The sequence below is a fragment of the Cyclopterus lumpus genome, chromosome 17 (genome assembly GCF_009769545.1).
Source record: "Cyclopterus lumpus isolate fCycLum1 chromosome 17, fCycLum1.pri, whole genome shotgun sequence".
Lineage (NCBI taxonomy): Eukaryota > Metazoa > Chordata > Actinopteri > Perciformes > Cyclopteridae > Cyclopterus > Cyclopterus lumpus.
In genome coordinates, this window is record NC_046982.1 from 8,630,045 (window position 1) to 8,733,121 (window position 103,077).

The 103,077-nt window shown below is 43.0% G+C and overlaps 1 protein-coding gene across 1 annotated transcript; it reads left to right on the plus strand.

Annotated features, from left to right (window-relative positions):
• The first annotated feature begins 4,808 nt into the window (after positions 1–4,808).
• Positions 4,809–90,157, plus strand: LOC117746652 (glypican-5-like). The gene is made up of 9 exons (XM_034555920.1): positions 4,809–4,986; positions 13,475–13,636; positions 25,550–26,253; positions 39,548–39,717; positions 40,876–40,932; positions 41,561–41,683; positions 61,688–61,808; positions 76,453–76,594; positions 89,905–90,157. The coding sequence occupies exons 1-9, from the start codon at positions 4,809–4,811 to the stop codon at positions 90,090–90,092; spliced, it is 1,845 nt and encodes a 614-aa protein (XP_034411811.1). The 3' UTR covers positions 90,093–90,157.
• Positions 90,158–103,077: the final 12,920 nt, after the last annotated feature.

The following is a 103,077-nucleotide window of genomic DNA, read 5'->3' on the forward strand; positions in this document are numbered from 1 at the left end:
GTCATATTGATCCCCTGCTGTAAAAGACTAATGAATAGTCTATGAAAACCATTAAACCGATCAATTAAATGCCGCTGAGGAAATAGACTCGTCATAAATAGAGCGAGCACTCTGCTTGACAGGTTTTTTCTTTCTGTGTGATTTCTTGCTGCCAGGGATTGGCACCTGAACACGGCGCTGCTGTGAATGCTTTCTGCTTCTAAGGAGGATGTGGGGTGACATTCAGATTCTTGAAAGGGTCTGTAAGGTTTAGTGGCATTTCTATTTTCGATCCTCACTTGGAGTGCCATGCAGGTGAGGATGAGGAAGGCACTGGCAGGACCGATAGTGGCACTGAAGATGGCAGACTCTCATTAAAGATGCAGCACAGCTTACTTCCACTCCTCACATCTCCAGCAGGGAGAAATGGAGCATGAGGTTCTTGCTCTGACCAGCGCTGTGCAGACAGTTGACCACTCCACGTTTTATGTATGCATGCATAATGGAACATATATTTCTTTACTACTCAATCCATAAGCCACCTTATTTCAGGGTTTCTGAATGAAAGGTGCTCCATCACTTGGAGAGATATTTAACCAAAATGGTACACACAGATTCCTTAGAATTCAGCCCCTCAGCATGTGGCAATGTTCTACTGAATCAAGCTTCACCAAACTCAATTATCATCACTTCCTGAGATGTCAAGCTGAGGCATGTCTCTCTCTCTAATGACCACCCTCCACACTTCCCGCTAGTCCTCCATGACAGAGAGGTGAAAATGGGAGACTCAAGGGTGATCTCTCAAACACGCGGTTGAGGGCTCCAATTTTTTAGGTTTAACCCCCTGTAAGCCCCTAAATACTCCGTTTAGAGGGCCAGAACTGATGGGCCAAAGCCTCCACAGATTGTCTACCAACTACTGGACTTAGACCCAGCATGAGGACACAGAATGAAGGATCCCCTGCCATGACTACAGCAGCAACTTCATCATTCCGTAGTATTAGATTGATTGGCATCGGAAGTGCCACCATTATGTTCATAATCCTATGATCATATGGTTACATGAAGGTTGCTTGGGGTGACTGATGACCTACTACCAATCACTAACAGATTATTTTAGTTACAAATGAGGTCTGGCTTTGAAATCAGGTTTGACTGGAGAGAAAAAATCAAAATCCTGTCACCTCAGACAGGTAAAACATGACGGAAAACATGTCGTCCTTGTCACCTCTTATTGACCTAACTTTGAACTATGTTAATGGTACAGCTAGAGAAAACTGCGTATAAGTGCATTAAGGGTGTCTGAGTGAGGGTTCTGAAATTAAGGGTTGTTGCTGCCATCTAGTGACCAAATTCAGCAACACTTAAATTGCATGTATTTCAGACACACAACATTTAAATAACATATTTTCCCTTAACGTGGTATTTACGCTGCTTACCAGAAGCAGGAGCACCAGGTGTCTGCTGAAGCCTGTAAATCCGTCTGAAGAAAGAAAGACCTCACTGTTACTAATACAATGTTTTTACTTCCCCTGAAATAATCCAAATGGAGCCTAACACGGGTCCTAGTTGCAAAATAAAACACAATAAAATACACACACACACACACGCACACACACACGCACGCACGCACAAACACACACACATTTTTGTGAGCGTGTGGACCTCCACAATATGTTTTACCTGATCTGATTGACCTCCCAACACATGTTCTGTATCCTATTGAGCATCTCAGCTCAATAACAAAAGCTGACATTCTGAAATGCTGAAATACTGCAATAAAAAAAAAGAAGCTTTTTTAGTGTGTGTTGTGTGCGTGTTGTGATGGTATATTTGGGGTTTGGTGGATTCGTGGTCACGTCTTCTTCTTCATGTATTCTGCGTGCTGCTGCTGCAGCTGCAACCGATGCTGGGACGTCTGTCACTCAAAGGGAAAAACGGGGTTTCTTCCCTTGTATCCAAGGGGAGAAACAGCGCCACCAAAATCTCACTTGTGGCCAAGAATATATGACTTATGGAAGTTAAGGAAGTCTTACTATTGGCGTGGGTTCGATCCCCCTTGACCCTGAATCGGATAAGCGGTTTGGATGATTGAATGGAATAGTGCCGTTAGCTAGTATGGCTTCATTATAACTTCAACGTCATTAGCTCCTCTTGGTCTGTGTCATGTGCAAACTAACCTTGTTGTCCAACATCAACCTAAAATATACAACTACAGCCCCACTGCTGTGCCAGCATGTGTGTCTTGATCTTCATACCTTAAACAAAACTCCTTTTTTTTGCTCCCAAAGTTCAAACACCAGTTGCATTTGTTCCCATTCTTGTCCTGACAGTATTCAGAATCTTCTTGCCCAAGTTTTTTATGACTATTTTTGTTGGAATAGTTGTTATAAAGTTGATAATCACCTATAACAGTGATTTGATGGTTGGAGTTTTGTTTCTCCTGTTATCCAGGCATTGCATACATGTTCATGTCTCTCGTCCTGCTGGAACGATGCACAGTTTAATCCGACAGCAACTTTAGCTGCACGCCCGGTTGGGATTTTCAACTGTGTTTTCTCAAACCAAGTTAGCCAGCCGCAGCCCCTTCTGGATGACCGTGCATGCGGTTAATGTTAATGTGCCGTAGCTTTTCTATCCTTTAAGTAAGTGGAGGCCGAGCCCCGAGGTATTTATACATCATCGGGGAAAGATACAGCAGGAGGTGGAGCTTAATGCATCGGAACCCTTTGATGAGCTACCCCGTGTGAGTCTTTTGCTTGCTCCAATAGTTTATACCTGGCAAAAGGGCCTTTGACTCAGCTGTTCTCCGTGATGCTATACAACAAGCAGGATGAGCCAGTGATGCTGGTGCCTCCAAACCAGCCAGGGGGGATATGATACCAACACAGCTTTTACAGAATGCGTTGGCCCCTTCTACAGAGGCTACATTTAGGTCACTATAGGCTTCCCCACCCAGATTATCTAATGCTATGTTTTACCTCTGCAGTAAAACAAAAATCACTTTTGTTAATCAGAATCACATCTGTGATCACTATACTTAACTCAAGAGCATCCTCTACTGGAAAGCCTTACAATAGTAGACAGAAACTCTTCGTCAATGGGTGCAGGCAGTTTTGCCTTCAAACTACTGGAAGAAGCGCAGAGTGCTTATAGGTCAATCTTTTCCCCTTTTAAAGCTTTATGTGTTTATTGTGCCATTATGGGAGGGGTCTTTCTTTGTTTAAGTAGTTCCCAGTAGGTCAGTAGGAATGGAATACTCTTGATACAACTTAATTACAGCTTACAACTTCACTAATATTATTAAATACACCTGGGCTTTTTCCAGCCTGCTCTGAAAAGGTCTATTATAAAGCAGCTTGCAACAAGTTTATGCTTGAAACTGACTGCTCATACAGTACCGTGTCTGTCCAGTAGAGGGTAGTATTTAACATGCCATGTTTAAAATAACTGCAGTATCAAGTTACAAATGGAGATGTGGAGACACACTTTCAAAATGATTGCAAAACACTTTGCATATGTGTTACACATATAATGTGGCCCTGTCATGCTAAATAAAATGGTCAAATAAAAACAGATATTTGTTGGAAAAAACTGTGTTGTAGGCCAATCACATTTATATAACAAACATAGTTGGTCAATGGTGATATGTCTGCTATAGTCTCATAATATGGGGGTATGAATTATCACAAGGGTCATGCCCTCTCTCTGGGTTTGTTGTCTACATCTTAAATCTTACAGTACATGAATCTAAATCATTGAATACCAAATCTGAAAAATGTCTCATAGTTTTTTTCCTTATATATATATATATATATAGGATCCACAATAAACGTTAAAATCGGTTTATAAAACGTGACTCTCCACTTTACAAAGTGTGTAATAATATGACAAGCGATTCAACCTGATTTGCCAGTAGATGGCAGCAATGTGCATCATAAAGCACATGAGTGTTGCAGACCTACAATAAAACATACTCCACATGAAATATCCTGTCCTGTTTTACCCTATCCCAACGAGCAGACATATTTAATTATCTGCCTTGAAAACTATTTTGGCCTTTAATCCATGTATCCTAAATTATGATAAAGAAGATGGATAACCATGTACCAACCGGGTGCCTTCTCAACATTTTGAATATGCAGTGACTGTCAATATCTCCTTTATTCTAAAAGGTGAACGATTTCTGGCTGTGTTACAGAAAACAAACCAAGAAACATAAACATAGAAGCAAATTATGACATTTTGTAATGATTTAATATTGGTTTTAAATTCACTTGTAACGCAGTTGCAACAAAAGGGACAACAAGTCACAACACCACTTTCCGTTAAGGTGCTGTGAGTAAAACATGTGGAAGGGACAGTTTTGTTTTTGTTTGTTGTAATAACACCAAAGAGGGAAATGTTTAGTTGTCGGTTGTTTCACACGCTGTTTCCGGCTCCTGACACTGCAAGTCCCTATCGGGGTATATAGCGTGCTTTAGTTGGGGCACTGAAGTAAACAGAGAGGGAGGGGAGTGCGCGCGAGGCGTTGGAAACACATGCAGACAGCGGGCCACTGCATAAGTGTGGAGCACGGGACGGACTGGCTTCATCCCACACCACTCCTCCTCTGACCGAGGGAAGACCCCCAAACCTCTGCTGTGATGCGCGCACGCTCATCTCAACCAATAATGTGACAATCAGACGGGACACGATTGTCAGATGTTTAAGCCCATCGTCGTTTCATTGTACTTGAGTGGCCGCCTGGTTTTTTCCACACTGTCACACAGTTTGCAGCCAGGCTACAGCAAGGCTATCCACGAGGGCACCTGGCGTGAGATGCGGCAATGTCCCGAGAATTATGCCCACGCGTAAACTCCTGCGGCTCTGCTTGGATTTTGTCCGCGCTCGTATTTGCGGTGAACGCGATCGACGTGGACGCGTACAGCTGTCATGAAGTGAGGACCGCTTTCCAGCTGCGGCAGGTCGGGCCGCTGCACCGCGTCCCGGAGACACCTGGCAGAGGTGAGCCAGTGGGTTTGGCACCTCACAGTGAAGAGCACTCCGGCTAAAGCGCACTGCTAACGTCACAGTTTGTTAACGGATCCGCCGACACACACATATATATATATATATATATTTCATATATCACATATTTAGATGTTTATTATACTCTTGTGGCGATTTCAGCAATCAGATGTGCAAATGTGTTGAAAAGTCCGGACTATATCTACCTCCATTTAAAAAAACAAAAAACTGTTCTGCGCTTCTGTCAAAAGCACACGTGGGTCCGTCACCGTGAGTGGTCTCCTATAAGCCCACTCAGAGTGAGGCTGAGAGGCAGAGCAGATATTTTGATATTCATATAGGTTCTCGTCATATTAGTCCTGTTAGTTGTTGAGACCTTTTTTTAAATTAGCCTTTAAGTATAGATGTTGGGTGTGGGGGATGCTATTTGGTAAGGATGGCTTTCTGAAATCATATTAAAGTAAGTTAAGTCTGTATGCTACTTGTGTATTCTGGGCATGTTGGTCCATTGTTGCACATTCGAAATTCCCAAAACACATGTGTCTGTATATTATAATGGTCCAGGTCTGGGTAATATGAAGGCAACATCTAATCTTATCTGGTTTAAAGGGGTCAGCGGCTCGTGATTGTCTCCACAATGTGCAGCTCCACGTGCAACCCAGCTGCTTATCATGCAAGCAGGCTGTTTGAAGAGATTAAACAATTATTTTGCAGAGAAGCTGACCGGTGCATTCACAAATTTGCTGAGACAGCGTTTCTGAGCCGGAACAAGGCGAGTGGGACACAGAGGTCTCATATGGTTTAATCTCTGGGGATTAAGAGGCTACAATAATGTGTCCACGATGGGCGAGTGATTGACTTGCAGAAGTCAGCCACCGGCAACTCTTTTGACCTCTTTAGATTTGTGTCATGGCATATAGGCCCCGGAGTGTACATGCTCTTGAGCTCAGGAGCCACAGTTTACAAAAACATACTGTCCAGACTCCCACAACAGGCCTATAGCGTCTCTTGGCTCCTCTGCTGACATGGTTACTAGTTGTATTTTTCATCATAGCGATGATTGGAAGCAACCTTAAATGTGGTTTGTGCTTTCCTTCTGCACGCTGAGGAAAAGTTATTTTACGAGAACAAACATTGGTTCTAAATTGTTTTTTGGAGGCAAAATGCATTTTGAGCGGGTTTAGGCTTTGGTTCAACTATGCTAGGTGTGCCTGAAAGTTGTTCTGCAAGCGTAGTAAAAGACTGTAATGTTTCCTCCATGCGGGGGACATTTTAATCATCATACCAAAACAAGAAATTAAGCTAATCAGTGTGCATTATCATTATGCGTTTAGCCTTTGCACATTACTTTTAGTCTTTTACATATTTTTATAACTGCTATAAATGTATTTTCCTTTACAGTCTAAGATTTATTTTTCCTGTCAAATAATCCTAATGCCAGTAGCTGAATGTACAGCTATCTCCAGTATGTGACAGGCCAGAATCCTTGCAGCGATGGTGTCACATGCAGGTTGGTGGCAGCTTAGGTGTCACCCAGTCTGAGTCTGCAAGCTGTCCATGGAGAAGAGCAATAGATAGCTGACTGGGAAACATACCCAGAGCTGCATCCAAACCATTCGATATGTTTGTTTAGCAGGGTGTCACTACTAGCAACAGAGGATGTCTATTGCATTGCACGCAGTAGTTTTGGGGGAGCTCTTAAAGACAGCGGAAGGACCGTGGTCTTCTGAGGACGTCAGCAGCAGTCTGGAGCTTTGACAGTCTGCTTTGGCCCAAGCTATACAAATGAGAATCTCAGCCTGCATCTGCAGCTGTTGATGAGCTTTTATACGTGACAGTGAGCAAAAAGCAGCATTCGCACAGCATGGGTGTGAAGTGTATGCAATAGCCTCGCACCCTCTATCTATATATTTTTTTAATGTTTTTTTATGAGATGTGGGTGATACGATCCAGATACAAAATGTGACTCTTTGGTTCAAACTTATTAATTCATATCAATATTTGTGTTTGTTCAAAAGGCGTGGTGAACTGCATTGCTTGTGCGTTCACGCTCCACCGCGTCTCCGCTGACCCTGACCCTTCACAGCTAATCACACATGGCTGCAGCTTCAGAGCATTTTTGGGCTTCTATCTTATTTTTCTTTTTATTTGCACTTGTCCTCGAGAGGTTGTTTTGGGTCAGGCGCAATCTTGTCTTCAAAGCGCCGACCAATGGAAGGGGGTGTTGGAGTGGGAGATGTGGTGTATATATTTGTGTGTGTGTGTGTGTGTACACAAATGCTACTCTGCATCAGTTCTCAGATCAAATGCCAATAAAAGCAACTCTTGAAATTTGAAGTGGCAAAACTTCAGCCCTTTTCACAGGCTGATGTTTGTTTTAGGATACAGTGCTGCGTTTCATTCATGTGAGGTGAACGGATTTCTCACTGAGGGCCAGGAGTGTGGCAGCAGGGAGTTTTTAGAGCCGGCCAATTGGATACGATCTTATTCTACGGTACAGCTATTTTATTTCACATTTCTCCATTATTTGTTTTTCTACCCTACGAAAACATGAAGTGCAATACGTAGTGATAGAGCCTCATGATTATCAAGAGCTTTTTTACTCAAGCAAGTAGGAAAGTGCAGAAATGTAGCAATAGCTCAATGTAAAAGTAATTCTCACTTCAAATAAAAGTCCTGTTTGAAGTGAGTCCTACTCTTCAGAGTATGTTAGAACATGTCATCACCCCCCAACTTTGTGTTTCCTTGTGTCGAATAACTTCAGACCAAATCATTTGGTTACCAGGCATTAAATGTTCGTTCCCTGGGTCGCGCGTTCTAAAGAGCGACTTTATCTCCGTGCCAGATTCAGCATTAAGGGAACTTAGATAATCAGACATGCAGTTGCTTATCCTGTGATTATTTGAAAGAGTTATGACCGCTTAGGTACTGTGATATACAGCCAAATGCTCCATATTGAGATTACCACAAGGGTGCTGATTTAGCACTTTGGAGATAGATCATTTGGAAAGCAGGCTGTTCACAGATGCACTAATCCTACAGCTGGCTTCTTAGATAATGTCCTCAGATATGATCAACCTTTTATCCAGCTCAGTTAAAACTATCTGATTGAGCACAGCTAATCTGATCGTGTACGTACCACACACTTCGTTGAAGCTATTACTCTACTGCCATTCTCTGATGTACTCAGTCATTAACAGCTGTTTTAGAGTGAAAGAGAACGTGTCTTATACCTCAAATACAAGGCAAGCAGGGTCATGTGTAGCAAAGAGAATGGGAACGCACTGTGTCATCACATGTCGCCACATCCTGAACCAGTTACAGCATCCAAAGCTCTCAGAGCTCAACGTCTTCATTGATTGTCGGTGGTTATTTTTTCTTCCCTTTTGAACGTGGCCTTCCTCACTGAGAGACCAGGCCCACACCTTCTGAACGCCATAACCATTTATAAATAATTGAGCCTCTGTGTTCAGATTTTACACTTCAATGTAAAATTCACATAAGAGCATTTTTAAAGCCTTTACAAAACACATCCGGTAAAAAAATGTGTTATTAACATCTGTGACAATGTCACACATAAAACAGCTTATTGAACGGGCAAGCACCTCAGATGCTCTTTCTCCAGCCCGCCTCCCAACACTGCGTTGCCCCAGTCTGAAGCTGATTACTCTGTCTGAGTCGGTCTCAAGTCTCTACGCAACATCTCTTATTGGATTTCCGCTTAAGTCTCTTGTGCGTTTCAGTTGATTGTGTGCTACCTTACCCTCCGTGGCTTGCTACCGATTCCACGAGGTTAGTAGATTGCGAGGTTTATCATCTGCAGTACCTCTCCATTAATATTACCATTTAGAAAAGATGAAACTTCTTGCGCTCTAGGGATAGAAGTATTATGGGAGGGGAGCTGGTTTCTGAGAGGGAAGCGTTCAACAGATTATTTTTAAATGTTAAATATAAGTCTGTGGCCGAGCAGCTTCTTTAGGTCTGCATCTATCTGCCCTCCAGCCCTCCGCTTCTCTAGCTCTGCTTGGCCAACCTCTGCCCTCTGGGTGGCTTTGGACCCGGGGCCGATCACGGTAGGCAGTTTGGGGTCCGGGAAAGCTAAACATTCCAGTTGAGTTTCAAGGTTGTCCACAAATGCAGGTATGCGGCAAAGACCTTTTGAGATGTGTTTTCATTCAACACGGTCCATCCAAAACACTGCAAATCGGTATAAAGTAAATATCCTGTATATTCAGTGGATCTTCAAAGTGGAACTGGCTTCCTGAGGCAGGAGAAGGGCAACTGCAGTAATTACCTACTTTCCAACAAAGTTATTCTTGTTCTCGAGAAAATATCAAAACAGCAGCATCAGGAAACTGCAACACCTCACGGTCATCAACGCATTCCGAATCATAACAACATTTCCATACCATGTTGAGGAGATGTGAGCTGTTTATAAATCATTTTATGAGGGCAGGAGTGTTTTGAAAAGGGCGGTTTCAGCCTAACATCTTCTTAGCAGAATACTGTATTCAGCTGTGTTACTGTAGTCACACTTATTGAGAATGGCATGTGAGGTAGCAGGGTAATTATACAGTGGTAGGAGTTTCTCCTCTCAGAAGTTTTGACTTGTGCAATGAAGGGCACTGAGGTGTTGCTGAAGGGATTGTGACCCCTGAGACGTGACTTTAACATGGCAAATTACTCCAGAGGTATTTGTCACCTGAGGACGATTAGGGGAATTAGGATTCAGAGTTGACGTCCAATTTGGGGAGCAAAGTGTGTTAAGGTTTATCCAGGCGGAATGAGTGGCATACACATTGGGCAGTAATTACATCTTCTGCCCATTGGAGTCTATATTTAGTCACTTTAAGGCCAAGAGTTGTTACTTGAAGTTGGATTAAAAGCTACAGCTTGTAGACGAAATAACATTAACAATTCTTGAGAAACTTTGAAATTTGTAAAATAAAACCCTCATATTCTGCCATTTATCTGTTCTCGCACATTTTCAGCATATTAAAAACATTGTTTTTGTTCAGTGTACCTACAATGCAGGACTCGGGTAGTAGTGTGACATCTTCAGAGCTTAGTTAGCTCTCACAAAAAAAAAATGTTTTAGCTTAAAGGGACAGTTTGTCCCCAAAATAAAACAAAATACATATCTCCAAAACTATTTGATTTTTTATTTGGGGGTTAACTGTCCGTTTGAGTATTTGCAGTAATGACACACCTTAATGCTCACTGGCACAGCTAGCTGCCCTTACAGGTCAAACTGTTCATTTGATTATTTCTTGGCAAACACTACAGCATGGAGTCAAACTCCACACCAATGTGGTTGAAAAGGACCATTTATGTGACGCATGCAAGAGCGTCAACCGAGAAAATGAACACATTTCAAACTAAAGTCCCCATAGTTGTCTGTGTGTGTAGGGCATTAGTGAGAGAGGGACCAATACACCTGTGTGAAGGAGCTACAGGGTCCCTTAGCTCAGATTGGAGAGATGGTACGTACTATAACGTTATGGCAGAGTGGAAAAGAAATAAATTCAACTGACAATTTGGGCTATTTTCCCAGTAAGATCCAAACATGAAGCCAAACCCATGCAGGAATGTCATAAAAGCAACAATGCTAATCTCCGTCGACAAAGTCGGAGACCATTATACAATCAATCCAATCAAACAATTGAAGCAGATTTTGAAAAAATGGTTGAGTCATGGTCCCCGGGCAATTTGACAGAGTAGTTTTGCAAAGAATAATGGGGATAATTGTCCAGATGTTCAAAACTGTTGCCAAAAGTGCCGACTAAACCTTTGACTAAAAGAATCTACGCATATATTTGTTTGTTTTACGTTGTTATTAAACACCTTTTAAAACCCTCAATACCTCAAATGCTTTATTTTCATTGAACAATGAAACATGAAGGTTTAACGAGAAGTCAATACCTTTTTTCAAGTTGTATAATCTGCATTGTGTATACTGAACATGGAGTATGGTTTACAATAATACATGTGTTACTCAAAAACAAGGCAGTCCGATATTAATAGATATGTCCTACATTGTAGACTTCAATGCCTCCTGGAGTCCTTGAAAGAGTGCGACCTTGAGTCCTCAATACATATTTGAGCTCACCCTTCAGGTAGAAGCCACTAAAATGCTGTTTGTTAATATACTGTATGTCAAATATTTTAGCATTGTGTTTCGCCGTTGGACACACACATAGTTACACAGCTTCTAATGATTCCAGAAAGTGGCGTGGTGTATTCGCGACACAGTCAGCCTGTCCTCCCCGACTGCTGTGGTGGCTTTAACAGCCAAAGTCTTTCTGAGTATCACTTACTCCATGCAGCTACTCGCAAGGGACGGAGAGGCCAGGCTGGATTCCACTGTGAGTCCCTGGATATTAGTTTCATATCACAGATAACACACAAACACAAAGGAGAGAAAGAGCCATCCAGGGAGGAGAATGGGGTCAGGGACAGACGGGGAGAGAGGACGCACACCAAATATGGTGAAATAACAACGTTAAAACTGAATGGAGACGATATATCATGCTTTCAACCGGCGACGGGATATTTGACAAGTGGCACACGTTTCCCATGTAGCCTACAGCTTTCCAAGAGCCACGATCATGAAGGAAAGTGCTTTACCAAGGGCTCTAATGGATTACACTTAAATTAAATTTAAGTGAAATAAATGAATTTATAGCTAAGTGTTCCATATTAAGACCTGATCACGATCCTGAGAGAACAGGTTGAGCTTGTTCTAGGTAATGTGATGCATAAATCAGCTTGTGTGTGCACTTTTATTTATTAAGTGATTGATTAACTTCATTTTTTTTTCATTTTAGTCGTTGGTGGAAATCCAAACATTATGAATTGTTGGAAACTACAGCTTCTAGAGGAGGCATGTGTGGTTTGTTGTTGCACTTGCCGAGTGAAAAAGGTGGACATGTGTCCTGGAGTTGCTTCTCTTCTCTTCTCTCTGCATTTGCAGATGTCATGAATAGATTAATTGAAGATTTCATGGTAATGTGTTTAGACCTGTGAGTACCCATTGTTTGTTCAACAGATTGGGTTTCTCATTTATGTCAAACCCATCAATCAAATTTGGAAAAAAAGAGCTCTATTAAGCCTGGGAGGAGAGGTCCGTTGAGAAGCAGCAGATGTAAGTAAGCCCAAAACAAACACGTTGCATTTTATTATTATTTTTTATTTCATATGCAAACTTTACATGTTGATGGTCTAGGTAAGCAACATGTTGTGTTCCTCCAGACACAAAGCAAACAAACAGGATAGGAACAGTGTCGACAGGGAGACGGTGTCAACATAAAAAAAAACGTTGACTGCTACAGAGATGGAGATAATGAGCTGTAAGCGGCAGGACAGCCAGTTATGACTTCACTCGTCTGGCTCTGGGTTGGGAACAAATGGAGCCTCACTGGGTAATTAAGAGACACCCAGGCCTCACTAGGATATGCCAGGCAAATGGGAGCGAGGGAGCAGAAAGGGAAAGAGGGATTGAGAATGCAACCCTATTGTGTTTCATGGAGGGATTTGGACAGTGAGGCACTGGTCTTGCGGTCTGTCCTAAGGCCATGCTTCAGGGTCTGGTTACAACACCTGCCCCCAGCCACCCCCGTCCAGCCCTCCCCACTGTAAAATGAGTTATCATATCAGACTTCTGCATTATGGAAATGTCCCTGTGCAAGTAAATGTGTGGGAAAGAACCCTCTTAACAGGCCATGCTAATTGTGACCAGTCTCGGTGATGTCATGACAGGGTTTATATGTGGAGCGAGGGTGAGAAGCAGGTGACACTGGCAGGACAGGGTGGACTCGGTTTCCTCTGATGTAATTGTGCCTCATTGAGCGGTTCATTGGATCACAGTATTTGCAGTTAGGTCATTGCCTTCATGTGGTTGTTCTGAGCTGAAGTCTTATGATGACTGTCTAGTTCTAGAGGTGATTTCATACCGATTGCTGTGTGTGTGTGTGTGTGTGTGCGTGTGTGTGCACGTGCGTTTGTGTAAGGGACAGTAAATGTATCATGTTTGCATTGCAAAATTCAAGTGCGTGCTTGTATTTTTAAGTTTTTATGGGACATGCATGTACACATGTATGTTTTGATGAAGTGTGCAATTGGACGAGCCAAAGATATTTATATATTTAGCAGAGACAGTATTTTTAGCAGGAAACGTGGATGAATACTTGGTTTACTTTCTCACCCTCCCACGGTGGCTCCTCTGTCTCCCAATGGAGTTATGGCCTGTCTATCTATGTGCATACTCAGGACACTATACATATACTCACACATATTTGCAGAGCACAGTGTAGAATCATATATCTACCTCACCGGATAAAAGACGTTATCTTATCTCATCCAAACTGAGAAACCTTAATTCTCCCGGGCTTCCATTTCTTTGATATGCGTAATGTGGTTACCACTGACTGAAAAAAAACTAAAAAGATAAAAAAATCCTATGTCCATTTCTGCTTGACTTTCCTAGATGTCGATCTGTTGGTTTGCAAGCACCAGGGTCCGTCATGCTGCACCCGGAAGATGGAGGAGAGCTACCAGTTGGCTGTAAAAAGAGAAACCCTCCACAACATTCAGTCCTACAGCTATGAGCTGGAGCACCTCATCTCCGGCCACTTGGATGCCTTCCAGGGTAAGTGCTGGGCCTCAAGGGGCCGAGCTCGGGTTGGATGGGATTGGCCGGAGACTCTGGGTTGTTGTTTTTGATGAATGGGAAAGAGATGTTTTGCGATTGAGTGGTTGGTGAATTGTGAGTTAGATACCTGGTACATACTGTATCTCCCCCCATGCATTGGACTGATGCCCCCGAATGTTATAGCTCCTGCATAGTATTTAAAAACCCGACCCATCTTCATGCTGACCTGAACCTGAACTCGTGCCCCATTCTTGCCCCAAATGCAGCAAGAAAAAAACAAATACATTTGTGTTTGTTTTCTTGCTTCCAAAGAATATTTATTTGCCCGGTGTTTGGTGAAAAAAAAGTTTTACTCAGTTCCCCAGGGTCACGGAAGCTGGCGTTCAAGCAAATGTGCAGTCAGGAAATGGGCAGGCCCCCCCACCCCCCACCTTTCTCCCCTTCTTCTGTGGTTTTGGCTGCAAAAGAAGCGTAAAGAGGGATCACTGAGGGTAAATGGGGAAAAAAGAGAGTACAGAGGCCTTTTTCCCAGACTTTAATGTTTGGTGGAAGATGGTCTGCTTTGTCATTATCGGCTCCTGCTCTCAGGACAACAAAAACAATTACTGGAACCCTTGGACAAATTACAGTAGTTTTGTGGAGTGAAACAATCCGTGCACAGTGATTTGTTTTGTTTGTTTGTTTGGTGTTTAGTTTTGGGTGTATTTTTATTTTTTGGCGCAATGCCTCTTTGGTAGCCCGGTCGGTTGAGATGTCTGAGTTCCGGATAAACAAAGCCATGCTGTAGATATAAAGCCTGTTTCAACTGGGTCTTGCCTGCCAAAGGGTTTTGTACTACGCCCAACTGAATCAAGCCGTGCACTAGTTCTCCTTCCTCTTCCACGAGTGATTGCAGTGTCGTTTAAATTATAGAATTTCTGAAATAGACCAAGTTGTCCTTCCCAAAAACCTCCAAACACCATCCCACAGGGTCGGAGACATGCAATTAGTTTTATAAGACAATGGACTGCTCGGACAAGTCCTGTTTTATGACGGATGGGGATGTTGCCATCCAACTAACATGACAAGAACAAATGGTGTAATAGAGAATGAAACGGGTTCGGGAACGGTCACGATGAATGTATTATTATTAGACATTGTTGCCATGGAAATGAGTAGGTTACTGTGATGTTTAACCTATAAATGTCTTCTATAGTATATATTACTGTCACATATTGTTTAACGTTCTAAAACACCTCCACGATATAAAATTCCAGTCGCTTTAAACATAACAAGCAGTTACATGAATATAACTAACCGTGTTTGAATAGGGTTCCTGGTATTTGTCCTTTTCATCATCATCATTAAGATCTTTCCCTTCTTACCTCATGTCTGAGCCTGTCTAAAAAATGGAGATCAGGTGTTCCACATATCCAGAAAAAGCCAAGATGGAAAATAACAATGTAATAACAATAGGAACTGGAGTATGGTGGTGCCGAAAAGGATGATGTCACTAACCCTCAATTTACAAGGCCTTCTAAGGACAGTCTCTGTGCTGTCTGAGTGCCTCAAGTGGAATGTGAAGTAGCAAGTGGCTCATATACTGCATGAAGTAATGAGAATATGATTTTGGCTGATGACCTTGGTGCTGTTATTCACACGCTGGATGGTGGAAAATTGTTTGTGGGTATCTTTCTTCTCCTACGCTCTTTTTGTTTGTACTGTCTCTATCCAGTTGCACCACATACAGTTCACCGCTGAGCCAGTTGCCTGGAAAAATCTGCTCTTCTGCTGTTTATCAATTATTTGATAATGCTCTCATGATGTGGCCACTCTTTCCTCTGCAGCTTTCTGTCTGCCTTTCATTCAACTCATTTCATAAATCTTGTGGCGACAAAGTCCAATATGGGTGTGATTTCTTTGTCAACTGCAGCTTCTCAACTCCAAATTACTCCTGCTGATTGCCAAAGTTTAGCAAAAAGGACAAGCCCATTAGACAGGAGATGGTGTGTGTTTAAGGAGTGTGTGTGTGTGTGTGTGTGTGTGTGTGTAGGTGTGTGTGTGAGTATGTGAGTGTTTTTCTTGGCCTGCCTTTGTTTTGACAGGCCTAAAGGCCCTACTGTGCGTTGTCATGTGTGGGAGTTGGCATGTCACGACTATGACCCCATAAACACAGACCACATTTCTGAAATAACGTTTCTTCTGCAAATGTTCCTGATACTGTATTAATACAGAGGAACAGGTTCAATTGTGGGCTGCAATAAAAAACAATTACAGCTCCAATAATCTTTTGCAATTCACCACATATTGCTTTCCGCTTTCAACCTGCTACTGCCACGCCCTAAATCATGTAAGCATGTTACATCTTTTTGCATAACAACCTCCTTCCCTGTAGTTTATCGTCTTCTCCATCGTCCCGCCTGAAACTTTCCCAAAACACACACACACACACACACACACTCACACAGCCAACCCCCTGCAGATCTCCTCTCTCAACCCCAACACAAGAACAGGCTGATTCTCCTAATCCATGCCGTGGTGGATAGGTAATGAGGGCCTGATGGTGGGTAGGTGTCAACCACAGAGCCCAAGCTGGGGCAGCTTAGAGCTGCTGGCTTTGGCCTGTCAGTCGGTATTAGCCAATCTGGAGTAATCTTAGTGCCGGACACAGATGGATTGTTCACTTGAATCTTTGTATGTCTGTTTGCCTCTGCTACGAGTTGATCAGTAGATCTGAGGGGCAAGAAGAGCCTTACTTGTAGTTACTTCCAACAGGCCCTCATATAAATGACAGGTGGGAATGATGAGCAAGAGAGTAAATATCTGGGTATACCATACTCAAGCTGCTGGGGAGCAGATGTCAAGAAAACGCTGACACATTTGATCACTAGTGTCACCGATATGTGTATGTGTGTGTGTGTGTGTGTGTGCGCGCGCGTGTGTTTGTGTGCATACATGTCTACCAAAGACATGTGCATGTACAATATTTACCACCCTTGCAAGTCACCATGACCACCTCAGGGCTCAAGTTATCCTCACAGGAGTTGACAAATGCTTTTCAGAGAGATGTATTCTGCTGGCCTAGATAGCTCTCCATCATCAATGGAAGTGCATCACATTTAGAGTTTTAGGTGCCCTCCAATGAAGGGCCAAGGGGTTCATTTGAGAATGAGCGACAGCGAGGGAGAGAGAAAGAGGCCATGGCAAGAAGTACGGTGCCTTTCCTCATTGAGACGACATGCTGATCACCAGGAGAGAACATATGCACGAGTGTACGAGACAAAGTGACATTCACAGGCATTCACAGGTGGCTTGCTGTAGATATAAAGCCTACTGTAACTGTCTCTTTGCTCTGATTACCTGCTTGCACCCGTACGACTCCAATGCCCCCCCCCCCCCCCCCCCCCTCCTTTTTTTTGGCATAGAAAGAAAGACAAAACTGTTTAGAAAAATTCCTCTGCTGTCTTCACTTTTACTGTCAGGAGAACCTTTCTGGGTGGCTTACACAACTCATTACAAAATAGTGATGATTTATGTGTGCTTTTGTGGACATGTGTTTCTGCATGCCTACAAAACAGACGTGATAGGAATGATTAACCACTTGGCTGTGGTGGCTATCGTCATATTCATATATATATATTGAAATCTCTCACTTCTCTGCCAGTTCTCTCATTTATTTTGCTTGTGATCATTTGAACCGGTCCTCTCTCACATCATTATTATTTCTTTTCTCTCACTTCATGTCTGCATGTATTTTCCTGTGCAGATGTTTTGACCGACAGGGTTATTGCTCTAGAGGCTGATGCTTGGACACAGAATGACATTGCGCTGCACCATGAGCTCATGCTCAAATTAGGGAGGATATCCGGAATCCATCCCTACACGTCTCATTTAATCCTAGAGGGTGGAGGTAAAACATGTTTATGGACCTAATAGTGAGAGTGAATATATTGCGTATTCGAGTGTGTACGCGCCGGCGTCCTGAGCATGTTTGTGTTTTATCTACGCCTCTCGAGTCTCCTTAGTAGACATGACACATAAAGGCAGAATGTGTGTGCCTCGAAATGTGTACGACTCGCTGGGGAAAGGGGGGAAAGAACAAAGGGAAGGGGGCAAAAGAGAGGGGGAACGCTCAAAGCTTCTCACAGTCATAAAGTCACACTCAAAGCTTCCCTAATTACCTCTGCTTTTCATCTGCCCCCCTCACATCAGCGCGAATATATGTGAGAATCCAGAGAAGTCGGGCCTGGAGAGGGAGGGAGGGCTTGTGGTTTCAGAAAAGTTTTCACTGAAAGTGTGCACAGGTGTGTTTGAATCAGGTGTGTATGTGTGTGTGTGTGTGTGTGTGTGTGTGTGTGTGTGTGTGTGTGTGATCTGGTCTGCCTTTAAAGAATGTGCAATAAACAGCTTTTTGCCCTGTGTTCACACTGTATACTGATGCTCTCCCTCTTTCTTCCTCGCCGTCGCTCTCTGTCTGTGGTCCATGCTTGTACAGCATTGGTTGCTTAACAAGAGCATGCTGGGTCTTGGTGGGCACAATGCCAACAGCTTGCGTGCTGGCATGTGCTCTGCAGGGAGCCCTCACGTCTCACAGCTGCCAAGAGTGCGCTCCACAGAATGAAACCATAAACACAAAATACATCTCCATCTTCTTCTCCTTTTCATTTTTCTTCGTCGTGGTTATTTGGCTCCCCTTAAAGCCTCAGTCTTCCTCACCAACCATCCATGCTCCCCAATATTACGTCCAAGGCCTAAACAAATACGAGGCCTGTGTAGATTAGCTTGCCGCCAGTCGCCACGGCCATAATTTGACACACAGCGTGAATTGAAACTGAGAGAAATACCTCTTTATTTCTCGCCAACACCATCTCTTCACCCTCATGGGCCTTTCTGACGCGACTTTGCAAACGCAATTTGTGATGCTGCCTTTCAGCTCGCCTCAATAAGCCCTCTTGGTGTAGAGACTAAGCTCCATCAGTCTCACTAGTATCTTATGAGCACAATAAGCTTGATGGAAGTTTCTTGGTAATCAGACAAAGTCGCATCTCCCGGGGCTTGTTCTCTGTCCAAGAGAATTTGGCTTTTCTGGAACACAATCTGTCTGGCTGGCTGATGGGATTTGTAATCTACCGCCGCTGATTGGTCCAGCATGGCCTGTTCCTGTGTCCTGTCTGACTTTGCTGCACCCGTCCTTCCCAGAATGATCCCACAAGCCATAAAGTGCATGTGTGTAAGTTTGAGATACAGATATTTGTGTGCACACATCTGTGGATAGCGGCTGGCAGTCAAAATCGTCATCATATTATATCTCATAACCAACCCAATTGACAGATTATTCCCCTTTTTGGTGTACTTGTCACACATCTACCTCTTTGTTCCGTTCAATGAATGAGATGTGAGGGCAAATCGTAGGTGATTTAATAAGGAAATAAGGTCATGCCAAGAGTAATAGTGGAAGTGTTGTTCATGAGGGAAAGAGGGCTTGAACATCCGCAACTGGCCAGACTTGCATGTCTGTAAGAGAGAGCCTGTGGGAGATCAGGGTGTTTAGTTAATCTGTGCTTATGATGCATAAGTGGATGAACATTGCGATCTACATGTCTCTTGGACTCACTCTGTTACTTCAGCCCAAAGTTGAGTTGGCTTTCCATCTCCCGTCTCTAACCTCGAACTCACTTCATCACACCCTCGTTCAAATCAACCCACTTTCCTCATTACGCCCTGTGCTCGACACTCCTCTGCTTCCTCTCCTTCTTCCTCCTCGCCTCTATGGCTCCTAGCACACCATTAAGCAGTCCCCGAGGTAGGCTGTAGTCACTGATCTATAAAGTCATTCATCCATGGTATTCCAGAGAAGGAGGAATAAATGAGAGGAAAGACCAAAAGAAAAGTTCTCACCCTGCCCAGCTGTATCCTGTTTGTATGATCCATGATGGATTATGATATCTGCTTTATTGTCTGCCAAAAGGAACAGGCATGGGTCTGCTCTTAAATCCACCACCATGCAGTGTATCACTGGCAAACTGTGTACACTGGAACTACTGATGGACTTTGTCCTTTACAAATATGTTTATACATTTATCTTGATTATTTAGTATTTTCTTTTGATTAATTTCAGCCCGCAAATTGGATCGAAGCGTTTTGGGGTTGCTTTGAATGGCATAAAGATAATAGCGTAGGTCTTATCAAAGAGTAGTTTTGGCTCATAATTGAAACGATGCATAAGTGACCCTTATGTATGATTCATATTAAAGCTGAAAAATGAAAACAGGGGCCGGTAAAGTGGAAGATTTCATGAGACTCCGTTTCATCTTGGAATCCCATTCACACTTAGAGTCAGTTTCAAGGGTCTGTTTCAGGTTAATCTAATCTTAGTCTCAATGTTTCCTTTCCTTTTTTCATCATAACCTGGTCTCAGTCTCTTTCTCCGGTCGCTCTCGTCATCATTAGGTTCCGTTATTACCTTAACAGGGCTTTTTTAATTGATCACAAAACCACAGGCTGTCATCAATGTAGCCTGGTTTTAGAGAAAATTCCTGATTCACTTGTTAATGTTGCAGTCTGCATGACCAATAAGCTGCTGGCAGCTGGTATTCAGTCTTTTTTTGGGTGGGCATTTTTTTATTTTCTCCAACCTGCAGATTAAAACAATTACAACTAAATCCCTATAGATTTAAACATATCGGTCATTCTGTTACCGGAAAGGGACAGAACGTACATGTGCAGTGAGGCTGCTCGTGCTGTGTTCAAGAACGAGTCAGAACGTTCGTACTTACGTTTTTTTTGTGGCTTTCAATGAGTGCAAACACTTTTTGTGTACGACACTCTGCTGCTCCTTAGCACTACACTATATCAAAAGAGATGCTCTGATTTATACATCAATAAACAAAAGATAAATGGGGGGTCACTATAGACCTGTGGCCCCCTTGATGCCTAGGACCAGAGGTGCTGTCCGTCAGCCTGTCAACAGTCTGCCCTCCACATCTCCCCTTTATGGCATTAGCCATTTGAACAACCCTCCCTCCCTCCCCTGCGCTTCCCTCAGCCCCCGTCCTTCTCTCGTCTGCTCATTCCCCTGCCTTCGATCATGTTTCCCTACTTTGGCCAGAGCAGAGAGCAGTGATCCCCCTCCTGCCCAATCTCCACCGCCCCCATGCCACATTATAGCCCAGTGCACCCCGATCTGCCCCTGGCATCTGTGGAATTGTTTATGTTTCAAAGTTTTGATATAGCTGGGCAGTCCTCTTTAATTACCCTTCCATACCCCCCGCTCCCCCACTCTTGCCCCTCACCCCAAGCTCATTATCCCACCTGTTAGCCCACTGATAGTACAAGACAAGCACATTAGGATTTGGGGGCCAGGGTTTGCTGACATTTGTGTGGGGTTAGGCTCGTGGAGTCACAGTGTTTTTGGTAGGAGTGCAGCCACCCTCTTCTTGCTAGTCAAGTTTGCGTGAACAGCACACGTCTGCGCTTGTTGCTGACAGATGAGTCATGCTCCCACTTTAGACTTCAGACATGTGATTTTACCCCACGAGTATGATGAATCAACTGGCGATGCACAATACCGGATACTGATATCGGGTATCAGTGACTATATAGGCTGAACTGCTAGCGGATGCCATTATTTTAATAAATAACAATTCACTACATTTACGTATATCTATGTATTCATTTGGTACATTTTGTTTAACAATGTGAAGAAAGCAATGTCAAGCTATATGTTGCCTTACACATACAATCCCAGTCTCTTCCTCACAGGGAGGCATGCAGCTTATTAATTAAACACTGGCATCAGATCGGTACTCGCTATCGGCCGATATCCAAAGCCCAGGTTTCGTCTCATTATCGGGACTGAAAAAGTCGGATCGGTGCATCCCTAGACTCAATTGATTGATTCATTGACTTATTAATAGTTTATTACCATTAAACTGTTCCCTGAAAGGTTAGAGGCTGAGAGATTGTATGACATTGCAGCTCTACCCCTGTAACCGAAGATGACCAGTGCTGAGTGTGAGATTGCCCTATGTACAGTATTTCTACTAATTAAAACAAGGATATGTAATGTACACATGTGTCGCTATGTCATATATATCTGTGTGGTGACCGGTCTGAAACCCAAGCCTGTGGCAGGATTAAAATGCTTTGCCTGAGAAGATAGTTGATGGGACTGATTGCCAAGATAGGAAGGGCCCACGGATTCATGGTATGAGAACAGTGTCTGCTACCTCATTATCACAATATTACCGCATCTTCGAGCATGCATATGCACACCCACCTCTACAGGCCGACATGCACGTACTTAAAAATACAGACATACTGTACATGTACTCATATACTTGCACTTATTAAAAGATGCAGCCTCACTAATGCCACATTTAAACCCTGTAACACCCGGTCTATGCAACTGGTGTGAGAGTGGCCGAGGAACTGCTGGGTAGCAATGGCGAACAAACACTATAGCAGTGACTTAAATCACAGAGCTGCCACTACGCTTATTTTGACTCAGTTATTGTGGAAGCCATGGTGACAAATTGTGCCAGTAAAACACTGAGTTGCCAGGCAGAATGTTAAGTGGAAATAACTTCTTATGATTAAACCCAGTGATCTCAGAGACTGGCTTTGGCATCGCATTGGTGGAAAGATATGGTATAATATCCCATCCCAAAGTCATGTTGCATACTCAGTTTAGGCCACTGCAGGACAAAGGCCTCATCTGCTTTGACACTGTTGCTCTTTTATCCCCTTAATACCTTGTTTATTCCGAGCAGAGAGCATGACAGATCAACTAAGTTTATTTAGTCCTGTATAGTTAGCTTGACAAATACGTGTTTTAAATGTCATTATTTGTAGGACTTCCTTGGAAATGAAAGTTAATTCCTTTATGTATAGCCTCAATGCATCCAGACCTCATTTCCCAAGAGGCGTACTGATGGGCGTATGAGACATGGTTATGATAGCCACCCACGACACTGTGGTCAGCCAGAACAATCAAACTCAATTGACTATCATGCAATGATAGTTAGGACTTTAAAAACTGCTGGTTTCTTTTTTTGTTTTTTGGTGTCACCCTGTTTTTCTGTACTGGAAAGTGCAGATAAACCCACATGGTTGTTCTGGATGTATAACAGAATGAGAAATTGGATACATTTGAGTGTGGGAGGGATCTTGATAGAAAACAGAGAATAACTGATGTTGAAAATGGATGAATCATGGGATCCAGTGTGTTGTTGATCAGAAGCAGTGTGGAGAGGACGAAAGGTGGACTCTTGTCCTACTTCAATATATTCAGAGGAAGACATATTTGAACTAACAGCCATGGAGAGACAAGGAAGTTCTCTGGACCCAGAGGCCAAATGAATCCAGATGTCAGAGCATGTTCAAAAGGTGGAGTCCACTTGTACAGTAGTTATTTTTCCTTGTTCAAAGGTTCTTCAGTCGCTTCTTTTTATTCCAATTTTCCTGGCAGTCTCCCACTCTCTTCCCTTTTTTCCCCTTTCGTGTTCTCTCTCTCTGTCACTCTCTTGGCAAATCAAAATAAAATATTTTAACAAGTACGGAATGTCTTAAAGATTTAATGATCCTGTCAGAAACCCTTTGAAATACGTGCATCCAGTCATGGTACTCTTGAGAAGTATAAGACAGAACTTTTGGGGTTTTGTAGCCCCCCCCACCCCACATCTCACAGAGAGTAAGATTAAACCATGGTATTTCTGAGCATGATAATTTTATAATAACATTATGTAACACGGTGTAACCTAAGCCTGTGGGTACATCTTGTGGTGTAAATGTCTGACTGGCAGGCGAGCAGGCCTCAGACCTCACACTGGTCCCAGCTCTGCGGCCCCACAGGCTGAGGAGACACTGAGATGGAACTGAAAATCTCTTATGCAAATCAAATGCTATTTCTTTTTTCTCCTTCCTTTTCTGTTTCTGTTTGTCATTTTGATGCTCTTCACCGTCCGTCTTTAGCTCTTTCTGACTGCTTTCAGCCTCCAGTCAGACTACAACTTGTCACACTTCACTTTACAGTAATAATCCCTAAAAGACCATTGCTCGACTCGTCTGTCGGCTTTATTTCTGTCACACGCAGTCAAGCTCCTCAAAGCCCATCAAATAGAGCACAACTTTGAATGCTATGTGTGCGTGAGCAAGTCCGATCATGATAATGGTGCTTTCTGGTGCTTTGGAAATGAGTTGTGCCTTTTGCTGGCCAGTGGGGAGTCCCCGTGTGTCACAGACAGCGGTCATATTAGTGCAGCTGTTGAGGAGGACATGACTGTTGTTATCCTTCTGTCTGTGAGCTGGGAGGGGCTGTACACACACAGGCACACACACAAACACACACACACACACACACATTTGGTAACAATCACTGTGCGGAAATAGATTCACTACGCCAAAGGTAGTCATATGAATGAATATGTTAGTGTTAACATAAAGAAAACACATCTTTAAGAAACACATGCTTACCAAAAGGTGGTTATCAGTCAGTATATGCAACATTGCAATACACTGTGAGCTTGACCTTAGTTTTTTAATTTCATGGATGTGTGTGTGTGTGTGTGTGTGTGTGCGTGTGTATATGTTGTGGGGGTGGGGTGGTGTTGGCACCCTCACTCTCCTGTCTCAATTTCTGTACAGTTGCTACTGCTCCTTCATGTCCCGTCATGCTTTTAAGGTGACATCACACCCCAGAGGAGAGTGTTGTGTCCAGGAAAGAGGACACGCACGCACACACACACACACACACACACCTACATACATACACAACTAAGTAAAACCGAACGTGGAGATTGAGAGCATGAACTCAAGTTTAAAATGTTAACTGAGTCCAGCCTGCCGGCCGATTGAAAAGAATGCAGGTTTGAGACCCTTCTGCATTGGCTTCATTATTCAGACCGGGTGGTTAGCCCCTGATAATAAGCAACATGGCCCATTTTTCTGTTTATATGTGGATAATTTTTTATTAAAGTAATATTTGCATCATTTTCTAATAGACTCTTATTCAACTTTAAACCATGTCAGTGAGCAGTGGAATGGGAATGGAGAAAAGGGAGAATGGAGAAGGGAGAAGGGAAGAGAGTCAAAGAGTTTTTCCAAATTGCAAGTCTTTTTTTCTTACCTTGCTTTTCCCTCTGTCGTTCTGTCTCTACTCTGTTACAGTACCTTTGCTTAGCAAGAAGTGGCACTTCATTGGCACTGATCTCTGCCTCTGCACTGACATCACTGATTGCCTTCCAGCTTAATTTGCTCACCAGGAAATGACATAAGAACGGGATGACTCAACTGGTGTGTGTGTGTGTGTTGTGTGTGGTATGTCAAACACTGCTGCAAAACTCTGGAATTTACTGTATTTGCCAGAGAAAATGCAGTTGCTGGCTACTCATATCAGGGCTTAAAACAGATACATCTGCACACCAAATAGATCCCATTAGAATGTTTTTTAATGCTGAGTAATTGCTGTGTAGCACCAGGCTCTTCCTCTGTCGCCATCTTAAACACCCATAATGCATTTACAAGTATATATGCTGATATATATATAAAATATAATGCCCTGTCCTTTAGACATCTATCTCTTTTTAATTCCATCCATCGTCTCTTTCCCTTCGTTTATAATCTGTTTCTCTCTCTCTCTGGAGACCGGCAGACAGTCTTCTTAAGACATACTTATTGGGGTGATGACTTCAAACACAATCATATCCAACAGCATTATAGGGAAACTTGACACTGGTTTCCCAACCCAACTTACTGATGCACTCAAGCCAAGCTTAATTGGTTCAGATCTAGAGTTTTGATAAGTGTTTGCATTTTGGATGCCTTACCCATTTCATGTCATTAAGGATTTTCAGTATTTATTTCACATAAAATGTAATTTGCCCTGGTCTTTCTATCACTTATCGCTGTGTTTCTCTTTTGCTCTCCTTGCAGACATGTTCCAGTACCTTCTATCCTTCTCTCAGGGCCACCTGAGTTCTCTGTTGGAGGGAACCTACTCATCCCTGTCCCGTCAAGCCCTACCCCACGTTAACCAACTCTTCTCCTCCCTCTCCCTCTACCTCCGTGGGGCTAACGTCTCCGTTGAGGCGTCCATTCACCAATTTTTTAACAACCTCTTCCCACTCGTCTACACGCGGCTCATCAATCCTGGCCTTGAAGGCAACATGATGATGGGCAGCGAAATGGATGACTGTCTCCGTATGATCAGGCAGGATGTCAACCCCTTTGGGCCTCATCCAGCAGTCATGGCCCAGGAGCTGGAGGGGGCACTGGGAGCCGGGAGACAACTGGGCCTGGCCCTGGAGGAGGGTCTGGAAGTGATGAACGCCACCGAACATGTCAGCATGAGCAAAGAGTGTGTGAAGGGCCTGGTGAAGATGGTGTACTGCTCCCACTGCCGAGGCTTGACGCTCATCAAGCCCTGCGTGGGCTACTGTCTGAATGTAATGCGAGGCTGCTTGGCCAGCGTGTCAGAGCTGGACCAGCCCTGGAGGAGGTATAGCAGCCTGTTGGAGCAGCTAACCCACGCCATGGCTGGGCACCACAGTCTGGAACTAGCCCTGCTAGGGGTGAGGGGGCACGTTAATGAAGCCCTGCTCTACGCACAGCTCCATGGTCCGCTTGTTACAGCCACAGTAAGTACACACGAGAGCTGCAGCTTTAATGGCACGTGCAAAAGGCCTCCCAACCTTTTGGTTTAACCTCTTTGTTTTATACATATACCGTGGCAATATTCAATGTATTGATTGGAAAGGTTTCGCAGGTTGCGTGTGGGTTACGAGCTATTTCTTTCCACCAACAACAAAGAACCCTGCACACAGCATTAATGTTTGCACAGTGTTTGAACTATTCAGAGAAAAATAATATTTATTACAAAAACAAAACAGCCGCCTTCAAAGACATGCAGGCTGAGCTGAGGCTGGAGGTCTCATTTTCCAAAGTCACCATTAATGTTTAGCTTATGACTGTGGGGGGATATTATAAAATCTTCATTGACTATGACGGAAATAATAAAATTAGTGGATGAAATGGGGACTGAGTGCACTTGCATGCTGTGAGTACTACCATATGCCTCATGTTATTAATATGATTTTAAGTTGGATGTTCACTACACAAAGACAGTTTCATTTCTTAAAACTGAACAGTACAGTTGAATCTAATGTTAATTTTTTGCTATGGTTTAGCAATCTATATTCTTCCGAATGTTCACAGCAATCGTCAGGGTAAACAAAAATAGAGATGGCTGTAAAACTCAAGGTAAAATCTTTGTGATAGTTTCCTCATCCTTATCCCTTTATACAAGTAATATACAGTACACGATAGTTCTGTTTGCATTGCAGTCATTTGCTTTATTTGAGAAAACTAAATCTAATCTAAAATCAGCTATTTCTAGGAATACAGTACATAGTGTTCTCTGTCTTCACATTTTTAGCAATACCCTATTTTCTCTATAAAAGGTGGGGTCGTGCATGTGGGTGTAAGGTAACATGAGTCATACACCAAGGACCAGAGGGTGATTAGCAGAGATTTATGTGCATCATCAAGAGGACTATAACAAATGTATCACTTGCATTCACTCCCCATTGCATCTCCCTCTCTGCCCTAAATGTCAGGCATGATAGTCAATGCAGTGCATGCATGTCCAGTGTTTTTAAATGAATGTATTAGAGCACTTGCACATGTCTCTCCCCTGGTGCACGAGCTGCAGAGTTCCGGGCATCATAGTTCTACTACCTTAGTGGGCCCCTTTAAGTCAAGTCAAGTCCCTAGTTCAGACTAAGGACTTGACTTTTTCCAGAGTTGTGGGAAGGATCTGTTTTCTTTTTTTTATTCGTTCTCCCAGTTTAATATCCTCATCCCCACCTCTCCCCGTCTCATTATTTGGCTATGACGTGTTACAGATTTATTTACAGACGTATCTTGTCAACACCTCGAGTTATTCTGTTCAACCTTCTGTGATGAACTGTGTTGAATATGGGATTACAAAAAGAAAAAAAACAATACTTTAAATGTGGATTGGGTAAGGCCTATTTAGGCTGCAGTTGTTGCCTACTCTTTAATGGGATCACTTGTTGACAAGAACCGGAAGTACACTGCAAGTCAACCCTATAGAGGCCACAATGTGCAAGTAGTTAAATGATTAAACTTTGACTTTACTTTTTTTCTTCATTTAGTATACAGTGCAGTCTTCCAATGAACTAGTCAATTAGTCTCAAAGACTAGCAATTACCTCTCTGCTCACCCCTCCCCTTTTCCAAGCGCGTCGAAGAACTACGGTGGCCTCGTCCGATCTGGGCTACTCTAGAAGCATGGCGGGCTTCATGAAGAAGACCCGCTCCCTATGCTCACACAGTTATAGTTTAAAGTCAGGAAAACACATGTTTTAATATTATGTTCCTTTTCTGCTAATAGCTCCCCCTAAATCCTACACACTGTCCTTTTAAGTTACCAGAAGATGTATTTCTGTTTTTTTTGGCGACGGCTATACCTCCTCCCACCTAAACTCCTCCACGATGCTATCAGGTCCAGACCAAATTGATCATCCATCCATCCAACCCTGTGGTATTACTAGCTGGAATGCAATTGCAGACTTTCCAGTTGTAATCCCTTAAATTACTTATTACTGGAAAAAATGGTACAGTACTATACTGTAATTACACTACATTAGTGTCAGACATCTCAATATGTCACAGCATGAACTGAAACAAATGATTGCCTGGAAAGTGGAACAACATAAGCATGCAATTTGGAAAATGGTTGGCAGTAACATCAAAACACAAGTAATTTGTAGTTAATGGTCTACTCTACAACATGCAAACTGGTGTGGTCCCATTAAGCACACACATCCAAATGCATCTAGACACTTACTGTACACACACATGCATGTTCAGACAGAGGAGGGTTGATTGTCAGGCTTAAAGACTGACCCAATACAACTTGTGTTTGGTGTTTGTGTGTGTGTGTGTGTGTGTGTGTGTGTGTGTGTGTGTATGTATGTAACGCATGTGTGTGTATGCCTGCTTGGTATTCATGGGGTGGCAGGCAAGCCTGGAGCAGGGAGCCCCGCGCGGGGACAAATGGGACAGAATTGAAAGGATTCCAGCTAGGCCATACAAACTAGATCCAGCCAGCTGAAAAAAAAAAAAGAAAAAAAAAGCCAGAGAGAATTGTTGCAGGAAAAAGGAGGTGGCCCCCAGTCGGACACTGGTGGCTCCCATTTGCTGTGCTCTGAAAACTTCACGCAGGCTAGAGGGCAAACATGAGCACCCACATTTACGCATTCACTCAGGCGCTCAGACACACACTCAGCCACACACAGAATAACACACAAGTTCTATTGCCATGTATTACCTCGGACCTATGGCCTTTGTAAATCGCAGTCTGTTTTTATAAAGCCACAGTGGCCTGTCAAGGAAAACTGTTAAGTCTCCAATGCACAACTACTGTGTCAGCTTGGCCACCTTCACCCTCACCCCTCCGTATACCCCCCTCCCGGATGAATTCTCAAATTTAAGCACCTTTTTTTGTTATTTTCATACATATTAACCTCACCGTCTTACTGCAAAGCAAAACAAAGTGCACAAATAAAGTGCCAATACCTCGCTTGACCTACTGTTATGACTTACACTCTATATGTGCGAGGTCGAGAACAAAGAAGTAACTCTGTTTTTTTGCCGAGTCTGAATATTATATAGAGTTGTTATTAAAGGAATTATTGTGACTGTTTGGTTTTACACTGGGATATTATCCCAAACCATTTTGTGGTTGCTCTCTCTCTCACTTCGAGAGCTGCAGACTACAGAGTCTGCACTATATGTCGCAATACGTCATACGGTAGGACCCGGGTCATAACACATATACTGTACAGACGCACACGCATCAGCACACCGTGTGCAGGTATCAGGTTTTTAGAAGTCCTGTAAGGAGCCGAGATGTGCGGCCCACCCTGTGACAATACCAGCGGTGCGTGTTGGAGTGAAAGGCAGCTATTGATAGTTATGTGGGGCTGCAAAAGGATAGATTCTGTTTTAACACATTCCTGCTCTTATTGAGATGGAGCGTGAACGAGAGTCGAAGGGAAGTGGTTATGGATATTGGGTGAGCCTTGGGTTGGATTATGTTGAGTAGACACAATTAAGCGAAAATTGGAAAATATCCAGTAAAAGTGGGTGCTCTTATTGGGCCCCTGTGCAAATGGCAGCCTCCGATGTTAAGTGAGGTTTTCTCCCTCTGAATGATGCCCTGTTCAATTCATATTTTTAAAGTTTCTCCCTCAACCGTGCTTGAGGCCACCGGCTGCTGTTTATTGTCATGGCAATAAACATGATATGGCTCATATGACCTAGAGGGGAACTTTATATCTACTTGCCAAAGATGAGTCGACTTTACATCATAACACACAGAAGCATGCGTTCACTCACACCTTCACGCACTCACTCATTCATTCACTCACTCAGTTGCTCACTGAGAGCTCTATAGTCTTCTTATGAGAAAATAGTAACCGTGGTCCAGATTAGAGCAGTTTAAAAGCAGGTCTACCTTATCCGCTTGTTGGTTTTACCCCAGCTTCTCATTACAGTCTTATGGAGGAATGATAATAGCAGCCTGGGCCTGTAGATAATGGAAACAAGGGCCAGTGGCATGACTGGAAGGTTTCCATTCACCATGACGGCACCTCAACTGACTGCAGCGCTTTTCCTTTGACTCTATCCCAAAATAAAATAGAATAGGAATATCATTGTTGTGAAGACAAAACTTTTTTGTTATATTATTTTACTTTCCCTATCCCAACTCTGCAACCTTGTGTTTTATATGGTGCAATATGATAACATACAGTAAACCATGTGTACCACCAGACATTTCTGCCAGACCGTTAAAACTGTTTGAGGCCATTGTGGGCAATTTAGAAAATAAACAGTTCAACCAGAAACTGTAAAAGAATGAATATACAGGGCAAGGAAATTGAAGATGTTGAATAAAAATATTCATATATTAAAATATTAAAATAAATGACCACTAGAGCATTACATCTAGTCGACAGAGCATTGTAAAGAGCTGAGTGAAAGACATTACATGCCCTAACAACTTTATTTGATAAGGGACAGTGCACATTAATAAAAACATTTCTGTAAATGCGCCAGAGTTATTAACCAAAAAGCTATTTTTCATCTGTAGTCCCGAGAGGCAGATGCCACAAAACAAACCTAAAAACAGAGATAAGATTACATATACAAGGTTTATACAATATTGACGCTTTACAATGGGTGCACAAACAATGAATAGAGTGAGAATATTAATATATACGTAGTATCATCATTCAGGAGACTCTTAGACATTGTCAAGTACTAACAAGACATGCAACACATTACTGACAACGTTCAGGCAACACCATAGCAGAATGTGAATGTCCTCCTAGTTATCATTGTGACAGTTCAAGGACATTGCATTTCTGCAGTTTTAACAGAGATCACTTTCATATTGTGTCATTGCGTTGATACTGCATGTAATGTGTAATTGATTTTACGTTTTAGATTTTGTACTTTCTGACATCAGCTGCTGAGCTCATCTCTGGAGGTCACCTTATATACAAGGATTAGCTACACAGCCTCAAGCCTTTACAAAGGGTTTCTGTGTCTTATATTTCAGACTGGGAGCACAATGCGCTCATGGCCAATCTATACGCTTAACCCATCTCTCTAAGTTGGGTGCGCCTTTGGCACTGTGTCTAACCCTCAAGCTGAATGACTGACTTACCGCAGTCCATTAGCTAATGATGGGGGGGGGGGGGGGGGTGCAGCCTCTCTTCTCCTCAGCCACCCGTGTGCGTCTTTTCCAGCTCCTCTTCCCTCTTTTAGTGTTCGCCTTGCTGCTGCTGATACGCTGCAGCCCTCAACACTACAAACAAAATCCTGCATTTCTCCTCCCCTGTATGACAAATGCAGTTGTAAAAGTGAGCAATCGCCACGGTGATTGATTGCTGGGCCAATACATTTGGATCTGGAACATAAAGCAGTGGTCCTTGGTATATTATGTTTCTCTGTAAGCCATGACTGTGGATTGCTGGAATCATATAATTATAGAAATTCTGTAATTACTTAGATATGTAGTGGGTCGTGGATGTAGCGGATTAAATGGCGTGGGGCCAGATCGGGCTTCTCACACCGGAAGTAGAGACAATCAAAGATAGAGGGTTGACAAGTGTACGAATGTGTTGATGTTGTCGTTTATGAGACTAATACGTATCAAAGTCTCTCTCACACTGGTCACAGTCTGTCACTGGATGGATCAAAAATCTGAATTTGATTTTTGAGCAATGAATTTAAATTGACATGGTGCAGAGTGTGTGCCTCCTGTCTGTTATGTCGTAAATCAAAACACCTCGTGAAGTAATATTGCTTCTGTCCACATTAAGGAGTCACGCAACTTCTTCAGAATAAACAAAACCTTTTTTTTGGGGATTGTTGATCAGGTCCTTTTTGACCATTTGGTTCTAGGTAACGGTTCATCTAGATTTAATGTGGTGTTCTTAGCAAAACATACCACCTTTCAATCCATCTCGTCAGCACCCCAGACCACATGGTCTTTCTCCTCTTGTGTAAACCCTTCTTTAATGTTTTAAATAGCCCCTGCCGTCCCTGTGCGTCTTCATATTCCCGACATCCTCACTTGATGCCCCGGTGCACACCGGCTTGGTGTTTTAGCACCTTCAGACGTGAGCTCGCTGGCACTCGAACATCACGCAGGTGCTGCTGAGAAGTTAACACAAATCTGTGTTAAGATTTTCGTGGTAATTGCGGGTTCACTGGAAGGCTTCAAATGGACACGTGGACTCTCAAAGTTTCTATCTGCCAGCTCCTTTTCTTTCTTCTTCTGCGCGTATGATCCACCATAACGTAGACACAGACGAGCTGAACTCACTTGAACTTCCTCTGTCTCCGTCTTTGTTTCCATCCAGCTCTGTGGTATAACACCACTTGAGACATGTTGCCACATTTTGTGTCTGTAATTCCCGTAAATTACAAAGCTGGACGAACGTTGTAAACACACTCCAAAGTAACACCCATATTTAAGGGCTTCTCATTTTTAGGTCATCTGTGAGAGATTTAATCACAGTAAACAAGCCCCAATGTGGAGAGGGAAATTCAATGTTCTGATTGGAATCTCAAGGACTTTCCCCCGTGATATATACGAGGGACTGAGTCTCTCTTTAATTAGCAGTGACATCATTTGGGTAAGAGGGTGAGAAACAGACAGGGAGGGGACTGATTGACAGAGACTGCAGAGTGAAGACTGCAGAGAAAGATGGAGACAAAGTGATTTAGAAAGAATAAATCTTCAATAGATAGCGAACAACAATTGGCGGGGAGTGAGAGAAAGGAAGGCAAGGGGAGAAGAGTGATGTTGTAAATCAGCTACGCTCTCTCGCTCGAGTCCAAGTGGAAGGCTGTCACTATTCGCTTACGAGTGGCTCAGGGGGCATTATGTATGCTGAATGCTTTTACAGTCTATTCAGACCATTTTGCTTTTGATTTAAAGCTACAACACATTATTATCTTTGTTTTAGAACAGATCCAAACGCATTAATTCTTTGTTTCTTTCTATTTAGTAATGAATTAGTTGATTAGGAATGTGTTTGTTTTCCCTGTTCATATGACCATGCATCTGTCTATGATGCAGTTGTTCCTTCATTTGACTCATAGTCACCAGCTTTTATCTTTCCTAACCAAAAGAACTGAAGTATATGTGAGAAGAAATAAGGATGGCATTAGTTTAATTGCCCCGCCACCCTGAATCAGTTAAGCGGTTATGGGTAATAGATGGACATTGTTCTTTATCTTGAATGGATCCATTAAATAAAAAGACCTGGGCACCCACATCTATTTTGTATCATTACACAAATGCGACTGCAACAGGTCTAATCACCCATACATCATGAATGAATGAAATTTATAGAGCTATTCATAAGGAACCCATCTGTTAATGTATGTATTAAAATGTATGCAAATAACCAGCTCTACACACAGCGATCTTCATCATTTACAGTGAAACCCTCCCATTGTGGATCATCAGCATTTGACGGAGTCTCTGCCTGCTCCACCCGGAGCCACTTTAGATCTTCTGGAGCCCAGGCATGTTATTATATATCCAAGTAGACTGTACAGTTCCCTTGCTGTCTATATTATAGTTGAAAAAGTGAAGTCTACTGTCCTCGTCCTGTGCCGACCGCTGTTTGAGGCCATAATGGTCAGATTAAACTCAACACCTTAAAGCCTACATCTGTCTCTTTGTGTGGTTAAACATAAGACACAGCCTAATAGTGTTGTTGAGGAAGGAGAGAGACTTCCTTATTCCCTAAACCCACCCAGGTTTTCCCAGATGGTCCAGGGTTTGAACTGGCAACTTTCCAGCCACAAGCTTGCCTCCTTAACCTCATGGCCTCCACCACAACACTGCTTGTCCTGCACAATTCAAGTTATGGACAGTAGATAACTACTAGGCAGAAAAAAGCGATGGAATGAAAGAGCAAAAAAAAAAAAGAGCAAACACATTTATCGTTTACTGTTATTTACTTCATTGCGGTTACTAACTAAAGGAGAGAAAAAGCAGAAAAAAAATAAGACATAAGTAGCGGTCCACATTCTGGTGGGCTCTCTATTCCACCGCACAGGAAGATCCTCGTTACTTTGGCAACGTGGTTGTTAATGGTGTTTTCTCCACAGAATACCCAAGGCATCAATTATATTTCAAAAGACTGGACTTTTTGCCGTCAAGTATTTCGATATTTATGCTTTTACAAGTAACAATTTCCATTCCTAATTGCAACACACAAGCGTACAGTTCATGAGGAGAATGGTTTCCATTTTCTATTTTCACCAAGTGCATTTTTCATCATGTTGAAATGAGATAAATCCTCAACAACCTTAGATGTACGGTTTCACGTGCAGTCTTTCAGGTATGTCTGCTTTTGTCCCATCGCAATTACCAAAAAAGCCTGAATGAACACGGATGAACACAGGATAATACGTGTAACAGTTTGTTATCGCAATATACTGTCGTCAAAGAATAACCATGTATATATATATAAATATATATATATATATATATATATATAGATAAAAAAACACGTTGCCCCTTTATTTACGCATTAAGGTGACTACTGACTGTCCGTGCATCATGTATCAAAACCCAAATAGAAGTAGGGTTTCTGTGTTTGTACTGTGCACTTACGGGAATGTATTTGTATTCCCTAATTTTTACTGGTTAGAGAATATTTCATGGTTATGAGATGTCTTGAGATGGTTATGAGATGTCTTGAGATAATGGATGTAAGCAGCAGTCCAAAGAGCTATTCCCATGGATATGAATGAAAACGGAGACAATTTGCAATTCTGAGTTTTCTTTGCCATTGTGAAGTGATTAAAATGTACACTTAAACTATAAATTAACACAAATGTGCACCACTGACAATGCAATCATCTTAAAGCGACTTTCTGGGATTAGTTTCCAAAAGTGCCACAAACCATTTATTTCACCCCTATATGATTCATAACTGTGGTGCAATAAAAACAATATTTAAAGATAGGTTGAAAAGTGGATATTGATTTTGCTAAGGTCACATTACACAATCTCAGTACGTGACTGTTCTGATGTGTGTACCTTTGTTGCAAATGTTAAGAATTTCAGAGCTCTGCTGGAAATAATATAACATCTTTGTTCATCTTGGCAGAGCGGACACATGTACTTCTGTTCCTGGAGTTAAACAGTGTGTAGCATTAGGCACGCAGATTGTATGTGTGTCTGCACGTAACTATGTACAAGTGGAAGAGAGGGGTCTTCACTGACCAAACACACCCTTTTCATCCCACAATGCAATGTGCCTGAGGTGAATGGGGGGCTGAGAAAGTTCCCTTAGCTTTACTGGGTAATCCCTTGATAAATAAACTGGGAAGACAAGACCACCGCTGCTATCTGTAAACCAATACTCCCCTAGAGGAGGGATGGCCCTGGGCTTGGCTCTCTTTGAGCCGATGATGTGTGCATAAGGCGCAGATACACACAGCACTTTTGAGCGAAACACATTGAAATAGATCCTGGTGCACACATTTATGGACAAATGATTGAGTTTGAGTGGAATAATGTCTAATCTGTGAGTATGCAAACCAGTAAAAGACACGTGGTTGTAAAAACAGTGCTCCCTCCTGTGTCCAGCAGTATAAATCAAATTTCATTGGTGAGCTCAAATACATATAATACAGCAGTTCCCTGAAGTCCTACCAGCCTGCCCACCCCCCCCCCCCCCCCCCCGCCCAATCAGGCTCTGTCCTCAGGCAATCATATGAGGAATGCTCCGCAAAATAGCTGAAATTGTGAAGGTATAACAAGGACAAACAGGTGCTCCCACACACACACTAACACACACACACACACACACACATGCAAAACCAAGTACTCACGATGTGCCCAAACGGGATTTTCATTCTCACGCCATCATCAGGTCAGGAGATAATTGATTCATGGCAGAGGTTCTAGACCATGTTATTATTCAACCTGTTGTCTGATTGGCTCTCAGGATAATGGTGACAAGATCCAACCTATAAGAGCATGTCTCCATTTCTCCAGAGGATCCATAACGAGGATATTGTTTATTTTCCCTCCGATGACTTTGTGTTCTGTTTACACTGTTGTATGCTCACTGTTTGATTTGTGTCAGCGTTTTTGTTTGGAAATGTTGCCCTCGGTTCACTCTTTTCCGGGCCTCTCCAAAAGTAGCTCTGTTGTTTGGTTTGAAAAATAATGTGCTAATCCAAACAGAACTGTGAGTGACCCCCGCTTGATGTTCATATTTACACGGATGTTTACATTTTTGTCTTGGAGAATAGCAAAAAAAGTCATACAAAGGCAGGTGAGAAATGGCAGTTTGAACTTTGAAAAGTTTATAATGACGGAATTAGACCCGCGTCTTAACCCTCCGCTTTTCACCACTGCAGAGAAACGATAACCTGAAGCTCTTTTTCATGTCCTGAATGAAATCAATCGACTTAAGCGTCATGAAATATGTGTATGAACTATAAACTATATATACATAAATATATATATATATATATATATATATATATATATATATATATATTATATATATATATATATATATATATATATATATATGTATATATATATATATATATATATATATATATATATTATATATAAACTAAGTATATTTGTATATGTATAATCAAGCATATATATATATATATATATATATATATATATATATATATATATATATATATATATATATATATATATAGCAATGTATATAGCAATAGTAGATTTTCAATGATATTGGATCATCATATTTTTGGCCCAAATGAATGAAAAGAAGATTATTATAATAATTTATCATACTTATAACAGTATTATAAACACACTATTTCCTTTACACTATGTCCTTTCCTTTTACAATAACAACAACAATTCATATTATGTCTAATTAGTAAAGGTAAATGGACTTGCACTTGCCTTTCTAGTCACACCCAATCAAATCAACAATTTTAAAGTGTCTTTCCCGCCGACCTTCTGAGCCAAAGTCAAGTGCAGTCCCGCCCCCTTGCACAGCCGGCCAGCTTCACCGCTTTCACACAAACAGGCACACAGCACTGTGGACCTCCCATACTCTGTAGTCTGGAAATGATGTCATGGGACTGTATGTTGTCTGAAATAAGTGTTTTTAATCTCTGGAATTTGTGTCAGGAATGTATTTTGCTTAATAATGAAAAGGCATATGGTTCAATTCAATCTGCCAATATTGGTTAAGTACCTCATGTTGCATGTTTCCACAGTAAAATGAGTCAGCCTTGACATTTATAGCTTCACATCTTCTTGGAATTATCAGACATTTTGTGTTGCTACAAACACTTGTGTACCTGCCAGTGTTATTATTGCTGGATTGAGCAATGTTGAAAGCTCTGTCCTCATCAACAACATATCCACTGAGCTGTAAATGTTAGAATATCCTTGTTTGGCATTTTAGCCTTGCTCATATACTCTAATTTGGCAAACCTCATTTCAATAAACAATCGTTCTCACAAATGTGTGAACACGTCACGTTGTGCAGACGTTATGCCAATTAATTCCACAGTAATTGTCAGCAGAAGCATTGCAGCACATGCAAAGAGCATACTGTGGCTTAGTATGTTGATAGAGCAAGATAATTGCTATGTTCTATCATCTCTTGCCGTCACAATGTACTGTGTGTGTGTGGCATTATTGTATTTGTGTGTGTGTGTGTGTGTGTGTGTGTGTGTGTGTGTGTGGCTTTGGCCATGTGTGGCTGAGAGCCGCTCTACCACATGTGAGCATGTTTTATTGGTCTGGAGGGAGTTAAGGTTAATGCAATGAAACAACCTTCTCTGTGCCCAACGTCTGAGGATTTAGGACTAAGAATGTGGCCAGAAAAAGTAGGAGAGAAAGGCCAGAGTGAAGAGTGAAGTGCAAACGGTGCAATGAAGATGAAAAATGTTCAGGTGGTTGGTTATGTTGCTGGTTATGAAAAACACCTCCTGAGCCATTGCCAATTCCACTGCCCGGGAATAGCTGTCTGTCATGTGAAATCCTCCATTTCGCCTTCATTTAAAAGGCACACCAGTTAACTGACCTGCCTCACCCTGGAGGGGAAAGAGTATTTTTATTTTTAGCAAGACACATTTTGTGACCGTTAACACATATTTCAGCTGCTTCCACACTTACTTGTGCAAACTCTTCACAGGATGTGGACAGACACACCCCTTCAAACAACCATTTAAACACAGATGCTTGCCAGTCCCTTCCCAAATTAAGTTTAAAGATCTGCTTGTGCTTTCCATTGTCGTCGTCCCCCCCCCCCCCCCCCCCCCTCCCCCCTCCCCCGGGCTTCCCTTAACACTGGCATTGCTGTGGCAGTATGTGTCACAGCGTGTGGAACCTTTGAATGATTGTTTTAAGGTTTTTGCTCGTTGTGGACGTCCAGAGCAGATCAGCAGGATGAGTATGCCGAGTCGATCAATGCATTCGTTAATAGGATGATGTCACAGAAAACATGACTGAGCTCTAATTAAAATTTCATCAAAAGTATTCAAGGAAGCAATATGGACGTCCATATGTTCTGGTGGATTCAGTATAGTATATGTTCTCGCTGCTTCTTACTGTAAGGCTTCCTTTTCTAAATCAGATGGATAAGTGGTGCTGCTAAATATTACTTAGTTGGACGTCCCGACACGGTACCGAGACTCATCCATCTCGACAAAGCAGCGTATTGGTCGCTGTACTGCAGTGTGTACAAAAGCCATTCCGCTCTGTCTCTCTGGCTATTTGAGGACCACTTAATAACACTGGCCAGAGGCTTTTAAGCCAATGAGATGTCATTGATTTTACTTCTTGGTTTGGAGCACACGCCCCTTCATTCTCATGACCCCGCTGTCACCGCTGCTGGCTTTAATAGCCACTAGAAATGCTCGCCATCGCTGCCAACTGTACGCACGTGTGTTCACCTCTCGTGAGGTAGTGGAATGTTTTACATTTACTGTCAGCCCTCCTGGCAATAACTCACTCGTCGCGCCATTTTCTTTCATCACATCCCTCACTTCACGCCCACCGTTTTCCCATGTTGTCCGTTACTCCGGAGCTCTCCGCTCCATAATTATTTTCGCCTCTCTTCAACCCAGCGATCATTCAGCTGCAATGTAGTCATTCCTCATTTCAAATGGATGGCATCACCCCTCTGAATAAAAAAAAAAAAGTCACTTTGAATAACTTATTTGAGTTGCTATGCTTTCAACTGTGCAGGTGTCAATCGGTGGTTTATGGAAGTCACCCTGCAGCTCAACCCCTGCTGTTATATGCTTTCCGAGCTTAACAGGTGTGCGTCTGTTTGCTCTATCCTCCCCACAGGTGGACAAGGTGTGTGGTCTGTCTACAAGGGAACCTACAAGCATGCAGCCTATGAGCCCAGAGGTCACAACCTCCAACTCGACTGTGACCTTGTCCTCCCTTCCGCCACCTGCCGCCCCGTCCCAACCTCTACCGGAGCAGTGGCTGGGGCAGTTAGCCCACTTGAGGAGGTAAGACAACGCGTTGAATTGGGATTAATCCCGTCACTTTCCAAAGTTTGATACTGCCTGTTGTAAACCGGAATGCCAAAATGCAAAATCTCTTTCAGCTGCAGATTTTCTTTTGCTTGTAAAATTAGTTAAATGGTCAGCTCGATGACAAGTCAATTGAAATGAAATGAACACTGGTCAGGTCTATGACATAGCCTGAGGGGTCTGTTCACAGCTGCCATCACTTCTCTCCGGTTAGTTGGACCCAACACACACACACCCACGCACACATAGTATGTAAATGTGGTGCCTCACACTCAAGTCCATGCCCTCCACCTGGCCTCTGAGGCAGCCATCCTTTGCCCACAGCAGCCGGCACTGATGTGCCAGGAGAGGAGAGGTGTGGGTGAGATTAATCGTCACGGACCAACAATTTCCTGTTTACCCAGACGGCCATACCACCAACTCTGCACACCAGCCGGGCCTGAGCTTAAATAGCACCACAGACAGAAACACACACACACACACACATGCACACACTCGCAGCATTGCCTGTCTGACCTTGTCCCAAACCATGAATCATTGCACTGATGCCGGTCGAGCTGACAGGTCTGGCCTGGCACTGCCACCACCATTCATGGCAACACAATCCAACTCCCAGCCCTCACCAGAGCACATGTGAGCGCTGACCACTTCAGAGACACGGCAGCACCCGCTGCAGTGAAGGGAGAACGGTGTGCCGCTGTAAAACAAATATGAAACGTGATGCAGTAAAGCAACATTTATGTTTCGTTTTTAGTGGGGAAAAATAGGAATGTAGAAGCTCAGCAGAACCTTCTTCGAATATGTAACTGTATTTGCACATGTGCAGATGTTTGCTTGTGTGTTTGTTTCCTGACTTAACATATACAATACATACCAATATCTGTTTTATTGTTGGTGTGGTGTGGGGAGAAATGGTTATTGATTCATGTGTGGTGTGGCTAGTCTCTGCATGTGCATGAATAATCACTCTCTTCCAGGGTCAACTGACTATCTTTTTCTCCCTCCTCCCCATGTGTCTTGTCTTGTCCTCCTTTTGTTTCTTTTTGTCTTTCTCTCACGCCCCACCTTTCACATCCCCTGCATCCTCCTTGCTTGCAACAATCTCCCCTGGACTCCAACTCCCATCATTCCCAGCTCGTTCCCCCTGAAACCCTCCAAGAACAATAAACATAGTCTGAGAACACTCTCTAGGTAAGCATGAACCCAAGGGACTCTCACTCTCTCACACACTCTCTTTCACATTGTGACTTGCATACATATCTGTCCCATTTCATCATCATTGATTGTCATTTGGGTGACTGATGCATTTTTAATGTCTCGCAAAAAACAAATCTGCATCCATGTCTTCTGTGGTTCTTGAACACGGTTTCCCGACGCTAACTGACTCAGCACATAACATCTCATGACCCCCCCCCCTACGTTTTGGGTGACATCAATGTGTGTCCGATCAAAATATCATGTCTATATCGATAACATCAGTTTGCAGATCTGATGAAGCAACTACTTTACCGCACAGCATAATAGAGAAAAATGTGCTGACTTAGAGAAAACGCCACATTCAAAGCCGCTCATTTTCTGGCGCCATCAATATCGTCACGTGTATCCATCACATGCATGAACTATTGAATGGAATGCAGATGCTGTCTGTCGATGGTGGTATGGTACCAAAGTACAGAGTAGCGTGTCCAGCAACCACTCCAAATTTATGGCCACACATTTTCTCAATTGTATATTTCTAACCTGCCTTATATGTGGCAAGATATGTGGCATGTATTAAAATCCCTCTATTCCCTTTTCCAACGTGCCTTTTTTCCCTTAGGGAGTTCTTGATGTACCTGCAGCGCTACAAGTCTTTCTTTGCGGCTTTGCCAGAGATGCTGTGCGAAGGGGAGAACGTGGTGGACGACTCCACGTGCTGGAGCGGCGATGAAGTGGTGGAGAGGTGAGAGAAATGTGTTCAGTCCCTTCATCCACTATGAACTTGACATTGTGGAAAGTACCTGACACATAGAGATGAGACACTAATGCTCTGCTGGACAATCACATTGCTGATTCACTTTCTTTTATTCACTTTGGATTTTTTGACAACAATTTTACAATTTTCAATATCATCCCCCTTGGGCTGACTCTTTATTGTATTGTCCATCCCAAATCCATTTTATTTTCAGACTTAAAAAGAGCAGTTGCTTTTCTTATGTGTTGTTATTCTGCCATGGCCAGTTGTTGAATAAAACCCTCTTTTCTTTTGGCAGTACTTGCAACATTTCATTTTCTCTAAATGAGTAGATGCTGGCTTGAATGCATCCCTTAAAAAGGGGCATTCCAAATTCACCTGATAGACCTTGCTTCGAAAACGTACAAGTTATTAATCCATTCAGATTTCAGAAAAAGTATGCTTTGTTTAAAATATTGTCTGTGATGAGCGGCTCTCAGTGCGTTATTCTCTTTTCCAACTTCCAACTTTTTAATTTAGTTTTGATTTATAGGTGTGGCCCTCAAACTCTTTTCTGACTTATAGTTTTGGTGCATCTCTCAGAGCCTGAAGTACTGACTGTGTGTGTGTGTGTCTCTGTGTGTGTGTGTGTGTGTGTGTGTGCGCGTGTGTGTGCGTGCGTGCGTGTGTGGTTATGGTTATGGTTATGGTCTTTCTCAGTCGGCATGAGAGAACAGAGAATTGATGCAGATTACTGAGCCAATGTAAGTCTGTAACTGATTCCCCCGGCTGGATCCATTTCTTAAACCCTCTAGAAACTCAGTCCAATAATGACAAGGTTATGCTCTCCTTCTTCTGCGGTGGCCCTAAAGTGGCTCCCGTTACCATGGCAACCACGCCTCTTGGCATTGCCAGTATTGGCTTTTACAGAGGGAAGCAGAGGTCCGGGGATGCCTTTTCCCCATGTTTCAGTGTTTGTCAGATCCTTTGGCCCGTGTCCGTTTGGCTTGATTAAGCCATACATTCTACTTTACATGAGTACATGGGAAAACATTAGGCACATGAACAGATGTCTCTGATTCCAAAAAGACACTTTGATTAAACTCAGTGGTTGGCAAAAGCATTTCTCAGAGATGTTCATGAATAAGTTAGACTTTAATTAGCTTAGAAATAGTTAGCTTTCAGCTTTTCCTGGCTCGGTACTCTCCTACCCTTCCCCACTGCAGAGGATCTGCCAGTGGCTGAGACATGTTGAGCAGACCACGTATTCATCAGGGCCTGTCACATTGTGTTACCACAAAAAGTGCAGTAGGCAGCCAACCTGTGTGTGCTAGGTCCATGATCAAGAGCACATGGGCTAGTAAACAGACGGCGAGGCAACCACTCAGCGCCTTATTAAACACAAGACATCTCCAATCTTGTCAAGATACGGTTTCTTTGTCTGTATTCAAAACCAGTTCTTTATTCCTGCACCTCGTTTGTGTGCAAGTGAGTTTTGTGCCACTTTTACAACCAAGGGCACTGGATTTTCAACAGTGCTAATGGGTTGTAACGGTGTGTTATCGCACACTTCCTGGCGAGGGCCAGGCCATTGCTTGTGGTGTCAAGTGTTCTGAGGCTGAATGAGAAAAGAGTACCCTACCGAGACGTTTGGCAACACTCATAAACTGCTCAGATCGGCCTGTGGCTATTCAGCAAACCCCTTCCACTGTATCTGCCTCTGCTACGACGTATTAGAGAGAGAGAGAGAGGGGGGACCGGAGAGGGCATGAAAAGGGAAGGTGTTTTGGTGCCGTGGTGCCCCCCGTGCCTCCCTGTGCCCCTGATGAGGGAAGCATGATAGAGTGATGTGGGGGTGGAGGGCCTTGGCAGCATAAAGACCCATTGTGGAGTCAGTGGAGTGGGGCACAGCCCTGCCGTGGGGACCCCCAAAGCCTGGAGGGGGAACAAAGACCCTCCTATGAGGCTGCATGTGAAAGACTTGGACATCGCTGCCACTACTACTGCCACTGGCCGCACCGTGCCTGGGAAAGTTCCATGAGAGCAGCAAAGTAGAAGGCTAGATGGTGAGAAAATATGACAAGAGATGAGAAAAAGTGTTCGAAGAAGACACCGATATTATTGTCGGAAATGGACATGCTAAGCACACGTCTGACTTCCTGTGTGGTTGGCACACAAAGCCTCTGATGGCTCTTTGGGTTTCCCCCACACAGGAGGACAAAGACACACAAAGGCACGCACACTCGCATATCAATCCACACAGGATCCATATGCTAGTCAACAGCTGGAGGGCTTATTCATTCAGACACAATCATACAGTGCTCAGGCAAGGATACACATATCCACATGTGAGAGAACACACACACTTGTGCGTCGTAATACTTCAAAGCACATGAAAGGCATCTGAGATTGAAATTCCACTAACAGTTGTACTTGCGACTAAAAATGCGTGTTGGCATGTGTTCAAACCTCTCAGAGCATTTACTGCGTCACGTGTGAATGTTTTCTGGAAAGATAAGATCAAACACATTCTTAATTTAGATTAAGCAGGCATTGTACAGCTATTATAATGGTCTTAGCACCATTTTAGACAATTCATGACCATCTTTCTTCACTATAAGTGTTCCACTGTAATTACCAGGCCTGTTTTCTTTTTTGACGCATACTTGCTGCAGCCTCTACATCCACTGTTATGGCATCATAAGGACTTTATTAGCCTCTTTGACTGAAAACAGATGAGGAGGTAAACTCAATGAGGGTTTAATTAGACAACAAGTTCTTGTTAAATTATTCCCAGACATAACCAAACCCCAAATAATTGGATAGGAATGGCAACTTGAGGGTAATATTCCAAATCAGGACAGTCTTCAGTTATAAAGTATTCACACCTGCTCCAAGTGCTTTTTCTTTTTGGACATGAGCTCCATAATCAGTCAGTAACAAACCCTTCGGACCTTTACTGGATTGAAAAGGGGGAATGGTGGTCAGTGATTGGTCTCTGTGTCAGTTGGTAAGAATGGTCGCCATCCATTATGCAGATTTCCAGGTTCTGAAATGGGTCACAGGTGGCAAAAGAAAGCCAAGCGGAGCAATGGCCACGGTTCAAACAGGCTCATGGTGACCTGGAAAGATCTGTTGAATGTCGCATGCAACATGTCACATTAGAACTGAAACTGGACTTATGACACCGATCAAAGTTAACTGCAGCAACCATGGAATCAAACAGGAAACATCATTTGGATTTAAAATATGTTGGTTCTGCTGGGTGTGCCGGCACAGACGCAGCCGGGCACATCCATGGCTACGTGGCCGGTCTTTACAGCCTCAGTCTGCACACACTCCATGCAGGAAGGATTCAGATGGACTTTGGCACTGCATCAGCGTTTTCTGACCCACAAAACTCTTTTGGGATTCACACAGTATATAGAGGCAGAGTGTATATTCTGTCGAGAGGAAAAGAAACAATCTTCTTCTAGCCAAGTATGTCAGCAATCAGAGATCATAACAATGATGACTGGGCAGCTCACTGCCTTCTCTCACTGTATTGACCTGTATAACGTGTGGTGGAAGATTTCTATATTTGATCAGGTGGAGAGTTGTGGTTCAAATATTCAATTGTAACAAACAGAGTCTCCGAAGGAATCACAGTTGTCTTTCCGTTTATTCAAGCTTGCAAGCTGGGAAAAGGGTTCAACAGCCACGTATCTCAGTGAGCTGCCGAAATCTCTTGATTCATACATTGTGTTACATCGTGATTTATACAGGTACATGCACGCCCACTATGACGACAACCGAAGAAACAGTGTGAATGTCTTGGATAAGAATTCAGAAGAACAAAGAACAGAGTGTATTGGTTTCGATAAGGCCTCCCTGTTGCTCTGCCCTTGAACCAGTCCACAAAATAACACATATTTTTACCGTCACAAACGAGATACATTCATTTCAACCCCAAGGTAAAGCCCCTCAATAGAACGAGGTCCGAAACAACACTTATCTTTTGTTTATTTGTGAAGATTATTAATTGAAAGTAATCAGCAATGAAACACCATGGCGCATTGCAGTAGGGAGGAGGTCTTAACATGAGTGGGTGTGTAGGGCATGTGCAGATGTGTGTGTGTATGTTCTTCAGAATGGAGAAGTAATAACTCATCACTATACTTTCGGGAATGATTCTTAAGTTTTGGATTAGCTCAAGGGGATGGACCGACAGACAACACGGCAGTGTGAGTGCTTCTGAATGCCTTACATTTTTATAGGGTTATGACAATCCATTTGTTTATCATTTTGACATCTGGAATTCATTGTGTTATTGCAGGGAGAAGCAGGGAGAGCGCTGCACCGGGCACAGCCCAATTTAAAAAAAAAAAAGGAATTAGATAATGAAACTCCAGCAGAGGGGGCAATACATTAATTACTATGCAGAGGAAGGACATTCCCTGGTCTAAGGGCAGAAGTCACTTCAGTCTGTTAAGTCTGTGCATTCTTTTTTTTAAATGCAGACATGAAGACAGACAGGATGGAGTGGCGGCACAGTAGACTCATGAGAACAGTTGACATCAGAGGAATAATGAGGAGCTGTGGAAATACATGCATTCACTTCATATCCTTGCATTTGTGTTCCCCTCTTGCTCCAACCTACCCTTTCACCTCTGCCATTTGCATTTGGCGTCTGCGTCAAACCCCTCAGTCCTTCCTCTGTCCCTCCCACAATCACTTTTTTCTCTATCTCTCCTTAGCTCCGATTCAGCGGCCCATCCCTTTCCCATAACCCTGGGCTGATGCCTGGGACCTCAGCATGACCCGCTCCACATTACTACATTGCTTAGACTTGTCTCTCTTTGGGCCTGCATCCTTGTGTTGTGTGTGTGCGTGTGTGCGTGTGTGTGTGTGTGTGTGTGAGTGTGTGTTAGGGTTAGAGAAAGAGAGAGAAAGAGAAAACAACAGCGATCATGTTGCGTTATTTATTATCTCTGCTGAAATGCTTGGATTGCCAGAGTTTAGAGTTATGTCTTTTTACATTTTTTTTTATGTTTCTAAATCTGTAGCTGTGCACATATGGGGGGGGGGGATGTCATTTTCTTGGCCTCGCCATACAATTATTTGTATTATCTTCACTCTGAGTGAAGAGTGTTTATGTGTTTCGTCCTCCTCAAGTGGAAGTTTTATGATGTGCCTTGTGAATATTGTATGTTTGTGAACTATCCTCCCAACTCCTTTCAGTCTCGTCCTCATCACTTTTACAGAAGGGACACCATTTTACGGCCTGTCCCTTCTGTTGTGTGTCCAGCCGGTGGAGTGGGTTGAGCTAATGTAATTAAAATGCCACAATAGACTGGCATGTTTTACTGGAGCAGTTCCTACTGGGCGAGGTAGACAAAGTGCACCCACTAACCTCTGTGCTTGCCCATTGGCAAGGCATCAAACTCATGGCGGGAGAGGAGGATGAGCAATAGAGGGATAGGCGTGCTGGGAAAGGGGGAAAGGAAGTGTGGACGTGAAAACAATGGTGAGAAGGAGAGATGCACTGATGGAAGGATGGATGGATGGATGGATGAAGGAGAAAAGAAAATGATGGATGTGGGTCAGTGGCAGCATGGAAGCAGTGGCTTTAGGAGAGCCCACTGTCTTTGTGACTTAATTGCCTTTGCGAGTCTGTTTGAAGTCCTTACTGTTGCGTGCTTGGGTGGCAGCCAATCGTGGCCGGTGGGGTCTGCGTGTGGTTGGGAGGGTTGTGTTCGCCTCTCCAGCATTTCTGTATTCCAGTTTGACACGAATTTCTGACGCACCTCGCAAGCGAACAAAGGACGAAAAATAAACCAAAAGATGCCGGTACCACTGGTTATGTATGCAACGGCGCACATGAACAACGATGGACCGAAATCTTACGTGTAAAACAAAACGGTCAGTGATGTCCTCCAGGACGAACCCTGCGTTTTAGAGGCAATTTTTTTATCTCGTGCCAATAAAATTGCTTTTTGAAAGACTCAGCAGCGATGCAGCAAAGTGCTCGGCACGCGCTCTGTGTTGCTTATCGCGGTGTCGCAATGCTAGAGCGGTCTCCGCCTCTGTCAACCGGCTGGTGTCCATTGGGGCTTTTTTTTTCTTCAAACATACAAAATAAGGCTGCAGTATACATCAATTATCTTGTGATTTTAATTTTTTAAAATTGGGAATGTGGCAGGTGGCACATCATTTGCCACCTGCTGAAGTTGTGAATTGTGACTAAACAATGTAGCTCTCAGGTTAAACATCCCATGGTATGAGAAAGGCTTCATATATTTGACTCTTAGTTCGGTGTGCATTTGAACTCTCTTCAAAAGGAAGAGAAAATCCGCCTCTGCCTCAGTCCATCGTACGATAGCCGTGGTGACACAGAATGATGGCCTCATAGACCATCACATATTTCTGTGATGGAATCTACACCCAACACATTCACACACCCAACACACATCAATGCTCACACAGCATGATCATGTCTGACTTACAGGGCTGAACCTCTCTCTGTAATGACTATTTTTAGGGACACCGTTATCCTTTTTCCTGAGGGATTCAGCAGACTTTACTAATGCCAGTTAGAGCTTGATTGAGTGCAGGTTTTTGTCCGAATTTGAGCCGACTTGTGTGTGATGCAATGTATACCTAGAAGTCAGAACTTTGGGCCCACGGCGAGCGTCAGAAAGATTCCCTGTGGAGTTTTAGTGTGAATGTGTGCTCCAGTTTAAGTTTCCAGTGTGTGTTATTTACCATCGGAGTGAGACGTCTGGTTTGAATCCAATCGCATGTTTAATCGTTAGTCCAAGTTGTTGTCCATCCCAGTGGACAAGTATGTGAGTTTAAAATGAAAATGAATGACAGAGAGGGAAAGCTAACAAAACCAACTCTACACAAACAACAAAAGTACAGTACACTACTGTGGAGGGTGTGTGTGTGTGTGCCTGTGATCTGCGCTCAGTGTGTGTGTGGTAACCTGAAACCACGGGGAAAAACGTTCCTAGAATTCCGGGTGGGTTTGGTGTCGTGGCCCGCTCACTGGAGCCCCCTGAGTGGTGCTGGGAATGCGGGCTCTGCACGGAAGAGCTGGAGAATGAAGGGAAAGCACCCCTGTGTGTGTTCAAGCCAGAGCAGCTCAGCATCTCAGGTAGTTTCCTGAAGTGTCAAGAGCATGAATGTACATTATAAAAGTTTAATACACGATAAAAATCCAGTAAATAATGGGATATGAAGGCTTGCATTTTGCAGTGTGTGTGTGTTTATTTGACAAACCCTATTTGGACAGATCCTGAAGACTATAACCTGTTTATGAAATGTTTTCCTGTCAGATTTATTGTTGTGGTTTGGTACATGGAAGACAATAGAGAGCAGTATTCCATATGTGGAAAGTGTGTTTTGACTTAAACCAATGTAACTTCAGATTTGAACCAGACAATACAGATGAAAAGGACAGCAGGGGTGCTAAAAATGGTTGATGGCATTTCTTGGAGGTGATGACAAGGACACCAATGTAATTACCGCCTCCTGTATATAGTTGTACATTCAAGAATGTGACTTTTCTGTTGCCTCGAACTATCCCCAGCTCCATATATAATCCCTTTAGATGAGAAGACGGACAGAATTACGAATGCTTTGTAAGTTATTGGAACGGTAAAGAGCATAAAATGCCAGAGAGGGGCTAATCTATAAATGGTGATCCTGTCAATGACTCTGCACTCCAGGGACACATTTGCTCAGTTATGGTCCATGCCTCTTAAACCCAAACCCAGACTTGCGATGATGGGTCCAGTTTCCAATCTTTAGCTGATTGACAGATGAGCCTGATCACTCCAAAACATGATACTAATGACTGGGACTTCTGCCAAGAAAGCCATTTTGGCCAATGTGTTTGTCAATGCCACCATCTGCCTGACTTCATTTGGATCACTGACCTTTGCCCTTCTTCTCTCTGCCTGCAGTACAGTCACTCTCTCACCGCTTTACCTTAACAGAAGTGTGCACAACCTTCCAGTATATAATCCTCAATATGTTATTCTGGTGTCAAGTAGCTGTAGTTAAGCTGCCTCCATATCTTTCCATCTACAATATGCTCTCAAATGTCCATCTCACTGAGTGCCTGGGGAGCATTTCTACTTGTGCGTGAGTGTGTGGGGGGTATGCCGATATTCTGATTAAATGAAAGCTTAATAGATGCACCGCATGGTTGTCTGAGTGAGCGCATGTGTTCCTGGCAGAGGATGGGTGTGTGCCCTTTACAGCAGCAGAGAGTCTGACCCCTGACCCCCCTCACTCAACACCCTCGCAAGCCCTCTCCACTCTCTGTGCGGGTACGTCTGAGTATGTGGAGGCCTGTGTGTGTTTGTTGCCTTGAGTCAAATGTACTTGATGTTTGAGTTGAAACTGCTCTTTGCTTACACAGGCAGCATATACAGTACAGTCCAGATGTGGCATTACGCCTGCCTCTCTCTGTGTTTGTCCATGTTTATGAGACACTTCCAACACTCTACTGTAAAGTCGATCTGTGATTGCCAAACCAGCCAGAACGTACACATTGTATGTAAGTACATAATGTCATGACGTATGGTATATTTAGTTTGACCTACGGCGAACCCCTCGACTGGTTTTGAGTTTACACTGGAGCTGTCAACCCTAAGCACTAGATCACGCCATCCTGGCCCGGATCAGACAGACAGACAAACAGGTGGTCGTACCGCACCAGAGGATCATGGTCCGCTCCACCCGTCTGTGCTCCGGGGCAAAGTTTACTCTCCTGGCTCTGCCCCTGACTGCCCTTGTCTGCCTTCCACACACCAACTGCCCCTCCAGCTCCCCCCAGACCTCTAACCTCAGTTATCCATGCCCTCCTCGGCATGTGGACATGTGGCTGGAAGGGGGGATAGCTTCAACGCTCGAGGTCTTGTAACTTCTCCCTCGCTCTCTCCCTCTCTCCTATTTCCCTCCTCCGTTCACATGCTCCATCTAATGCTCTGACTTTGTGGGTTTGTGTCGTGTCCGAGCTCTGTCTCTGGAAGCTAATTTGAGTCGGGGTGCAGCCCCCATCTGTCCCTTCTCTGCCCCTTTCTCTTACTCACATCACTTATCCCGTTGTTATTTAAACAAACTGAAAGCAGCTAGTTGTCTGTTGAAATTCTGTAGAAAGTGGATAATGCTGCCATCTACTGGGAAACACATGTCATTGAAGTAGGTACACAGGCTTAATACATTTACACAAGACGTTAGTTATGGGGTTATCAAAATGCAAACAAATGAAAATGATGACACACAGTTTTGCGTAGAGCAACATCTGTAGTCCTGCTGTGGGATGGAAATCTATGATTTTTGCTTGAATCTTGCCAACTTGACTACTTTGACCGCTGGCAATTATCATTATTATTATAGTGGCAGAAGATACCACAACCCCTTCAAAGAAGTTTCAACTTTTTTGTTTGACATTTTTTAAAGATATTGCTGTGTGGTTAAATCTGTTAATTCAAACACAGAGGAGGCTGTGTGTGCATGTTTGTGAGGAATACAGAGCGGCCTGTGAGTGTGTAAGGGCAAATGTACAAGAGAAAAATAGTAGTTGTCTTGAAATGATCCTTGCCTGCATGTGATTTGCGGGTGCGGGCAAAGCGGACATGACTTGTTCTTGTTCCGCCAATCTAATGGGGCTGCAAATCTTTTCCCAGAAGTCTGTGTGGTCCGTTGAGTCAGCCTGCAGAACGTCTGCTGGTACATGGGAGCAGGAGACACAGAGAGGTGGGGATCAGTTACACCCAGTGACAGACACAGTCGGGACAGACAGGCTTGGGAATGTCCTCAAAGCAAACCACAGGCTTATTACAGCTATAATCTATGTAACTGCCACCTATTAAAGCTTGATATGAAGCTTTAAACGTTATGGCCGTATCCTATGTTTCTCTGTCTGTCTCTGGCACCAGAAGAAAAGACAGCTCTTCATTTTGTAATCTGTTTAACTTTCATGTAACCAAGTAGTCACATTGATTTGTAGTTTTGGAGAGGGAGCGAGGGTATCTGCTCACCCTCACTTACGATGAAGAAAGTGTGTTCAATAAGCTTAACATGAAAGTAACAATTTCGGTGGCGAGCTTACACTCTCCCTGAGGATGTGATGATGGGTGTGGTGATATTCAAACGTAACTGGTCATTGTGATGATGCAACGTTTGAATCCAATGGTTTGTTTACTTATGTCAATTCTGGAGTACATTTTGTGAAACAAATAACTAGCTTTGTAAACGATTTAAAAACATTTATTAAAAAGATTTGGCAGTGCCTCAGTAGCCCACCAGATGGCGCTCTGAGGCCCACCAGGCCAGTGATCGAGAATATCTGGTTGAATGTTCATGACCCGGTGTCATGTAGGTTCTGCATAGCTGTGAAATCATAACACCCACTTCAGATGACATCGCCACCTCATGAAGGTGGACATATTTCTTTTGTCGTGGATGTGAACAGAAAGTTTTTCCATTTCCAGATGACATTATTATTATATTTATTAGTAGTTGACTTGACTGTATATTGTTAGTTTTTGCATCCTTTTCGTGAATGATTATTAGACCACTGTCTGACTGTGTGACAGTTCTACAAATAGTTGCTTTGAGTGAACTAATTTGAGTTGAGGTGATTTAGATTTTGGACAAAAATCTCATCCATGTCACAAATTGTTGAACAATATGTCAAAAGTCTGCGCATCCTCAACTGCGACTAGTAGCAATGCCACAAGTGATGCAAGAAACTGACAAAAGCCATGAATGGGATTGTGAGGTTTAGGGGTCTCAGCTTTCTTAAATTGGAATGTCTGAACAGTCAGGGTGAAACGTGCAGTACAGTTAAAATATAGGCTTAACATGACCTCATGATGTTAAAAGTATAGCCTGATGGCTCTCAAACTCAGAACGGCCCGATGGCTTTCAGTACACAATACTGGCCACACGGGTGCAGTGTGGAAGCATATTTAGCTTCTTTCAGACCAGCAACCAGGCCTGAAGGTATTGTCCATGTACTATCCAGAAATGTAGTCCAATTACAGTCATTTCCACGTTGTGATTGTCTTTCTGCATGAGGAAGTATCTTATCCCTTTCGTCATTAGCTCAGTGTTTGGAGGCAGCACCAAGTACAAGGGAGTACATCTTTTGATCTGGTGGCTTTGTACAGAGAGTAGGAGAGTCTATACTTTACACTGTGCTGCAACGTTTGATTTGCTAACGTCAGGATTTGTTTACACTGCCACGGTGATGACAAGAAGAGTGTGTGTCTGTGTGTGTGTGTGAGAGAGAGAGAGAGATAGAGAGAGAATGTAAGGAATAAAGTGGGTGGAGGAGCAGTTTGTTGGCGAGAGCGAGTCACTTACACTGAATTAATTCAGTTCTTTCCCTTAATTGTTAGATAAATCGATACTTGTTCATTAGCCTGGAGTAGCATTGGAATGAAACATGCTTAGCTGTCTCTATGCCTATAATGGGCTAATGATGAGCCAAACTATATATTATATAGACATCACCCAGCCTGAAGACGGAAATAGAAATAGTCGAGTAGAATGAGTATCAAACGCCTCCTGGGTACAAGGTAATCACAGTATGTGATCACCCGTGAATGTATTCGCGTGCTAAGCAAATCACTATGCCTAGTCATGTATCATTTTCCCATCTCTGTTTGTCTCTCTTTATTCTCACTGCCCTCCCTCCCTCTTGCTCAGTCCCTGGTCCTGCTCTCTCCTCAGCGTTGGCCCAGGTCACAGTGACCTAGAGAGCATACCAAGGCAGGACCAGACTTGGGCTGAGCCAGAGCCCACAAGACAGAGTGCCTGTTGAGGTAGCCACACAGCTGGGCCTGTTGGCCATCTCAACCAGAGACTCGGGCAACTTCTTGATTTAAACTTTTCGGCTTGATGTATTCAGGAAGTTCAAATGTCACCTCTGTCAATGGCGCAAACCCAAAACCCAAAATTTCCCCCCTGGAAATTCAGCTGTAATTTTGTTTTTTATATGAATTTGGCACTGAGAGTTTTGGAAATCCCAAATCTAAAGAGAGCTCCAGCCTGGGCCACAACTCCACCGCGCCATAGTCTACTTGCCCAGAGGGCACTGGGGTCAGCTTTCATCTCTCCCCCCCGCCCCCTTCTCTCATCCCCTCCATCTGATACGACACATCCAGCCATCAGCTACCATGACACCACACTGATTACACAAACAAACACAGAGACAAGCCAACATTCAGAGAGGCGGCTTCGCTTCACCACTGTTAAACCTGGGAAATGTGCATGACACAAATGAAAGGAAATCTGAATGTTATGATTGTGTATGAAAGCTGCATTGCCCTCGGGAGTACTCAGTGAAAGAGATAACTGTTGGTAGTGATAAGGCACATTGAAAACAGGGTGGAGGAGCAACAGTGATTGGATACTTGACCTGACCATATGTGTGCATTTGATAGCCTTACAAAAAGATATAGAAAGCAAACATAGTGCATGAAGGCAGCCATTCATAAGTGCAGTCACATGCTTTATTGGACTGTAGAGGACAGGCTTTCCCTGCGTAATAGCCATGAGTAATTTGAGCCGTTATACCTTCAACCATATAGCTGTTACAGTGCAGCCACTCAATAAACCAGCCTGGTCTTGGTGAAATCACCCTGGGACCTCTTAAGAAGTGGCAAAGCAGTTGAGCCCAACATAGTGGTGTGTAATTCCAGCCCAACCACACAGCCATAAACAGCCATATTTCACTGGTCTGCAGCGCCACAAAGACAGTTATACTGCCATCTCAGCACAGGTGCCGTGCCTCAGGTGAAGTCCAAGACAAAAACTGTGAAGATTCATTAATGTAAACGTCCCGGACCGAAAGGTTTCATCTTTGCCGGAATGACATGACCCCGCAGTTAGTGTAACCGGAGTTAGATAGAGCCCGTGGACCGAGAAGCCCCATCACGAAGAGTAGACAGTCAATTACTTTAGGTGGGTGGTTCCCAACCTAGGGGGCCGGGACCCTAAAAGAGGTCACAAGATGATAGGACTTCAGAGTAGAATAAACAACGGCTACGTGACTTTAGTGAGTTTAGTCATTGTTTTTCATAATTTGTCCTACTTTTCTCTTGCTTTTCTCTTGCAAATTACTTTGAAAGATATGTCACTGTTTGGTTGAACTGGTTGAACTGATAGATGTATGTAATCTGCAATTGCTTTGTTTTAAGGGGTCACGGGGTGAGTCAAAGGTCAAAGGTTGGGAACCACTGCTCGAGGTCAAGGCAATCATTGACATTGAAGGACATGGTTGGATGAACCAAAGATGAATGATTATGGAGGCAAAACAAGTTTAAAGAGTTTCATATCATCTCATGATTAGTCATGCAGACACTTCCCAAACCCAGGGAGCAGCTCATCAGTATGATATCATCAAAACAGTTTCTTCAAAACAAGAGAGATGAGACTGCTGAATATGTTTTTGATCGTGTTTGGAGTTGTCGACATCACTGCTGTGCCGGTGCTGCTTTATATTTCCGACCCTCCCTGAATCTGCCGACATGGCTGACTCATCACCCAACACAGAAGCTTGCCAGGCTGCAGAGGAGCATGACGGAGGGCCCACGGCTACCGGCCAGGTCCACAAAATAAGGAACTACAGTCAGAAGAACATTTGATCGGCCTTTTCTGTGTTTGTTCTCGTAGTTGAACTTGAAATAGCCTTTTCTCAAAGTCGGCCTCGATACCCACAGTGTCACAGTCTTTTTCAACTTCCATTAGGTTTCTGTCTCACCGGGAAAGTACTGCTTCTTTTCCAAGTCACAAGAGGTCACAAGATAGGAGGAGGCAGATATAGAGAGGAAAAGCACAGAGCTGTGACTGCAGCTACTGGTGGCGTCCAGCGTGCTCGTGTGGTTACCAGCCAGGAAACAAAAAGACGGCAATGTGGACAAAGAGAGAGCGCGGGAGTGGGCAGAGACATCAAGAGGAAGAGGAGAGATGATAATAATAATAGTTGGAGGAAAGGGAAGGCAGAGAATTAGAGCAGAGAAAGAAAACCACACCGTTTGAGCTTTGCATGCCTTGCAGACGGCCTCTCCTAATCTGTTGCTGTTTCTTCTTGCACGTTTTATGACTTGAGCATTTCCTCTCCAATAAAGTTGCCTTTTAAAGCATTGCCGGATTCACCACACACTGCAGTTAGGACATCTTTAATAAGAACGGCCAAAGATCTTGCTGGTGCTTAATTGTGTATTGATGTTTGAAATATTTATTTTCATTGTGTTTATCGTCGGGCGACTGGCGATAAACACAGTGAAAATAAAGACCTGCCACAAGGGTTTTTGTGGTAAGTCTGAGAGTGCGCTGTGTGTATCTTCCCACTGCATTGAGGAGCACCAGCTTGCGAAACATTCAAACGCGTTTGCGCATGTTCATGTCCAAGCAGACAGCATGTGCACATATGTCATGTTGATTAAATGTTTGCGAAGTGGCTTTTTGACAAATCGAATGTAACGAGCGTAGTGTTGGTACAGCGAGTGGCTGCTAATGGCACACAGTGTGTGAGAACAGACTGGCCTTTCAGAACAAAACCTCCAGCTCAGAGTATTTCAACATGTCCAAGGCCTGCTCGTAAAGTTCGCTGGCTACAAACATCGACTCAGCCCCTCCCTTGCTCTCACTACTGGATTCACTCGCGACGTCAGGCCCTCTTGTTCCAGGAAGAGAACGTTGTCGTGCTATATTTTACAATGTCACGGGCGTGGTGCTATGGCGATTAGTGTGTTTTCATCTTATGTGTCACTTCATGAAACCCAATCAGCAACAGACATAACACGTAAGGAATATACCAATGTGGTGATGTGATGCTTGAGTAAAGATAAAGATATTGGTACATTTCAGCATATATAAACTCTATTGCTTCTCTATTGCTGTGTGTTTGAAGTGAAAGAGCTGCAGAGCCAGAATTTGAACTCCTTCTCTTGCAAGTGTAATGATGATGTTGTGCTAATTGCCACTTTGCTGCAATAGACATCAAACGCCTAATGGTGAGACTGCTTGAATGTGAAATAATCTTTGTGAAAAGCAGCAAAAACATTTTTTTTATAGAAAATGTCACGAAAGATGTCACAATGATAACCAAAGTGTCAAAGATAAAAGCCACAGCTGGCATGCCCCAATGTGTATTAATCACAGGAGTCAACACATGTTCAATCTTGTATATCCACAACAGCCGGGAGGTTGGGGAGAGGCTTTATTAATCATGATGAATCAACAATTTGCTGTTCACCCTGGCAGCAGTACCACCAGCTCTAATCCAATGCCCTCCTCAGCTGGAATGGCACCACCCACAGCCACACAAATACCCACACTCACTGAGATGACAGCAATCTCATCTCCTGCTAATCATTACTCATTGACACTTGTGCTCTCCTCCGTTCGCTGTGATCCAGCCCGATGTTTGTTCCAGAGGAATCGTTTATCTAAATCAATTTGCGTGTGGAAGTGTGACCTCATGTCTCACGTCTAATGTTTAGGATATGCAGAAGACACTTCAGTCCAATTGATTAAACACATGGAAATCATTCAGTACTACACTGATTTAATTAAAGAGTACATTATTAAGAAGTATTGTATTGTCAGTAAGTGGTTCAGTTACATGGCACCTACAAGGCCCTTTTTTTCTTTTTAAAAATCATGCTTTTTAATTGAAATAACACCTCAAGGACAGATCCCCTAGGATCTGTACCGCTCAGTCTTCTGCCAATGGGAAATAATATAAGTGTCTGCAAGATTTATTTGAATTGCTTCAGAGATGATAATTTTATGATAATAAACTTGAGGATTTCATGAAATGTGCTGCCTTTGAGCTGGTACAAGTTACATATTGATTCTAATTACTGAAGCAAAGATCCAGATCAACTGCGTACTTGATATTCCTGGCACAAAATGTCACGCCCCGAGCACGCCGTGTAACCTTGATGTGCTTTTTAATCCGGATGCAAATTTTGAAGCGCATCAAAAATATCAACAGAACTGCCTTTAATCATCTCAGAGATGATGTACAACCATTTCTCTCACTGCCAGATACTATTGCATAATCCCGATAACCATTGGGATCCTGGTAAAGATCTCTGCTGACAGCTTGTGTTATGAATGCAATTAAGCAATTAGATAATATGCAAACCATCAGGCCTACCTGCTGTCTGTGTATGATTATCTCCTTGTGTGACCAGCCATAAGAGTGCGGAGGGCTGTAAGGAGTTTCACAGAAAAAAAGCAATGTATATGTGAAATGCAAAAATGAGACCTTACCTGTCGTTAAAGAGAGAAAACATCTAGCTAATCGTGAGTGGGCTCATTAAATCTTCCAGCCAGAACTGGGCACAGATGAAAGACAACCAGAAGCTTCTTGAACTAAGGGCAATCTCCTATGCCTCCTCACTCTGGCTACGGCCAACCTTCTCTGTACCTTTAGTCAAATATTTACACATCCTCGACATGTTATATCCTACCTCTGTGTACACCGTTGACACCGACATGTTCAGGCACATGAATGCACTCAAAATGCATTCATTGTTTTCTTCTTCTTCTGTTATCTCTCTCTATACCTTGAAAGATGAATATTTCATTGTTGCGCTCTGCCTCAAAACCCACGAGCGTTCCTGCAGGCCTTTTCAGAAAGATCACAAAGGTTCAGCTTGGGGTCAGCATCGGGGAATGGAGGTCACCGCTGGTTCGCGCTCCAGGCAGAAAAAAAGACGAGAACAGACAAAAGCTGCCTTTAGGACAGCGCATCAATTGGGCTTTCTCAGGGGAATGAGTCAATTCCATAGAAAGGAGTCAGAGAGCCTTCAGTCAGATGTGTAGGTATCGTGAGTTTGAATGTTTGTTGAGGTTGAACATTCAAGACCACCAAAGGACTACTACCACCGTACGGACTAGTTTGAATAGAAATATCATTCAGCTGCTGCAGTCTTTTACTTTTCTGACACCATCTTCTGCTCTATGTCACACTTTAAGTGTACATGAGACTATCATGAGAACTATTTTGAAACGGAACATCATATCCATTATCATAACATCGGATGTCTGCTCCAGATATCCGCAGCATTGGTTGTGTATCCATCAGGTGATCTGCTGCGGGATGTCCTGCTGTGTCAGTTGTCCCGTCCCCTCCATGATATCAAACATATCCTGCAATGAAACGGTCCAGGCCTGACACACTGCCAAATTCACTCTGACACTTCCCCTTCATTAGCATCCCATCTGATGAGATCCTTTCTGCGCCAACGCTGTTATCCCAAGCCAAGCCTGGAGACAAGAGATGCTGCCTAACACACACACACACACACACACACACAGGACCCCGCTTTGCACAAATGCTTGTGGAGCGGTTTGATTCGTCAGTTCATCATTTTTGTCAGAGAGGGGAAGTCGAAAGTCCAAAAGCTATCGATTGTTTCCATCTCGACAAGACAAGATTCAGAGACGCTGGCAATTAAGAGCTCCAATTGTTGTCAAAGCAGACAGCGGTTTTTGTGTGTGTGTGTGTGTGTGCGTGTGTCAGTGTGTGTGTGTGTGTGTGTGTTAGGCTTGAGGGGGGTATCCTTTTTTCACATACACTAAAGAGAAACAAGCAATTAAAGGAGGAAGAAGAAATCGACAAGAAGGGGATGTAAAGTCATGTGTACCAGCAGCGGGTTAAGAGAGACATGTTTGCATTTTTATGGGCCCGATGGGTGAAGTGCTGTTTCAGCAAGTCGAGGGGGCACAGATCTCATTTAGACATTGCTTAGATCACTGGCCAGAGATTCTCAAGTTCAGCACTTTTATGATTACCTTCACTCATATTCACAATGCTTATTTATTTAAGTGTGTGCATGCACAAGACACACGCACATGCCCATAAAGACATCCATATAAACACATTCACTTACACGGCCCATAATCACTTTATGAGCCTCGTACTGCCTGTGGAAGAATCAATTGATTTGATTACAGCACACATCATTCATCTCAAAGGCTGTTAATTCTCCCACCGTGTGGAAGATTAGCATCAATTTATAATTCTGCATCAATTTATAATTCTGTTTTGTTTGGGAGATACACTTTATGTGCAACGCTCTAAAAGTCTGTGTATCTCACCCTTACATCAATGGTTAAGAGCCTGGATTAGGAGGAGGATGTATGTGTTTCTACAGCAGTATTAGTGGGAAAAAGAGTAGAGATAATTCATTTTTAAAAAGAATTCCTGTAATATTAATGTACTTTCACTTTCTCTATTAAAAAAGGCCGTCTCATCATTTCAGTAGCTTCTGTGTGTCGCAGTCACACGCTGTCATTGAAAATAGACTGGTCACTATAATTAGTGAACGTGATTGTAGGTTACAAAGATATTAACCTTTAATCTTCAACCTAATCTAATGGATTACATTCAGTATGATAACTAATATCCAGTTAACCTACTATTCATTGTATTGATAAATGTTGATTAATGGTGGTACTTTTCAATGGCCTTTAATAGAGAGAATAGTATAAAGAAATAAAAAAAGAAATGTCTGAATGATTTATGGGAAATAAATGACACTGTGTGTGTGTGTGTGTGTGTGTGTGTGTGTGTGTGTGTGTGTGTGTGTGTGTGTGTGTGTGTGTGCGTGTGTGTTAGTTCTATAAACACAGAGCAAGATCTGACTGTACTGTTTCCTCAAACGTCCATTCAAAACAATAAACAGCAATGTAATCCATTCCATGGGTGAAACTATTTTACCGGAAAAACTATAAAAAAGTGAAATCAATTCATTCCGGAGCCTTAAACTGTGCTTTGATGTGTCATGATACTTTGTTATTTCAGCCCAAACCACTTGTGTGTGTATTATACTAAATTAAAACGGGTCCCCTCTACGCCGGGCAGCTGCTGGAAGTGTTAGCCTCACTGACATCAGCTCAACGACAACATCAACAGCTATAATCCCCTCCGAGCTGCAGGCCCACGGAGCATGCCAGGGATTAAAGGTCCCGCTCACCATGTGTCTCAATTTCATGTTTACAATGCTGTCCTCAGTCATATTTTAATTGTAAAAGTTTTCACTCACAGAAGTATATAAAAGCTGCATCTAGGGTCTTTTGAACACATTTGATGCGAAAGTTATTGCATAATGGAGTTTTTAATGTTTTCCATGCAATCTGTGTTTTGTCTTTGACAATTTAGCCTCTTATGGTTTTGAGTTTATGTTGTGGAAATGCTGCGGTACAGTTGGCACGTTTCTAAATCGATGGACTTCACGGTGAACTAAACTACAAACCAAACAGAAACATCGGTTTGGTTTTAGTTTAGTTTAGTTTATTTGACAGTAAATCTCGTCTTATTTTTCAAGCATAACCTATATTACTTCTGCCAAGGAGATTATGTGTTTGGTTGGGTTTGTTGGTGTGTTGGTCAACAGGATTAAGGGAAAACCAATGTTCATGAAACTTGGTAGAAAAGGTGTAGCATGAGCCAATTTGGGGTATGCTGTAACTCAGTGGGGAGAGTGGTCATCCCCCAACCATAAGGTACCTGGTTCGATCCCCGCTCTCCCCATAGTTGTGTCCTTGAGCAAGACACTGAACCCCCAGTTGCTCCCCGGGTGCTTCACTGCAGCCCACTGCTCCTTAATAACTAAGGATGGGTTAAATGCAGAGAAGATGTTCCCCACTGTGGGATCAATAAAGGATACATTATTATTATTACGAAGAACCCAGTACATTTTGGAGCCGATTGACCTTGGCGGAGGTCTGCACTCCTTTTACTGTGGTCCTTGATATAGTATAATTACACTTTAAATACTACAATAAAGAATCGCACAATAACAAAAACATACACTGCTGCATGTTAACAAGCCGAATAAAGCAAAAGAAAATCAGAACATGGAACATGGTGTTTTGTCAAGAAACCACATCTTGTCGGTCTATAACTAACTGGATATTTGCCTCTATTTAACACCAATATTCCCTAGTTTTGTGTATAAAGATGTAACTCCCCCTCTCTTTTTCTCACAGCTATACTGGCAGAGTTGTAGGAAATGGTCTACACGCCCAGAGGCAAAACCCAGAGGTCAAAGTTCGGAGCCCAAACCCTACACTGGCTGAGGTCAAGGAGAGGTTGGAGCTCTTCAACCAGGTAGGATGACCATTGCACAACATGATGACATATCTCATCATTAAAGTTAAATAGGTTGCATGTACTTTTGTACATATATGTATATCCATGTCATGAATACAGACTTAAGACTATATATGCGAGCAAGGACAACAAGAGTCAGTCAGATTAATAAAATGCCAAGAGTCTATATTTATGAGGACAATTGTTTCCAGTATTAACATTGACACCAGGTAAAAAATGATTAGTCAACCAAAGTATTATGTAGTCAAAAACACTAAAGTATTAAATGATAGGGCTGTTGTCTAATTAGTACGTCTCAAACAATATGTTTTACAGACAGAAGTGCTGAGATGACATTGCCATTTTTCTCAAATCCTAAGACTTTGAGCGCAGAGGCAGATATCAAAGATAAATGAAAAGGATAGAGGGTGAAAGGGAATTGCTGCCAAAAAAGTGAATTACTGTGGAAAGAAAAAAAAGAAAGAAAGATGTGAGGCGGGAGCAAAAGGTCAGGAATGAGTGACAGATAGGCAGAGATGACACAAGCAGCTTCAAAGTGACACTGTTTGTCATGTAGATGGGGTTTAGGGCTGAAAAGGACCAGGAAGAAAAGAGCCATTTCAAACAGTCCCTAGAGGCCATTAGAGGAGACAAACGGACCAGGATTCGGTTCCCCTCTGCCTGTCTGCCCTTTTGTTGGCCTAAAGATTGTCCACAGATAGTACACCGGGCATCTCTCACTTGCTTTCTCTTATCCTTCTTTCTTTCTACTGTTTTGACCCTGTTTGTTTGCTAAAGTGTCTAATACACCCAGAAAACCACACGGCCACCTTTCTGTTTCGCTCATCTTCCATCTTATATCACACACATATGTGCACATATCCTCCTTCTTCCTCTTCTGTCTTTACTCTCACACCCATATATTTATTTTCCATCTCCGCTTACGTGTGTGTCTTGTATCTCACATATATCTCCCAGACAGCTGGATCACCTGTCTGCGACTGTCAGCTCAAGATCCTTTCTGTCCGACCACAACATCCCATTGTGCACGGTGGCTGTTGTCATGGCAACCACGCAGAGTTGAGCGGGGTGTCCTGTTGACATTTGCAGGGTTGAAAGGCCTACCTTGATTCTAGACCAGGCAGCAGAGCTTGGCTGAGCTTTGTGTTGTGCCAGATAAGAGCAGATCACACAGTGTTTAACTGCATAATGTGGCAGGCTTTTCAAGGTGCATCCGGAGCAGTTAAACCAAGCGCAGAGATATATTTAGTAATGTGCGTGCTCACACCTACATGCACACACACACTGTTACATCGAACACTTCAACTGTTCATAACATCAGTCTTTGCAAAAGGTGTGCTGAAAAGGTTCTCGATATAAATATTCAGAGCTCTAACATAGCATCAAAAAACAATTTGCAATGGAAAGATATAATGGATGTGTCTACCTGAGCAGGGAATGAAGTCGCTCGCCATCTGTGAGTGTTACAATCCAAGCTTAGCCGGGCCACCTCGAGTGCCTTGTAGTGCATGTGAACTTGCCCTGCTGACTGGCTGGAGCACCAATCCTGCGCTTCCCTTAGCACTGTTAGCCAGTTAGCCGCAAGCCACTCGCTCAGCCAACGCCACATTAAGAGCAGCGTGGATGGCAATTGATATGCTCTGTATTATGTATTGAGCATCAGTTCTTTTCTGAATTTAAACATTTTAACTATTGGCAGTCACCTGTGACTACTACTAATCCTATCCAACATGATTCACAGATCAAAGTGGTTTTGTTCAGATGGGCTAATACCATTCTGTCTCAAAGGGCCTGGGACAGGCTCAACTGCCCCAGAGTTCTTCTTGAAACTACTTTAACGGGCCAGTTGTTAAAATCAAAGGTCTCTTTCATTCCTGGCCTGTAGTCAGATAATCAGTTAGATAATTGTTATTTTAACATTAATAAAGTGGGTGGAAATCACAATCTTGTTTAAAATGCCTGAATACAAGCCGCAAGGCAAATATCAGCATAATGATGTCACCTGTCTCGTGGTCTACTTTGTTGAGCAAACAAGGTCGTCACTTGTCCCCGGCTTTCTTTATCCTTGCTACAGAGCCCTCAGCAGATGTTTGGAGACAGGACCATTAAATAAGAATCTTCCAGGTGGGCGAGTCTGTTCACATAATAAGTTCCTATTCAGATTGATTTTGGCAAGCCCATCTGGTTCCCCCTCCAAAACACCAACTTTATTGGACACCCTTTGTGCTTTTTAGGCTGTAAATGTAATTGCAGTTTAATCAGGGTGGAGCTGTTTACAGCTGTAAAGCATTGTTGATCCCTACAGTTTACATTTGTTTGTGCAGACTTCATCGCTTGGCACTGACTTAGCTCAGTGATTGTGGACATGAGCTGTATAATGGGTTAGTTATGTAAGCCTAAACAATATTGACAAGTGGATGACAATTAGTAATTAGCAATCCCTCTGGGGACCCTGTGTGGATTCGTGAGAGTAGCAGTTTTGGGCTGAGCAGACCAGAAATGATCCCTCGTTGTTCCAAAGCTGCACATCTGTTCTCTCGGATTCCTGAGGAGTGCATTGCACACAGTAGGCAGTTCAGGGGGCCTGGGAATATGGCGCAATCCCAGCAAATATCCAAAGCCAGCCTGGCTCTGCCTGTTCGAACGCTTGAAATCTTAGTGGCCGTTGAGGGAACAGTAAAGTGCTCGTCATTAATCAGCTTTAACACCGTAATACGCAACGGCAAGTTGGTAGAAAGAGTCGGTAAAGTGTTACCGATTACATATTGAAACATCCGATCTGTTGATATTAAACTGCAGGACTATTACAAAGTCGGGCAACCCACCACGCAGTACAAAATACCTCACCTTGGCTGTAAGAAAATGCGGAACAGAAAGAGACATTGTTATTGAGATGTTTCCCATGGACTAATCAAACTAATGTCTCATTTTCTGGTTCTTTGTGTGCGTTGCTGCGCAAAATCACTGTGAGTTTCAGACGTTCACAGCAAAGACATTTCTGAGAAGTTAGTCCTTTGAAGTAGTAAAGTAAATAAGTAAATACAAAAGATCTATTTGAGGTTAAGATTTGAAGGTATTTCAATGAATCCCTAATCTGATTTTTTCCGAATTTGAATAACCTCCATTTCCGGGATTAATGGGTTTAAGTGTATATTTTTACCTCGTGGAGAGTAGTTAGACCCAGAGCCCTGTGGCACTAAGAGGATTGGGAAACTGCTGCTGATGTATCACATACCCCTCATCTACCAATGGCATTCTCCCCTTCAAGCTCAGAGCTGCATAAAAAACAAACCGGTGTGTGTTTGTATGCACTATAATATTTTGATTCACAGACATCCGCAGCATGCAGTATCCGCAAGGTGGAAGAAGAAAGAGGAATCCTACACAGTTGCACTTTTTGATCAACACATCACCGTGAAGAATCCAATATATAAAAGCTGGTATTAGCACACAAAAAAAGCACACAGAACAAGCCTAATCTCTTGACCTCCTATAAAACGGTCCATTAAGTGAGTAGGCCCAAGTTATGTTCCTCCCCTGTGAATTTCCTCTGACTATCCTCTTTCTCGTTCTCTGTCTCTCAGCCTGTAAATATTGCTAATGTGGACAATAAATGTTTCAAAGTGGATTTTTGATTCCTGGCCATCGGTCCAGCTGTTTTCGGGTGGGGATCTTTTTCACAATGGTCTATCTGTTTCCATGCGAGTACTGAGGCCAGATCATTTGTCAGTTTGTCAATTTGCACTTTGGTAAATGAAAAGTCGGTGGCAACACGCAGTGCGGGAGAAAAAAAAGAAAGAAAAAACCTAGACGCTCGCGTTATTTTCGTCTTTATCCTTTTCTCGGACTTATACACGCACGTACGCACAAATGCAGACAGCATCATAAGAAATGATGAAAGCTGTGGTGAATGGAGAGTTGGAAATCCAGTCGAGCGAAGGCAAATTGTATGCGTGATTGATGAGATGGACTGCTGCTCTGCTGTCTGGTTTGGCCAGCGGCCCGGCCAGGTTCCACATCAGAGATGCCTCACTTGTGCTCAACACACACTCAGCACATCCCCTCAGTGGATCCAGTCGATCCTCGCATCTATCAGCTATACCGCAGCGACTCAGAATGAATGTGTGCTCCTGTTAGCGAGGACAGTCTGTGCATGCTCTTTAGAAGACCATAAGCATCTACAAAACACATGTTTTATTATGTTCACTCCAGCAAAAGTATATCACGGTTAAGCTGCAAGAGAAACCAAAAAGTTGTTTTTGTGACTCCAACATGCCTTCATGGAATACGTCTCTTTTATGTTTTAGCAATGCCTGCAGCAGTCAGAAAGTGTTTGAGCTTTAAAGAGTTAGTGGAGTCCAGGGATGAAGAACTAGCTCGGGCTGAACTGGCAGCCCGTCACAGGGAGGGGACAGATTCTTTCCACTTGAAGAAGATGATGGAGCTGGCCTTCACAGGAGCTCTGCTGCTCTTTGCTGCTGCTGTGGCAACGATACAGCAACAAGTCTCGCTGCCCAGGGCTCTCTGTTAGCTTGGCAACCAGACTTCATGAACCCAGGCTCTAACTTCAGCATAACATTGCCATCATAATTAGATGCAAAGCTCATAAGAATCCAGTGAACTGCGGCTGTTTTTTCCACATTGGGTCATATTTACTCTCCCCGTGGGTTTCACTTCCATGCAGACACTGATTCTTGACATGTGGAGAAAATATGGGACCCATTTCTATTACTGGCACAAAATAATGAAAATCCCCCTTTTCAATGCGATACAAAGTTACACTGGTTTCCTGAAATTGATTGCCTTTTATTTTAAAACTCCCAGTTTCAATGTGATTCAATTTCAGTTGAATTCTTGAACAGCCTTTACTATACCAATATTGCATGGATATGAAAGCACTTTATGTTGTAATAACTACATTTTTACAAGGCAAACATTGTACACACTGACTTGTGTACTTGTATATGTCCTGTATGTATCACAGTTTAGTTTTCTTTCAGTTCTCAATGGATGGATTTTTGTTGTGCTTCTTGGAAGTCTGAAAGGCGTTTGCTTCCACAGCGGCTAACCCTTCACTATCTGTGTTCCCCTCATATGTCACACAACAGTCTTCAGCAGTTAAGTAGCTGTTGGAACATGCCCTGAGAAAACAGCTGATGTCACTCAAACGGTCAAACATTGAAAACAACATTGTTAGACAACCGGTGCCCAACAGGACCATGGTGTGTGACGGCCCTACGCCACAGAGTGTTGCTGGGATTGACTCACGGGGGTTACATGAGGTCATCGCAAATAAGGTGTCACTAACCGTTAGCAAGAGAATCGACTTGCGCTAGCTTGCAGTGCAGGGGGGTGTGGCTTCGTCTTTGCTTGAAAAAAATGTCAAAGTGTTACTCAGTTCTCATTGGAAATGTCATTGTTTATTTTCAAAAGTACATGCAGATTTTCAGATTTCATACTGATTTCATGAAGTCCCATTTAAATTTAGGTCGTTGGCCCACGAGCAACAGAACTAGTTAAACTGTTTTTGCAGCACCATATGGCCACCTAAAACACATTTAGTTTGTGAGATGAAGAAGCAGAGTTTTACTGCATTCCTTGGTTCAAGACAAACCTGTGCAGCCTTTGTCCAGGAATGTTTATGCCTAAATACATAGTCATCCATTTTAAACAGTTTCTTTCAACACTCCTTTTCTGTACTCCTTTAAATGATGTCCAACATACATTTTGCCATTGCAACCAAACTTATCATTACCATTTGGTAATTTTACCCCCAAGATCTGGCAAATGTTGATGTTACATGTGATTGATTTAAGTGAAGGTTAAGACGGGTGAGGCTTGTGTGGCCTTGGCAGAGGTGCATGTGGTCATAGATTAAGTCTGTCTACACATTTGTTAATAGTTAGCATATGGTAATGAGCTGATATGTTGTCAACATAGGATAACTTAATGAAGCCTGTATGTTGCTGTGTGAACTGCTGGTGGTCAGTGTTGAGAATTGAACCTCATCTTTTCGTCGTGTAGAGCAATATGGATTTCTCATCTCAAAGGCAACAAGGCAAAACCTCTGGCTGTCAGCTATAGTTGAAGGGTTATTATTGGCTTCATCTTTGACCATGGGAAAGGACAACAGCAGAAAAGTATTTGGCACACTTGTACGCCTTTGATTTTAAATTCACTTTTGAAACAGTTCCCTTTTCCATGTTTTGGATGGCAATGCAGGTTTTTGTCCAGACTCTGAAACTATACTATTAGTGTCCAGTCCTAAACTTGCTCAATCTTCCAGTCGAAGTCTATGTAATTAAGAACTGCCTGGGAACTGGTTGGCCAGTGACATTCACTATTAATCCACACAAACAATACACCATATCTGCTCCAGAATCAGCAGCTATGGCCGAGCAGCGCCGTTTATCTACAGTTACTTTTGTTTGCTGCCTGTCACACCCTCTCTCTCTCTCTCTCTCTCTCTCTCTCTCTCTCTCTCTCTCTCTCTCTCTCCCACCCCGTCATATTAATACTGTGGAAATACACTCGCATTTTCATGGTCAGGCAATCTGCGATGTACAGAGGATTGCAGCTATTGCCTCTGAAGCCGGGGACGTATCCTGACACACATAAATACAGTTCATGCTTACTCAGTCCCTCGGCTGATGTTTGCTTTTGCACAAAAAACATTATGAGCTTGTACAGTATGTGAGAGAATGGAGATAATTTTAATTTAAAAGCAGGGAGGACTTCCTTCAGCAGACTTTAAACATTACCACCGTCACTTTTTCCTTCAGTCTCCTCCAGGCTTTCCTTCTCATCCCCTGTTCTCTGTCCACATGTGCAGTTTTACCACGACTGCCCTCAATGAGGTGATACTGTTAGACACAAAGGTTATGACTTACGATCCCGCTTCACTGGTTTGACAGCAGTGTACCACATAATACACATGCACAGACGCGTGCACAGACACACTTGTGCAATGACTGCGACAGTTGCAGTATTCATCCCATCCCTGCTGACCACATTTCACATTTTTACATCTCATAATCAGATTTTCTGTTTCCACATAAAACTGGAACGTGCCTCCATAGTAGCTTCCTGGTTAAGCTGCACACAGACAAACACACATACACACCTACACTCACACGCACACACACACACACACACACACACACACACAGACTCTCTCTTTCAGCCATGTCTTTTTTCCAAGCCCCTACTGATTTTAGCGTGACCAGTATGCACTCATACAATACATGAAGGAATTTGGCTTGTGACGCTCTGAAACTTGCCCCATCATCCTCTAACCGAAGAATGCTTTTGAAATGAGAGGAGAATGAGAGCAGAACTAGCAAATATTTCATGAGTTGGGATTTTATTCAAAGCCTTATGGGAATGACTGATTTGTCTTTGGATTCCAGGGTAATATCAAAGCAAAGGCTGGCATCTTGCTTTTTCATCTCCTCCACCCTCATCCCCCTTCACAAACAAGCTCAGTCTTCCAGTCTGACTATGGTATTACTCCTTTTTCTATTTTCTTGTGTCTATCTGCCTTTCTTTCCTTCTTGTCCCTATCTATTTGTTTTACCTGGCACGTGCAGTTTTAAACTTTACTTCGATGTTGATCTGAAGTTGCAACACTCCCACACTCTCACATTCCCCTCATTTTTCTTGATTCAGTTCTCGCATTGTTAGTGGATATGAAATGCCAGATTTCTGTGTCTGAACCACAGCACTAAATAGCCTGGCATTGCAATATCAGCCTTTATGCTTTGCTTGTGATCAGAGAAATAAATCTACCAGAACAAGAGAAGTTGTTGGCTGAATTCTTCCAAAGGCTCTTCCCATGCAGACGATTCTGAACGACACTAACAGTACCGTTGTCAGGAGAATACACAACTTATATGAAACGGAGCGGACGACACACGTGACGGTGTTACAACGTGCACATGTTGCTCTCACTGGAGACGAGTGGACATCGCTGGGTAACACAGTTATCTCATTATATTGATGAACTGGGTGCTGCATTCACGTGCTTTGACTGTCATGACAACAGAAGACAGACATGTTGCAGAAAAGTGTTTGTAACATTGTATTCCTGTTGAACAGCAGGTGTCCAATAAAGTCAGCACACTTAGTCGTGCAAGAAATATGATTGCAGTGCGTTTGACAATGTCCTGGCCAAATGTTGTGGGCCACTTAAACTAACTGTGGGTAACTGCTCAACCTGCATTTATCTTTTTTTGACTGAGATTCTCCAAAAGGAAACCCAACGGCTGTACAGACTAAAAGGTCCCCTGCACAGTAAATTCCAGCTGTGTACTTTTTTTTTGGTGCTAGACCACTTAACGTCACTCTAACAGGGACTATAACTACTGAACACACTGTAATGTTGTTCCCTCATAAAAGACAAATGTTTCTTCTGATACCTGTTCAGAAAGAAAAGAAAACAGATTTATATTATGTATGTTAACTTGCTGTTGCTCTGAGAGTGCCTGTTATATTGTTCTCTAAAATAAAAGTGTGTAATACACTAGTTTTTAATTCATTATTGAATTTTGTGCATAATGCGATTAATCGCTGTTAATCACAGAAAAATCATGCGATTGATCGATTAAATTTGTTTATCTTTGCCCAGCACTAAAAACTACATGACGACTATCAAAGTGTAAATACTTACACTTAAGTTGAAGCCTTATTTACATTACAGCTGCTCTCCGCCATTGTCTGTTATGAAAGTTGTTCACAATAGCCCACATTGCATTGTCTTATATTTATGCTGCCATTGTGTCCAGTGGTTGCATACTTTTTTCAACGGATATAGAATGCAAAATGTGTAATGTGCAAAATGTGTAAACTTTCTGATGTAGACAAATATCTTACCTATTGATATAGCGTACTAAATAGCATGTTATTATGGCATTTTGGACACAACCGCATACTATGACGCAGCTCCAGACTTGATACTTGATCACATCACAAGTTTGAGACTTACTTCTCTGTTAAGAGACTGCTTTGTGTTCACAAAAATTTTAAATATTGGAAATAACATTCTTATTCTTAATTTAGGTGGTTTTCCCCTTTAAAGTTTAATTGAAATGTACACTAATATAACTATTTCATTACTTTTTAGAAAAATATGATGTCCATAGGCAGGCCGGTGAACTGTAATCCACCTGTTTGATCAACTTCATCCTATCGGACCTGTTTCTGCTGTTACATGTACAATGTAAGAGAGTTGATTTCATGATATACTATATCTTTCTTTCTGAACAAATATTGGCAGGTTTAAAGTAAGGCCATGACTCTTTAGTGCTGTGGTTCAGACACAGAAATCTGGCATTTCATATCCACTAACAATGCGAGAACTGAATCAAGAAAAATGAGGGGAATGTGAGAGTGTGGGAGTGTTGCAACTTCAGATCAACATCGAAGTAAAGTTTAAAACTGCACGTGCCAGGTAAAACAAATAGATAGGGACAAGAAGGAAAGAAAGGCAGATAGACACAAGAAAATAGAAAAAGGAGTAATACCATAGTCAGACTGGAAGACTGAGCTTGTTTGTGAAGGGGGATGAGGGTGGAGGAGATGAAAAAGCAAGATGCCAGCCTTTGCTTTGATATTACCCTGGAATCCAAAGACAAATCAGTCATTCCCATAAGGCTTTGAATAAAATCCCAACAACTCTGACCTAGAACCGGAAAACCCGGCCTTTACATACACAGATTTCGTCACAGGTTAGACAACCTTGCATCATCCCAACTTCTAATTGGTGCTGAACTATCGAGGAGGGGGATAATTCCATCTCCTCCTCTCTCTCCACAGAACTGAGCCCTGCAAGACCAGTCCACGTCTTGGTTAGACTATTCGATGACATATGGGTGTGATGTGATAAGGCGCTATCTATTCTCGAGAAGCAGACATTCCCAGACACAAATCTCATCTTCTATTTGTTATTCTGAACTGGAGTAGCCTGACAAAAGCATAACATTATGACAATGTATACAAAGTTATGTTATCGATCCCCCTTTCTTTTTTTTACATAATAAATTATGTAAAAAGGGCGATTGATAATATAAATGCTTATATATTGTTATAATGTTATGCTTTTGTCAGGCTACTCAAATTCAGAATAACACATAGAGGGTGAAATTTGTGTCTGGGAATGTGCGGCTGTCTCGTCTTGGAAACAACACACCCGAATGTCATTGACTAGTCTCATCGACATGTTGACTGGCCTTGCATGGCGCAGTGCTGTGAGATGAAATCATCCACCTCCTTGATCACTCAGCACCAATCAGAAATTAAGATGATGCACAACCTGTGACGAAATCTGTGTATGAAAAGGCCGGGTTTTCCGGTTCTGGGGCAGAGTTGGTGTGACTCCCCTGGCATTGCAATATCAGCACTTTACTTCGCTTGTGATCAGAGAAATAAATCTACCAGAACGAGAGAAGTTGTTGGCTGAATTCTTCCAAAGGCTCTTCCCATGCAGACGATTTTGATCGACGCTAACAGTACCGTCTTGATACGTCTTGATACGTCTCATACGCGCTGCGCCGTCATTCGTTGCAATTCTAAGGATGCTCCTCAGACTGACATCTTCCACTGCAGGAATCGGGCTGCAGTCCGTTGCTCTCCACTTGGCCAAAGCATTTGTTTATTTTTCTTGTGTTGGTTTATCGATAGTTCCCCCGCACGCCGCAGTACTCTGCCGAAGTTTCGCTCCACTGGTTGTTTGGGTAGCTCTTGGCTGGCATCAATGCTGTGTAACGCCTTTAAGACGTACTTCATGCTCGTAGGTGATAAGATAACTCCAGTTTGAGTGGTTACAAATAGCTTTGCTTTTATCAACTACGCCGTCTGGTAGAGATTTAAAATGAAAATGTCCATTTAAAAAGTGCCTTTCTCCATGTTCTCGGTTAATGTGTGCAGCAGTGTTAAGCCCCTCCCAATGCAAAGAAAAAATAATGTTAACGCATGATAGAATTATTGTCGGCGTTAATGGATTGCTGCGTTGACGCATTTATAACACGTTAACGTGCCGAGCCCTAGTATTTTTACATCAGTTCAGCTAACAAGTCATGTTTTGGTCACCATAGTTACGCATCTCCAACCGGCAAGGATGCTCTCAGGAAGTGGTGTAGGGAGTATAGTATTGTTCAGTTTGTCCAAAAAGATACATACTACTGTTTAAAATGAAAGGGAGACACATTTTGTGAAAACCCACAGTTTGTTTTCTTTTTTTATACCAAATGAGCTTTATTCTCTCAGTTGTGAAACACCAGATGAACCCATGTACTCAGAACACCCCCCTGGGTGCCCTCACTGTCATATCTCCCAATTCATTGTCTGTGGAGCAGTTCTACACACCCAAGTGAGTGAGTTGTTCATGTTTGCTAATATTTTTGGACTGTCTTAGAAAAACATGTATGAAGAGCTGACGTGTTTCTTTTATTCTGTAGCAGGTTCTCACTATCAATAGCCCGTTCGGAAACAGCGCAGCTCTTCTAATGCACCGGCCTAATGAGAGTGAGCATTGTTGTACATGTCAGACTGAGAGAAGGCAGAGAGCCCTGTGAGAACCCAGACGTCTGACCCCGGAGGGTTATAAAGGCTCAGGAGATGTCTGCTTCTATTGACACATTCTGACAACTTCTTCACATTTAGCTGACATACATTACATTTTGTATTTTGAAAATAAATTGCACAGCTTAGCATGTAATGTACATCCTGCTTCTTCTCGAAAGAAGATTTAGAAAACTGGGGGGAAAAAAGCCAATTAGAGAAACACAGCCAAGGCACTCATTGAAACCCAGAGCTGGTCCTCAGTGCGGCAGCAGTCAATCAAAAAGCAGGTGGGAGAGAGAATATTAACTGCACATTATGCATTCAACACTGTTCAAGAACTCATATTGGAATATCTATATAATAATATATATGTAGCCAAATTAAACATGTGCTTCTTCACTATGCTGTGGGAATACAACAGTTAGGTTTCCGGTGTGTTACTTTTGAAAAGACCACAACAAATAACACAAAGAAACGCTGGCAGTTTTGCAGTCCTGACAGTCAAAACAAACTGCATTGGACCGCAGCCATGCAACAATTCTACAACGACTCGAGTGTGGTTTCCACAGCGACGACGCCTTAATTGGTTCCTTTCTTTAATTAACACAATTTAAGGACAGCTGGGCCAAGCAGCATTGTGTTAAACGTCCCCTGAACTGCACGGTCATTAGCTCAATACCCAAATGGCTATCTGGTTGGTGTTAGGACACACACTGTACTGTTCCTCTAAAACTCGTTGCATATATTTCTTTGCTTCACATCATAAAAAAGGTTAATAGGTTTATCATGGTTGCTGTTAAGAACCAAGGAAGATGTTTTCTCTCTCTTTCTGTCTATCTTCCATTATTACTTATCTTTCCCTTGCAGGCTTAGGCTAAAAAAGATACTTCAATTTTAGATCACTTTCTTTGCACATTAATCATTGTAGCTTTTTCATATAATTCACAAAGTGAGGCTTTTTAGTGTGTCTCCTAATGTGTCCCCAAAGAAAGGTATTTTCCTTCTTCTAACACCTGATCACATTTCAGCCTCCAAACAGGCAGATTAAGTGCAGGACGCACAAAGAGCCTGTCAACAGGTTCTAATGTGAGCCAGCATGTGATATTGTTCTCATTTCTTCTCACTAATCCTCAAGTACCTAACTGTCCATCTATGAAATCTGAGCTCTCCAGCAATTGTCGATGGCTTTCTTTTCTCTTTTTGAGGGTAGCATAAGTAATAGGTTTTTTCGCTGTTTCCATTAAAGGGCCCTCTCCAGTTTCATGAAGCCCGGCCTTGTGTTATGGTTGTACGAGACTCATTTCACTGTAGCACTCATTTCACTCACTCAGGAATGATGGGGGGCTTTCACATTAAGTACAACTGGAATGCGCAACTGATGAGTTACAATATCAAAAGTAGCCTGCTTTGTGTCACGATCCGTCGGGTCTCTTCCACCTACTCACTTGCAGATAATGGTGATCAGTGCTCTGGTATAAATGACAGAAAGAATACACAAACATTCATAATTGCTTTTCTGATGATTTTGACACCAGAACTGAACTGAACTGCCGCAGAATTACCACTGACTAACTAACAGTCATGCATCAACACTGGCCAGGTTTTGTGTGGGATCCTCATTTGTTGTCTGGGTTCATATTCCTTCAAATATTCTCTCCAATGAGAGGAAGGTCTCGAGTGAAATATATCATCAACGACTGAATAAATAGCCATGATCATTTTTACGAATTTTCTTGGTTCTCAGAGGATCAATCTTTGTGACTTTGGTCCACCAAGTGGTTGATATTTTTGGATTTGTGTGAAATGTCATGGCAAATATTGGATGGATTGCCATGACATCCAGGCACAGATATGTGTGGTCCCCGCACAATGTATCCTAACTTCGGTGCTCCCCTCACTTTTCATTTTGCGCAGGTCAAAAGTTGTAATCTGTCCAATACCTCGGTTTATGCGAGCATCACAATGTTCGCATGCTGAAGTTAACATTTGACTCAAAGGAAAGTATGGTCTTGTTTAAGGATTGTAACTTACAGTTAGTTTGGCAAAGTTTTAACATATATATACAGTATATATATATATATATATATATATATATATATATAGAGAGAGAGATTATGAAATGTTTCTTTGGGTCTCAGAAGACAACTGGTTAAATGTCACCTCTCAACATGTCTTTAGTGGTTGTTGCCTATGAAGGTCAGCTGTGTACCAGCATTGATCTTTTCAGCTTTCCATGAATGTTCAACTGTGTGTGTGTGTGTGTGTGTGTGTGTTTGTGTGTGTGTTTGTGTGTGTGTGAACACATCTATGCATGTACAACGTAAAGCGTGGACAAAATGAGCAAACTGTGTTTGTCTCTGTAGTTCCACATATTGTACAAATCTGGTATTCACACCACTTTCGTACCCTCATACTCCAAAGGATCATTTGTTGTTGAGTGACGAGAGCTTCTTGTCAGACATGGTTGGATGGAACAAAGACCACCTTGACAGCAGGAAGGACCAGCAGGTGGTCCAATTAGTTGGCCCCATGCTGAGAGGGGTGAACATCATAAGGAGCGGTGCTTCACGCTGCAGGCTGAGAAAGTCTTCGTGCGGAACAGCATTACAGTACGGTGTGATATGGTTCATGAAGTGAAAAAGTCATTCTTACAATTCCCATACAAATAAACCATAAACCGAAAAAGACGACCGGTGTTACAGTATTGTGTCATTTATTTATAAAAACTCTTTCTCCACCTTTTAATCAAACCTCTTAAAATGTGCTTGTAATTAAATGCAGTGTGTCATCTTACTCTCCCTGTAAACTGCTCCACACTGCTTTTCGGCCTTTGCTGACATTTACAGGGTTTGATACGTCGGAGCAGGACACACATACATGCAGAACCACGATGTTCCACTGAGAAACACTCCACCGCCTACTGGTTGCGAGATCTGTAACGTGCTCTGCAAATGTATTTCACGTTTGCATGTTAGTTGTATGTGTGACCTACGGAGTTCTATGTGATAACTGACGAAGTCTTGGGGACCAGTGTTGTAAACCAGTGTGTGATAAATCTTCTATTGCTGTGTTTGTGGTTCAGGAGATCCAGGAGAGGTTTCCAAAACTGGGCCAGATGGATGCCTGGGATGAGCTGGGCAGTGGTGAAACAGTGGAGAGCAGCACCACAGACTGTGATGATGAAGATGGATGTCAAGCCTCAGGAGACGGTCAGGACCAGACCTGTAAGTAATACATGCCCACGTCCACTCACATATTCCTCTATTCATTATTTTGAAAATTGTTCCCTTCTCATAACAACCCTACTCTTTGTATCACCCACGTTCCACATGACGTCAACACCAATCTTTGTGGTGATTTATCATCTCTCTCTTATTATTTTAATTGCGTTCTAGTTTCAATCACCCACTTTTGTGCGCTGTATCACCAAGAACAGATCTGCCTCTCACACTCTTTTCTCTATCTCAGTGAGCGTTGATTTGTTTTCCACAAAGTCACGTATCCATGCACCTCCTACATGGCAATGGAAGTATCCTTTGAAACCCATTTTCACACTGCCATCCTCGCCCACTGTGTCCCCTTGAGGCTTCAGCAAAGGTTGTGGTACATGAGGTTCCTCAGATTCTGAGGAACAACAGTTCAGTGCGCACACACACACACACACACACACACACACACACAAACACACAACCACACCAACCTTGTACTTCTATCTTTGTAAGGACACGTATTAGATTAATACATTTCCTAACAACATACCCTAACCAAATTCTAACCTCAACCCACAAAGAGCCCTTTGAAGGTCTATCCCAAAGATAGCTGCTCAAGTACACACACACACACGCGCGCACACACTCACACACACACACACACACACACACACACACAGGAAGTGAGGAGGTGTTGGAGCTTGCTTTAATTAGAATGATTTGATCTCCTACAGAAGCTTCTTGTTAATCATCCCTAATTATCATGTTTATTTTTTGTACACCTACACATTAAACACAGTTGTTGGCTGTGAAGCACTTGTCTTACTAGCATGGAATGATTAGAGAGGAACATGGATGAGCAAATATGCACTCATACATGTATACAATCACAGCATGTGCCCAGTTCACGATAAGAGTTACACAATTAAGCACTTGTCTTACAACCATGGAGGGACTAGAGAGGAACATGGAGGAGCATGTGCATGCGTCCATGTCCAAGCAAGCAGACAGGCAACCACAATAGAGACTGGCCCAGTGTTGAGATCCTACATGCAGTAAACTGAGCCCCTTTGGCTTCCACAATTCCTCTGCAAGACTGCAGAAATGCCATACGCTGATTCAGCAGTCTCTCCACATGTAACATGTGTCCATTTCACTCGTAACATGCACAATATCAAATCTGCATTGTACTTATGTAACATGCATTATGCCTGATGCAGCTTTACTTGGAGCGGAATTTAGTACTGAACGTAATTAAAAACAGCAATGGACTATGCAAATGCTTTGAACTGTTTTGCCACCAAAAACTAAAACCTTAATATAAGGTATTAGCCACTGCAATGTACGAGGGTGAACTAAATAATACTCACAAGGCATAAGGGCTCTGTCAGAATATCTTACAACTAAAGGCCTAGTTTTACCAAAGGGAGAAGGGTATCCACACCACGGTGTAGCTAATACACCGATCAATAGCCATTACATTCCTTGTTCCACACAGCTCTGAACAGGTCCGTTCTGCCCTGCTCCTCGTTGCGATGTGGATAAAACCTAGCAGCCTTTCTTTAAGTTCTGACAGCAGCAGCAGTATCCCAACAGCAGGGGGTAATCAATCAAGACCACTGTCTGAGATTTACAGAACAAAACCCATTAGTCTGTGCTCAAAGTATAAATCCATATCCTGGTGAGCCCTGATGGCTGTACAACTGTCCTTTAGCCTCCAAAAGAATAGTTGTCATCCAGTAACAAATGCATGCTTCTTGGGAAGATGTGATTGGCCTATTGGGATCTATAAAGACAAATTACTGCATTGGCCTTAGTATGAGACAACACTGACTATTGACAGTCATTCACTTCTCTGAAGGCCAGGAGCTGGGCAACACTTGTCCTGTGCTGTCTGGTTCACTCTTGGCATATAATTAATTTACACCAGCAAAGCCTTGCTTATTGAACTCGGCTGTGGCAATTTCCAAAGCTTTCTAGTAGATAACGACTATGGAAATAAACATTCTATAATTAATTTTTTCTCACACTCTTCCTTGTTTTCCAGATTTACATTATATTAAAGTTGAAGTCATCTTTGAAAAAAAAAAAGCTAATCAAAATGTCTCTGATTCTCTTATGACTTTGCAACTACTGGTTAAACTGTTATGGATTATCCAAACATCCACTTTGGCAACTGTAAATTGGAATTAATTAGTGAGGCTGAAATTAGTTCCCGAGGCATTATTTACCTCCCATCTGTCTGTGCACGTGTTTGCTTCTGTTCAGCTGTGGCATAGCTCTCAAAGTCCATGTTAAAAGGGGGCATGACCACCCACTGTTGTGCTTAGAGAGACTTCATTACCGAGCTAATGAACAGCGCTAATCAGCAGAGAGCAGACTCTCTGTCTCTATCATCACTCAGATGTGATGGAACTTCTGCAAGTCTCACACAGGAGACGGGTGCATGCGTACAGCCTCCTGCAAACTGGAAGCATGTTTAAGAATGCATATGCTGATGTTTCCACATACATACATGCAGTTCCTAAGCAGGCAACCATATAAAAAAAATGAGCACAATGTTACTATTTGTTGATGTCCGGCTACATGAAGTATCCCAAAAGAGTTGTAAAAGTCACATTCTTTTCCAAATACTCCAATTAGCTCTCCACTTGTGCAGTCTGATTGCATGATGTCATGCCTGTTTGATCGTGGTTCAAATCCCGCTCCTCTTGCCTGAAGACATCCTAGTGTACTTTGTTTGCCAACTGAACAAGGCCTAGTCATGTACGAACTGCCATGACAACAGCCATGAACAGGATAATAAATCTGTACATCTTTAATGAACCATATCATCTCTCTTCCCCTGCAGCAATGAGAGCCTCTTCTGTGGTGCATTTTGTGGCGTGACTATGGCTTATTAACTCTATTAGCCCGGGAACACTTAAGGCTGCTGCTTCCAAAGAAGCTATTCATTTGTAGCTCGCTCATTAACGTATTAATCTCTAAAAGACCCACAGCGGCACTTTAGACCACTATCTCTCCATTAGGAAGAGAGAGGAGACTCCAAATGTCTGTGCATCAAAAGGTAGCTCAGTACTTTATTTGTTTGTCTCTTCCGTGAGTGTCTGGCAGAGTAGGCGCACGTCTTTTCTGTCCTGGCCTTTTTGTCCAGATCTGGGGAAACAGACCGAAGAGAAGAATTTTGTTCTTTCTCTGTTTTTTGTGAAAACTTTAGGATCAGGAAAGAGTTGAGAATGTAACGTGGGAGATCTAAAAGCATTCCCACTGCTACAGCTTTTTTTTTTTACTGAACTGCAGTATAGCAATCTGCCTGACAAAGTGTCATAATCACAAACAGGTTAACCACCTCAGAGAATTGAATGCATGGGTAAACACTTCCTGCAATTGAGCCGAAGGGATGCGCTGCGAAAATGTGTGAATCGTACATCCATGAAGGTACAATTCTAATTCGCTAACAAACACCATCTGTCAGGCACACTTGTGAGCTCATCAAGAAAGTGAAGACACCATTGCTCACACACTCTCTATTAGCTTGAAGCCACTGGTGATGATTGTCGTTCTTTGCCATCCTGTCAAATAACATAATCGTTATGACAAGATGGAAAGATTTACCAGTCGATCAGTATTCTTCTGTTATTCCTGAGCAGAAGGACAAATATATGAACTTTTCTTATCTCTCCTTGCATACCCCAAGGAAACAGTTGGCTCCACATGTGTGTGTGTGTGTGTGTCTGTAAGCCTGACCCCAAGGGAAAGTAAACTGAACGCTATTTTAAATTCACAGCTGCTAGTTTTGTGGAATTTTTTAATAAGAAAATGGAGTGTAATGTAAGTTGTGAATTCTTCCTCTATATACTCTAGGTGTGGGCAGACACACACACACACACACACACACACACACACACACACACACACACATATACATACAGACATTCAAAGACATATAAAGAGGTGGGCCTGTATGGCATGAGAAGACTCCAATCAGCAGATTTTGAATTTAGGGCTGAAGGGCACCAGATCAAAATCTGCTCTCCCCATCTATCAGTGTCCAGTGTAATATGCAGTTTATATTCAGCTATCCACAGTTGTATGAAACACTTCTGTAGTCCTTTCTACCACTTGGCTGTTCAAAAGACTGCATAGTAGATAATGACCTTCAACCTGGCCTTGATACAATGATTCAACTTCGACACATATGCATCATGATGCTCATGGCTTGCTGGTGTTTTTTAATCTGAATCTCAAAGGAATGGAGAGAAACTCTCCCCGGAGCCCAAAACAGACCATGAAGGTGTGTGGCAGCTGAACATTCCTGAAATGATGGGCTGCTTGAGCAGGATATGGCTAACCTACACAAGTGTTAGCAGGATTACACTGGATCGGCCCCCAAACCCACTGCAGCCTGCTGTGGCCGTAGACGCAGCACACACCTGCCTTCCAAGTTAGAAAACGTGCATGCTAGAGAGATGAGTGGAGATTATGGGTGATGTGCAGCAAATTGGGGTCTGAGAGAGGACACAAGGTCAGAAGCAGTTTGAGACTGTTACATCAATAGAGGGGTAATACCATAGAGCATCATGATGTGATTCTACAGTACAAGATGGAACAGAGGCAGGGAAGTACAGCTAATATGAGAAAAATAAAAAATAAAATCTTCAGGACTTCGGTTCAGAGAGGACAATTGTAACATAAAAACGATGATTCAATCTACCGTGAGAGACAGGAGTTAGGCTGGTGGGTGGGGGATTTGGTTCTTGTGTACCCTGCCAGGTTGGGTAGAACCACTCCCAACCCCTTGATCTTCCAATCCTAGGTCCTGGACTGAGTCGGGTCCCCTTGAGACTGGCGTGCATAGAGGTCAGCTGGCCAGCAGATGTATTGGCTTTGTCCCGGATATTACCAGTAGGACTGCCATTTCCCTTAGCCTTTCATCTGGAGCTCAAGGAGCTAAGAGAGAGCTCCGGAGGGCAGCGTAGGGTTGGAGAAGAAGGAACAAGAGGATCAGAGACAGCTTTGCTGGACAGTAAGATGGTCTGTTTTGCGGATGTCTGTGGGAGGAGTGAGTCACATTTTCACTCAGATATGCAGAGTCATCTATTCCTTTTATGTGACATTGTGACATTGCGTAATTTTAAACACGTCTCTTGACAAAATCTGTGAATGATTTTGAGGAATTTCATTATCACTCCCTCTGAAATGGATATGGGGAAAGACATTCTCCAAACAGAACTAATAGAGGGATAATCCTCAAGACTAATATGTGCCCAAATCCATTTGTTAGCACTTAAAGATATTCTGTTTTATTATTATCACTGTAGAACCCATTTCTATTGTGCATATTCACATTTGTGATCAACTGTCTCCCATTTCCTCCTGCGCACATCCATCCCGTTTAATACCATCCTCCACCTTTCTTTTCAGTGATCTACTTTTTCTTCCTCACTTGGCATGTTCTGCCCTGTGGTTTTTATGGCACTTCGAGAGCATATTAGCTTGAAGGGCTCCCTGGGCACATGGTCATCAGAGGAGAGTGGTTCTCATTAGCCAGCATCATCATTTCCTTTCCAAGCAGTATCAGTGAGGCCTTTATGATTGAACTTCTCCAGCACACCTTTGGGGCGTTTTCGAAACACTAAGGATCTCTGGTGTGGCAACAGGTTATAAACTAAAGGAAGTGGTGGGAGTTACTACCTTGGAAGTTCGTGAAAAGGGACTTTGTATGGTTGCTATGAAGTTTACCAGCAAAGGAACAAGGAATGCTAGGGACTCAGCGCTCTGATACCGTAGCCACATAAAAGTCTTAACTACAGTAGCACAGAAGTAGCTGTTATTCACTAATATAACAAGAAATCCTGACAACATGTGGAGATTTCCAAGTAGTAAATGGCATTTTTAAGATGGTGTCCAGACCCATAAAGTGTTCTTTATTGAATGCTGCAAATTAAATAGCTATGACTTGTATTTTATTGTGTGCAAAACAATCTTGCACACACCCCCTTCCACCCCGAGCCCCCTGTCAGGGTTTGACCCACCCTTTGGGTTGTCATTGGGACCAATTTGCTCAGTAGTCAATGGATTTTGGAAATGCTTATTACACACATTAATAGGCTGAGCAGCTGAGTGATGCAGGGTTGGCCCTTTATTTGGGCTGTATTAATGCCCATATCTGGCTTCTCTGCTGGGGGTTGGGATGGGGAATCGGTGGGAGAATGGGGGTGGGAGCTGAGTTGCGTGAGTGAACCTCTTGACTTTCTTGACTTGTCTGGAAGCCCAGCCCTGGCTACTAACACAGAAACTGGCATTCCTTCTGTAACTCAGCACTGAGCAAATAAAGGCAGACATTCCACTGATATTGAAAAATACAGTAGAAGGATAAACAGGGATGAGTCTGATCCTCTTTGTCTCAGCTCAGCCTGGTATGCAGGGGGAAATACAGACTAGGAGAGAAAGCATAGCAGGACTTGGGGAGGGATTTTCTCAGACAGGTACTTCTATCTCCAACTGAAAAGTTGCGAACTCTGGTTTTAAAGCAAAACCACAATCAGAGTATCTGTTTCAGATAGCAGAGGTGCATTAGCATTGCACAAATGGTCAGATAATGAAGGTTGGTAGCAATGAGCCAATTTTTGCATCGACTGCCTGCAGTGCGAGTCTGTGTGCGGCCATATATGTGTGTATCCATCAAAGCGGTGGGCATGCAGGACAAGTCACTTCATTAAAGTGCTTATCCTATTGACCAGCCTTGAGGGTGACACAGCCCCTCTCCTTTATCCATAATTGATGTGGCAATTAGAGCTGAACCTGGGACAGACTGTCAGGCCAGAGGACTGGAAGGGGGCTGACCTTTCACTCCTTCAGCTGCTTACAGATCACACGGGAAGGGCCACTGACAGAAGACTTCGACACTTATGCACCGTTCTGAGTAATTTGATTCTAAAACTGCAGTCAGTTACGCAACCATGAGTTTACATCAAAGTGTTTGACTCGCCCCCTCACAATCAAACATTTATAACATCACAACGTCTTCTTTTTTTCCCATCCCGCACAGATTTCTGACTTTGAAGTTGAAAAGGGCAAGTATCACTTAGAATAGTTTAATTCAGAGGAGGCTAGTCAGATGGAGCAACACAAGACTGCATTCAAATATCTTAGGGAGAAACGGTAAAAGCCTCCAACTTGAGACTTCTGCACTGATTGGCAGATTCCGGTGGGCAGGGGAGCGATCCATGTGGGAAATGTTATGTCAGGAGACACACACGGTGACAGCGTTGCTCGACTGCTACATGATGTCCACTTCCTGTTGACAATAATTGATGGATATGAATGATTGTGTGGGCACGGTGCATGTGCGCGAAAGAGCAAAATAATATGAATGCAAGTTTAACTCGGTGCCTTTCACCATTCTCTGTCTACAAGGACGACCCGACAACTGCCAATGATGTTAGGTGTGTGTTTGAGGCTGACTGAACGCTTATATCATACAAAATGTGGTGTGTGTGCGCATCTGTGTGTCAGACTGCGAGGTTGTACTGGGCCTTTAACTTGCTCTCTTGCATCGAAGGCTACTTTCTCCTCAGGATTCTTGGGACTCTGTCACATTGACTGGTGGAGGTCACTGTCCTCCCAGGGCCCCTTTCGCCTATTTGTTCCTGTGTGTATGTGTTTGTGTGTGTCTATAGGGGAGTAAATCCTAATCTTGCCAAGGAGCTTAATAGTCTAGCACAGCCAAGAACCGCACTGGGCAGATTCCATTGCACTTATCCCTGCTCTGGAGTTGCCATGCTGCTATGCCCGTTGCTAGGTTAGCTGCAGGCTAATGTGTACCCCACTGGTGCCCCTGTATTTTTCCCCCTTTAACCCCTTGAGTGGCCTGCCAGAGACCCTCTACCAAGCCCCATATAAGTTGCCTGTGAACCAGTTCCCAGAGAAATTAGTGTGTGTGTGTTTCTTAGAATAGGGAATAGGGAGATTAGTTTGACGGGGCGAGGAGCCCCTGTCTGCTGTCTGACATGGCACCACATAAAGAGTTAGTCATGGACAAAAACAGCACAGAGATGGATGGCTAGTAATGAAGTGGGTGAATGCATCCTTCCCTTCTCTCCACCCTCCAACCTTACCCCTCTTTGTAATAAAGTGTGTGTGAAGGGAGATAAGAAAATGTTGAGAGTGCTTGGAAAGGTGAATGTCTGTGAGTGTGTGCGAGGAGACAGTGAAAGAGTAACCTTAAAAAAAATATTTTTTAAAGTGACCCAGAGGGTTTTAGTATTCTCCAGCTGTAGCAAACTATGTCTAGACACCCATGATCCATGGCCTCCAAGAGCAGTATCGGCCTTTTATTGGTGTCCAAAGGTCTGATTGGAGACTGACTGATAGCTCTGTGTCCTTGTAACACTGGCTTTACCAACGAATAGAAAGGGACTTGTCTATGCTTAGTGTACATGGGATTCAAGTATTGTGTTGTTGGGAACATTATGATAGCGCTTAACCACCAAGGAGCAGAAATGGCCACTGAATGGATAATTTAAGTCCCCTATGTATCAGTATTGTATAACACATTAAAGACCAAATGAGGGCCAGCAATACAGCTTATCTACACTAAGTGGCATAAGTACATGGCATTATGAGGGTAAAATCTACAATTATTTGGAATGTCTTTGAAATATGTGCTTATACTAAAAGGGAATAGAGGAACATTGTCCCATATCTGTGTCTTCTGCGCCTCTTTCTCTCAAAGGGATGGATGGCAGGTAGCAAACATCTGGCAAAGGTTACACATCAGGTTGGATCAGAGGAGAATGCTCTGTCCCTGATAATGACAGAGACGAATAGTACAAATCATTTAAACTGACTCCCCTGCATTTGAAAAACGGTGAGCTGGCTCCAACGCTTCACAGACATATTGGCAATTGCATAAAGATCTTGTTTTACAGCAAATAGGGATTGATCTAGCAGATCAACAGTGTCAATAATCAGCCACTTGGCAGAGCTGTCCCAGGAGAGGAACAGCTGCTCATGCATACAAGTCTTGAACTTGTGCTGGAAAACAAGCGCGCATTGTGGAGAGAGGCGACTCACTCCTAATTTCACCATAGGCATGCGTACATCTTTTTATGTGCACGCTCACATTTATGTGTGAGTGGGAAAAAAAATAAATGTCAAAGGTCATCTCTCTTAATGAAACATCGCTGTGAGGCAAATCCAGTGGCCTTGTCATAACACAGGCTGCTTTACAACCCCCCCACCCCCACCCCCACCCCCCGCATCCGTCTCCCATCAACCGCTTAGCAGGGAGAAGACCCTGAAGGTCAAGGGAGGGAGGGAGGAAGATGGTGAGAATGAGAGTGGAGGAAGTTACTGACCTACACCACACTCCCTCGATGTTCCATAAATCAAACCTCCACCTTCTGACCGTCTCTATAATTGTACACAGCAGGCGGAAGAGTGAAAACTGCCACCGGTGCTTTCGAGCATATGATAAACAGGTCTTCTGTTCACCGATGTAACCTCTGCGTGTGGTGAAGTTACTCTGGACAGCGGTCGGTTACAGTGTAATTAAACTGAGTTGCTACATCCGAATTCTTGATTCAGTGGAATAGAAAACAATTGAATTGAGTAAAGCACATATTTATGTATATAATGACTGTAAGTCAGTGTTAATAGTGGAAAAGTTGCCTTTTCATCTTGAGAGCATATAGTGTGGCAACTTGCTAAGCCCCAGTATACAGTAGCACCATCCCTCGCTGGATTACAGCTCTGCAGCCAGTGTCCATTCAAGCTCGCACAACACACAAGGCACACACAACACAAATGGACCATAGTTTCCAGGGTTAACTCGTCTGACGTATCCCTTAATAAACCTATTGCCCCTGCTGTCCCCCTACTGCTCCTCCCAATGATTGTATGAGTATGCTTTTGTGCGTGCGTATATACTTGTCCACAGTATGTATGTCATGTTTAGAAAAAGAGAAATTAAATCCTATCAGTTGAAGACAGAGGGAGGGTTGTTTGTGTCTTCCCTTTGCATCTGTTTAATCCGTGTGGCAGCAGTGGGCTGGCTAACCAAAAGAAACACAGAAGAGAGAAGGAAGTAGAGCGAGAGAGAGAGGGGGAGAAGACTGGCAGTAGAAAACTGACGTATAACCTTCGTGCTATTTTCCGTCACTCCAAAATCAAGATGGCCAACACATTTGTGATTCCTCCCTATCTTCCTCTCTCACTCCCCTCCTGTCCATCCTCTTGGCCAGAGCCCCAGGTCCACCTCTTCTTCAGTGCTCTGGACGGGCTTGTTAGAAGCAGCTGTTGTTGCTCCGTGGCCAATGGGAAAACACCAAACACACCATCTGCCCATCCGGAGAGGCATTAGTGACAACGGACACTCTGAACCATTTCTCACACTCACAGCCAACGCAGAGGTCAACAAGGTGTCATAAGACAGAACCTCCCTCTTTAATAAGCTACAGGACAGGGTTGAGCTGTGTTGCCCCCCTGTACTCTATTGGTAGTTACTGCAGTATATATCAGATTGGATGTTCCTCTCCATGACCCTGTTTTCACTGCAGGCTTTAATGGCAAATGAAACCTATACCACAACCTATTCTTTATACTAGAATAGGGTCCACACAAACATAATTGCACACTTCCCAGACGTGAAGGTCTGTCGTCTTGACAGACCTCTTAGCACAGTTCTGTTTGTCTCTCGGGTTTCTGGCACCCAGTGCTGTTATAAAGCTTTTTTACCAATCAAATCACATTTGTCTTTAACTGGCGGGGAACGTATGTCATTGACCTGTTGTGGTTGTTGTTGTTGTTGTTGTTATGAGAGAAGCATGTTGATGTGCCGTTGCGTAGCCTTGAAGTCGCCAGGGTGAATGATTCCATCTGCCTTGGTCAAAGTGACGATGGATCTTCATCCTCACACTGAGAAGGCAAACTAACTGTTTTCCTCCTCTAACCCTCTCTGTCATCTTTCACTCAGTCCCACGTTTGGTCCTCCCACCACCATCACCACCACCACCATATTTAGGGGATTTACACATGAGTCAGTTTATGAAGCGTGGCTTAACTGCTAACATTTTCTCATTGTGACAACATCACATTCCATGATCCTCCTGCCCTTCTGATTCTTCATTCCTTTTTACCAATTGTAAATAAGTACATACAATACCATACTCTTTTTGTTGAGTTTCTACTGCTTCTAATGTTACATTTTATAACTTTAACAATTCAATTATTTAACTATTGGAAGGTGATAATGCAAAAGAAATCATGAAAAACACACTCTGAGACTCAATTGCGCTAAAATGCTAAAATTGCTTTATTAATAAATGATTTGGCAATTGAAAGTAAATGAGACATAAAGTAAATTACACAAATATCTTTTTAATTTCTTCTCTTTTATGCCCCTCCCAGCTGGCGGCACTCTAGGCAATTATCTAGTTTGCCTTTGCCTCACATGGACCTAGCTGGATGATTAGTTTAATGGGTATTGACTGTCAGTCTTGTAATTTCATTTTATTGCATCCAATTAATTTTATTTTCAAGATCACAAGGCATTCTAACACCATGCATTCCACATTGCCTACCTTTACATATGGAAACATATGCCAGTATTGGCTGTTCTGGCAAAGACCTGCTTCATCAGTTAGCCAGTTGGTTAGCCTGCAGTAGAGGAGTGTTGGCGTTGTGTTGGCCCATTCAAATGCTGTTTTCTGACATCTCCCTGATGAGATGCAGCCGATTTCCATTGAAACAATAACAGCGCTCTGATTTGGGATAAATGGTGTCTTTGTCTATTGTTGACGCAACAACAAAAACCATAGGCTCAGAAAACCCTCCTCTGTCTAGAGCCCTGACGAGCCCTATCCACACAGGCATACACATGCACGCATACTAACCCAAGTGCACAATTGGGATGGGCTGACATGCGTTTTTTTTATACACATTCAAATGTATTCTTAGATTTACACATTTGATCATGCCAGGTGTGACACCTCTGAAAGAGCAACACGTTGTGTACTTTAATGTTGGTGAAGAAGTGATTTAGTTAGGTATTCAAAATACATGTTCACATTAAAATGGATCTGATAACTCCACTCAAGTTACTAATTAGAACCTCAGTACCAGTGATAACTAGCTATCACAGCACACAGTCACATTATCGTTCACCTCTGTCTATATTTGATTCTTCCTGCATTTCATCCCGTCCCTCTCCAGGAACTCACACAAGTCCTGCAGAGCCTATAACTCCCACACATGTGGCACCAACTACAAGTACCACACGTGTGCGGTTTTAGTGCTGCAGGTCAACTTTATGGAGAACTGAGAGCGTGTGGTGCACTTTGCTGCGCTGAGGGTGCTAATCTGTCTCATTGATGTACTGTATATAGCCGGGCAGGGCTGGCTCCGGTTGGGATCCCATGAAGAGGACTGGGAAGAAGGATGAGAGGAAGGAGTCATTTCCTTTAGATTTTTAGAGACATCAACACAATGTCACATCCCAGAGGGAAGTGAGGTAAAGAGATGGACGACTTGCGTTCAGTGTCAGGGTGATGATGACGTCCGAGAGAGACTGGGCGAGCAGTAAGGTGTAGAGACGTGAGTGAAGTCCTCATTCAGGAATGGATTTCACCAATGTCAGCAGAAAAGCGTTTGTGTGTGTAACTCCATGTGTGTGTTTGCAGGGACTTTGATTAAAATGGGTGCTTAAAGTCTTCCCTACCCTCATCACCCTGATTTATCTCTGATTGGCAGTAATGACACAGTTCTGGCTGTCCATTATCTGCTGCTGAAGATTAGACACAGAGTCAGTCCTCCATCATGTGTGTGATGATGATGATGATGATGATGATGATGATGATGATGACGGTGGGAGTTCAGTTTCTACTCCGCCTTGTCCCACATACACAGTGTATAGCGGCACAGGTTTGTTGTGTACAACTTCGACAATCAGCTATAAATGTGAATTGGTTGCTGAACAGTGGTAATGGGGCACTGTCGATGCCTTTTTTAAACGTTTTAAAGCACTCTTCAAAAGAAATTATTGGTGCTTTCGACTGAAACACCCACAGCTGTGCTTATTCTCATTTACAAAATGAACTCTCTTTGAATGTACCAGACATAATCATACTTAATTGTTCATGTCTGATTGTTTTTGAAAGCCCTTGAGATGGGATGGTGGGAAGGGTGATTGGATGATGATAAGCCCCTTATATACAGTTTTACAAGCCCAAAGGACTCTGAACATTAAAGAGGATTATGATGATTACAGTGATGAGCCAAACCATTCATCTCTGTCTGCTTCTCTCTTCCCTTGTCTCCTATAGCGCATCCAGACGCCTCAAGTGAAGGAAAGTCCAATGGGAGACAGCCCGGAAGTGACAGCCCACGTGAGACCCCTTCCAAGCCCCCCTCAGTGAAGGTGATAGGGGGCTCGCCGTCTGCCAGCTGGGCACGGCCCTGGAGCCTCGCACTGCTCTTTGCTGCACTTTGTCTGCAGTGGACCCTGTTCTGATGCCAGTGCCCTCTGTGAATCCCCCCCACTGCCCCCTGCCTCCTTTTTAGGAAGCGCATACATGCACGGAGACACTCATATCATTTACAAAGCATCATTACGCCTGTCCTCAACGTACTTGTATGGATGGTAATGCGGGGGAAACAAAAATGGCATAACAAGACAAGGCGTGGAAGAGAAGAGGACAACGTCGTAGGAGACTGTAGACGGAGGGCTCTTGCAGGAAACCTGTTGTCCTACAGCGTCACCAATGTGGTGGTTTTCACACGCTAATCGTATGCACGCTCATCTACAAAGATTAGACTGCTTCTTCTTGGCTGTGACGGTGCTGGACGTTTGTGTATACAGACACCGATACAGCCCCACTACTCGCACACAAACATACCCTTTGTGGCTAAGAACGGGACCGCATCATTCTGATTTTACTTAAAAGCGCTTACACATTTACTCACATACACATTTCACGTGACCAGTACAAATGCAGCCATCTTCTTTTTCTGCAGTCGGCTTTTACTTATCCTTTGAGGCAAAAAAAATAAATTAAAAAAAAACTCATCACCGCCACTGCATTTGCCAGTCATGCAGAAGAATTCAGCTCATTTGAAAACTCTACTCATTTTCTTTTTCGAGGATTAAGGAATGCATGGTAGATTGATAGATCGATCCCAGGTGCCTGGCCCAGAACAGCAGATTTGATATACTCTAATGACTGTGTACCTTGGTGGGGATTAGTATGTAATGAGTTCACAGGTAGAGCACTGGCACACTTGCACGACTGAACACATTGCGCAGACAGACTAGGTGTGTATAGTATGTAACTGTATATAAGTGGAAAGATTGTATGAGGTTCTGATTTAACAAAAAGCTCTTAACTGACTGAGCTGAATGGGTTCATCTTTCATTTTCTCTTTGCAATGAATAGACTGTGCTTGTCTGCTCCATACTACATATAAAATAATGCAAAAAATTAAAAATTAAGCAGGAATGCACATCACTTTCCAATTTAAGCCACTGACAAAAATTGATACATGTTGGGTGTTTGAACAAAGCCTGTACATTGTTGATTTCACAAATGTTTACTCTGCATCAGGTTTTGTGTGTTTGCGCGTTGAATTGCACATTAATGCATGTACAGTATAACCTACCAAGTTATCAGAATTATTACGGTAGGATTAGGCCCTTCTCTGGGAAGCCGAAAAACTTCTCAAAAACGATTGCCTTTTCCAGTACATCAAGTACATCAGGTTGTATCTTCCTCACTGAAAGGATGGCTTGGTACTTGAAATGTTAAGGAAAGTTGGGCTTCAACTACAATTTAACACACACACACACACACAAAAATACATGTTGAATGTTTTTTTACAAAGTTGGGTGCATCCATGCTCCAGTATAGTGGTAGCCCTTATGCAAGTCCCTTTTCATAAATTTGTCATACATTTTGCCAAATAAGCTCTAATGTCTCTTCACTCACTCTTAAGCAGACCATTCCTTTGAATTCCATCAGAATAAAAGCAAATCCGTCTTTGTTTTAAATGATTCCTCATGGGGATGGAGCAAAAGGGAAGTTCAACAAACAAACGGTGCACCTGCTACAATGGCTTTCTCTGTATACCTGTTGTCTCTCTTTTGTAGATGAGGATGGTTTATGTATTGGTACGGAAAGGTACCTGTGTGAATGAGGATGAATGTCAATGCTATGCAGATATGGTATTAAACCTGATTATGCCTAAAATGCAGATACAGTATCTTATCTAAATAGGTCAATACACTTACATGGGTCTCACCATTGGCTCTGCCTCAAAGTGGAAGAAGGATGACCCGCTTAACTACATACAATTATACATTAAAGCATTGCAGTTAATGGAGATCTTAGCCATGTACTTGTTCCACATCTTGTGTTCTGTAACCACATTTCTTTAGTTCATATGATTTCCTCCATGTACGTTTTGTTCATGACTGTCGTTCATTGCACCCACCGATCACTTACAGTCCTTTACCCTCGCATGTGTATAAATGTACATATTTTAAGTCACTCGCCATTGTTTTTGTGTCTCATTTCCTCTCTTTTGGATCAGTATGATACGGTGGAGCTGAGGTTGATTAAAGGTGCTCTGCTTCTCTTTTTTTTCTTCCTAGTATCAGTCACAACAGACTGCTTGGAAAATATGTGTATTAAAGGCCCTGCACACCTATTGCACATACTTATTGTTCCTGTGTGGGCTTGTACAGACTGTGCTTGATTGACAGGTGTAGGTGTGCAGGCTATTAAAGATTTCATGCTGACAGTCAGCTCCGTCGCTGACTTTGTCTGGTGGGAGTTCTGTGACGCAAACCCATGCAGATGAGTTGGTGATGTCTTGATACACACATCTGATCTCTTCACTTCTCATCTGATTTGAGGAACAAAATCCAATTTGCCTGCAGCATTGGATGGTACCACAAAGTGTATTTTTGAACCGGAGAGACCCCGGCTATCCGTTTCACTCTGCCTCACAGTCCGTATGCTAAGCTAAGCGCCTCCTGGCCCTCTGCTCCATAGTTAGCTCACAGACATGAGGGTCTATTTGTGTAACGCTTTGCAAAAAAAAAAAGCGAGTATGACATCTTCCAAAAGAAGTTGAGCTACTTCCAACCAACACCCAGTAATGATTACATTGCTTCCTGTACCTGAAAACACACCACAGTTTCATTGACCATACTGGACTCTGAGTTATGAGAGGGTAGGCAGGGCACGCCGCCTCAGTCCGACCTTCTCTATTTGCATCCAGGAAGCCTTTTGCTAAACATATCTGTCCGTGTTTGTACCAGGAATAGAGGGTGAGAGTGCAGAAGACAGGAAAAGGTTTGCTGCTGGAAAGGACAGTCAATCGCGATGACAGCAGTGTCGACAGTGACAGTTTGCTCGCTGACCCATTGGCTGCTCCTGCAGGGGAAGACTTGGTCCATTCATGGACTTTATATTCATTGAATTACCCTGTGCTGTCAGCTGCAATGTTAGCATCACTGTTAGCCTATATAGCTCCGCTAGCGTTGGACACATTTAGACACAATGCAAGCACGAAGGGAGCCACTGTTGGTGTTGGTGAGAACAGAAACATGTTTGTGGGATGGTGCACAAATTGCTAAAATGCCAACGAGTGATGTGACGGTTGACATTTTAATGGGTTATTTTAGCATCACCAGGCAAAGCCAAAGGCATCATTAAGGCATACAATGGCACAAAAGCAAAACATTTTACAGTGTAGCTTATAAACTGGTCTTCAGGGTAATACTGGTCTTTTTTTTCCCCTCCACAATGATTATAAAAGCATTTGATGGCAATGTTTCAGGCGACAGTGGCCCTTTAGGTCTCACCACACCTCCCACTGTTTTAGCCATCAGCCTGGGAGCACATAACTAATAGCACTTTCCTGGCTAAAGCACACAATGTCCATGAGCTCCCCTCTCACTCTATTTGTCTCCCTCACACACACACACACACACACATACTTTTGTGAACACCAACATCATCACAAACACACACCGCTGATCTCATTTACACACCCAGTCCCACAGTTCCACTCTTCCAATTGCACGCAGTCTGTATTTGATCTGTTGCCTATTTCATGCTTGTTGCTGTGAAACTGAATGTCTGGCTGGCTGCAGACAAGAGCGGGGAGAGTGCCCAGTCCAAGGATATCGTGCGTCCTCTTTGCCGGAACTGTAATTGGACTGCATTGTCGCTGCCTGACAAAACCAAAGCTGTCTGTCGTCCTTTAATAACCTCCGGTGATTTAAAATAATTGACAATAATGCGTTGAAAATCCCTTTTAACTGCGCCTTCTCTCTGAAGTTAGCTTTGTAAAGACAATGTGATGAGCAAATGGGTATGGATGATTCAGTATATCTAGGTACAGACCCCCCCCCACACACACACACACACACACACACACATGCACACACACACACACACACACAGCAAGGAGCTGTGTGGTCACCGAGTGTAACTGAGAGTTCCGGGGACCTGAGGTCACAGCTGCTCAGCTGTCTGTCTGGGCTATTTTAAACGGTAGCACACATCAGCGCTTCTGTCCCCCCTGGCTTGGCCAAGTCCACTCCTATTCACCTTCACACACACACACACACACACACACTTACATATTTTTTTTTGCGTTAGGACGGAGTAGATCTAATGCTAATTCACACATTCAGAGATCAGTTGCACTGCACACTGAAAAACGCCTCAAGATGAATACCTGCACTTTCTAACAGATCTTCTCTGATGTCAACCTGATTGTTCGGGAGCAGGGTGACAGCAGTGCAGGCTCACCCCCCTTCCTCAGATTGTCTTACCTTTTTCAGCCTGGGGATCAAAGAGACAAGCTTGAACTAGGAGGAGGGAGGCACTGGAAATAGTTTTCAAAGATGAACATTTGGTTGAGGTATAGAGGAAACGAAGGGGGACCTGCGGCTCCTATTAACCACACCTCTCCGTCTGGAGTTTCAAGTCGTCAATTGTATCCATTCCCCTCTGCGCAGGGCTCCCCGTGCCCTAACAACAGGATAACACAAGCTGTCACTGCCAATTCTCCCTCTGTCACCCTGCTCCGCTGGCCAATTAGCATTATGCTCAATGAGCTCTTAAAATGATTAATTCAGTCCAATTAAACACATTTATAACCATCAAGAGGAGCCTCAGGAACAATGGCAGAGATTAAATCTCTAACGCAAGAACTTTTGCTTGATTCCTCCTCCTCCTCGCTGATTGGCCTCACTTGTCAAATCTGTTTCCCATCATGCATTGTGCTGCTGGCAGCGGGCAAGTAAACAGTGTGGGGAGGTGTTACCCTCCTGTCAGCTTTCATAAGGTTGTTGTCATTTTCTTTCTTGAAAACGGATGTGGTGCAGTGCACAACACGATGTTGCTGACAAACGACTAACATGTAAACAGAAACAGGAATGTACAAAACATCCACGCATACCAAGAATTCTAAAAGTTTGCACTAGTCGTCCTACACTCAGGAGACAGCTCCCTCTGCCAAGTCATTCTGGATGTGTATGAACAGCATCAAATATGAACGCAATAATGCAGAACAGCCATTCAGCTGTGCTATAATATTAGTTTCTCAAGGACCACAATTTATTCTGCCTGTTTTGAAGGAGAAATAGAGGCTGAGATGAACCTGCACACCACGATGGACCCTTTTTCTCACCACTCTAAGGAGACCCAAAGGTGATGAAGAATTCTGAACATCGCTGCCCACCAGACAATGAGCTCCGACATGTCCCTTGTCGTAACTCAAGCAAGTGAGAGAGAAGAAAGAACGCCCCTTGAGCAAGATAACGTTACGCATGCTCTGTGTCTTTCAACTGTTAGGGCTACAACAGGACGTTGCTTATTGAGCAATGCTGTGTTATCATTTGCCATCTCCAAATATTGTACAAACTAATACAGGCTGTTGGCATCAAATTAAGCCCAGTTTAAAAAAACAGTCTGTCTGATCATACGCACTGTGTAATTGTGTTTCCTGCCACAAGGAACAGTATTTCAGTTTTTTCATATTACTGCATGTATTAGTAAGACTTTCTGACCAACCACAACATCCATATTCACGTGATGTTTGTATATCTTCACCCATTGTCTTTGTCTATCTACTTTTCCCTCGATGTTGCTACCGCAGTGATGATGGTGTGGCAAGAGAGAGCGACTGAGCAATAGATAAATAAACCTGCATATTAGACTTTGTATTGGACCAAGAGATGCACGCAATGTGTGCATGGCACACAGAGTCACACACAAGCACACAAAAGTTTCAAAGTTATTTCGTGGCCCGTGAAAGAAACACGTGCTGGGTGAGGACGAGTTGTCATTTGAACGTGCTGCGTCTTAATATGGCTATGCAGAGGGGCCTGAACATTAGTCACAGTGAAAGTCTGCCTGTTAGGAAAACAGATTAACAATGTCGCCACATGACAATGCCCAGCCGGGGAGAAATGTGGCCCCACTAGTATGAGCCCCCATTCCAATTAGACCAGTGGGGTCTGCATGTGTGTGTGTGTGTGTGTGTGTGTGTGTGTGTGTGTGTGTGTGTGTCACATGCTCAAGGCTGGCCAGCATCTCATAGTGAATTCTTTGTCAGGCTCACTCTGTTTGGCATGCTAGAGACAGCCTCCTTCCTCATGTCCCGTAGATGGATGAGCACTGGTGTGAATGTTCCATGGCTCCCTTGGGTGCCATTCCACCTTTCCAATACTCTGTCCACCTCTCTCCCTTTCTTTCTATCTGTATCAGACTGGAACATAGTACACACATTCGTCTGTTGTGTTCGTTGGTCTCAGTTTTATGCATTTTTAAATATTAAATGTTTTATGTCTGCATTTTTGCATTTGTCACCTGATTACCTGATATCAGTGTGTTGAATGTTACACTGGTGTTAACTCACTAATTCATTGGTGTATTTGTATGTGAGCATGTTGGCCAAATGTGTTTGACTCGGGATGAATGAGGGAGGAGGAGCTTCATTGATTAGCTCTGATTAGCTCTGATTCAGAGACGGCTGCTGCTGTCCGATGCTGCAGGTCATGAGGGAGGAGAGATCAATTTGTATTTAATTTTTTTTATGGTTGACCCGGCATAGTACAACCTGGATAAGAGATGACTATGCAGACATATTCTTAGATAAAGAAAAAAGTCTTTAATATGACACACATTTCCCAAATGCCCTATGGATTTATAAAGATACAAATGTCATACATCGGGGACAATGATGCGATTAAATGGACAGTTTTGGGGGGAAATTAATAACCCAAATTTCCTTGTTGAAAGTCTAAAAATGCTTGGACAAATCCCACAGTATCTTACACATGCTTTGACACAGAAAGGTAACCAGTTTGGGGCAAGTTGGGTCCTTTCAAAAACCTAAATTATTACCCATCACGGATTATACATTGAAAATAAATTAATTACATAGCTTGTTATTTCCATTACCCAGTACATTGTCACATTCAGTTCTGTAGAAATAAAAATTAAAAACAGGCCATGTGTATTCAAAGAGCAGTATTGACGTATTGCATCAAAATTGTCAAAGTGACTATAGTTCAAGGATCAATAACTGCAATTACGGACTTTGTCATTGCAAGCCATTATCTGTAACTGGTTCCCAAGTAATGCTAATTGTAACAGGTTCATGGTTTTACTTTTTAAAGTTCATACTCCTATATTTTAACTGTTAATCAACGCTGACAATTTGACTTCATAGTGGGAAAACCACACGTGTGATTACCAGATCCAGAGCCCGGTTATTGTGAATGCTGGCTCACTGTCATGGCTTATACTGGGATACTTAGATGCAATGGAGCCATTGTTAATGTTATAAATTACACAGTCTGTGCTTGACTTCTGTTACAAGTTAAAATAGCTGCTGTTCAAAATGTGCTCAGGGAGTAGGGAGCATATGAATGATGTAGATTTTTCATTTTCTTTTATGCTGTCCAGATTTCACGTGCAAGTCCATTTTGAATACAATTGATTCATCTTGAGCTGATTTTGAGGCGCTAATTAGATGGAAAAAAAGTCTCCAAAGGCTCCAATCTACAAATTTATTCAACATACTGAAACGGAAAATAGTTGGACCAGATAAAAATTCAACAGGAATCAGAATGTTATTTGAGTAAATGTGTGTGATGGAGACTTTCTACAGGCACTCTAATCAAATGCTGATTTCAAATAGTCTTTTCATATAATGATAACAGCCTCTTATGTCCCGAGACAAAAACTCCCTCACTAGGCACCTTGTAAAACATGCACCACTTATGGTTACACGTACATGCTACGCACACTCTTGGTACATTTGCTGCTGTAAATAATACACCAGTCCAGAGGGTCTTTTACATCAGTGAGCACACAGCAGGCCATGTTCCCACTTTACATTGCAGGAAATGTACACACAACATTACAGCTTCGTATGGGAACCCAACCAAAGACAGACTGTTTCTTAGCTGACAAGATTTACATGCATGATTTGTTTTATAGTCCCAAGTTTTACAACGCCATACGAAGGGACTGCTGAGAGAACCATCTGTAAATTCCCCTATTTAGCTGCTTCCCTCTGATCTGAGAGGGCTGGTGGAAAAGGCTTTCAGACCAAAACATGCCAGTACCAAAGCTGGGCAGCGCTCTCAAAAGTGGGTTGTATATAACAACTTGTAAAATCTGACAGTTTATATCAGTGGTGAGAATTAATACTCAGAGTCGCTTAATGTATATGTGTCGGGTGATCAAACTGGAGTCAGCACTGATGCATTACACTTTTTATACATTCGCTCTCATTAAAAACAAATTGGAGAAGTGAGAGGAGGAGGAGTAGTGTGATAAAAGTGCCTCCGTACTGGGGAGGGCTGAGGAATGTTGAAGGAATGTGTGGGTATTCTAAAGTGTCACTGGGAAAATAATGAACGTCTCCTTATGGGGGGCTGAGAACCACACAGAGACGTGGCCTCCCACCGTTTTCCAAGGTCCACTTGAAGGGAGATGCTGCCAATCTGGAGGAAGATCTGCATCAGAACCATATGAAAACCTGAAGAAAGTTGAGGTTAGTTGACTCTGGATCACTCGCATGCATAAAAATTCCGATTAGACTTGTGGCCAGTTTAAGTGTTTTAATTTTGTGTATAATACCAAGGTCACTGTCAAGGTTGCTCTCAGGAAAATATTTTCCACCAAACGTATTATTTTTCGTTGCACAGGACATGGAACTTACCACTGTGATTTTAATGATTGTATGGCTATACATATTTATGCTACGCAAACAATTACTCGCATGGGAGTAGGTCTCAAGAGGTCATCTTCGTCTTTCGGTTTGTGTCATTGCTTCCCATGAGTTTATGGGTTTTCACAGCAAGAGGCAGAGGAGGAGAGTGGTTAATATATCCTCTCAGACATATGACAAAATAGAGCGGGTGAAATATTGATATGAGAACAGCATGCAGCCAAATGAACAGAGTAATTGGATGATGGTGGTGCAGGAATGAGGAGGTGCCACCGCTGGTCCACCATTGTATGTGAGAGATAAGGTCCGCCTTTGATTCATCACAGTCCTTTTGATAAGTCTCCATAAAAGATACACCAGTGACATAAGCTACCGTAAATGAATAAATATATAAACACTGCATTCAGTGGCCATCAGTAGTAGTTTGTGGTGTTCTGGGATGTCCTTATATTGTAAGATGTACCTTTAGATTTCTTCTCCTCCTGTGCCCATGCTTGGAGAAAGCAGGAATGTGCGGCGATTACTCAACAGAAAAGGCGCCAGGATGCCCACGGAGACACACAAAAGCACAACGCAACATGCACCACATGGGGCATTTCTCATCCACGACCGCACCTGCTTGCAAGAACGACCCCAAGATGTCAAGGATCGTTTCCACTTTGAATGAATAATCACTCCCTGCTACTTTTTCCCCCCAAACTCACTTCTCTGCCATTCTCCCGATGTCATCCATCATCATATTCTCTCCCTCCTTATCTTGCCTCATAAACTCCCACCAGTTTCCCTCGCTATTTCTCATTTTTCTCGACAATAATATCTGTCTACCTTTGGCACTAACCATCAAAATGTCACCTTTTTTCTGTCATCATCCGTCTCTGGCAGCCGGGGAGGGCTATGTGTGTGGAGGTATGCAGATCTCCTGTTTGTGGAGGCAGTGTTTGCACAGACAGACACTGGGTAAATGGGATCAGGGGAAGATGGAGCATCTTCAAAGGGCAAACAGGCAAGCAGAGAAGGCAGTCGTTAAAGCCACTCTGAATTTAAGTTTTACGCACATGAGGCCGAGATGGGACGAGGAAGAAAGAAGAGACAGAGAAGCAGAGAGAAAACAGTAACGAAATGGACTGAAGAAAAGAGGCAATAAACGAGAAATGGGAAGAGATGGTCCCGGTGAGTAATGTGTACACACTCAAGCTCTTCGGTGAATGTGCTGAGCTCAGGCTAATGGTTGACAATAAAACCCACAATCAATGGTATCTGTAAGAGGCCAGGATGAGACTGTTTTTAGGCAGAGGACACAATGATCTCCCTCTAAAGAATGATTACATCTCTTGAAACAGCACACTGATATTTACATAGAACATAGAAACCCTGCTGATGCCCGGGCAGCGGGCCTTGTAAACTGGCCAATCCTGCTGCTCCCTCCCTGCCTCACTGTGTGTGTGTGTGTGTGTGTGTGTGTGTGTGTGTGTGTGTGTGTGTGTGTGTGTCTTCTACCAGATCTGTCTCTTCCCTGCTTTTTTAGTCATTAATGCCTTCATAAAATTGTACTTGTGGGTTTGATGGGTAAGAGCACTCTGTACTCTGTACTACATTTCAATGCCACAGTATTAAACTGATAACAAAAGATGTGTTGCTCCATTTAGATGTGGTTACATGGGCTTCAATAGACGGGTGAGATTACATGCCTCTAAATATGTTTGTACGCCTGTAGAAATCCCATGTAAACATAGATTAACATCATGTCAAATTGCTTTACAGTATATCACAGGAATGACATCATAAAAGCTTTTGCTGTCACCTCAAAGTGCACCTACATTGTCCAAATCTAGAAGTTTCCGGTCCTTCGATATTTCCTGCACCTGCTTCACGACAAAGGCATTCCAGAGAATGAGGGGAGCTGTTCTGTTGTGCTGGAACAATATTCAATACAGCAGCAGGTTTCCAAATTATTCTGATTGACCAGAAAAAGAGAAAACACTGAGATCTCCAGTGTTACAGCGGCGAATCGGCGCAATCAGCAATTAATCAGTCAGTGCTACTTTTGAGTGTTGCAATCCAGCTGAGTTTGTTTGTCATATAAAAGCCCTGGACTTTACTTCTCCTGATGCCTGCAGAGAATAGAAATGCAATAATCGACGTGTTATTTGTTCTTTTGCAGAATCGTCGAAAAGTCATACTTATTGTAATGTAAGGCTCCAGGCATAAAGTGGTCCGCATGTGTTTTGTTTGAACATTATTGTGACTCAGATTATTGTTATTTTGTGAATAGAAACGTGGAAGACAGCTGTGACGGAGGTAGTCAGAGGAGGGACAGTGATCACACATTAGCTGGTTTCTACTGCACACAATGAAAAATATAAACATAAACCTTTGACTTCAGAGGCCTCCTCCACCTTTGCTTCCGTACGACTGCGTGCTATGTGTGGCGTCTTTTTTATTCAGGTGAAGGGAGCTCCAGGTTACAGGTCCTTAACTTCCCGTAATGGGAAACAGCTAATAAAAGTTAGGCTCACACTACTTCCCCAACAGCGCAGGCTGTCATTGCTGCAGTGCGTACCAGAGGAATAATCACTGCCCTATAGAGTTGGGCAAGAGTTCACCAAGCTTATCCTGTTTGGTATATACACATTTCTACTGTGTAGAATCCCAAAATATGTGGTAAAATTAATGGAGCTTTTAGAATGAAAGAACTGTGTTGTATTGACATTTTCTTCCATCTATCTGCTTTGCAACTACGTTTTTGTCTGGAAGAAGTGGTACGACATCTGTAGTATTTCTGCATAGAAGCAATGCCACTCATAAAGCTCATCATGCCCTGAATCTGCTGACCACATAATTACTGCATGTGTACACTAAACTGACAGTTGCTTAGTTGTACGGTCTCTCACCCCGTACCCTCCTCTCCCTTTGCTACCATTCTGCCTCCCCTCTTTTGCTCTCTCCGGTCTCCCCGACTTCCCCCAGCATCCTGCTTCTCATTAGAAGGCCTTTCATGGTCAGAGCCAATAAAACTTCAATGGGAGGCAGGCTGGAGAAAACATGGCTGTTCCGTGGCTTTACTGAGCGTTAATTACGTGATCTCCGCACCAGACAGTGGAGGGCCAATCAGTTCCTCCAGCAGCACTGCCGACCTATGGCCACATGTGAGACACAGACAGACACATAAACCTGGGTACGCACACACACATGCACACTAACTACCTCTGCCACAGAATAAATGTGCACAGACACACGTACTCCCAATGGTCATAGGTACACAAAGCCATATATAATACCGACAGACATTTCATTACACGCACACACACTTTGAGGCCACCAGACTTATTAACCTCTGGCCACATGTGTCTAACTGGCCGATGTTCCTCCACAGCAACAAGAAAGCCAAAGTGGTTTCTGTCTGCTGCGCAGCACCATTATACGATTCTCAACTTCAGCAGAGTAACCAGCGATGGCGTTGTGCCAGATTTGCCCGAGCACACATGCACGGGATGCAAATGAGCGAGACACTTGACATTGCAGTACGGAGGTGTAATTCATGGCTGCTCATTTCAGAGCCGTAATAATGGGGAGCGAGTGTAGCCATTTGTCTGTTAGTGATATGTGAGATGCTGTCCTCTTTGTTTGGACTCATCCAGTAATGGGGAACATACTAATTATAGTCACATGTCCTAATGTATTCATAAACAATGTCTGCCTTCATAAAAAAGGTTGATTGCGAGGTAGAAAATGACTGCTCTTGCCATGTGGCTCACTCCTTCTCTCTTGTCTTTTCTTGTTTCTGTCTTTTGTTTCTTAGGACAGACAAAGTCCGTCGAGTGACGGCTGGTTATTTACGGCTGCACTGGAGTTCTTCCATGTGCCACTGCGATAATGTGTGGTGGCATCTCCTTCCGCAAATAATCCTTAAAAAGCATCTCCCACAGGAGTGTAACCATCAAACACTGTCTGATTCAATTTCACACACTGAGATGACTAAGGAGAGTATTTAAAGTGAGTGAACTGGATGCTTCTAACTAGCTATAATGTCTACATCTCCTGTGGGGTTCTAACATCACATGAAACGTGTAGCCTTTTTTATCTGAACTTATGACTACTTGTGTTCTCGTGCATAACTATTAGAGCATGTTAGTAATCCGCTTGCTCAATACAACCTAAGACCTTTAAACTTGGTTGACCTCATAGGAAGAGGGTTCCAACATGAACTGGATGAACTTTCTCCTCACACAAAAGGAAGG

What these genes read in the sequence shown, in the direction of transcription:
- LOC117746652 (XM_034555920.1), top strand. Translation starts at nt 4,809, where the DNA reads ATGTCCCGAGAATTATGCCCACGCGTAAACTCCTGCGGCTCTGCTTGG. An exon ending in GTCCGCTTGTTACAGCCACA is followed by an intron (nt 26,254 to 39,547) that starts GTAAGTACACAC and finishes TCCTCCCCACAG; the next exon opens with GTGGACAAGGTGTGTGGTCT. An exon ending in GGCGATGAAGTGGTGGAGAG is followed by an intron (nt 41,684 to 61,687) that starts GTGAGAGAAATG and finishes TTTTTCTCACAG; the next exon opens with CTATACTGGCAGAGTTGTAG.